The following is a 104,764-nucleotide window of genomic DNA, read 5'->3' on the forward strand; positions in this document are numbered from 1 at the left end:
CCCCCATGATGGTGTAAAAGTGTTTGGTGGAGAGAGCCTGCATCACCACTGTGCATGCATTTGATGCAAGATTCCAAATTACCCAAAAGGCCCAACAAGGGAGTGCTTTGACTTCTTTATGTTTGTACATAGTGCGGGAGGAATGCTTTATTCCGGGCAATGTGAACAAAGCTCCTTCCTACACTGGGCTTTTAATGGCATCCAGGGAGCTTTCTTTGCTCAGGGGACACAAATGAGAGAGAGGACCTGAAAGGTTCTCGGCATTAGCGCCCAACCCCGAGCAAACCAGACAGCCACAATAACATTAGTGCAGTCAACATGCAGGCAAGCCTGGGCCACATCCGACACAGATACTGCAGAAGCAGTCAGACAACAGATTAGTAAAACCGGATACAAATGATGTCTTCACTCTCACAGAAAGGTGTACTACCAGTAGAAAGTCATAATGCCAAATGACATTGGAAATGTAATCTAGCCCTTAAAATTACAGTTGCATACAAATTAGGTCTGATGACGATTCAAATCATCTCAGACTTGACTTTAGGTTTTTGTAGTAATTCCTTTCTAGTATTATGGTTATTCCCTTGTTTATTTTCCTTATGATATTGCAACTCTATCATAATACTACAACTTAGGCACTTTTTTCAGTGTGGCCCTAACACTCCTTTGTAGCATTTCAGCCCTCATGGTGCTTATTTTCAACACCGAGTTGAATTTGCATGCATCATACATGTCTCCAAGCACTCCGAAGACATGATGACTATGCTCTACTACTCATCATAATGTAGCAACCTTACATTAAAGGTCGAAACAAATCTACTGAATGTATGTTGTGTGAGAATTACATAGTGTTAAGATGTGTCAGTGTTACAATACAAAAGAAAACAATGTAAATACCCAATACCAAGGGTCTGTACTCCAAACCTGAGCATACTTTACCACATCCGTGAAATGCTGTACGCTAAAAAGATGACATCAGCTCTTTAATGCCGATTTAATGCCTGCAATATTATACGACCTTGGTGGCTAAGGCTAGAGGTTCTATGGCGGCTCGTATAAATAGAACCAGTAGCGGAGGGCAGGCTTGGCAAGTAGCACATCGAATATTTAAGAGGTCACTGGGAATATTCCTGTTGAAGAGCTCATCGCTGTGGTGTTTTATTTCGGAACATTATTGCTTTTCACTCCCACTGATCACTTCAGACCTACTTCACCATCCATCCTCTTCTCTCCATTACAACAGTGGCATCACCATGTAGGATGTTTAAAAATTATCCTCAAGGCAAGAAATTGTTCTTGTTGACTTGCTATTTTTCATCACAGAGAAATAAATGCTATGGTTGCCTTTTAATGTTATCAAGTCTACTGATCTTAGACTGCGGTTTGTAAAATAACGTTTGTCTTTTGAACATATGTACTGTCTGTTTCAATTAATTAGGTACACTACATGAACAAAAGACATCTTAATCTGTCTATTGAGCTCAAGACCGGAATTAGGAATGTGGCTCTCTCTTACGACACTAAACATACTGAAATACATCCTGAGTGACCATAACATTGCCATTGTGAATCTGAATTCTCCATTATACCAAGACATTTTGGACAATTGTATGGGAACCGTGCACAAAACGCCCTTTTCTGTTCGAGTTTGACTGTGCCGCAGTGCATAAAGCAACGTCAATAAAGACATTCTAGGATGAATTTGATGTGGAATAACCCGATCAAAGCCAGGTCCACTTTGAAGATCCAACATCTCTGACCTCAAAACTGGATTCTCCATACACTCAGTATCTTGTAGAAAGTCTTCGCTGATCTACGACATCTCAGAAAGGTTCCAGGACTGAAATAAGCTACATTTCAGATACAAATCACCAGTTTCCCCTAAAACTACTCCCCGTAGAGTCTAATGCACTTTCCCAGCATTCTCTGCCACACCTTCATGCACTCCTGGAAGGATTCTTCCGTGTATCTCTTCAGCTTAGTCACCACGGCCATCTTGATTATCATCCACATCTTCTAAACGGTCCCCCTTGATCTTAGGAAAGAGCAAAAAATCATCATACAGATCCAGGTTGGGTGAGTAGGGAGGTTGCTCCAGCACAGCGATTCTCTTCTCAGCCGGGAACGGTCAGATGCTCAGGGCCTTGTGAGCAGGTGTGTTGTCATGGTGAGGCAGCCACGAGTTGTCCTGCCACAGCTCTTGCGCCTCTTGTGCACTGATGGCAGCAAATGCTGCAGGAGCTCTTTGTAGCCGTCTGGTCCACAATGAAGGGTAACATTTGGTAATTTGTGTTTGTATATCTTTCGTGACAACAGTCCTGAAACTTTTCTCACATACCTTGCAGCTGCAGAAGGGAATGCCTTGTTTTCTCCCATTATCATTTTGTTTTTAAATCCAGGTTAAAAAATTGTTTTTTCCAAAATGCTTGATTGAGAATTTCAGAGCATTTTCATTTTTTAGAATCTCTCGCACTGTATGTTCTTTTAGTAATTTTCGTAAGCTGCCTTTTACTTTTCTGTAGTGTTTTAAGTCTTTTGCTGCTTTTGAATGCTGTTAATCATGTAAAGCACATTGAGTTACTCTGTGTATGAAATGAGCAATATAAATAAATTTGCCTTGCCTTCCTGTTCAGCAAGATGTCCCAAAACCTTTGTCCATCTAGTACTATTATCTTTACTATACAATTATATATAGTTGGACATTGTAAGACCAATGCTGACAGACTTGCAGAGAGAAAAAATAAAAAAATAAAAAAAATAAAAAAAACAAAGCCGACCTGACGTGTGTGTATCAGACTTCAATCTGCTAAATCGCAAAGAAGCATGCTGGCTCATGTTACTGTATTACACTAATACAGACTGTCTTGATTACTTGAGAGTGAAATGGGAGAACACGCAGATGGCAGGAGCACAAATTGCTCAAGTTGTATCTTTCTGTATTCTGGCCATGTGCTGTATGTATTGCATGTGCGGCCTATTTTTATTTCTTTATTTTAGCCTAATTCGGACTGTAAAATCACATGATCTTCCCTCACATAGATAATCCTCTAGTACACTTTCTTCTAAGGGTCTTTTGCTGTCCGTCAGTAAACCGTGACATTATAAAGGCAAATATCGACTGGCCGTCCATGAGTGAGAAACCTCACCAGCTGCTGGATGAATGATTGAAGCAGCCTGCATCCTGCTGCACTCTCACGTTACCATGTTTACACACAATGGAAGGAACACATCACAGCTGTGTGCACTACAGTTGATTGTGTGGATAGGGCAGTGCAGCAACACACCACTCATTCCAGTTACTGGCATTTTGTTTGGACTGAAATAATAATAATTCAGTTCAGCTAAAAATGAGGAACCCCCTGGATATGAAATCACAGATTATATTTAGAAACACGGGTAACAACCTGAGGCACAAGATGGGATGGCGTGTCAAACTGGTATACGTTGTCATTAAATAACAGAAGCTTAGTTCTGTTTGAAAGTCCTGAATTTTAAGTAAGATGACTCATCCTTTCCCCTCACACTCTCCTTGGACTATCACATGAAAGGTGTTGTGAAGGGTACATGAAATGCTTGCGCAGTGAGTCTGCTGCCATCTAGCGGTTACCACCTCTAAGTGCACCAAAAGTCCACACCCGGGGACTTTTACAGGTTCCAATGGTTTTTGTGAATTAGTGCATTTATTCTGACATTTTAAACTCAGCGACTTATTCAAAGTGTTCGACACAGTATGCAGCTGCAGTATTTAATACCAATAAGATGAAACATAAATATTTGGAGAATTGGTCTCTCCTTACTCGACCAAAAAAGGAGTTTGTTTGGACTGGACACAATCAGTGAAGTGGAAACTAAACTACAGTACTCACATAAAGTTAGTAACCATCCTTGTGATACATTTGGTCACATAATCAGGCATGTTTTTAAGAAAATTCTCAACTGCTCAACTGTCTGATCAATATCCATCCATTTTGTCGACTGACAATGAATGCTGGGCACAAACCTGCAGAAATACATTCTAAATGGTGTGTGTGTGTGGTTTTTTTTTTTTTGGGGGGGGGGTTCAGCTCTCGATTCCTGGATGCCAGGGAGGAACCCGTGGCGAGCCTGTCCTTCCACAGCAACTCTGTACACCAGTTGACTAACATGCATCTGATAATGGTGTTCATTCATAATAAGTTCCATAGACACACTATAGGCTTTAATTGCTTGTGCTGGTACTACTAATAATAACACAGGTTGGATTAAGATATCAACTCACAGGTTCTTACAGGTATTCAGACACAAAAAAGAATCCGACCGCACCACTCATCAGTAGCATTGCCTTGCTCATTTCCCACATCCTGCCCTGCTCTTTTTTTGTCCACTCTCATCTTGTCCGATTGGGTAGTTGTTGCATGTCTAGACTGTCTAACTATCGTTCTGCTGTGGTTCACACCCCTATTCCCCTTATCCGTTGTCTCCTAAAACCCATCTGTCCATCTGCTTTTTCAATAAACATCAGAATAATTAACAAAAATGATAACAGAGGGAGTTTTCAAACTCTCCTGTTACACAAAAACGGTTCCAGCACAAAAGGCATACAGATCCACCATTCTGCATGGCCATGCAGCTGAAACAGGACAGGTTAAAAAAAAATATATATATATATATAATATATATATATATATATATATATATATAATATATATATATATATATGTGTGTGTGTGTGTGTGTGTGTGTGTGTGTCAGACCCCCTTAAAATATATATATATATATATGTCAGACCCCCTTAAAATTTTGAACCCAAAGATCACTCCAGAGATGCAGCCGGGAGATGGGAGAAAGTTCTAGAAAGTCAACCATCACTGCAGCCCTCCACCAGTCACGGCTTTATGGCAGAGTGGCCCGACGGAAGCCTCTCCTCAGTGCAAGACACATGAAAGCCTGCATGGAGTTTGATTAAGAACACCTGAAGGACTCAAAGATGGTGACAAATAAGATTCTCTGGTCTGATGAGACCAAGATAGAAATTGTTAGCCTTAATTGTAAGTGGCATGTGTGGAGAAAACCAGGCACTGCTCATCACCTGTCCAATACAGTCCCAACAGTGAAGCATGGTGGTGGCAGCATCATGCTGTGGGTGTGTTTTTGAGCTGCAGGGACAGGGAGACTGGTTGCAATCAAAGAAAAGAGGAATGCGGCCTAGTACAGGAATATCCTGGACGAAAACCTTCTCCAGAGTTGCCAGAACCTCAGACTGGGGCAAATCAATCGCAAGCCACATAGAGACATAACCATTGAGACTCACATTTGTAACATCACTAAAAAAGGAATTGAAGCCACCCTGCCTGCATTGAAGTCAGGCCAGTGAACCTTGACACCATCACTAACAATGCAGATTAATTGTTTAATACTTCTAATAAATCATAGAGCAACATTATTAGCATTTTGCTAGTTCGTTTCTTGCATCACTAACAGTGAACCATTGTTCATTTGCCTGACCTAAGTGCAGACAGTATGGAATCCGTTCTCACTAAGTGACAGTGTGAATGTGAGTTTGTCTGTCTGGCAACCAGTCCAGGGTGTAGTATTCCATTTGCCTGAATCCACCACCCTAAACAGGATGAGCAGTATAGAAAATAGATGGAAGTCTTAACACGCATCGTAAGAGCACTTCAAGACCACCTTGTCTAAAATCTGTTATTTTAACCCACAAAAAAATGCAACATTAATTGATTTTTCATCTACAACTGACTTTATTCAACAAACCAAAATCAAAATGTATAAACACTGCACAATAATTTATATACTTTGAAGTACTCACCGGGGCATGGCCTACCCTTCATGATGAATTCCTGGACTGTCATGAAGGTTGAATAAAGCTCATTTGCTGTAATATTTTCATGATGTGATGATCATCTGAAACACTCAATAATACAATTATTATCTTTAAAACAGGCAATGTTTAAACGATTGATCCACAGATGATTGTGTAAATCCTAAAGAATTTAAAAAAAAACAAACAAAAAAAAAAACGATGTACTATTGCTATACCACTGCAAAATACAAGCAAAATAATATACAGTTAAATTAACACCTCAGTGTTGGAGAAGGGAGAATTAGAGATACATCTTAGTTATCATTCGATTGTACAGATTATTATCACTAAAACCACAGGACGTGAGCCGTCATCAAGAATTAAACTGTTCTGCCCACCGCACATCAGGCAACTGCAGTGTAGTTTGCAGGGTTCAGCAACTAGTTTTAATGAGTGACCTATCACAGCCACAGGTTTTGATTTTATAGTTCAATAAAAAATATAAAGTATGATATACTCTATGTGGAGCCCCAACCCAAAAAAACAAAAAACATACAGGGTTGCAGTTTTTCCATTGCAGTGGGTCGAGAGAACTAATCATTTCCATCATTGGTCTATTTGAACCGCGTTGCTCGGTGTGCGGCGCACCTTACACGTATCCAGGACAACACTGAACACTTACGTTAATTGGACTGCTGATGTCACCTCAGCTGTTCATCTTAATCATCTCTCTCGCAAAACACTGAAAAGGGATGAAGACAACAGGAGAAAAAAATAAAAAAAAAATTAAAAAAAAATTAAAAAAAAAAAAGAGTTCAACAAGTAGTTGGCCTACCTCTGCAAAGAGCTTCTGTCGGGTTTCTACTGTAGTGAGGTCTCAGAGGCCAACTAAAGCTTTAAAGTTGGTGAAGCACGTGTGACCTGTGTAGAGGAGAAACAGCATTACAACTTTGCAAAGACAGTGACTATTATATGACCGTCCCTCTTAAGACAGCTTATCGTGTTGCATGTGATGTGATATAAATAAAAAAAAAAAAAAATTTCAGTGTTTTACACCAAGTGATAACAGTCATGTTCCTTATGGACTCCACTAATCTGTATGAAATATGCTAGACAGATCAAGTTTGGATGATTTGAAATACAAGTCATACACTCAGTGACATGATTCAGAACAAGAAATGTGTAAATTTTTCAAAATCTCCTTTTATATATAAAATAATGCTCAATTTTTATGGACAATGTCAGCAGTATGTAATCTAACCCGTTTGTTATTTTGGTTTGGTTTGGTTTAACTGGACTGCATAATAATGATACATGAATATTTAGTCACTTGAGAACTTATTGGAAACAGCTCACTGATACAACTGAACTACATTCAATGTAATAAAGACATTAAATGACAATGTCAATGAAAACAGAGCATTATTGCCTTTAGACAAATTTCTTGTGGATCTCATGAGTACCCACTAAAATGGCAAGTGTATGTTGGTAGCCTAAACTTATTTGCCAGTCATTTTTAACTGTCACAGTGTCCATATAAAATACAAATGCGCTTTCTATAAATTTTGCATTTTCTTTAGGTCTGTGTAAATTGTTAGTCATCCAGGTCATGATAATCCACAAAGTTTGAATTGAGGAAACTGGACTCTTTGATAAAATTTGTTTTTGTTTTCTGAAACCATTCAAACATGACTTAGGCAATTACGCTATTAGACTAACACTGTTGTGTGTATGCATCCTTACCTGTGAAACAGAAGTGAACGTGTCCAAATCACAGCTCTGGGAATTCTTGAGTCCCGGGGAAGTCCTTCTGGTCCAACATGTTGAAGATGAGGACCAGCCATGTCTGTGATGCTGCCGTTGAGTCTTAATGTCACGAAGAGTTTGCAACAGACTATTTTGTAAAAAAAAAAAAAAAATTATGTAACTCATCCCTCAGTAATAAAGATAAGGGTCTCATGTGCACGGCTGCCTTTGTTCCATTCCAGTTAATGTCATATAAAGGTGGCGCTGCTGCTCTTTGATGCAGAAAAGATGCGTGTGTGTGTGTGTGTGTGTGTGTGAAGTCTCGCGAGAAGACGACAACGCGAACAAACATGCCTCCGTGTCGACCTGGGATAACTGCACCAGTGGTCCAGATGAGACCCGAGGCCTACAAAAGGCCATGCAGATGGATTGGAAATCACATTGAAAAGAGGTCTATCAATTGTAATCAACACACTGATTTGATCGGTTCTTTTCCTCGGAACTCAACACTTCCTCTCCTGGTTGCTGGGAAGTTTCCCACTGTCAAAAAGCCCCATGAGACTTTAGCGGTGGTTAGACAAATCCGAGAACAGAAAAGGTCACAAAGGTAGTCTTTCCTTGAGGTTCCCACGAATGAGCAAATTTATTGAGACACAATCTGCGAAGTGCACTTTGTTTACTCCCCACGAGCACGGCCGCTCTCCGTGTGCGTGTCCAAATATCCTGAGTACACAGCACACACATGATCCATTTGAAAACAATAAAACAGGACATGGTGAGAAACAATGAGAAGTCCCATTAGAGGGAGGACTGCTGAGCACCCCCTTCCCTCCTTGTGGTCACGATTCATCGATTGAGTCCATTCCAACCAACAAGCTATGTTGTTTCAATCACACATTCCAGACGCATTTTTTTTTTTAAACCCCATACACTTTGTTGCTCATTAGACAAAAGAAATGACAAACTTTGACACTGGATTGACTAAATCGTGTTTCTAGGTGGTTCAAGCTCAACAAAAGTTAAGTTCTCACATTGTGCAAAACTAAAAAAAAATAATAACATTGGCTCTTTGTAACAATCAGATTTTTCACACTACTCACTGCTGATTTTCAACGTGAAAATTTTCAACATATGTCAATGAGGCAATAATGAAAGTAAATTATTAGATAAGACGGTTCACAAATATGCTATGTAATAATTTCTAGCAAACAATAAAAATAACTAAATTTAAGTATTCCTACAATGCTCTTCTGTAGATTGGCTGCTTGTTGCAAACACCATCACAGATTTTACAGAACCTCCAAATATGTCTGAGAAAGGAGCTATGGCATCAAATGTTTAACACTCATTCATATGTATTGTTACATTTTTTGTGGGGGTCCACATATCAGGTTGACATAAAACAAATAAGACTTTTTTGTGGGATTCACCCCCCAAACATATATGTATTTGAGTTTGATTTATCACTTAAAAGTCAGAAGGAGCAATTGTCACATTTCTGTTTCAACACCCTTCAATGCAGCTAACTAAAGAGCAAAGGGCAGCATATGTTCAGAAACATTTCAAATTCAAACTGACTTGTAGTTGATAATAAAACAGTGAAACACAGCTTAGGTAACCTCATCTACAAAGCACACTATACAGTTCATGACACTAGTTTTTTTTTTTTTTTGTATTTTTTTCCTCATGATGCGCCTCTAATAATGACCATCACCATGTAGTCGTCATCTGATTTAGCAAAAGCTTTTGCAGACTCATCCATAAACTGCAGCGAGAACTCACATGGGGGGAAAGCGTGAAGCACACCGCTGTGCTCCTTGTCGCGGGTGCCCCCCACGGGGAGGCTGACGATGCCGGCCGCCTCCTTCTGCTTCAGGTAGGACACCAGGTTCTTCAGCGGACGCTCCGTCGAGTCTTTGCCGTCCGGAGCCGCGGCATCCTCGGAATTGCCGGGCATGGCGAGCAGGACGGAGTAGCCGCTCGGTCCGGCGGCCTTGATGCGGCGGGAGACCTCGTCCAGCTTGGGCCGGTCCATCCGCAGGCGCTGGCTGATTTTCAGCTGCGATGCTTGGCCGCCTTTGGAGCCCTCCAGGAGCAGTCTGGAGACCACCGCCGTGTCGCCGTCGAGTAGGTGTAGCACTGTGGGGAAGCTGCTGTTCTTCAGAAGCAGGACGCCTCGCCACACCTGACTCAGCTTTTGGGTGGACGGACGCTCCGAGATGTCCTCCTTCCCTGCCGGGCTTTTCGGTTTGTCGCCAGGCTTGCGTTTGCGCTCCCTGTCGAAGCACGAGGCAGCTGCGCGCTCGGACTGGGAGGGGGGTGCCGTCGGGCTGAGAGCTCTTCTTCTCCTGTCCTGAATATTTGGGTGCCCTCTAGTCGGAGAGGGTCGACCCGGGCGAGGCAAGTGTTCACTGTCGCTATCGCCGCCTCCATCTGCGGGGCTGTGCTCGGCAGGGCTGCCATTGCGCGGCGCGTCGTTATTTTCAGGAGAGCGATCCGGACGCCACCCGTGTTCCAAGGGTCGTTTTCGGCGGCTCGCGGCTCCTCTTTGCAACTCCCACTCGCGTTCCACGGGCCAATGCTCACGGGAATGTCTCTCCAAGTGAGCTACGGGCGGGAAGCCGGACCCTCGCATCCTTTCGTGGACACCCAAGCCGGACCATTCTGCGGGAGAGGAGAGATCTCGCTCTCTGAAGCGTGGCGGCGGCAGCAGCGGCGATCGCGCTCTCATCGAGTCGGCGAAGCGGTGATCGAACGGCGGAGGGACCAAGTCGAAGTGTGGGAGTGGCAGAGGGGGCTGAGCGTACTGCTGCTGCTGGTTGTAGTGGTGCTCGGTGTCAGCAAAGTCCACCCGGAGTCTCCTATTGGGACCGCCAAGGGGGAAGCCTCGCATGTGGGTGCACGCGGCCTGAGCGGCATCCAGGCTCTCGTACTGAACGTAAGCCCACGCGTCGCCTTTCCTGTAGTCTATAGTCCTGATGGTGCCAAAGCGGTCAAACTCTTTGGCCAGGGCGGCGAGGGAGATCCATGAGCCAAGGCCTCCCACCCACAGCCTGGTCGTGGGCGTCGGTTTACCATATCCGATTTTAATCTGGTTGTGGCCCAGCACTTTACCCGACATGGCCGCTTTAGCTCGACGGGCCATGTCAAGATTTTCAAACTTGACAAATCCGAAAGCGCTGTTCTGGTCGCGTCCTGCTCGTTTAATGGCCACCTCGGTTATGGCGCCGAACCGGTCAAACGTTCGCCGCAGGTCACTCTCGGTCAAGACGATGTCCAGGTTGCCGAGAAACAACGTCCGGTTTGCCCTCTGGTCGTCCTCGGACAAGTTGTCGTTATGGAATTCTGGAAGGAATGCGGCGTGATTCCTGGCATCATATAGGGAATAATATGCATCTCTTTCGACATCTGTGAGGTGAGCCAGGGGAGGAGGCGGCAGAGGGCCCAGCGCCATTTGCTGCAACCGGAAGTCTCTGTAACCCAAACTAGTGGGGGAGAGTGACCTCTGGGGGGGAACGTGTCTGTGTCCTGGTGGGAAATTGTCTTTGGAAAGCGGGGAGCGGCTCCTGCGCCGGTTCATGTACACAACGTCGACTTTGAGGGGCCGGTCGAAGAGCACCAGTCGGCCGCGCGCGTGCTTGGCCGCCCGGGCGTCGTCGGGCTTCCGGAAGTTGACGAACGCCACCCTCTCGTCGTTTTCCCGACTCATTTTCACACTCACGTTTCCAAATTTCTTAAACTCGTGGAACAGTCCGTCTTCGATGTCTTCGTCGTTGAGCTGCGAGCCCAGCTCGCTAATTTTCAGAGTCTTGTACTCACATTCGGGGGACCGTGGGTCGCTACGTGAAGCGAGGACGGCGCCACCGTACTCGTAGCCATTACCGGTCCGAATGTCTAAATAATTGTCTCTTTTGTCACCGGGTAAGCTTCTCCTGGACGAGGCGCCGCAGGGGACGTAGCTGTTACAGTTATTGCTGGTGACGGTCAACAGCTCTCCGCTCCTCCTGCTAGCGAGACTTCCTCTTCGATCTTTGCCGTCATCTGGCAGCCGCGAACGTTTCCTGACTGGCGAGCGGTCTTTCTCCTTCATTTCCAAACGCCAGTACAAATGAAGTGACGACAAAATGGCGTTTCACTAACCAGAAATCGAACGAAACTTTTTCAACTTGAAACTAGGCCGAAGGAGACTCCTCACTCGAGATGGACAAGCGCCATGTTGGAATACTTGACTACTGTACCGGATGTCACGCCTTTGTGTCTGTGAAGCGTTGTGATTGGCTCGGCAGGAATGTCACTCGAGACGGGAGGAAGTGCGTCAGCCTATCGCAAACAATGGTGCGGCTCCGACGTAGCCACGAAGGATTTTTGAAAATAGCAGCAAGATAAAGATTGTCATACGTAGCACACGATATGCATTTTCTTTGTGAAGCTTCAAGGCGTTAAAAGACTTAACAGACAGGTCGCATAGCGATGGTGATTTGCTTTTAATGCCCCACACACTTTGTTGGGAGGGAGTTATCTAAATTTGGGGTGGGCAAACTATTGTGCAAGTTTAGGCCCACATTGGCCCTAAACGGACACACGGGCCTGGCCATTCGTAGTTGAGCTAAAAAGGAAAGAATGAAAGTTAAAATGTGGATGTAGAATAGTTGATTTGATCCCCCCACCCCCCCAGAAATTATATGTTTTTGTATCGAATTACTCATAATTGATTTAATTTAATAATTTATTACACCTAAGGAATAATTTAGTACTGTACAATAAAATTGTTCAATTTGTATATATGTATACTAACTGTAACTCTGTGTTTTAATTTTAATATTTGCCATAACTCAATTAACAAATGATATATATGGACGTTTTTTTTAAACTAAGATTCTATTTTATTGTCTACAATAACAAATGTAAAAGTTTATTTTAATACAATTATTTTTCTTAATTTATTAACAATGAATTTGATTACAATGAATAAATCATTTAATAAAAATAAGTGTATTATTTACCCGACTGGTGAGAGCGTCAGCCTCACAGTTCTGAGGACCCGGGTTCAATCCCCGGCCCCACCTGTGTGGAGTTTGCATGTTCTCCCCGTGCCTGCGTGGATTTTCTCCGGGCACTCCGGTTTCCTCCCACATCCCAAAAACATTCATTAATTGGAGACTCTTCAAATTGCCCGTAGGCGTGACTGTGAGTGCGAATGGTTGTTTGTTTGTATGTGCCCTGCGATTGGCTGGCAACCAGTTCAGGGTGTACCCCGCCTCCTGCCCGATGACAGCTGGGATAGGGTGCAGCACGCCCGCGACCCGAGTGAGGAGAAGCAGCTCAGAAAATGGATGGATGTATTATTTACATTAAATATATTAAACAATGATCAAAAATACATTTTCACTGGGCCGGATTAAGGAACAGAGCAGGCCATCTGTGGTCAGCGGGCCATACTTTGCCCATCAATGATCCAGACTAAAATTATAGGGTATTTTAGTTGTAAGTGAAATTCACATGAAAGTCGTCTATTTTTTATTTAATTTCCTTGACAATTGTTTTTTTTTAAACTATCACTTGTCAGGTTGCCTCCAAAATAGCTTTATGACAACAAAACCTTCCAAATTTGACATTCGCTCACACACGCTGCATGACTATTTTTCAACTTTTCCCCCACGGATTAAAAGTATTTTTTCTAAACTAATAAACTAAAAAGATACTGTAATACTGTACTCAAATAGCGGTACATCTATGGGTTGTTATTGCGACTAGACTTTTACCACTAGAGAGCAGCATCTATTTATAACTCAGATCCAAGCTTAAATGATACTGTAGGACCATTCTCTTGCATTGTTACATTCTTAAATGTTCTAACTAATTGAGCCGCCAATAAATCATGAAGAATTCTATAACTCACTGATGTCATGTCACATCTCTTTTTTTATTTGCATTTATTCATTTACACAACTATAATGTAAACACAGTTCTGTGCAAAGATCTTAGAAAGGCACTTGCTTTCTTGTTTTAATCAACCTTGTCACAGCAATTGTTTTGATATAGTAAAAGATAATTAATAGGACAGATCCAGATAGAAGGGTTAGGCAAAATAAGAACATAAAAACTATTTCTATGAAGCTTTGTGGAGGTGTGGCGTATGGGACAAGAAGAGCCTACTATACATGTTGTTGAGGATCTGGATAAAGGTACAAATACAGGAATATATTTTCACTATTTGAATCACTGTGGCATTTCGGGAATGTCCACCCCACCAGAATCATAATGATACCCTAAATCTGTTCCAAATCCTCCATGGAGCAGGGAGTAGTCTGCTAAAACTAACAAACAGATGGACAAATAAACACAAACGGGACACTCCTCAAATGTTTTTTTTCACTTGTTACCAATTCAACCAATCTGGCCTCTTCTGGAAGAATTTACATGAATTTTACTTATATACATTAGCAAACAACAAATCTAATGGTGCCAATAGACTTTTGGACAGTACTATACATATATTTAATATTTAAAAAAAATTATCAACAGAATTTGGTCAGATTTAAATAAATGTAGTTTTATAGTTACACTGCATTAAAATTATGATTATAATTATTCTTGCTCACGTGGTGGTTTTATTATGATTATCAAGCGGTTAAAATGCGAACAAGGATTAGAGCTCGCATCGCACCAGAGAGGGAAATGTGTATGCAGTTATTTATGAATTATGTTGTTTTTATGCTTAAAGAACAGCCAATTCACCCACACATTATGAACAGGTTGTTAAATTAAATCCCAGATTTCTCGGTAGCGTCAATCTGACCCAGTTTATTTTTGCATCACTAAAACGACCTGTATCATTTGCTACAGGATAGTCTCAGTGGATTATAGAGTCCCAAAAATGGGGACAGCAGCTTTGCCCTCAACCCTGTGAGCTGGCCTGGGCTGGCCCCTCTTTGAGAGACCATCTGGTGAAGTTCCTCTATAGAGGGTCACATGTTCTTGTGGGCCAAGCAATCTGCCGTAGCAGTAGAAAATAGTGTATCTCAAATACACTCAACATTCACCCCTAAAATTGTAAAACTAAGCATGGGGAAATTGTAAATCCATGAACTGGAAACATTTACCCCACAAAAAGTCAAATCTAACCAAGTTTAGAGACAGTATCTCAAATCCCCAAATAAAACCTGCTTGTTCTTTCTCTGCCAAAATATCTCTTCATGCCAGGCAGTTTTTGTGCAAGAGAATTTCACTTGTTTCAAGATTCTTCTTTTTAAAAATCTTAATAAGGTTAAGCGTAAGTTTAGCTTGAAATAAATACCATAATTCTTTTGGCACTAGTTTTAAAGACCTTGTAAAGTGATTACACATGTTTGAAGATAATTGATGAAAACATGTTCAAAGGATTATAACTACTGTATCTAATACTGTATTGTGTATTCAGCAGACATGCTCACAGCTTTTGAGAGCAGAGGCCACGGAATAATTTTTCACAATTTTGAAGCCTCACTTTACATACATGGTTATTTTTTGAATCATTAAAATTTGGCAGGGTTGTTAACAACACTCTTCTTTGTGGTGTTTCAAATTCAGAAGACATTTACTTTCACTTTACAGGGAGTCAGTGTTTTTTTTGTTGTTGTTGTAAACTAATCTTGCCAAGTCAACTTTTCCTATTATATTGGCAGATAACTTTGCTTAAATGAAGTAATATAGTCCTGATCTCGTTGATGTCATCGTTTTTTCTTGCTCTTTTAAGCCCAGTTTTTGCAGTGTACTAATGATGCATTTTGTAATCCAACAGACCTATTTGTACTATTGCCCTCATGAATAAAACGACTAAACATAACTAAGTAACTTCATTTTGCTTGATTAAATTCCCATCACAATACTGTAAAAATGTATGATCACGAATCAGACAATCTCCTTGTGTAGCTGTTTTGTAGTAAAAACCTGTTTGGAGGACATGTGCCATCTTCCTGCGGCGGGCTTTGGCGAGGCACTGCAGTGTGTGTGTCATGACAGCACCTGACATACTTGGGCTGAACACTTGCACAGTAGCAGCATACCCTCTATTGCTAGAACACGTTGGTGTAATAATACTATAAAAGGAAGACTGATAGGAAAACTGCATGTGTGCAAGTGCGTGTACAGAGAACATTCAAAAACATGTTCTCAGCAACCAAAAATTCATTGCAGTAATTGTGTTTATTGAAGTGCTAATACTGAGGATAATGGATCAGATAAGTGATAATAGTACAGTCCGTGCTTGAGGCTTATTTTTAGCAGCTGAGACTGACCCAGACAGTGCAAACACAAGGGGAGAAACACAGCAAGGGGGGGATTGAGGGAGGGACGGAGGAATTTAAATGAGACTGGAGTGAAGGAAAAGTACTGGGCGGATATGGTGGTGCAGATGCAGAATGCATGAGCGCACGTGAGTGTAAGTGGGTGTGAGGGAAGACACGAAAAAAAAAAGCATCAAATGGCGGCCCAAGGTGAACGGCACAGCAGCAGAGGAGTGCTGACGTCACTTTCCCGAGAACAAGCCAGAGAGATAAAATCACATTTTAAGATTGTACCTCCACGAGACAGGATGACAGAAAAATAAAACAGCTTATTAAAAACACGACAGCACCGTGCCACCCTGTGTTGTACTTTAACAAGCTAAATAATCCTGTTGACTTTCAGGTTTTGGATCATTTGTTTATGAGCAAGTGTTACTCTCAACATGCTTTTTTTTTCTTTTTTTTTTTGCTTTAAGGTTTTTTTTTTTTTTTGCAATACAGTGGGGGATAAAAAAAGTCGACACACCCTTGTTCAAATGCCAGGTTTTACGAGGAAAAAAACAAGACCAGGATAAATAATTTCACCACTTTTTCCACCATTAATGTGACATATAACATGTTTTTGATTTTTAAAAAATATTTTCAATAGGGTAAGTAAAATAAACAACTGAGATAATGTGGTTGCACAAGTGCACACACCGTTTTATAAATGGGGATGTAGCTGTGTTAAGAATTAACCAATCACATTCAAACTCATGTTAAATGGGAGTCGGCACACACCTGTTAACCCCAAATAAAGTTCAACTGTTCAAGTAAACTTTTCCTGACATTTTGTCTTGCTTCCTAAAATAATACTAACACTAACTGCTAATTGGAACTGTTCATAATTCCCTCAACTTTGAAGAAGGCTTCCGTTCCAGCTAAGGAAAAATAGCCCCAAAGCATGACGCTGCTACCACCATGCTTCACTGGACATATGTTTTTTATTTGGGTGACGAGCAGTGTTGTGTTTGTGCCAAATGCTTTGGTATCATGGCTAAAATGTTCAACTTCGGTTTCACTGGACCATAACAAAATCTCCCAAATAGATGTGGGAAAATGTGTTATTGTATGATGAAACCAAGTTTGAATGGTTGATTGGTTAATTTGCTCACTGCCACATCTCAGTTATAAGAGGGTGTGCACGCTTGTGCAACCACATTATTTCAGTTATTTATTTTTGTTCCCCTCCTCCAAAAGATTAGTTGGGTTTTTTAAAAAACAATTTTTCCATAGCTTTATTACAAGATGCAAACTGCACACAGGCTAGCCGAGCTGAGATTCAAGCCCATAACTTCTCGGCTGTGAGAAGTTACCACTCGCCCACCATGCCGCGCGCATTTCAAATTAACAAAATGAAAATACTTTGGATGCTACACAGGAGTCAGCTGACCAGGTCGATTGACCTTTTCCTACACTTTGACTCAGATGGACAGGTTGTGTGGTAAATGTCAACTTGCTTATGCAATCAAAATCCCATATTGCCTGTGGAATATTACGTGGGCACGGCATTGGGCTGTGGAACCGAAGGTACTGGATAAAACAAGCCAGAACAGGATGGTGTATTGGGAAGTAGTTGGCATTGCTGCCTCACAGCAAAGAGGTTGGAGGTTAAAATCTTGGCTTGTGTTCCCTGCAAGTACTGCAGCTTCCTCCAAAAGTCCATTCCACATTCTTATGCCAGTGCAGTATGATGTCGGACAGAATGTATACCAACATGCGGAAACTGGTCTGACCATAACACATTCCACTAACATGGCGGAAATTACATTGATGTGCCGGACGCAAACAAAAACGCTAGTATAATTTATCCCAAAATCCATAAATGAAGTTACTGAAGTAAAAGGCGCTATAGATGTGTTGTTCACTAATTACAGTAGCTTGCTTTTTGTCCAGGCAGCAACCGTAAGGAGGCTTTATTTATTCTCGCCCTCTCGGATGAAGTGTTCCAGAGTAATGAGTGTCACATGACCCCAGTGTTTAGCTAGATATTGTTAGATAGAGAAAGGACCAGATAGAGGGGTTGAGCAGCCGGAAGAACAATGGGCACGACAACAGTCGTACACAATCGGACACATTTGGACCGCTTTTGGAAGGAAGAGTGGGCAAATGCAGTGTTAAATTAACATATGAGTGCCCCAAATCATGAGTTTTTCAAATTAAGAGCTGTCCCTTGATCATTTTTTGCTCTGTGTTAGAAGCCAAAATATGAGTTAGAAGCGAGCTTCAGATATTCCACCGCTCAAATGAAGTGGAAACAAATTTGAGCAATTAAGGTACTGTAATGCCTTCGCATGTGGGCAAGGAGAGCCACAGTTGCCGGTGCACTGTCAACCATTCCCTGAACGGGTCAAATACACAAATACAAAATGAGAACACTCGCAAAGGAACGAGTCCGACTCCAGCCTCCAGTACGCACAGTAATGACACTTTAAACAAAATCTCTCTCTTCATGTTCTTGTATTGCCTTTGTCTTTTTATTCACTACAGTGCAAAGTCAGGATGAGCCACGTTCTTCATTCAACCCATACACAAAAACACTGAATGCTGTTATTAAAGTCAGATGGTGCTTCAACATGCATTTTAACGTTTGTTTTTCAATTTAATTGTACAGGTTATTTTGTAATTGAAATGTTTTATTATGTATTCATGTTTTGAAGTAATTTATGTGGTCCATTTCCCACATGAAAAACGGCAGTTTGATGTTATTTGAACTGGGGTGTGTTCACTCTGTCTTGGTGTCAGGAAAGTTGTTTTATTTATTATTCTTTTTTTTTTTTTTTTTTTAATAAAGATGGTCCATGATTTATGGTCTGGGTAGCTGTTTGCTCCTGTCCTGCATCTCTATAGGAAAAATGACCTATGAGATGAAGACAAAATAGCCACAAGACATAGAAGCAAATTATTAATAATATATTTTTTTAAAACTCCTTTTGTTACACCAATGTACTTTGACGATTATCTGAGAGGCAGCATAAAAAAACAGAAGACATGATTGATCACCCAACAGAGAGATTTACTTACAGCAGCATGGTAGGAAAAAAGACAAATGAAGGACATTTGCTGATATTCCTTTTGGATTGGATTAAAAACTGCAGGAATGACTATATAGGATAGAATGGTTATCACGTTTGCCTCACAGTTCTGAGGTTCAAATAGTTCCTGTTCCTCCCATATTAAAAAAACATGCCATTCACATCTAAGGATAATTTTGGGGAATGTGGGAGAAAGTAAAATAATATATTTATTATATATGGTAAAATAATAAACTTGCTGTATTGAATTGGGATTTTTGTGATTCCACTCTAAAGCATCATGTCAGAATCTCACATGCTCATTTTCACCAACAAAAACAGATCATATCACATATAACAAAAGCTGTGTGACTCCATCACGTCCTCAAGTAGCAGTGACCTTGACATCCCCCTCTACCTCCCCTCCCCCATTCACACGCTTGGCATCGAACGGTCCCCATCTGACCACAAATTAACAGCCGGTGATCGTTTGTCATTTGCGTGGACAATGAGCGTAAGATGCGTGCGTCACGGTGCAGCTCTGTCCCACCCTGCGTGATGCTGCATCCCACCCCAACCCCAAGACCCATCCTCATCCTCATCCCCTCCCCTCCCCTCCCTTCTCCTCTCGTCAGTCATCCACCTGCCCCATTCAGGCACACACACGGTGGATGTGCTACCAACGCTCCTCTCTTTCGCCAGTTTAATACAGATACGTGGATATTTCCGACCTCTGCAAAAAGACTAACGGTAAGCCATAATGTGTCTTTTTACTCATCATTCTCAGCACAATCATCACAAACTTAAAAGTCATTTCCTGATGGATTACATAAAAGTTGAATTTAATCTTTAAGATTTGAACAAATGTTTGTTTTTATTTAATGTATGTTTTCTAAAGGTAAAGTAAGGGTTGTGTTTTTTTTGTGTAGTTTTGATTGTGATGAGTCAGTTACTGTCGATGCTGGTTTACTGGGTGCAGCACAGTCACTGGAGTTTATAGTCGGTTTAAAATGGGTTTTATTTATTTGAAAAATTAATTTAATCTGCAATCTTTAAATGATTGGATCCAAGCCAAGAGGCAACACCTCTGGGTGATATATTTTATTGAAATTCAATTAAAAGCCACTTTTCAGGGTGGATGCTTTCAGCAGAATATGTAGTTTTTATTCAAATGTGTGGTTTCTTCCCATCGACACCTTTTAAATGAGTGTATACGTGTGTGCCTCTGACCTTGGTGGAGCTAGAACGTAGCCAGAATGAGAAGTGAATTATTAATGAGGGACTATTGATTTCTATGACAAGTGTCACTGTCTTGTGTCGTTGTTTAAAAAAAATGCTTGAAACTCTTCCCAAATCATAGAATATCACATAAAAACTGCTGGCTGTTGCACTCTTTGCATATTGTCCTATATGAGTCCACATCTGTTACAGGGGAACCTTCAAGGTCGAAAACAGTCTGTTGGGGCATGTTTGTTCACCTCAGATTTTTTTCATGTATAAAAAAATACATTTTCACAAATAGAATAATGGAATGATTTGTTCCTGCAATGCATTTGAAAGCAATTTTTGAGGAATTTTTTTTTTAACATACAAGCGTAACAAATAAGTTACCAGTAATAAAACAAAATCCCTCACTCTTTAATGATGCGTGACGCAGGTGGCGGATTTTAGGAAGTGGAGCTGAGCCTTGCTGATGGTGAGTCAACTTCATGCATCGTGCTTATCAACTGCCAAACAAGTATGAAAAGTAGTCAAGGGCTGTACATTGAAACAATATATAGTAAAACTAAAGTTCCTATAATAACTACTAACCCGTTGGTGGCACATAACATGAATGTGCAGACGGACATTACTGCATGTGCCTGGGAGGTGAGTCTCTTCAAACTATATATAGCTAGATAGATATATGGATAGATAGATAGATTATTATTATTATAACACAAATGGTGGAACAACACATGTAGACAGACAATATAACAATACTCACAGGTATATATTCTTTATCCTTTGCAGGGAAGAAAAAAAACTACCAATATTACTGCGCCCGACTGAATCAGTTGTGAAACCTTTCTTAGTGTGTCTGTACTATACTGGCCCCTGGTAGGGAAGGCGCGCATCCCGGAATGAGCAGCACAATATCCAAGCAAAAACTGTTTAAATCTTTCAATTCTAATTAATTATGTAATTTCTGTATGTTTTTATTGAGTACTGTTCAGACCATCAGTTTGGGGGTCATCATGTGGATTATTGGATGGCAGAGTTGGTTTCATCTGGGTTGTCTCATCCTGTGTCTCGTGTGCTGTAGTGCAGAACTGAATGACAAGTCAGAATGAAGGCCAGCCATCCATCCATCCATCCATCCATCCATCCATCCATCCATCCATCCATTTTCTACCGCTTATCCGAGGCCGGGTCGCGGGGGCAGTAGCTTTAGCAGGGACGCCCAGACTTCCCTCTCCCCAGCCACTTCATGGCATTACAGTTAATGCATGTCGGATTACGCAGATTTGTGAATGGCTGTGGATTATTACATCATAGGCTCATGTTGACATGCAGATGAGTCATGCATGCAGATGTTGAGCGATGATGGGGGAAAAAAAGAACACCAATATTAAAACTGAGGTAAGAATTGCATGTCAAAGAAGCATGAAAGGGCTTATATTTTGTGATGAAATTGAACTTTTAGGATGGATACGATGATGGTGAGAAAGTGCATCATTTCCTGTATCCAGAAATGGACTTTGGGGGTGGGGTTTTGTGAATAAGCGAGAAAATTAAGAAAGGCTTGTGATGTGGATTTGCCGGACACGTGACGGCTGCTCCCAAAGCGTCATGTTCCTGGCCTCCATTAGTTTGGGATGAGGCAGCAACGTATCTCCGTGATAGAGGGCTGGGTGACCAAGGAGGTATGTCTCTACCGGGCTTCAGGGGATTAGGGGATTTACAGGGTTGGGAGAGGGGGAGCTTCACAAAAGTTAATCTTACAGAAAAGAGAAATTAAATTTGTAATTTGCACGATTGGGAATTTTTGCCAGCACCATGAAATGCAGTGTGTGTTGCTGTTTGTTTAGCACATACATTTGAAATGTACTGTATGTCAAAACAAAGCCTACAAAAGGTCTTATTCATGATGACATGCTTGGGTATTTCATAAAGGATAGAAGCGACTTTTTAAAGTGTTATTTATGGATTGCGAACAGGAAAAGGAACTTTTAAAGTACTCTTGATCAAATGGATCACTGTCTTTTGCTGACAGCATCAATATTCATCCATTCCTTTGTTTTATTGCTCTTGTCCTCATTAGAGCTGTTTTTTTTTCAAATGCAGGACTGAGGGCGAAACAAAGAACAAAAGCAGCTGTCAATCTTCACCATCTCCTCTCTAAAAGCTCTTTAAGGCATCACTTCTTCCACTTCCCATCAGTCTCCAGCTCCCCCCCGACTCCCCTTCCTCACCCCCGGCCTCCCCGATGCCTAAAAACAGCAAGGTGACGCAGCGCGAGCAAAGCCATGAGCACGTCACAGAGTCTGTGGCTGACCTGCTCGCGCACGAGGAGTCGCTGGACTACAAGAACAGCTCGCTGAACGTCGGCGCCGTGGCCGGAAAGAAAGCACCGCAGATAGAGGTGCCGGAAAGCGACGGACGCCCGGCCTGGAACAGCAAGCTGCAGTACATCCTGGCGCAGGTGGGCTTCTCTGTGGGCCTGGGGAATGTGTGGCGTTTCCCCTACCTGTGCCAAAAGAATGGAGGAGGTGAGTCGGGTCGTGTATTTTGTGACTCCCATGTTTCTCTTAAGATATAAAATACAGTAATCCCCCATCGATCCATTTGGGTCCATCTGTTTGTGATGTTTAACAAGAAGGAGCTCGGAGTGAAGATGGACACTGCTGCGTTAGCTTTCCGTGCTAGTGGATTGCAATTGAACTTAGAACTGTACACTGACATGGCCACAACATGAAGCACCCCAGCACAATGTAATGATTTTAAATCCTAAATTTCGCCTTGACAAAAGTTAATACAGTAAGCCCTCCCATATTTGTGGTCACTATTCCCAAATTCACCAATGCATTGTTTTCTGTGGGACCTATGCCTCACCTATATGTGTTTTTGCACTCTTTTTATAAAGCTTAAGACAGCGATTATCAAAGTATGGTACCACTAGTGCTACGGGGTCTCCCTGTAGTGGTATTCAAAAGAATCACTGCTTAAATACAGTTGAGTTGGATTTACCTTTTAGGATTAAAAGTTCAATCATTTTATGGGATAAATTGATGTAATAAATACAAGAAAATAGCAAATGTAGAGTATTTTGATTCAACTATATTAGAGAAAAAGTTAAATTAAAGCAGTTACTCGCAGAGCACATATCGTCATTCCTTGCCATATTGCGGTTCTCTTTCGGTAGTTTCACTGTATAGCGGATTTTTAAACCATATCTAATTTTATATTGGGATTTTTCGCTCTTTGTAATTTGTGATTTTGTGTGGCAGACTTACGTAGCAATAACCACAAGCCAGGAGGAAAGAGTGTGCAAAAGATAGAGCATGTGTAAGAGGCAGCACTATCTTGAGTCAACATTACACTCCGATTTGTTGACTTTTAAAGCGACACACATTCAGAGTCACAGATACTAGAGTGTAGAACATGTGGATGGCAACCCCAAATGGACAAAAATAATATCTGCACTTCACATGCATATTTTGTATTGGTAATATGTATAAAGCTTTAAAACATATATAATTAATCAAATATATGGTTGCTACTTTGCAGATTTTTGTCTATCAGGGGGGGGGGTTCTGGAATGTAACCCCAGCAATAAACGAGGGACTACTGTATAGACGGACAAGCATTTTCACTCACATTCACACCTATGGACAATTTAGGGTCTTCATGAATCTCAGACGTATGTTTTGGGAATGTGAGAGGAAGCCGGAGTACCCAGAGAAAACTTACGAAACAACATGCAAATGGAACACAGGAAGGGCTGAGCCCAGATTTGAACCCTTAACGTCAGAACTCCGAGGCAGATGTGCTAACCACTAGGTCACCATGTTTGACTAGAATTTTTTTTTTCTATAACATTTTGTTTTGGTAGCTCTACCTTTTTCTTTTGGTGACATTCTGTTGCCACTGGGCTGTAAGTTTTCATGTTAAATAAAGTACTGTATCTGTTTTTTCGATCCGCACCAAAATGTCTTGATTCTCTCCTTCAAAGCCTTCCAGTCAATTGTTTCGTGTCGAAAAAAAAAAATGTGGCTAAATTTAACTGCACTATTGATTAGACTCGTGGCAGGGCACCCTGTGTGAAGCGAGATTTAGCAAAAGAGAAGAACATAATCAATATGAAGATAATTGTATACTGGGATGCATGAAACATCTTCCATTCTCCACTCATGTTTATACCTTCTCTCCATCCATTCTTCCCCCTCTTCCCTCATCCACCTTTCTTCTCTCCATTCTTTCACCTCCTCTCCATCCTTTCTTTCTTCTCATCTCCACTTATCTTTAAATCCTGTCTCCTCTCAGCTATCCTTTCATCTCATATCCATCCATCCTTTCACCTCCTCTCCATTCATCCTTTATCCTCTCCATCTATCATTCCATCTCTTCTCATCCTTCTTTTAATCTCCCCTCCACTCATTCTTTCCCGCCTCTCAACTCACCCATCCTTTCACCTCCCCTCCATCCATTTCATCTCCTCTCCATCTGGTCACCTTCTCTCATCTCAATCCTTTCACTTCCTCTCTGTCTTTATTTGACCTCCCTTCTGTTCACCCTTTCATTTACTTTACTTTACTTTACTCAATCCACCCACTTCATGTGTGCATACAGTTGCTATTATTGATGCAGTTCATGTTTGGTAGCTATAAATCGCTATATCCCAGATGTTGACTCAATTTTTGCACATCCTGATTATATCCCGGAGGATTAAGCAGCAAAGGGACAAATTTAGATGGAGATTGAAACATTAATTGAGAAGGAGTTTGGTAAATATATTTGACTTTAAAAAGACGCTGTTCCTGCCAAGATCATCTGCAAATCTGCTTGATTACGCTGTGTGTCTTATTCCCTGTAAATCAACAAGCCTCTCTATTTTTCAGGCGCTTACCTCGTCCCTTACTTCATTCTCCTGCTTGTCATCGGCATCCCGCTCTTCTTCCTGGAGCTGGCTGTGGGTCAGAAGATCCGACGCGGGAGTATTGGAGTGTGGAACTACGTCTGCCCACGTCTGGGCGGGATTGGGATGTCGAGTTTGATGGTACTACAACTACAGCCATCCATCTTTTTATTTTCTTCATAAGGGTCGCGGGTAACTGGAGCTTAACCCACCTGACTTTGGGGAGAGAGTTGGGGTACACCCCTGACAGGTTGCCAGTCAGTCACAGGTCACAAATAGACAAAGAAACATCCACACTCACATTCACAGCTATGAGAATTTAGAAGACAATTTAGAGCACAGGTGTCAAATTCATCCAGCCTGCCACATAACATTATGTGGCCCACTGAAGCAAATAAAGTGTCTACTTTCTTTTCATTTTGGTAATTTAAGTAGTTTTCTTTTTAATTTTTCACTAAATCCCTTCTTAATATAACCTAAACAATAGTTACAGTATATACTTAAATATTTGCTTGCCACAATTTTCTATTTTTCTATTATTACACTATTTTTCTTAATACATGACAATTAATTAAAATGTGACAATTGTGTATATGGAATAATATGACGATATACTGTATTTACAGTGGTGCCTTGAGAAAAGAGTGACCAGACGTTTTCGAGATACGAGCTGTCATTCAGACAATTTTTTGCTTAGAAAAGTCCTTTTTGCTTAATGCTAACAAACAATGCAAAATGCCACTGGCATGCTAATGGGTAACATCGATACTTGGTTGGTTAGTTTTTAGAAGCAACAGATATTTGAACACAAACAGTGGAGCAACACATGTAGACAGATAATATAATAATACTCACTGGTATGTATTCTTTATCATCTACAAAAAAATTATAAACAAAGCAACTTACTGAATCACTTACAGTAGTAGAAGAATAATTACTATTTTTCATTTGTGTCTGCATGACTGTATCATACTGCCTCACGGTGACCAATGTGGGCACACCTGAAGGAGCAGCACAATAAATTGGATTGCTGCATTAAGTCATGGTGTACAAGCTGTTCGCTTCTTTACATTGTATTTCATTATGTTATTACAATATCATAGCGTGCTACATTCCTTAAAAAAATTTTTTTGGGGTGGGAGGGTGGAACAGATTAAAGGTCAGTTAAAAATGTTCTTGATAACTCTAGAACCCCTTTTCAAATCACATCTGACATTTCAAAGGGATTATATAGCAGATATACAGCAGTTAAATTGATAAATATTTACAAAATTTCCATTCATTTTAATTGGGAAAGATGATTTCAGATAGTGTTGAGTTTCGAGCATGGTCATGGAACAAATTAAACTTTTATCTCAAGGCACCACTGTATTATAGTCTAAAATGCTTCACAAGCAAGCAAGTATGTATGCAGGTAGAAGTTAGTCCATCACAGCAACAACCTGCCTCCCCCTCCTGAGTACATGGGAGGTATTGACATGTTTGACAGTGAAAGGGATCCTTTCTGTCGAGTCGCACAGCTGGCGTAGATGGATAGCTAAAAATATCTCTGAGAGTATCGGAGTTGAAAAGAGAGCACTTTAATTATTCACGCCTCCCTCCAACTCGATGTAGCCTCTTGCACGACTGGCGGCAGCATGAGCATCATTGTGCCTCCATCGGTGCTTATAATGTCTGTCTTTCTGTCCATCTAGGTGTGTGGCTTTGTGGGGCTCTACTATAATGTGATTATAGGTTGGAGCATCTTCTACTTCTTCCAGTCCTTCCAGTATCCTCTGCCATGGAGCGACTGTCCTATTAGGAAGAATGGGACGCTTGCCAGTGAGTACACAACAGCCATGTATCCATTTTCTATACCACTTATCCTGTTCAGGAATGCGTGGAAACTGGAACCTATCACAGCTGACTTCGGGGAAGAGGCTGGGTAACACCCTGGACTGGTCGTCTACCAAGCACATATACACAAATCAACATTCTCACTCACGTTCCCACCCAAAGACAATTTAGAGTCTTTGATGTGTTTTATGAGTTTTGAAATGTTCCCACAGTCCAAAATCATGCAAGAATACCCAGGGAATAAAAACATGCAAACTCCATCTAGGAAGGAGCCCGGATTCAAACCCCCAACCTCATAACTGTGAGGCCAATGTGCAAACCATTCGCCCACTCATGCCATAAAACAAATTAAATAAAACATTTTGAAAATCTATTGTAATTTATAGCTAGGCCTATCTTTGCCTACATTTTAAAACAGTTATATCCTGCAATGAAAAAAATAACTAAATAAATAAAAATAAATACATAAATAAATAAATAAACGATGAACAAGTGATTCATCCTCATTGAACCACGACCCAATATTGCAGGGGTGTCAAACAAATTTTTGTGGTGGGCCGCACTGTAGTTATGGCTTCGCTCGCAGGGCTGTTACGACTGTGAACCCATATAAATTATCGCCTCATATAATTACATATAGACAAGAAATTGATGGATAACAAGTTTTAAAATCAGAAGCCAATAAAAAAATGTTTGTTCAACTATTATTAACTATTTTAAAATGGGGATTGTAACATAAAATGCTTTCAAAGTTATACAAGTGAAAACAATTTGCAATTTTGGTATTTTCAGAAGAAACATGAAGTCGACACATTATTTGCTTTCGCGGGCCACATAAAATGATGTGTCGGACCAGATCTGGCCCCCGGGCCACCAGTTTGACAGAGGCAATATTGATTAGATACAAACCATGTCTATTTTTATTTTTTATTTCATTTCTGATACTTTACAATACAATACGTGTTGTATTAATTTGATTGATTACACTGTATTTTTTAATTGTTTATTGTTTATTTCAACAATGTAAATAGTAAAACTATTTTACATACACATTTTACATGTTAGATTTACTTGATTAAATAATTGTTATAAATAAATAAATTGTAAATAAGAAAAAAAACAAAAACAAGAATGATTGTCATTTTATTTTCAAAAATCATTTTGGGGATACATACAGTGGTGCCTTGAGATACGAGTCTATGATTGCCTGTGGTGGCCAAGGCGGGCACAAAAGAGGGAGCAGCACAATGAATTGGATTGCGACATTAAATCATGGTGCATAAACTGTTTAATTCTTTAAAAATTGTATTTAATTGAATCTTTTTACTTTCTTTTATAAAGTACAATATTATAGAGTGCTGTTTTTCCTCAAAAAACAAACTTGTTTTGGGGGGCCTGGAACAGATTAATGGCATTTCCATTCATTTCAATGAGGACAGATCATTTGGAATATGAGTGTTTTGAGTTACAAGTGTGGTCACGGTACAAATTAAACTCGTACCTCAAGGCCTCAACTCGTACCTCAAGGCACAACTGCATTGTAACGTGTTTTTTGACCACCAAAGTTTGTCCACCCTGCATTAGATGGTGCAGGTTTTATCTAGTATTACAGCCAGTGAGAGCCTGTCTGTCTTGCCAAGTATTTGTTTTCATCAGTCTTTGTCCCTCCCATAATGTACAGTTGTGGAACCAGAGTGCGAGAAGAGTTCGGCCACCACTTACTTCTGGTACCGCCAGACCCTGAACACGACCAGCACCATCGCAGAGAGTGGCGGTCTCAACGTGAAAATGACTTTATCTCTGCTGGCCGCCTGGATCATCGTCTGCCTTGCCGTCATTAGAGGGATCGCCTCTTCTGGGAAAGTATGACAAAGCAGAAGACGTGAGGGACGGCATTGAGCTGCTACAACATACTGTTTGTGTTCATTTTGCCTCACAGGTGATGTACTTCAGCTCCCTTTTCCCCTACGTGGTTCTCTTCTGCTTCCTGGTCAGAGGGTTGATGCTGAAGGGATCCGTGGATGGCATTGCTCACATGTTCACTCCAAAGGTGAGCCCAGCAGAACTACTGTGTGTGTGCGTTTACATGTATATATATAAAAATGGCACATAGCTCCAAAATAAACATTTTCTCCGACGTACGCCAAAACGAAAATCAAACACCCCAAAACCTCTCACTCAAACTCACAAAAACTCACTGACATCCAAAAAACTCTCATACACAAGTCTCCTTCACCAAAAAACTTACATTCGTAACATCCAAACACAGCTCAAACCCAAAAACTGTCACATTTACCAAAAACCTCTCACATACACCAAAAAAAAAATCTCACGATTACAAAATTCCCTCCCCCAAAAACTCACACACCAAAAAAACTCTCATAAAAAAAATCACTTGCACAGAAATCCTCATACTAAAAGAACTCACAAGAAAACTTGAACTGAAAACACTCACTCACACCAAAAAACAACTCGCTCTCACACAAAGAATCCTCATACAAAAAAAAATATATCTCAGTCACCAGAAGAACTCACTCGCACGAAAAAAACTGTCACTTAACAGAAAACCTCACTCACCCCACAAAAACTCCCACTTTCACCCAAAAAAATTGAGAAAAAGGCGATAGGTAAATGTGAATTTGTGCAAGGTAAATTTTGGTCTTTTAAGTATATAGAACCACCGGTACTTTAATCTCTGGTTCCCTTGCCTTTTTACATTTTTAAACTGACAAATGCTTATTCATATTGTTGCATCTCCTAGCTGGAGAAGATGCTGGAGCCCCAGGTGTGGAGAGAGGCGGCCACCCAGGTGTTCTTTGCACTGGGTCTGGGCTTCGGAGGAGTCATCGCATTCTCTAGCTACAACAAGATAGACAACAACTGCCACTTTGACGCTGTGCTCGTCTCCTTCATCAACTTCCTCACATCCATCCTGGCGACACTAGTGGTGTTCGCCGTACTGGGCTTCAAGGCCAACATCATGAACGAGAAGTGTGTCGTAGAGTACGTTCCTGAACCTTTTTCTTTCTCCTTTAGACAGTCATGTATGTGTGGTCACTTCCACGGGCCACAATATTCGGTACACCTGCACAAGCAATACAACAGCAAAATCCTGTAGCTGGTAGTATTACACTTTACAAGTGACTATTGTTGTGATATCATGCCTTTTATTTTGCTTCCAGAGAAACATGGGAGTCACAGTCTTATAATATGACTAATATTGACAAAACAGAAATAACTAATACATACCGCTCTGGTTAGCACATCTGCCTCACAGTTCTGAGGAGCAATGTCTGTTGTTTAAAGGGTTATTACACCGCAAAATCGATGCTATCCGTTTGCTTGTCTATGATGTTTCCCAGTACATTAAGCTAGCGGACCTTACGGCAAAGTTATGTGGTTGTTTTGTGGAAGTCTTTTTGTTTTATTTTTAGTCAGACAGTAAACTTCAACTGGCAGTAGCAGTCAGTGTTGCTTAGTGAGTTGAGTTCACTGCCACCATACAGCGCTCGCATCTGAAATCTTTGCTCGCAAATAAAAATTTTAAAAAAAAAATGACCAAATGACAGCTCATATCGTGAAAAAAAATCTTAAATCGGGTCACTCGTATCTCAAGGCACCACTACAGTTTCCATATTCTAGCTACAAAATAAGGAACAACTCAGAAATTAGGCAGTGTGCTGTACATTGTGGCCTGGTAAGTGTACAAGGCTCCAGGGGTTATCATATTTTGATATATCTTTTCAATTTGTGTACCATTTTTGTCGATACAGCAACGCTGAGAAGATTGTGGGATACCTCAACTCAAATGTGCTGAGTCATGATCTGATCCCCCCGCACGTCAACTTCTCTCACCTCACCACCCCCGACTACGCCGAGATGTATCAAGTCATCAAGACAGTGAAAGAGGGCAGTTTCTCCCAGCTGGGTCTGGATCCTTGCATCCTGGAGGATGAGCTCAACAAAGTGAGCCAGCACTGGCCCGTATGTGCTTCCGCAGCAGGTTCTGTCCTTGACTCATTCTCTTGACTGTATATGTGCAGGCTGTTCAAGGCACCGGTTTGGCTTTCATCGCTTTCACAGAAGCCATGACACATTTCCCCGCTTCGCCGTTCTGGTCCGTCATGTTCTTCTTCATGCTCATCAACCTCGGACTGGGCAGCATGATCGGCACCATGACTGGCATCACCACGCCTGTCCTCGACACCTACAAGGTGCAGAAGGAGCTTTTCACAGGTAAACAAGTAATTTATCTGTTGAATAAGTAATTTATTTGTTGAATATACAGAGGTATTTTCAGGGACCAGTGACCCGACTTCAACTTTCGAGACACGAGAAGTCATTCAGCCAATTTTTTTGCTTTGACTTGCTCCGTCGAAAATTTGAGACACGACTGCTGTATGGTGGCAGTGAACTCCCATCCATCCATCCATTTTCGACCGCTTATCCGAGGTCGGGTCGTGGGGGCAGTAGTTTCTGCAGGGACGCCCAGACTTCTCTCTCCTCAGCCACTTCATCCAGCTCTTCCGGGAGGATCCCAAGGCTTTCCAAGGCCAGCCGAGAGACGTAGTCTCTCCAGCGTGTCCTGGGTCGTCCCCGGGGTCTCCTTCCGGTGGGACGTACCCAGGACACCTCACCAGGGAGACGTTCGGGAGGCATCCGAATCAGATGCCCCAGCCACCTCATCTGGCTCCTCTCAATGTGGAGGAGCAGCGGCTCTACTCTGAGCTCCTTCCGGATGACCGAGCTTCACACCCTATCTCTAAGGGAGAGCCCGGACACCGTGCGGAGGAAACTCATTTCGGCCGCTTGTATTCGGGATCCTGTTCTTTCGGTCACGACACACAGCTCGTGACCATAGGTGAGGGTAGGAACGTAGATCGACTGGTAAATTAAGAGCTTCGCTTTTCGGCTTAGCTCCTTCCTTACCACAAGGGACCGATACAAAGTCTGCATCACTGGAGACGCTTCACCGATCCGCCTGTCGATCTCCCGTTCCGTTCTTCCCTCACTCGTGAACAAGACCCCAAGATACTTGAACTCCGCCACTCGGGGCAGGAACTCATCCCCGACCTGGAGAGGGCACGCCACCCATTTCTGACTGAGGACCATGGTCTCAGATTTGGAGGTGCTGATTCTCATCCTAGCCGCTTCACACTCGGCTGTGAGTGAGAGTTGAAGATCACGGCTTGATGAAACCAACAGAACCATATCAGTGAACTCATCTCAACTAATTTCACAGTGAGCAGCAGTTGTGAAGCTAGTAAACAATTCTTCAAAAAGAGGCTTCAAGCTGTTTAATGTCACATCTGGTTAAATTTTACCATCAAACTAAACTAAACATTTTGTGCTAAAAGAAAAAAAAAGAAAAAATACACACATAACTTTGCCTTTAAGTTCGGTAGCCTAATGCTAACACATAATGGGAAAGACCATAGCTAGGATGATGAATAACATCTCAACAGCGGTGTTATAATGCTTTATGTAACAGATATTTGAACGCCAATAAACAATAATGCAACAAATTCCTAAGACAATACAACAACACTCACAGGCATATATTCTTTATCCTCTGTGAAGAATGACTATTATTACTACAGCTTACTAAGGAGCTGAGATGTCTGTATTATACTACCTCCAGGTAGCCAAGGCGTGCACCACAGAAGGCACAGGACAATGTCTATTGAATTGAAGCCAAAAAATTGTGGCAAAATGTTTGTCATTACATTGTACTTATTTATGTCCTTACCATATGGTTTTATGAAGTCCCAGAGATTGACTGGCATCCAGTGCAGGGTTTATTCCACCTCTCGTCCAAAAGTCAAGTGAAATCTGCTTAAGCCGAGCTGTGACGCTAATGAGAACAAACGCTATATAAAATGGATGGATGGCAGGTGTTGCTGTACCTCTCCAACTCTGTAGGTGACGTTACTCCGTAAGCGAGTGCCGACTAAGACACAAAAGCTTTTTTTTCCCCAAATAAAAGCCTAATTTACACCATCCAGATTTTCACCACGTATTTCTTGTCAAAAGAAAAACAAAACACAAAAATCTACATAATTTTCACATAAAAATTTTCACATAAAAATTATGTGCCACAAAAGCACAGAAAAAACTGCAACTACAATATAAAATCAAAATGGAACATCATTCCTTTGTAAAGACAGAATTTTTGATACAGCTCGTGTATTGACCTTGTGCAGCTGTGTCTAATGCTATGTCCAGTTAAGTGTCCACTAGTGTGTCCTTTCCGAACATTTCTTTCCCCCCACTTCTCCAGTGTGTTGCTGCATTGTGGCTTTCCTGTGCGGCCTGCTGTTTGTTCAGCGCTCAGGGAATTACTTTGTCACCATGTTTGACGACTATTCCGCCGGCCTGCCTCTTACTGTGGTGGTCATCCTGGAAAATATGTCGGTGGCTTGGATTTATGGCACTAAAAGGTACAACAACTGCAGATGAGTGTAGGTAGGTGAGTGGGTCATTGTTTACAGAGGCAGGATCCTGCATATATTGTTTAATATTTCTGCTCCTCTGTTGCCGACAGATTCATGCAAGATTTGGAGGACATGTTGGGTTTCCGGCCTAATGTGATCTACTTTTACTTGTGGAAGTACGTCTCCCCAATCTGCCTAATCGTGCTCATCTCGGCTTCTGTCATAGAGCTGGCTATCAGCCCACCTGGATACAACGCATGGGTGCAAGAACTGGTCAGCCTGTTTTCAAGTCTTTTTCTACCTATTGTTATATAGTCATTACAGTATATACACTAGTACAATCAGTTATTGGATTTGTACAACTAAATTGTCATTTTATCATTTCAAGGGGAGGGGGGGGGGGAATATAAACAACTGCGATAGACAAATCTCATAAATCTCTCATAAATGGGATGTGGCTGTGTTAAAAAATAACCAATCGCATCCACACTCATGTTAAAAGTGAGTCAGCACTCTCTTGTCACCATTTAAAGTGCCTCTGATTAACCCAAAATAAATTTCATCATTTCCAGTAGTCAAAATATTTCAAACACAAATAGGGAAATGTGTTATGGTCCAATGAAACCAAGGTGGAACTTTTTGGCCATAATTCTAAAGAGTATGTTTGGCACAAACAAAACATTGCTCATCACCAAAAGAACACCATACCTACAGTGAAGCATGGTGGTGGCGGTATCATGTTTTGGGGCTGTTTTTCGTCTTCAGGCTTCTGCTAAAAAACAAAAACAAAAAATGTCAGGAAAAGGCTACTAGAACACTTGAAAATTATTGGGGGTTAATCAGAGGCACTTTAAATGGTGGCAGGTGTGTGCTAGCTCCCATTTAACATTAGTTTAAATGTGATTGGTTAATTCTGAACACATCCACAACACAGTTATAAGAGGGCGTGTACAGGGCACACTTGAGTTGTATAGGTTTTAGGTCAAATTAAAGTTGTTAAAGTTCTTAAATAAATTATTTTGTCTCATTTTTTTATATCACAAAAACATTGCAATTTAACAGGGGTGTATAGACTTTTTATAGCGACTGTAGGTAGGTAGGTTGGAGGGAGGCTTGGTTTGAGGTGAGGTTCTTGCAGAGCTAGGATGGGTAGGTAGGGGAGTAGATAGGTGCTCAGGTAACTAGGTGGTTCGGTAATTGGGTGAATAGGTAGAAGGTAAGTTGGTTGATTGGTAGGTGGCTGGGTTTGAGGTACAGCGAGGTAGGAGGGTAGGGAGATGATTTGGCAAATAGTTGGGTCAGTTAGGTAGGTGGTTAGGTAGGTAGGTGATTAGGTAAGTGGGTAGGTAGATAGGCCGGTAGGTGGGTTGGTGATTGGGCTGTACATGTGGTAGTTTGGTAGGTGGGTACATAGTAGGGTAGATAGTTGCTCGGTAGGTTGGGAGGCAGGTCAGATGTAAGTAGGTAGGTCAAAAGATGCCTTGGTTTGAGGTAGGTTTGAGGCAGAGCTACGTATGAACTGCAGGTAGGGCTCTTTCTTAACTATTCTCAGCTTTTACTAGAATGGAAATATCTAAATTGTGATTCTTCTAAGTCGCACGTAGTGACTCAACCCTGTGTGTGTTTAGGCTCAGGAGCGCTTCCAGAGCTACCCCACGTGGGCATTAGTCATGTGCTTTGCGCTCATTGTGGTGGCCATGCTTCCTCTCCCCATCGTCTTCATCGCCCGTCACTTCAACCTGATGTCAGACGGCTCCAACAAGCTGTCTGTCTCCTACCGTAAAAGTATGATGAAGGACATCTCCAACCTGGAGGAGCAAGACGAGTCCAGGTTCATCCTCCGTGCCAAACCCGGCGATGTGCCTGCGTCATTGGCGGCCCGCAAAGCCTACTTGGCTCCCAGTGGAAACAAACCCCTGGACCCAAACTCCTTGTCTCCTAAAAACTGCTATGGTACGGGCTATCAGAATGCCGCCATCAGCCCTACCACACCAACCACTTCTATAACACCTGAGTCTGACCTTTAATTCTATCATCCACCAGTCTAGTTTACCTTGACGAGGGGGCCAAGAATCCCCACCACTGCCCTCAAAAAAAAAAAAAAAAAAAAAGCATATTTACAAAGCTGCAAATCACTGAATTCATGCACTTAAGATAACATTTCCTTTGCCTTAGCACAAGGAACCTCAGAGTTTAATGACGCACCACTCACTACTACTAAGGCGAAGACCACCCAGATAAAGGCTGTCTTGACTTTGTGTTGTGCAACACAGACAAGGTTATCTAATGCAGTGATGTCCGTGTGTGCACACATGGCAGCGCCTCTGCACAAAAATAATACTTGTATATATTTGCAAAGGTCTTATTGTGTATCATAAACTACAGTACTGTCTGCTAATATTCACTGTATATCCTCAAATAGTGGCCGAGCAGAGTTTCCCAACCTTTATCGAGCCAAGGCACATATTTCACATTAGAAAAATCTCAAGTCACACCACAAAACAAAAATGTCACAAAAAGTACATATATGCTGAAGTAATGATGATCAATTTACGCACAAATTTACTGAGTTTGAAGTTTGGGCCTGTTGAGTTGAACACAAAGCTGTTGTTCTGTTATATGAAGATACTGTAATTGTACCTTCTGTCATCTAGTGAAAGAGCATTTAATTGCTCTGTCTGACACTATATGTCGCTGGCATAGACAGTAGTAAATAAATAATTTTTGGACCAATTAAAAGTCAAATTGGAACACTTTATCATCTCTTAAGGTACAAAGAATGTTTTTACTCAACTGTAGAGAGTGTGATGCATCTACAGGGAGGTCTTCAGTTTACGTCGCGTCCATACGATGTTTCTAGATTACAAATGGCACACAATGAACTTGTTTGCACAGCAGCATAAGAAAATGTCATGACACAGCACAAGAAGAAACAGTTAATACTACTTCATGTTTTACATTTGATTGTGTTATATTCATGTCTTAAAGTGTTATTCATTCATCTATTTACTGTAAATATGACTTGACTACCATGTTATCTGAGCTAGGTTAGTGTTAAGAGTTCCGAGATACATACAAATTAAATGGGGGACCCCTTGTATTGGGGGTAAGCTGTTTATAGGGGAGGTTTGTGAAAAATTCATGGCACTGGCATTTATTTGAGGTCCGGTGTTCATTTATTCAAGTGGAGTGTCTACTAAAGGAGAAGCCACTATTTTAGGATCTACGGTATTTCATTTCACTTCTGCGTCGAGTCTGTATATGGTTTATGTTCAAGGCGGAGGGATGGACCTACTGTAATACAATGAACAGTGCACACTAACAGTCATATCATCATCCATTACACTTCATCACAGCGGGAGTTTATTAATTCCATTTTATACACCAAAATTAGAGGCACACAGCAAAACACTTGAAACGTGAATGTTGAAATAGACTGTTCTTCAAAAGCACAAAAGTGTTTCCAATTAACTGTGCACTAGAATGCAGTAACGATTCTCTAAAAGCACCAATTTTCATTTTTAATTCAACTATGACACACAATATATTACTGAACCTAATCTCTGACCAGTGGTTGCAGCACTGTGTATACAGTACACGCACAATCAGTGCTCTGCTGACACACTAAGGCAGTTACCAAAGCACAAATTATATCCAAATGTTGTCTAAAAACTATTCAATACACACAAATTGCAGCACTTGAGTGACAATTCCAATCTGTTGTAAACGTATTACATTTGTCACCAAAAACGTCAAGTGTGAATGGTTAAATAAAGATGGCTGTTTGATTTCTGTACCCACTGCTAGTGCATCGTTGAAGATTGTACACTAGCACATCTTCTGTTACATATATCTTTATTTTCTTAACCCATAATATTCAAACCTGTGCTGTTATTAAAAGGATTATATTTATATTCCTGTATATTTACGGTATATGTAGATGTGATGAATAATATCTTCTAGATGATGTATATTTTCATCTTAATTGTACATTTAAAGACTATTTTTGAGTTTGTGTACATGATGTTGACTGGTGGAGGTGATGTTTGTCACACTCAGGCCTAACGTGACTTTTTCCATCTCGGAAAAAGATCCAAGGAAAGCAAAGATTGTATTTACTTGCACCATTCATTGTTTATCTTCCAGTGTGTGATTATAGTAAATATAGTCACACGGGGCACTTTTGTGTGGCTAAAAAAGTTCATTTTGCATCTAATTTTCTATAGATGTTCTCAGTGTGGAAAATAGAGATTGCAAAGTTCTGCAATAATGTAAATACTGACATTTAACAATTTTGTTCAAAATATTGATTTTATTCAGGTGACGTATCATTGTCTGATCAGTAAGTCTTTCATCATAGAATAATGAATGTTATGAATACACAATGAGATACAAACTTGTATGTTTTATGTTGTCCTCATAGAAGTCTGTGCAAAAGAAATAAAACTGCAAAATAAATGTGGCTACAGGGAAAACGTGATAGAAATTATCTGATACAATTTCAGCCAAATAGATATCCTTTTCTTGTTCTGGTTGCTGTGTGTGTGTTCGTGCACTTTATATAGATTCCCTCTCTCTGCAGGTTCTAGCTCAGCACATCTGTAGAGGGGAAATGTTCCCTGATAACTGTAATTTCATTCTCCAGTGATGATTGTATTAAAATGATCATTATTGTACAAAGACAGTATGGTTTCACAAAAAAGTTACTTCTAATAAATATCATACAAAGATTGTTTAAGGAACACTTAATGTTATGTTGGTTCACTTTATACTTTGATAGCTAGTTAGAGTCTGTACTTTTTACTACTTACTACTTAATTACTTGTCTTATTCCCTTATAAGTGAAGGCAATCGCTACCTGTTCAGTGGTGGAGAAACTTCTGCAGGTTTTGAGTCGAAGGCTTTCGTACACACAGCCATACCTCCTTTGAGATCTTTGGACAGAACCAGGCCTTCGTGGGCTGTGAAAATTTCCTTCCAGGGTGAGCGCATATTTATTTGTCAGAAGACATGAGAATGTCACTTGGTAAACAGATGAGGATGACAAACTGAAAGGAATTCCACTCTGGTTTGACAACTTGCAGTAAAAGCTCTATTGGCTCTGAGCTTCCTCCTAGACCTCAGAACCTCCAGAAGTAGCTGGTCAGATGACCTGATGCACCAGGTTGGAGGGTAGGGATGGAGCAGCTCAGAGAGGTAAGGTGGGGCGAGACCATTTATATATTTAAAAACAGATAAAAGAATCTTGAAAAGAATTCTACAATGTACAGGCAACCGGGGGAGGGAGGCCGGAATAGGAGTTATGTGCTTTCTCTTAAGTGCTCCAGTGAAAAGGTGAGCTGCAGCATTTTGTGCCAAATAGAGAGGTTGTGAATGAGTGGGTGAGCGACCAAGCGACTGACTAACAAAGAGCGAAAGTGATCAGTCACTCGGACTGAGGCATGTTTTCATAGTGCTATAAGGTACAGGTATGGAGGATTGCTATATAATGCAGTCATTAGTACAGTCAACAGCCAATCGCAGAGCACATACAGTGCCGTAAAAATGTTTTGGCCCCCTTCTCAAATTCCTATATTTTTGCATAGTTTCCCCACGTTAATGTTTATCAAACAAATAAAAAATTAGTACCAGACAAATATAACAAGTGAATTTAAAATGCTGTTTTTAAATGATTTCATTTATTTATGGAAAAAAAAAACAACTACTCAAGTTACTTGGCCTTGTGTGAAAAAGTAATTACCCTCCTTGTTAAATCATTAATTAATTGTGACTAATTACAATCTTTGGTGAATTTTCACTGATCACACCCAAGCCTGATTACCTCCAGACCAGTTCAATCAATAAATCACTTGAACAGAATCTGTCCCGACAAAATCAAGTCGGACAAAGGATCTAAAAAAAGCTGCAACAAAATGGCATGATCCAAAGAAATTCAAGAACCGCAGAGAAATAAAGTAATTGACATCTGTCAGTCCCGAAAGCGTTACAAATGTCATTTCTAAAGCTTTAGAATTCCTGCGAACCATAGGGAGCGCCGTTATCCTCACATGGAGAAAACATGGAACAGTGGTGAACCTTCCCAGGAGTGGCCAGCCTACAAAAATTACCCTAAGAGAACAGGAATGACTCATACAGAAGACCACAAAGGAATTCAGGACAACTTCTAAACAACTGCAGGCCTACCTTGCCACAGTTAAGGTCAGTGTTCATGACACAACAATAAGTTAGACTGAGCAAAAATGGCATCCATGGCAGAGTTCTAAGGTGAAAAGCACTGCTGACCAAAAGGAACATAAAGGCTAGTCTTACTTTTGCACACAAAAATACATCTGAATATAGCACAGCATTTCAGAAAAAATAACATCATATCAAAAAAGTAAGAAATTGCCAGTATTGGAAAACACTTGATTTCAGTTGTTGCAGCTGAGGATGGCCCAACCAGTTTAGGGGGATATCACTTTTTCACACAGAGCTAGGTAACTTTAGTTTTTTCTCCCCTTAATTAATGAAATCACCATTTAAAAACAGCATTTTAAGTTCACTTGGGTTATATTTGTCGGATATTTCCATTTGTTTGATGATCTTAAACAAAGGGGACCAAAACCTTTCATGGCACTGTGAAGACAAATAAGCATCCATAGTCACATTCACACCAACGGACAATTGAGTCTTCAATTATCCTACTATCAATGTTTTTGAAATGTGGGATGTGACCAGAGTACCCGCAGAAAAACCCACACAGGAACATGCAAACTCCACACAGCCCTGCGAATTGCAGCAATGTCAGACGACGCCAAGTCACAGCAAAGTGGAAGAATAAATACTGATCATCATGAAATCATCGGTGACTTTAAAATCTTAACCATGTTGTTTTGTGAATCTAGAAAGTGAACATGCCCACGCAAAAGGATACGGGAACTTGGTTACAATACAGTGGACCCCTGCAGACTTGTGGTTCGGCACCTGTGGATTTACCTATTCGCTGATTTTTTCCCCCACAATTTTTTTCTCTCTCTTTTTTTTGGGAGGAACCAACCCTGAAAAAGCTTAATGGCGGTTTGTCTGCGCTTAATCAATACTTTTTGGAGTTAAAAAAAATAAAGTTTTTTCCCAATGAAATTATAATGGTCGTCAATTATCCGCGCATTTTCACTATTCGCGGTCCGGCCCAGTACCTATACCCGGCGAATAGCGGGATTCCACTGTACATTGTACATTTACTAAGATTGGTGTACAGTGTTGTATTTCAATTTCTACTATAATGCAAAACCGCCCCCGAATGGCGATGACCGCCCCTGAATGGTGATGACATAAACGAGCACTCGCACAATGGGAACTACCTGCTGAGCTGCGTTCTCCATTAGCATGGTTGGGGCGGGGCACTGCTCAGCTGACAGGTGGACCACTGCATGCAAAAATTGAAGGGTTCCCGAGGACATCCTGCAGATTTAACATCGGAAGTTAGTGGTAAAAGAGCCAAGAAAGATGTGTGGTTCTTGAGTAATGAGAGACGAGTGCTCACTTACATTTCCTCGATTGCACAACAGATTAATGTCATGTAGCTTCCGGATTTAAACGAGCCATGGTTTTGATTCAGAGTAGAACAGTATAACAGAATATATAACAACAAAAACAGTAATATCAGAGTACAATGTAGTATAAAATGTTTCAATCTTAGCAAGGTTTTGTATTTACATTGTTGTGTTAAACAAGTCAAACTTTGGCCCTTTTGGCCATGGTCTCTCAATGAGTGAAAATCAAGCCATGTTACACATTTGATTCCTTTACTCGGGATAATATGCTTGGTTTTCTATAACTGAAAACACTAATACACATTCTGTCACTTTACACCACTGTATATACTTTAGTTAATATAGTAGTAGCCATTCGTTTCGTAAAGTAAATGCAACCAAAAGATAACATTACTCCAATATTTATTGGCTTGTTAATAGTAGGAAATATGCTGCAGGATTTACAGTATGATTTTAGAATATTGAGGTCTATGTGAAGTCAAACTGTGATGTTCCATTTTTCCACATTTATAGCAAAACAATACAAACAGACCACAAGCAGATAGAGAAAAATTTTTGACCTGGAGATTTTTTTTTCATATATTTGTTTCTTTAAGTGATGCAACAAACCGAAAAATAATATACTTTACTTTTAAAATCATATTCAACTGTATATAGAAAGTTAGTGGAAATGTGCAAGATATTTTTCTGCAAAACAAAGCACATTTCTTTGAGCCTGTGATTGCCTCTATATCCGTGGGGCAAACATAAGATACAAGAACTGTAAGAAATGCAAATAATATGAAAGATATTTGTAAACATACTTCTGCCCCTTTAGGCAATAACTGAAATACATTTTATTTGTGTAATGGAACATGCTTAAAAAAATCGCTTTATCAGTCTGATAAAATGAAAGCTCCTATGATGAACACGGAATGTTACATTTATTAAAATGTTGTAAACGTCTAAAAACAGTCTGCACTCCCTGGCCTGAGTTATACAGTTAAAACTTGTATTTATTCAACATAAATGTATTTAAAATGGGTAGTGATGTAGTGAGACATGGTCACAGGGGAGAGTAGCTATAAAAGTAAGTGTCCACAGAAGGAGCTGCTTTTGTACACTTGCATCAGAGTGGTGGCATCTCACAGAACCTAAATGCAAAATAAATTGTTTCTATTAAACAGATTATAATCACATAATACTAACTCTTCAAGGAATTACATTAAATAATTTGTTGGCGACTAAACTGATGACTGAAGGACAAAAACTTTCCATCTTCACTCAGTCGGGAACTTGTGACCAAATTCAACGAGTGATCTGATGCTGGGTTACCTGAACGCCACGCTCAAAAGGGTCTGATCTTCGATAAAACGAGGATGTTGATCATTTCTCACTGCAGCAGCTCCTCCCAAGAAATGGGTTTGGAGAAGACCTCTCGTTCCAGCCAGAGGTCATAATTCATTTGGAAGTCTTCGGGCAGGTCCACCCGCTGCCCCAAGACGCTTTGCAGACAGTTGTCCACAGGAAGGAAGTCCGGGTTGCTCTGATTCTTGTCATAGCGGCGACTATTGAAGCGTTCGATGTTGGCACGCAGGGCGCACTCCTCGGCCTGAAAGTCCCAGGGACGAGCGTCCAGATCTGCCCACAATGGACAAACAGTAGATTATAGCCATAGTTGGTACAATTGAAGGTATCATGTAAGTCTCAAAGCCTGGTTAAATAGTGGTCAATCCATACCACACAGAGAGTAATCACAGCACTTTACTTTTTCCAAGTTACAGCCTTATTCCAAATTAGTTCATGAGGTTCCCAAGCGGCTTGAGAAACTGGTGGCTAATGCTGGCACCCATATCAAATTTTAAATAAAACTCCATGCAATTAACTTTCTTCTCATGTTCATTTCTTGTAAGAATTATAGTTCAGAAATAAATTACAAGTACTTAAAAATAGGGAGTTACTTTTCAATCGCCCTGTGTGTGTGTGTGTGTATATAGATATATATATATATATACACACACACACACACGTTATTATTTTTTTTAAATCTAAAAATTAGGCTGTAAAATGGCAAAATGTGGAAAAAGTAAACCGCTGTGAATACTTTCCGGATGCACTATATATACACAACAGTGTGTAATTTGCCAATCATGGTGCAAGGAAACTAACTGTGATACTTTATTGTGAACAGAACCAGCAAACAAAAAAATATGGCTTTCACTGGTCAGTATTTGTTTTAAATTGCATTTTAGTTTTCTTCCCATTCAATTCTCTCCATTGCAACACAAAAAAACATGGCCAATTCTGCTGACCAATTGACAAACATCAGTGGATGTAGCTCCCCCTTCGGCAAGCACAACGAAGGGTACCACTGCAACTAGTACCCCAACAAAGGCGAAACGTGGCGAGGTTCAGCTCAGATATTTGGAGAACTACAACGGAAGCACAATTAAATGTGTACAGTACAAAATGGAACCAAACTGCACCAGTGTGGAAACAAGGTTTAAGAAGCCTCACTTCTCACCGTTTCCGTAGGCCCAGTCATCGTTTAGCCGATGTCGGACCTTCTGGTATATAGCCGACATGGTCTTCATGTTGCTCTTCCGCCACTGGCGCCCAAGATATTTGGTCTGCACTTTGAGCAGCTTGAGGACGTAGAGCTGCATCATGGCCTGCTTCACCTTTAGCGCCCTCTTCAGGATGGGAGCAGACTTGAACACTACCAGCATCTGGATGACAAAAGACTTGTGAGCATATCTGACTTGCCATGACAGCATTGTTCTGAGTTTCTTTGAGGTAAGTGAATTTTGCATTTACATTCTCTTGGTGTTAAGATTCAAACGTTAAGGTTTAAGATAATGTTTTTGTTGCTGTACAAGTGACAAATGTTCATTAATGTAAACATCTGCAGAAAGAGAAGAATTACACTCTTTGTGACAAATGTTACTGCACTTCTACAAAAATATCAAAGACATCAACCATGTTTGGAGAGGCTATATTGATGATGATTATAAAAGTTTTGGCACTATCGAATATTTTTCAAATCGATTACTGTACCGATCCCATTGATTAATTAGATAGAAATTTATTTTGAATTATTAACAACAGAATGCACATATGAGGTACAGGTATTATTGTTGTCCACTCACTACACAATTACTTAACGGTCTGTTTTGATGTAATGTTTGGCCAAACTGTGTATGTCTGCATTTATGCCACATCCAGTGTGAGATAATATAACAATAAAGGCAATGAGAGTGAGGAGAGATCATGTGATTTAAAGATTTTGTGAGTGTCTTCTCACCATAGTTCTTGAGTGCTTCCACTTGGTCAGTTTATTGAGGATCCTCAGCAAGTTAATGCAGGAAAATAGGTTTCTCCAACAAAACTGGTTGTTGTCTCCAGCTTCCTGCAAAAACATGTCATCAGTATTAAATGTTAATTAAAAAAAAAATTGCATTCTGCTGAACCAAACATTAATCCATCCATTCATTCTCTGTACCACTTACGCTCACTAGCGTCGTGGGTATGCTGGAGCCTATCCCAGCTGACTTTGGACGAGAGGCGGGGTACACCCTGAACTGGTCACCAGCCAATCACAGGGCACTCAACCAAATAAACAATGACAAATAAAGGGATGAGATGAGAACACTTGCCAAACTCTCCGCTGTTAATTCAGGGAGCTCGTGGACCACGCAGTATGGAAAGTCCAGCACTGAGATGCTGCAAAACGTGAAAAACAAAAATGTATTTACATTCCGTCATAGTTTATAAGGAGTCATGTTGTAAAATTAAGTACCTGTTCTTAGCCGTGATATAAGACATGATGTTCTGATTGAAGAACTTCAAAATGAGGGGGATGCAATTGGCAAACACCAGGTGTTGAGCCATGTACTCAAACTGAGAAGACACAAAATTCTATATCTTCAGCAATATTTAGCAAATTACTTCAAAATAATATCTCACCATATTTGGATGTGAGGTGTACCTGGTAGATGTGGTTAAGTTTGAAGTGTTTGAGGAGCAACATCAGGATAGCAGAGATGGCCTTCACTATGATCTCTTTGTGTCGATTGACGTCAACACCGAGTTTCATGCTTTGTAACACAGTGGTCCTGCAATAGGACTAATCAGTCTCCCATCAATGTGTTTCATTGTTATTTAAAGGGAAAATAAGTTTCAACATTTTTGACAAATGACAAATTCTGTCTTTATATTGGTTTGTTAAGGAGGTATTAATTCAACAAGCGGGTTTACTAATGTGGATGTGCCGGTAGCTTTCTGTGGTGTAAAACATTCTAATGCTTTGGCCCCTTTTTGCCTCAGTGCAACAATCCTTCCATTCATTTTCTGAACTGCTTATTCTCAGGAAGATTATCTTATGAATCAGGTTCCACTTCATAAAAATTTAATATTGAAATAAGTGCTCTTGAAAATAAAAAGGTCTCCACGTTCTGAGCATCAATAGAAGGCAACAATATGCGTCACTCACGGCATCTCCTCCGGCAGAACATCTGCCAGGATGTTGATGGAATCTGTTTTGGCTTTGGAGGTTGGAGCAGCCGCTAGCAGAATCTTTAACAGAGCGATCTGAATGCCAACAAGACACAAAGAATTTATGGCAATTACACATTAATAACTGCCTTGAGGGGCTAACCTATAAAGTGGAAGTCAGCATGAATTTATAATTACGCAGGAAGATGTCTCAATTGAGCGGGTTTATTGATATAAAAGGTCTACACACCCCCTGTTCAAATGTCAGGTTTTTGTGATCTAAAAAACGAGACCAAAATAGATCATTTCAAAACATTTTCCATGATAAAGGTGACCTATAACCTGTCTAAACCAATTGAAATTAAATCAACACTTGCGCAACCACATATCTCAGTTGTTTATATGTACTTCCCCTCTCGAAAATATATATATATATTTTTTAATTGAGTTGTCCAGGATACAGGTCACATGGAAATTATTTGGCTTGGTTTGATTTTTTTATATCACAAAAAAATGGCATTTGAACAGGAGTGTGTACAATTTTCCACTGTATGTGAATAATGTACCTTATCAGTGGATCACAGATATTGTTAAGTCTAAAAATAGTAAAAGAACTAGTCAGACACATGAATTATAACTTATTCCAATGAGGGATGAGCCTTCAATGAAAGACACTCACCAGCCAAATCATTAGGTACACTTGCAAAATCTCAAATCCAATAGAAAGAAAGAAAGTGGATTACAAAAATCTAGCCTTCCAATCAGAAGTGTGCATTATTGATTAAACTATTGTATATACTGGATCTCATTAGATTGTGTAGGTGTACCTAATGGTGTGGTCAGAAACTGTCTGTGCTGAATGGCTGCGTTTTAATCAATCCAAATTAAAATGTTAAAAATGGTGACACATGTTTTGATGTCTGCTATGAGAGCACTGACCATGTACTGAGGTAATGTGGGTAGGATTCCCTGATAAAGCAGCTCAGTGGCACACATCTCCACTTCCTCTTCGCCCTAATGACCAGGAAGCAAATATATATCAACATGATGCTGGAATGACCTCTCAAAATATTAAGATTAACATGTTCTCATCTAGCAGTTTAAATGTTATTTCTAAATGCACTCACCCCCGACAGAGGGGTTTTCTGAAACTCTTCCTCCTTTACAATCTGAAGCTCAGCTATGGAGACGTATTTATGCTGAAAGAAAGATAATGTCAAATTACGAAAGAAGAGTAGAGGAGGATTTTTAAAAAGGTGTATGAAGTGACGCAATACCTGCTTAAGTGTCTTGATGCTCTCGTGAATAGGTCTGGGTAAGCCAACAACCGTGTCTGTGTCACTGTGAGACACAAAAGGTAAGATGGTTGGTTTGCCGCAGTTATTTCAATACATTGCAAAAAAAAACAAAATAAATAAAAATTATAATCTTGTTGTGCTTACCTTCCAAGTGTGTATCCTATAAATTTACTTCTACTGGACTCCAGGAAATTTTCAATGTCCTTTTCCCTAATTAAAACAAAGAAAGAGCTATTAATGTGGTATCACCAAAATCTTTGGCTACAACCCAAAAATGAATGTCATATGAAGTACCTGACTTTAGGGGCCCATGGCAGTCCTTTGGGGAAGGACACCCTCTCTGATGGAGGATGGGGAATAGGCGGAGGCATGACCTCATCCCTTTCCAATGGGAAAGTCTCTGCCTCTATTGAGTTGTCATTGTCGTCGTTGTCGTCCTCATCCTCGCGGGAGTCGTCCGCCTTGTAAGGGTCCTTTTCGTTGAATGCATCCAGGTTGTCCTGTTTAATCAGTGCCTGCATGGAGAGAAAATAGGTGAGGTTAATAAGAATGGACTTATAAATCTGGAGGATAATACAATGTGTATCAAACCCCTTTGGATGATTGACACACTACTGAATGAGGGATGGTTTCACGTCATACAAATTTTCCACATCATTAGCTTTCACCGAAGTCTACATTAGTTCCAGCAACGATACGTACCTTGTGTTCACGCCGCGCCCGTTTTTGTTGCTGTTCTATGAGGTCAGAGGCAGAGGCGGGAGGGGAAGCGGCCCTCATACTCCGTATGACCCGAATGCTGTCCTCCGGCAGAGGGGGAAGACCCAGCTTCTCCCGCTTCTGGACCTTTATGGTTTGGAGCTGCTCAAACCCTCCGAGTGTGAACTGAAAAAGAGAGGAGGAGTTCCATGTCTCACTTGTAACGCCATATGTGATACATGAGAAATATGTGGCTACTGTCATGAAATACAGATGGCCTCATCCCTCACCAGTATGCTCTTCCACAACAGCAGTAGGACCTTTTTCATTGGGAAGTGGGGCGCGTGGCCACTGCAAAACTTTGTAACCATCCCAAACAGCATGACTGCAATGGGCTCGTTGTTGTACAGAGGAGAACCTAGAATAAAAAATATGACAAACAATATGCCCATTGATAAAACATAATTTTATTATACCATTCTTCTACTGGATCTCATTAGATTGGGAGGATGTACCTAATGTTGTGGAAAATGTGCACATTATATCACGTCATGGCAGCATATTGTTTCTTATTAAACCTACCCAGTTCCGCTCTAAACGTTTCCCTGATAACTCTCCATTCAGCCATGTCAGCTGGGTCGTCCTGTTGTATGGTTTCTACCATCAGGTACATGATGTTGAGCAGCACCCTGAGATCTGTGCTATCAGCAAGAGAGATAGCTGGTTTTCTGACAGCGCTGCTACAGGCGGCACTGTTGCTGAGGGAGAGAGAAAAAGAACATTTGTGATGATCTATTATGGGAATAAGAATTTGGAGAGTCTCAAGTCATAAGAGAGTCATACCCTTGGAAAGTCTTTCTTCTCTTACACATTATGGCTGATTATGCCATCACTTTAAAAGCAGTCCAGCACTGATATGCATATTGAGATGTCTTCAGGAAATAGATGAAGGACCACACAAACTAACTATTTTTTATATTCTTTCCTCCTTGCAGATGCTCTCCAGTTCTGTCAGGTTGGATGGTGAATGTTGGTGGGTAATGATAATTGGGTTCTTCTTTACCTCTCACCTTCTTTACCTCTCACCAAGGCTCTTCTCCCCCAATTGCTCAGTTTGGCCGGACGGCCAGCTCTAGGAAGGGTTCTGATCGTCCCAAACGTCTTCCATTTAAGCATTATGGAGGCCACTGTGCTCTTAGGAACCCTATGTGCAGCAGATTTTTTTTTAGTAACCTTGGCCAGATCTGTGCCTTGCCACAATTCTGTCTCTGAGTTCTTCAGGCAGTTCCTTTGACCTCAGGATTCTCAGTTGCTCTGACATGCACTGTGAGCTGTAAGGTCTTATATAGACAGGTGTGTGGCTTTCCTAATCAAGTCGAATCAGTATAATCAAACACAGCTGGACACCAATGAAGGTGTAGAACCATTTCAAGGATGATCAGAAGAAATGGACAGCACCAGAGTTAAATATATGAGTGTCAGAGCAAAGGGTCTGAATAATTATGGCCGTGTGATACTTCAGTTTTTCTTTTTTAATAAATCAGCAAAAATTTCAACAATTCCGTTTTTTTCTGTCAATATGGGGTGCTGTGTGTACATCAATGAGGAAAAATTTAACTTAAATGATTTTAAGTAATGGGTACAATATAACAAAGAGTGAAAAATTTAAGGGGGTCTGAACACTTTATGTACCCACTGTGTGTGTGTATGTATATATATATATATATATATATATATATATATATATATATATATATATATATATATATATATATATATATATATAATTTTTTTTTGCTGATCTGCATAACAGTGCAACCGTTCTTCACATGCACCATCTTATTTAAATATATATATTTTGAAATGAATTCTTAACTTTATATTCAAGTATGATATTCAGGAGTAACTCAACTTGCCTTTGTTATTACAGAGCATTTTCCATGAATGTTTTTTTTCCTGGCTAAAATGTCTGCACAGATATGAATCAAAGCGCAGAGGCAAGTGCTCAGCAGTCTGCAAATGTGTTCTCATACGAGCAGATTTTATAAAAATTTCATTAGTGTGGACAATGACTGTGAAAACTGTTTTTAAGAATACAATTGTATGAATGGCCATAATCAAGTGGCTGGCGTGAGAGAAATGAGAAGAAAAAGTGGATGACCTACTCAATTTCCATGTTGAGCAGTTCCACCAGAGCAGAAAAAGTCCCAACTTCTAGCAGCAGGAAGGTGTTGTATCTCATCCAATGCTGCACTTCGGCCTCAGAACTGCACTCGCCAAAGGTTCCTACATAGAAACAATTTTGTCCCGTAATAACACAACAAATGTAATGTTAGAATTGATCATTTTCAATAGATTTACATTACAGCCATTATAGACCGACCTTGCACCATGTACAGAATGGCTCTAGCAACCTTCAGCCTCTTCTCGCGAGCAGTCACCTCCAGTCCATCCAGCAACCGCATGGCATGGGCCCTGTGATGAGGTGCATCAAGCTCTGTCCACTTCCTATCACACACTGAGTTACAATAGGACACATAAATAAATCGGAACATAAATATATTAACATCATTCTTTAACTTTGATGTAATGAACTGCATGCAACAGAAGTTGAGCGAGCGGATACTAATACACATACCATGTGTTCTGAATTCCTCCTCGAAACATTTTCTATTGAAGGAGAACTCTGGCCCTTCAGTATAACTGTACAGCTCTAGAACACACAGCGTAAAGTGCAAAAACATGACGATTTCACATACCCTTAGTTCCATAATGGCAAACGTAGACAACAGATGACTTACCTGACAGCTCTGCAGCCCACTTGTCTGTATCAGCATATTCAAACTCGAGGTCTGGCGACTCAGACAGCCCCTACAGACAAAAAGTACATACATTCACACCATCAAGACTATTGAAAATAATGGACATGTAAAGTGTTATTAATAACTGGGGCGGCAGTAGCTCATCTGTAAGGACATGGTTTGAGAGTCACGGTTTGAGTTCCACTGCAGACCAAAATTTTAAATGACAACTAGTTGCTGCTGACCAATAAATGTCCTGGTTTAATTACAATTGGCATTTCAACAGCCCTCTTCATTATGGTGTTCACATTTTGACATAAGACCAAGTTGACGCCTAATAACTGATCAGCACTAACTGTCCATTGCCAGGTTTCAAACACAATGTTCAGTGAGGGAAGTGGTTACTGCGCTTAGAGCGTCAGTGTCATCAGAGTTTTCACAGAGATACAGAGAGACTGTAGAATCACAGAAAGGCATACAAGTGGACATCCTTGGAAATGTAATGGGTGATTCATGTGAATTTTGCCATTCAGCTCCTTGTTAAAGAACAGCAAGTAAAAATTAAATACTGAAAAATTGATCATTTGGACCTGTGCATTCAAAAGTCCATAGAACTATTTTAGTTCACCTCTAAAGGTTATAATGTATTTTGGGTTAATTCTATAATTTGACCCAAATGCCAAATATCCCTAACTTTTTGTCAGCAGTGTATATGTATATAATTATATAGTTGTGACAGAAATGTCAAAAACCAAATACCTCCATTTGTGTTGGATAAGGTTATAACAAGTAACACTGAACTCATAAACAATGCGGAATCCTTATCGAGTTTATTTTGTGTAAAAAAAAACAAAACGGCATTACCAGATAACTAGCAACCCTTTATTGCTCAGTGACTGTTTTTTGTCAATGTCTTTATGTCTCAAAAGTGTTCTCTGTCAATTGACTGTCTGTTGTCGTACTAGAGCGGCTCCAACTACGGGAGACAAATTCCTTGTGTGTTTTTTGGACATACTTGGCAAATACAGATGATTCTGACTCTGATTTTGATTCTGAAATACTCGAAAAAATACTGACAAATCAGACACCATTCACTATTGCACAAAACAACAAAGTTAGCCGTTTTAAACGGGTGGTACCTAATACTGCTACGCTAGCTTAAGAACGTGAAAGCTTTTGGGGTTTTTTTGGACAGTTTTTTTCAACAGGTGCAGATTCGTGACAGCGGAATCTCTCCATAGCTTATCTCTCCTCAGCTCACAGTAGTAGCCTGTTAGCCTACGCTAAACTACAGTGCTATCAAGCACTTGACAATAAGTGAACAAGTGACAATACACTTAATTCAGCGACATTATATGAAAATAGGCAAAGTTTCTAGTGGGGTTAAAGTCGTCAAAATGTCACAAATCATAGTTAAGCTACACTAACCGACAAGACTAACGATGTTCTATGTATAGCAAAGAATTGGCCTCGTCTGTCTGTGGTCTGTAAAAACTACATGTGATCAAAAAATCACTCACTTAAATGTGTACGTACCTCTGAATCCTTTCTCTGGTTACGAGTGAATTCTCCCCTACTCTTATTTGGCACCATAGCTCTCTGTTTATTGTTTACAGCTAGCCCACCACCGTTTCCTCCTCCGACCTCCATTTTTGCACGGGCCAGAGTGTATTCTCGCGAGAAGAGAGCTCATCACGAGACTAAACGTCAGGGTCCATGCAGTGAAAAAAATAGCCTTTTCTTGTCACTATCAGAGATAAATAACCATGTTACATCCGCTATCTATGGTCACTAAACAAAAAAAGTGTTCACACCCCTGTTCAAATTTCTATAGGTCACATCAATGGTGGAAAAAAGTATATATAGATACATGGCATTTTAATAAGGTGTGTACGACTGTAGGTTGTACACTTTAAATTAACAAGCTTCCGAGATGAACTCTTGTAAATTATAGTCGTATCAAGCAAGGGTTAGGGTTCCAAAATAGGGTTTAAAGGCAGTTAGTGTTTCATAGTAGGGCTGTCAAAATAGGGTTTTAAGACAGGGTTTGGATTTCAAGTTAGGGTTCCCAGCCTGGGTTAGGGTTTGTAGCTCAGATTCAGAAAACTATTGTTCTCCGTGAGGCAATTAAGTTAGAGATTCAAATCATGGCTTCATGTCAGCGTTACGGTTTGAAACAAGAGTTGAAGTTTTAAATTAGGCTTTCGATGCAAGTGTTAGTTTCAAGTTTGGGTGTGGGTTTGTATGTGTCCTGATCCGGTGGAGAAGCTCCTTACCTCCATTTTACACCTTGTTTCCTTTCTACCTTCTGTCCTTCCTTTCATATATTTTTGTTTCCTTTCTTCCTTCCATCCTTCCTGTTCTCCATCCATCTTTTCTTTCTCCTTGCCTCCCTTCTTTCCTTACATAATTTAAAAAGTGCATACCTTATTTGGCCCAACCTGTATATTTGTTATGCCATTCATTGCTGCTGTATGACATGAGACAAGAAGACTCATCTGACATGCAAAATTGTATTCACGTATTGTGAAATAATTTGTCAGAGACATTTATGTTACCAGCAGTTTATTAAAGGGAACTGTGCACATGGGTTTTCCACAGCATACAGTGTACTGTTGTGATTGGGTTTTAAAACTAGTTACTGTCCTCATATCCTACTTTAAAGTTAATAAATCATACCCAAAACTGCATCTCTACATCAAAGACTACAAACCAACAAGAGTACAACTGTGAAAATAACAGTGTGCATATATTATCCAGTTGACAACCATCAGCGGAAAAACATTCATATGTCCTGTTATTTGACATACCACGAGTCAAAATATAGTTATTAGTTATCAAAGCAATATAAATCTATTATAGAAGGCATAAGTGCTAAGGAAAAGATCAGCATAAGTCCTGATTGTTGATTACACACTAGAAAATTAAAACACTAGAATTAAAGAGATAAATTACAAGGGCTGTACGACAGAGAACAAAATACGGTGTACTCATTTAAAATGACTGTAATGAATACATGAGTATCATCTCTCCACAGCTGCAGGATTAAATCATTTTTTACAGAAGAAAACTGCATAGCTGCATTGCAGAACAACCATGTTGAGCATCAGCGAAAACACACACATGTACTGCGGATACAAACTGTACTAAGTGAGACACAAGCCACTGTCAGCTGGGCAGTAACCATGGTTACAGCAACTAGCTTCCTGACAATGATGTCCTCATAGATAAGCTACCTTTGGTTCATATGCTCTTTAAATTGCAAGTACAAAGTAGCTCAGGCTAGGCTACTTTTCATTAAAATCTTGTAGATTCAAAGAAAAACTTCAATTTCCTCATAACTTCAATGCAAGAATATGTTAAGGTTATCTTAAAAGGTGCTGAAATTGAATGTCAAATGAGCAGATCTTAACATTTGGGACAGTAATGAGGTGGCCCATATAGCAAAGGTCAAATACGCGTCGGAATACATGTTAAGGATTTGACTGAAATAACGCAAGATTCCTTCATTTAACTAAATCATTTAACAGGGTCCTTAAATTTAAAACAAAAGAACAAGTAGGGAAATAAGTTGTACAGTAAGTGCAATACCAAACCTCACAAACAGTAGCATGTTGAAATGAAAAATAAGAGCAGTTCAAAAGCACGAGAACACAGTGTACAACTAACTATACAGTCTCGAATAAGATGACAAAGCTTGTCACTGTTAGAGATGTCTTTGTTGAATATATTGTGAGGAAAAAGAGGGATGCATTTTATGTCAATCTATAGGCAAATCAAACAACACATATTTCGTGTATGTGTACAGTATGTGTGTTGTTTTGATAAATGCCACGGAGAGGAGCTTGCGGTGGCTGTGTATACAGTACAAACACTTCTAGAATTTGCAGCGCATGCAGCATGTAACACACACATGTTATAGACAGACTAGAATATACATCACTTGCAACAGTATGGATTCACAGTGGACTACTTAATCTCCTCTATTTGATAACCCCCAAAGAATGACATCAAATGCTATAGACCAGGGGACACCAACATAGTGCCCTCTGGCACCACATGAGTTGCCTGTGGGCCTGTTCTAAAATTGTTCACAGGTGATGGGACATTGTGATTTCGTAGGAATGTTGTAGAAGTGAACATTTGAAAATGTAAAAACTTTGGGAGATTGAGAGATTGGAGAGTGTTGCATACAAATGTATCTTTTTCCATCCATCCATCCATTTTCTGTACCGCTTATCCTCACTAGGGTCCCGGGCGTGCTGGAGCCTATCCCAGCTATCTTCGGGCGAGAGGCGGGGTACACCCTGAACTGGTCGCCACCCAATCGCAGGGCACATATAAACAAACAACCATTCACACTCACATTCACACCTACGGGCAATTTAGAGTCTTCAATCAACCTTCCCTGCATGTTTTTGGGATTTGGGAGGAAACCGGAGTACCCAGAGAAAACCCACGCAGGCACAGGGCGAACACACAAATTCCACACAGGCGGGGCCGGGATTTGAACCCTGGTCCTCAGAACTGTGAGGCAGATGTGCTAACCAGTCCGTCACCGTGGCGCCTTATCTTTTTCCTACATTGTTAAATAATTTTTGATCATTATTGTAAGAATTAACATGATCAGTGTCTTCACATAGCTCAAAATCATCAATTATTAACAATAACATATCCATCCATCCATTTTCTGAGCCCCTTCTCCTCACTAGGGTCGTGGGCATGCTGGAGCCTATCCCAGCTGTCATCGGGCAGGAGGCGGGGTACACCCTGAACTGGTTGCCAGCCAATCGCAGGGCACATACAAACAAACAACCATTCGCACTCATGCCTACGGGCAATTTAGAGTCTCCAATTAATGCATGTTTTTGGGATGTGGGAGGAAACCGGAGTGCCCGGAGAAAACCCACGGGGAGAACATGCAAACTCCACACAGGCGGGGCCGGGGATTGAACCCGGGTCCTCAGAACTGTGAGGCTGACGCTCTAACCAGTCGGCCACCGTGCCGCCACGATAACATATAATAAAGGTAATTTGAGCAAATGTGTTACAGTATTTTAGAAGCCGATACTTGAATACTTGAATCAGTATCCTAAGAGTAGCTCTCTGGTTCACAAACGCTGGTGACCCCGGCTATAGACATTGTTGATATTTGAATGTCCTGTGGCGCATGCATCACCGTATCATTCTTCTTCTGAAACAAATCAAGGTTCTTCTACAATCACAAAGTACTAGGTTTAGTTCACATGCATGTGGGGAGTGGTACTGTTCACAGAGATTTGACACTGGAGGGGCAAGTTTATTCCCTCTCTAGCTTATCATTGGAATGTATTCACTCTTCAGTCAGGGGGCCACCTAAGTAACCTAATTTGTGTTTTTAACCTGCGGGACGGTATCAAATGCCAATGCATTTCTTACAACATCTTAGATGTTATGGCTCATTTATAAGCATAAGTGCTACAAGAGAATAAGTAGATCCAGCATACGCATTGCAACAATTAAGTTGCTCACCAGATCAAAGAAGTTTAATAATATTTACTAACCAAAACTGTGGTTTGGTCCATATATGTATGGCTCTTTATTGTTAAAATTAGGCAAGGTTAGACTTGCCATTGACAGTCACCATCTGTCTCATACATGAGGTTGATGACCAATTAAAGGTATCAGTCAGTTTAAAAGTTTTCAGAGATTTCCTTGTTCAAGTTTATGATACTTCAGATCCCAGAGAATTATATCATTATTTCTTTGCATCACGTAAACTGAACAGTTACTTTTCTAAATCTGTAACCTTTCCCTTACAGTTATTTGGCACAACATTCTTAAATAATTAATATTGGTACAAAATATTATAGTATGTGACTGATACTGATAATCTTACAACACAATTGCCTATTAATGTGGACTATCACAAGCATTTCTGTGAAATAAAGTCGATGAGACAAATATGAACATACAGTCAAATTTCTTCTTGGGTGGATTACCAACATGTCTTCCTTCCTCAACACGTGGGTGTGCTGAGGTGTAGCTTATTCTGGGCTAATACCTGTGTAGACCAGACAACAAACTCAGTTGGGGGAAAGGCTGATCGAAAAGTTACTTATTACTACCTTTTCCACATTTTAGCAACTTTTATTATGATGTAACACAATTGCAAAGCAAATTTCTTTCATAAGACAGATATTCAACAATTACCTGTAGTAGTTAGGTTTGAAAGGTCCATTCTTATTCAGGCCCAAATATTTTGCCTGCTCATCGCTGAGCTCCGTCAGGTGGGCATCAAAGGTTGCCAAATGTAGGCTGGCCACGTATTCATCTGGAGCACAGATTTTGAAATAAAGTTATAAAGATTAGAAAAAGACATCTGCTAGATAAAGCTGTCTTTATCAAATGACATATAAGAAATCTACAGTAAATGGAATTCCACAATACTAGAAACAGAACACTACTTGTAACTTTTGAAAATTGTGAAAAAAATCAAAAGTACAGTACTGTACAAGTAGGTAGATATCCTCCTTACCCATTTTTTTAGGAAGCAAGTAAACATCTTGCTTGTATCGTCCCTCTGGAGCGTTGTACAACTCTATTAGGGCCAGGGCCTGAAACAGAAACGACTCATCTGTCTAAACGTCATCTCAATATGATCATGTTAAATGTTACTGAGATAACATTTGTTTCCTTCTGTTGTGTTATTTTTGCAAATTACATTTCAAGGTCAGAGCCTGTAGTTTTATAAAGCAAACAGTGCGGGATGTTCATACTTGGGGTTGAACGACTACAGATCTCTTTGTAGTCGACACAAAGGTGATGTCGACTAATCGATGATGCCGTTTATATTTTTTCAGTTGTCAACTTGTTTGCCTTCAGCCTCTAAATACAAGCTCTCTGTCCCCACCATAGACATATGCTTTCCACTGTCACTGGGTGCTGTCGACCCCCACCTCCCCAAGATTGGCTCATCCAATCACATTCAGACACCTTCACTGCCTCGCAGACAGTCAGAACTTATATATCTCTAACTCCAATTCATGTAACACAACTGCGGGGTGGCTACTAACCCTTTTTTCAAATCACAGGAGGGAATGCTTTGAAAAATGAATTGCGGCGAGTCTGCTACCAATCCTGTTTGGTGGATTATTGCTAGAAGTGTATACGTTCCAAATGTCTGTGAAGCAGTGAATGTGTCTGAGTGTATTTTGTGACAGGATTAGTGAGTCGGGGTTGGGGTGACAGGAAAGAGGACGAAACTGTTGCTGATGAAGGCTTGAGTGAAACACTCGCTGGGTGTTTTTTTCTTTGGAGGAGGGCGTTGTTACAGCTGACATTAACTGTTTATTTTCACAATAAAGAGGTTGTTGAACGAGCACAGCTCCTCATCGATTCATTGTCTAAGCAGACGTTACGGTATACAGTATTCTGTCTTTTCTGTTACAGGAGGGCATTTGGTGAATTTGCTGACAACTTACGTGAAGATGTCAGGCTGTTCTTCAGCTAGCGTTAGCTTTTTCAAATGGGTGTGTATAGTACTTGTGCTTTTGTTATAGTTGAGGATAGACTAACATATTTTGCAAGTGACAATGCGACTGGTCTCATTTTTTGTAAAATATTGTCACACGCTTGAGATATCCCTGCTAGTTTGCTGCTCAGACCCCCAACCTGTTGCTTTCAGTGAGGCCTCCGTGTTGCTAATGCCAAAACCAATGATTGGCAATTATTCGAATTCAAGCTCTAACTGTCATTGCGAAGTGGTAAAATTGCGGAGTGGTAAAGTCGGCGGTTCAAGTGCATACAAACTTTGTGCTTGTTTTTGTAATTTGATGTTGTGTATTATATTATAGGTTGTAAAGGAGTGTTGTTACCTGAGTGGTAGCAGTGATGGACAGAACAAAAGTAGGAACAGTAGAGCAGCTGAGATTGAGCAGGCGACCCTAAAAAAGAAGCCTTTGCAGTTTGTAAGTGAGTACTTTCAAGTACACTCTTCATAAATAAGACCAAATGACTGGATGCATCTATTGCATATGTCCGCTCACTTCAGCCAGCAGAATGACTCTCTTGCCATCAGGCCAAATGACGTGATCGACCTGAGAGCGCACCCTCTCCCATGTCAGCTCAGGGGTGCGAAGGCTTGCCTGAAGGAGTTCCAGTCACATTAGTACATGGTTACTCAGTTGTGTCTGACATCTCAAATACATATGAACTGAGTTACAATGACCCTCTGAATGCTCCATTTATAAATAAGTATTTACCACATCAATCTCTGTGTTGGAGTGCCCCATGTTGCACACAATGGAGCCATTTTTCATGCGGTCCAGCTGGTCTCTGGTCACCACATTCTTGTTTCCTGTGGAAAGGTCCACCAACCGTGAGCATACATAGCCTACACAGCTTGAGGCCTTAGTGAGAGGGGGTGTTAAGTGGAGTTACCAGTGCATGTGATGGTGATATCAACGTGGCGAATGACCTCATTCAGCTTGACCACTCTAAAGCCATCCATGCTGTTCACACACATTAGAAAGACGTTGCAATCAGCAAAATGGCAAATGCAGTTATGTTAAAGCAATGCATTAAAGGTTTTGGTGAGCTTGACTAACTTTTCGGCTTTCTTTTCCATCAGGTTTTAAAACATAGGAGGCTAATTTCGTAGACGGAGCACAAAAACATGTATATCCTGACTTTCGTGCTAGTGGGAGGCTTGCTACGCGTTTGCCAATTTGGCAGAAAGGTCTACGACAAGGGCATACAGAAGCAACAAGGGTCTGTCCTTTGACATGCGCCCGGCACATGTAAGAATTTGGTGGCAGAAAGTTGGTCTAAACTGTCTTGGGACCATGTCTTAGACAAGTGCAGTAGGTAGACTGCTGGTCGAACACGATTTTGGTGACTTTGATCAGGGCATAGATTCTGAGGTCCACGAACGTGTGGTGGATGCCAGACATATTTCATTCATAAATATGTGAATAGTTGGAATCAAACTCTAAATTGTTGTAGAAATCAATGAATTTAATGGCTTATTAGTATTATTATGTTTTTTAAATCATCCCACTGGCCTGCATGCAGCTATGGTGCAGGGGCACACTAACAATCGTGGGTGGGGATAGATATATATCAGACATTGTTTAGTTGACAGCGCTTATCATCAGCTTATTTTGTATTTAATAAGAGTACCCACTCATGTTGTCTGTTGCTACAGGGGCCAAGAGCAGTGACAATGCTCCAGTCATGCACTGATGGCTGCGTCCTCTTCCGAACAGAGATGTCTCAACGCGAGACTAATCGCGTCGCATTTAAAGGGAATGAGAGGAGCCGCTTTGATTGGTGGCGAGTAAGTCGGCTGTGTCCACTCCCACAACGGTCCAGACTCCCCTTTTTTTAATACGCCAGCTTGTACATGTCTGCGAAATTACAAAAACCCCGTCTAACCTGTCTGCGTACAGATTCATACCGCCCGCCGCACCGGATTTATGCTCCTCATGAAAATAAAGTCCATGCAGTTCTTTTTTGCTCACCAAGCTTGCAGGGCACAAATAGGGTCGATCTCTGTAATGTAGACAATAGCCCCAAGAGCTTTCAGTGCAGCACAACAACCTTTTCCAACCTACAAAGACATAATAATGCACTGAACACAGTATTCTAAAGATATACGAAAACAACTATTAAAATATGACAGTGCTATTCATAAGAACACTGGGCATACTGCTTTTATGTTTTTGTTTTATTATGTGATGAGGACCATAATGGAAAAAGCGCTTGGGCTTTATTGTGTTATTATCCTCGGTGATGATGCTTGACTGTATGTCGGGAAGTGCTAATGTGCTCGTTTTTGTGCTATCACCAAATAAATCAAAAACCTCAGTTTTATCTGTTAATGTATTCAGCAGTGTAGTGAGTCATGATGATTTCTCTGTGGCATGGGAATATTAAATGAAGCATCTCACCTCACCGTAGCCACATACAACCACCTGTTTGCCTCCAAACATGACATCTGTGGTTCTCTTCAAGCTTAAAGAAAACAGAGGCAGATAATTTGCACATTGTGTGGAGGTGGGAAACGGCCTGTCAGTGAAAATAAATCAGCTGAGTCACCGTTCCACTGAAGAATCAGTCAGTCTTGCTGCACTGACTGTACCACACAATAAATTACAGTACTGTGAAGTAATGTGCTTATCTCCACCAAAGAGGTATCGAACATGTTTTACTAGTTTCATTAAAATCTAATTACACATTTATTTTCTGTAAGAGTAGGGATTTTCTAATCTGATGAAATTTTTATTTAATTGGACTACATTTTCATAATTATGACTTTGTTCTTGTATTTCTTTCTTTTCAATGTGGCCCAAAAACTCATTTGTACTTTTTCTATTTTATTAACATTGTTAACATTTATTACCATCTCAATAAATAAACACAATCTAAATAACCTATTCAATCAAATGCAAGCAGATTGTACCTATGAAGGCTGAACTAAATTAGGATTGTTCGGCCTTGGCAGAGGTCTGCACTCTGCTGAGTGCCATTTGAGTTGAATTGGAGGATGGAGCCAACAGTCTAGCTGGCAGATTATTAATCAGAGGGAAGCAATAAATTGTGAGGGACATGGCAGTCGGACAGTTGAAAGCACTGGCCCATGACATACAGAACGGTAGACACATTGTGCAAGGGTACTGAACTATTCATAGGTGGCCTTGGTGAAAATTAATAGAGCTATTATAGTTTGGATTGCTGACATATCACAAGATTTCTTAGAAGTGATAACGGATTGTACATAACATCAAATGTCTCTGTAGAGCTGCCAATAAACGTGTACAATTGTTTGGACATGACAATCTTGAACAGCCTCACAAAATCAGGCTCACTCACCCGTCCAAGATGGACTCTCTGCAGCAGTAAAGGTTGTCAAACTTCTGCTTAGTCACAGAATCATTTACGTTCATTGCTGGCACACACAGTTTTCCCGCTTTGGAGAGTTGGTATAGCCTGTTAAAACAAGACACAGCATGTTGGCTTCACCATGGACAGTCCTGCTATTGCTATGTTTGCTACTGCAGTTGTGTATTTATTTTAGCAAAAGCTAACCTGTGAACCCCAGTGACACTCTCCTCTACTATGCCTCGGATCTTCTTGAATACATTTGGGTATTTCTTGTACATCCAGTGTGTCAGGTCACCTCCATCATCCAGGATCTAGTAGGAGACAACATATTTATTTCTCTGTTAAAGCATATAAATTATTTTAGTCCAGCCTCCAATGTTATTATTATACCATGTTAGGCTGCCATCCCTCAGTGTTGACACAGCGGTCAATACACCACCAGAAATCATCCTCAGACTCCCCCTTCCAGGCAAACACAGCCACACCTGAAATGTACCACATGGGTGAAAGTTTCACGGTTCCCACCCTGACAACCCAATGATTGTATGGAATTTGGTTAAATCTATAAGCCCAAAAAAATATGTAGAAAGAGTGCTGTGTGGCTTCATATATACAGGACTACAGTTCTGAAATTGCCATTGATGATGACACCAATGGCCTGAAGGGCTTTTGGCAGATATCTCGAATTTCAGACTAGCCACTTGCCGAATTCAATGTTTTTTTTCCATTTTGTAAAATACACTGTGCACAACAGAAGTAACTCACAGAAAATCAGGCCTATCCCTATACCCTTCCAGTGATATGTCCTCAGTCTGGCTTGCTACTACTCTGAAGCAAGCCATTAACACACCAGACCACGCATGATCTATCGTGAAAAACATTACATACTTTAACAAACACATAGCAACTATCTGATAATTCTTAATGCTTCCATTACGATCCCTGGTACCCATCACAGGATCGTAAAATAAAACGATCCCCTGTGTTCATTAAATAATGTTTAAAGGTCCAGAAGTCCTCAAAAAACACCTTTTTATCTCCAAAGTAATAACGTGGTACAATGGCCTTTGTACTGTATCCAAGCCAGAGTATTTATGGGACAACAGCAGTGACCTTTAATATGTTGAATCTGCTCTAGTGCTTACCAATCTCTGACAGAGCAGCAGCGACTTCATTTTGTGTCGAGTATATGTTACAGGCAGTCCAGCGGCATTGGGCCCCGAGAGCCGCCAGAGTCTCAATCAGCACCTGAAACCACAGACAAGAATGGTCCGAGAAGATGAGGACATTTACTGCTCTCATTTGAACACAGGCAGTTACCACAACCTGTACTTATTATCTGGTGCCAAGTCAACAAACACGCTAATAGATTAACTACGATTAAAATTGAGCAGAATTTCTATTTTAAATTAAGAAGTGGGATCACACTGAACCTTGAAGACAGAAAAAATTCTTACTGCAGTCTGGGCAGTGATATGTGTACAGCCTACAATTTTGGCACCTGCCAATGGTTTCTCACTCTGTGCTCTCTTCCTGAGAGCAATCAGTGCCGACATGTCTGAGAACAGAATGTTAAAGAGAGATGAGTGGGAGAGAGAGAACAGTGTCGTAGGCAGATAAACACACGTGCTTTTGCAACAAACAGTGGGGCTGGATTGGAAAACAAACTCACCTGCCACAACATTAGGCACACTTGCACATCTAATGAAATCCAAGACAGGAGCTTTTTTTTGCTTTCCTTATTTATCAATTATAAGAAACAGCTGTGATGCAGTGTCTATATCAGGGGTACTCAAACCTTTTGGATCCAGGGATCCCTTAAGAGGGGAGAATTTTTTCCAAGGAACCCCAAATAATCCTAATGCCAGCGAAACATAATTACCATGTGCACCCATAAATTCCATTGTAATTATTTGTTTGAACCTTTCAAACTAAATATTCCCAACCTGTTTCATAGAAAGGATTGAAGTAAATTCAATACTTTTTCTATCAACACTAGTTGACGTGCACTCCTACACTAACAACAGCCGTGAACAGAGAGGAGCGACTTTACAAAAGCACAATCAGTGTTGCCAATGTAGTAATTTGGTTTGCTATATTTTGCAACTTTCCTGACTGCTCTCGCAGCTATTTTTTAAAATAGCGACGAGTAACTTTAATTACTATTAATAAACAGACAACTTGAAGAGAATCATTTCCACATTGTTTTCCATATGACAAGACAGGAGTTCAGTGTAAGGCAATCACGGAATCAATTGTGCTGAACCTTGCCAAAGACATGGGGCCTATTTATCTGTTGGAAAACCTTTACACCTGAGGTAGGTGCTTTCATGACGCAAATATTTTGCCAGCGTCGCCTTGCCTCACCTGGACAACTCTACATGAGGAAAGACCGGGAGAGATTTATGTAAATGCTGTGCGTATTCAGGAATGTCAGATTTATTTGATATGTCACAATCATACCATCTTTTAATTGGCCCAAAGCTAAGATAGGATTGGTTTATTAGTATGTCAGTCCCCATATGTAAGTATGCACTTAAAAAAATAAAAAATAAACAACAATTGTTTATTTTTACAAATTCTTTTGGAGACCCCAAAGTTACGGCTCATGGACCCTGTAAAACGAAGTCTCCACACCCCAGTCTGAGAACTACTAGTGTGTCTATACCACTGCAAACTGCAAACCACAACAATAAACATATTGTTAAATGTATACCAATCACTGAGCATTGTTCTCTTTGTACATTTTTTTTTTTAAATACAGCTCTTGAATTAAATCTTATTAACTATGTAGGTGTACCTAACAAAGTGTCTAGTAAGCGTAATTAGCTCTTTTAAATGCAGCTGCATCATAATGTTTCTACAACTAAAGACCAAACGGCCAGTAATTCATAAATTTATATACTGTATGCATCCCACGTGTTTTACCTTGTTCTGCAATCTCAATCTCACGTCTCCCAAACTCTGCTTGTTTGATGTTCTTGACACAGAAGTCACTGCTGCCCTTGGAGTTGACTTGTGTTTTGTCCCGTGGTGAAGTTTCGTCATCTGAGCTGTCCGTGTAGGACGCAGCTAGAAAGTAAATCAAAAAGCATTAGAAAAATTATAGATGCCACTGAGTCGAAAGAAAACGCAAGGACATTAGCATTTGGTTTGAGACAAAAATTAGATAAGTTTTGGCACAGCTTCTTACCTGAGCTGTAGCTATCCGTGGACGACTGAGAAATGGAGCGGGACAGGGAACGACGGCCTGCCTTGGTGGGGAACCGGCTGAACTCCTGCTTGTCCTCCACAAACTGGATTTGCTGAAAGGCCATATTATACATTATTACATGAAAAAAAATGCTGTCTAAATAGTAACACCAATCTGATTGGTCAAAGCATCTGTGATACCAAGGGTCATACACTGCCATATAAGATGTCGAGGTATCACATTAGGTTCATTACGTCCACTATTAAGGGTTTTATCTGTCGCTGCACCCCTCTGTGAGTGTCCAGTTAGAAAGTATTACAGTACTGCACATGGGCCCACATAATAATGAAGTACCTCTCTACAGCTCAACAGACACTGGACTACTCACACCAGGAAGCAACATTCTGAGCAAGAGTACAAGATTTCATGTGATCAATCAACTGGGGATTGACTGAGATGCCATTCCAGGCATTGGGCTTCAGCCGCTTCACCTCTGAAGGCCAGTCAGGTATTCAACCATGAGCCATCTCTGGTTTCAAGGCAATACCACTAAACCCACTGCATACCAGTGTAAATAACATAGTGCAGCAAGCAAGAACAATAGGAAGCGGTTTCCTTGAGATTTACTTGACAAGACACAGGAATACTTCACCACGTAGAGGCTGGCACAGTCCCAAAGAAAGAACACATTGTTGGCTTTGTGTACCGCGGAGACCCGAGACAAATTAATCATCATTTCATTACAATTATTTTTTTCTTGTTTTGGTTTTTATTACCGCCAATAGTATAACTACTGTTATTATTACTATTCGATAACGATTTGCATCATTATTTTTCTGAATGTGTACAGGTCATCCCCATCCAGCCTGTCTTCTACATTGATTACTAAGTACCTAAACCAACACGCAGTCACATTCACAAATGTGTTCGTTTATTTGTCTGTCTCACTGTAATCTGTTATTGCAGCACAATAAACACACAAAAAATCAAGAAAAACAACACACATATCATCAAATCATCTATGTGAACTAGTGGTTGTACCGATTAGTCCCTTCATTCTCAAGTGGTGGGTCGCGGAGCCATTTTGGGTGGGTCGCGGACAGGTAGTAAAGATTCTATAGCATAAAACAGATTGTTAAAACTGTTACAGTTGCTTTAGTCTGTAGCCTTCATTTCCTAAAAAGAAGACAAACGATTGACGTTGCAATTTCCTAAAACCACAGAAAGATTCTGATTATATTAATTGGTCAAATTAAACTAATTTTCCTTTAAGTCAGTCAAAGGAATTTAGTCAAATGACAATCCCGAATTCAAATGTATCTTAATTATCTTCTACCAACAACAATAAAATACAAAAACATGCTATTCTGGGATCAGTAATGCAATACATTGGTGTCCATCCAAAAAAGGAAGGAGGATGTGAAAGTGTAACTGTAATACAAGGTTGCTGGGTTAAAGTTTGGACAGAGATTTCTGATGAAAGCCTAGTTATACTGTACCTTTGTACACTCCAGAATAAACACAATACAGATACTTTCCATTTTAAAGGCTGTGCAACAGTTCAAGAGGCAAATTCTTTATGTTCTTTCATCTTTGATATTGCGGAACACACCCGCATAGTGTTCTCTTCATATTTGGCATGCGTGCATGTAGCAAATAAAATGGTTTATGATATGTTTACAACTTCACCATTCACCAATGACATCCATTCATTGTCTGGCATGCCTGTGCACACCTCACTCCTCTTGTGCCAACTTTGAAAACTACTAAGGGTTTCTCTGCCCTTATTTTGGTTCAGTGCAGTGTCAGACTAACTGTCTCTATGGTGCCCTTGTTTGGGTCACAGGAAACTTTAATGTGAAGTCTAGCAGCCAAAAAGACAAGGCCTTCAAGGATAAACAACGGGACTGCATAAAAATTTACATTTTTCCTCATTTATCAGGCTGCAAGTGTAATTTTATGAAAAATAAATAAATAAATAAACAACAAATAAATGTAAAAAATAAAAATAAAAAATAGGTCGATTCACCTTATACCCAATATAAAATTAAAATGTCAAAATAATGCTGCTGAAAAAAGTCGATATTCTATCTTAATCTGAGGCAGCAGCTAGTTGTAGTAATGGCTTAGTCAAAAGGGGGAGAAAATCCAGTTGACAAGAGTTTATTTTAGCTGGGTGTTACACGCTCATGAAACGATTATTGCCTGAAATAGCTTGCACTTAAAAATGCAGTAACAAACCTCAATGCGTTTGGACGCTTCGTTACCTTTTTAACCGGCTTGTGAGTGGGCACGGCGCTGAAGGCGGACGACAGCTCTTCCATGTTCATTTCGGTGTTCTTGCTCACTGTCATGACAGAATATTTCTCGGCGACGTTTTCGCTTTCTTTCACCTCTTTGCTCGCCTGCTTCACCTCTTGCTTCACCTCGGCGGTCGGCTCTGACATGGTCGACGGTGGCTTGTCAGTCGTGACCAGGACAAGAACGAGAAGCCTCGTCGTCGTCTTCTTTGCGTGTGAACGTCAGACGCTAATGGCATCCAACGTCCTCGCAAATGCTAGCGAGCTGCACCGCACCAACGAGAGGAAGAATTATTACAAATGACGCAATGTAAAGTATCGACTATAAAGCAGAATCCTTTGTGATTATTATTTTTCTTGTTTTCCAATTGGCACTGCGAGTGTCGCTATGTTATTAAGCCTGAGCGGAGTCGTGTTGCTCGCCGGACGGCCCACTGCGCGCAGAGCAGCCTCCTCCAACTTGAAGTTGAAAAGACCCAAGTCAAGCCAGCCCAGCAGTAAAACGTTTGGTCATAGTGTAATACGCGGTCGGTAACACGCCGCCAACGCGCTGCTGCAAGGGCCACCTTCAAAATAAAGGCCCAACAGATAATACATGGCCGATTGGACACGAATGCTTCGGATTTAAAATGATACAATAAAATCATCTCTCTGTTATCACGCAACCAGTACATTTATAGGAGAAAGTAGACTTTCGCAGGATTGCATCCAGGAAGGTTAATTCGGATCGAAAATTGCATTGAAAAACAAACTCTGATTTGAAATCTGCATGTATGACTGCAATTATCCATCCATCCATCCATCCATCCCTTTTCTTTTAGCAATATGGTGATGATACTGATAATTGTTATAATTTTGGTCATGATAATCCATCAATTTTCTGTACGGTTTATCCTCACAAGGGTCGCGGGCGTGCTGGAGCCTATCCCATCCACCTGGGCGGAGTACACCCTGAACTGGTCGCCAGCCAATCGCAGGGCACCTACAAACAAACAACCATTGGGACTCACAATCACTGCAATTATACCTGACTTTTAAAAAAATGACGAATAAAGAATCCTTTCGGTATCACAAGACCAGTCCACTTTTGTGGGACATGTACCAGACTGTCCCAGGATCCACCAAAAGAAGTTCCATATCAAAATAAATGTAATGTTAAATATTGGGAATAACATTTATTGACATTAACTGAACACAGAGTTTTACTAAACTATATATATATATATATATATATATATATATATATATATATATATATATATATACGCAGTAGTTCAGACCCCCCTTAAAATTTTCACTCCTTTTTTATTTTGCAGCCATTTGCAGAAATCATTTAAGTTATTTTTTTCCACATTAATGTACACACAGCACCAGATACTGACAAGGAAAAAAACGGAATTGTTGAAATTTTTGCAGATTTATTAAAAAAGAACAACTGAAATATCACACAGCCAAAAGTATTCGGACCCTTTGCTTTTGAGCGAATACAGCCATGAGTCATTTTTGGAATGTTGTTTTTCACACCAAGATTTGGGGATCATCTGCCATTCCTTGCCGATCCTCTCCAGTTCTGTAAGGCTGGATGGTGAACGCCGGTGGGCAGCCATTTTCAGGTCTTTCCAGAGATGCTCAGTTGGGTTTAGTAAGTCAGGGCTCTGGCTGGGCCATTCAAAAACAGTCACAGAGTTGTTCCGAAGCCACTCCTTCGTTATTTTAGCTGTGTTCTTAGCATCATTGTCTTGTTGGAAGGTGAACAGTCTGAGGTCCTGAGTACTCTAGAGAAGGTTTTCGTCCAGGATATCCCTGTACTTGGCCGCATTCATCTTTTCTTCGATTGCAACCAGTCTCCCTGTCCCTGCAGCTGAAAAACACACCCACAGCATGATGCTGCCACCACCATGCTTCATACTTGGGACTGTATTGGACAGGTGATGAGCAGTGTCTGGTTTTCCCACACATGCCAGTTAGAATTAAGGCCAACAATTTCTATCTTGGTCTCATCAGACCAGAGAATCTTATTTCTCACCATCTTGGAGTCCTTCAGGTGTTTTTTTTTTTGTTTTTTTTAGCAAACTCCATGCAGGCTTTCATGTGTCTTGCACAGAGGAGAGGCTACCGTCGGGCCACTCTGCCATAAAACCCCGACTGGTGGAGGGCTGCAGCGATGGTTGACGTTCTAGAACTTTCTCCCATCTCCTTACTGCATCTCTGGAGCTCAGCCACAGTGATCTTTGGGTTCTTCTTTACCTCTCTCACCAAGGCTCTTCTCCCCCGATTGCTCAGCTCTAGGAAAGGGTTCTGGTCGACCCAAACACCTTCCATTTAAGGATTATGGGGGCCACTGTGCTGTGAGGAACCTTAAATGCAGCAGAATTTTTTTCTAACCTTGGCCAGATCGGTGCCTTGCCGCAATTCTGTCTCTGAGCTCTTCAGGCAGTTCCTTTGACCTCATGATACTCATTTGCTCTGACATGCACTGTGAGCTGTAAGGTCTTGTATAGACAGGTGTGGGGCTTTCCTAATCAAGTCGAATCAGTATAATCAAACACAGCTGGACTCCAATGAAGGTGTAGAACCATCTCAAGGATGATCAGAAGAATTGGACAGCACCCGAGTTAACTACGAGTGTCACAGCAATGGGTCTGAATACTTACGGCTGTGTGATATTTCAGTTTTTCTTTTTGAATAAATCATAAAAAAATTCAACAATTACGTTTTTTTTTCTGTCAATACGGCGTGCTGTGTGCACATTAATGAGGAAAAAAATGAACAAATGATTTGGCTGCAATATATATAAAATTTAAGGGGGTCTGAAAACTCTCCGTACCCACTGTGTGTGGTTATAGTTATAGTAGTTATAGTCATTTTGCACAATGTGCAAGGGGAGGGAATAAAGCTGCACCCCCTGTATGCTTTATGTATGGGTGGCAGGGGGGCGCTCTTGTATTTTAATTTGAAAAATAACATTTTATTTCGTTATTTATGATGGTATTATTATTATGTGCCTGTCTCGCGCTGGCCTGGTCAGCCATCAGCGCTCCTGCAATCTACGTGAACAGCCCCTTCATAAGATCTTCGGTCACGAAGAAACCCCATGAGAGATGTAGCTCATGGTTTTGTAGTTGTAGTACATTTTCATTTGCATTTGGTTTATCTTGACCCTTAGCACCCTCTAGTGGTGAAATCTGTGTCATACGTCAGTTTGCCTTGAGTTCAATGTTCAATGACATGCCTGAAGAACAACATAACATATCAAGTGTAGTCTTGGCCCACATTAATTTTAACAAAATAAAATTGAATTATTCACAAGAGAGATAATAAATGTTCTTTAAAGGCCATGAACAAAGATCTCGTCTGTTAACCTTTTTAACTGGATAGAGCACTACGTCTCGTGAGGAGAGAACAATGTCAATAAAAGTTGAGTTGAGTTTCAATTAAATTATTACATGACATTTGAATGCATTTAAACAATTTTAAGAAGCCAAAAGAAAACAAAGCTAAACGGGCGGAGATCATGAGCAAACGTTGCTGATGACAGACGTTCGAACATCACATTACACCACAGCACGATGTAGTTGTCGCTCCCACGGTACCGCAGTCATTTAAAAACCTAAGCAATCTGTACGAAAGGTTTTGCCCGTCTCATGTTCACTTTCCTTTCCCTCTATATCTTTGTGCTTGACAGAAGGGTCAAGTACCTCCGAAGTTGACTGGTCTTGTGACAACTAAGGAATTATTATTATTATTATTATTATTTTAAATCTGGTGTAATGACAGTGAAATACCACGATTTCAGACAACTTTTAGTTTGAAATGCAATTTCAGTCATAGATGCCGATTTCAAGTATGATTTATTTTTTTCAATGCAACTTCAGATCCGAATTAACCTTCCTGACAATCGACTTTCTTCAGGAAGTAGACTGGTTCCGTGATAACAGAGAGAGTAATTATTTTAAGATCCAAAGCATTGATGTCCATGTATTATTTGGCCACGCTTTTATTTTGAATGTGTTCCTGTGTGCGTGTCGGCGGCGTGTTACCGTATGAACAAACGTTGTGGCGGCGAGCTTGACTTTTGTCTTCTTCGAGTGGAGGCTGGCCTGACCCCAGTCAGAGATGTCTGCCGCGGAAAGTTTTCTTCTTCGGATGGAAGAAGATGTTTTTCAAACAAAGCGCTTATCTTTCACATCTGATTGGGTGAGTCGGACTCCACGAAAACACAAGAGAACAGTTCATTTTTGAAAATAGAGTTTATAGCATGACAACGGAATGGGTCAATTTTGGATGAATCAAATGTGGATAATAGCCTAGTTCAAACGTAACTCTTTATTCACCAGCTTAGTTACCGTGAGGTACTTTTCAGACAGTCTGCTGACTTACCGACTTCCCAAATCTCCTCATGTACACTTCGTGTCCTGCACGAAACATTGGTTTCAAAGTTGAAAACACACATTTTGAGCGTATACATGTGTGAGTCTTTCTGTAGTTTCCTTTAAGCATTTTGTTTTGTCACATTAACATAAAATGCTAATCAACACATTACACGTGACTGCATTAGCAGTGTTTCCCAACCATTTTCAAGCCAAGGCACACAACATACATGTTGTACATTACCCAAACAAAAAGTGGATACAAAGGTTAATTATGTACCCTATCCCATCTAGTGGCAGAGCATTCAATTGTTCTGCCTGTCACTATACGTCGCTGGCATAGATAGTTATACAAAGATACTCTAATGCTGCTCCGCTAGGCGCTGTTCTTCCTGGCGTTCCCAACTTCGCCACCTTGGGGTTGTATAAGACAGATAGCCGGATATACTGTTTATTAAGATGTCTCAAATCCTATCAACTCATCAGTGCTGCACTTGTACTTGTTCTTTGCAGAGGATAAATAGTAGCGTCTGTCTACATGTGTTGCTGCACAGTCGAGGTTAGTGCTTGCATTAAGCTAATGATCTGGAAGGCTAAGCTTGGTGGTTGATTTAAATACACGAGCTGTATTCTTTGTTTTATTTTTAAATTGACAAACTTCAACTGGGAGTGGCAAGAAATAGCTTGAAGCCTCTTTTTTTTTGAAGAATTGTTTATTATTTGCCAAAGGGCTGCTTGTTGTGAATTGAGTTGAGTTCACTGCTACCACACAGTGTTATATCTCAAGTCTGCGCTCACGTCAGAGCAAAAAAATCGGCCGAACGACAGCTCATATCTTGAAAATATATATATAAATATATAAATACTTATATAGAAAACATTTCTAGTCCACACATATAAAACAATCACGTAAAAATCTGTAAGTTTGGCAGTAACTGACCGTCTGTTTTTGAACTCAATTATTTTCTTGGAGTTGTCTAGGTTTGCAATGAAATGACATCAAAGACCTCTTTGAAACACATTTTTTTAAATTAAAGTTCGATTTTTCTTCAAAATGAGCCTCTCAATTACCTAATACATGTTAACTTAAAATACCCTAAATAAAATGGTTTAGCTTTAACCTAGATCTAGAAAAAAAACATGTTACTCAATACGCAAAAACATGGAGATGTCTGCTTTTGCTCTTGAACTCTTCTGCCGTGCATTTGGAACCTGGGCTTTAAGTAGGGACTTACCTGACTTAATCCAACTTTTAATACCACCGCTATCACATAGCAATTATAGAAACCACTAATACTATACAAAAAAATGAAACACAAATAACATAATACGGCAGTTTGTAGACAGTTTACACTGCTAATGAAATGTCTATGCTATGGTGTGGAGCAAGCAACAGAGAAATTGTACTGTAAATCTTAACTCAGCATTAATATGTTGGTGAAGGCAGTTTCTTAACAGCATTACTTAATCTTTCAGCATTTTAAAGTGCGCTTTTCTGTCTTTTAGTGACCATGGAGGCGTAGAGGTCGGGAGTGACACAATGTCCATGGGGGAGTTCATAGAGCTCCGTGACCTGAGGCCCGGCGGTGAACAGATCCAGCTGAATGGAGCGTGTTCACCCCGCTCCCCTCCGCGTTTGGAGAGAGCCAATGCCCTGAGGATCAGCCCGGGAAAGGTGCCGGATCTGCTGAGCCGGGTGGGCATTATCCGGGTCGTGAGCAGCTGGGAGTTGGACCGGCACCTGGCAGAGGAGACTGGGGAGGGCCATGACTTCCAACCCTGCAGCCACACTCAGCCCACATGGTGCGACCTTTGTGGGGACTTCATCTGGGGCCTCTACAAACAGAGCTTGCGCTGTGCCAGTGAGTCCACCATTATGTGTCTGTGTGGAGAGAAAACAGTGGTGGCTTGAGGTGCGAGTTTAATTCGTCCTGTGACCATGAATGGAAATGCCATCAATCCATTCGAGCCTCCCAAAATGTTTTTAATTAGAAAAATAGAACTCTATAATATTATACTTTATACACAACATGCAATTCTCTTGATTTTATATTTAGTTTGACGGTAACCTTCAGATGAGAGTGGGAATAAACAGCTTGAAGCCTCTTTTTTGAAGAATATTTACTAATGTTATCTGGCAAACTGCTGCTTGATGTGAAGTGAGTTGAGCCAGCTGCCACCATACAGCGCTCGTATCACAAGTTTGCGCTCGCAAGTCAAAGCAAAAAAATTATCCAATCGATGGCTGGTATCTCGAAAAAGTCGCGAGTAGGGTCACTCATATCTTAAGGCACTGATGTATAATGAATGATAATGATATAAAAATGTCGGTTGGAAGTTAAATTGCTTAATTCAGCCTTTTGGCAGAAATGTATGGGAGTGCCAAACTTGGCACCATTGTCTGTATGTTTCTTTTGCTTAAGACAGGATGAAACAAAAGTCTTGAACTTCCTGTTCTTCAGTACAAACCCACACAAAGATACGCCTGTGGTTTATGTTATGTTACATGAAGTGCAATCACGTGCCTACACTCTAACAACATGACGTGCCTACACTCTGCCTACACTCTAACAACACATTTGATGATAATAAGAACAGCAACCTATCATTTTGTTTTCTTGTTTTTTCTTGAAAGAGTCAAACGTAACATTAGTGAAAGTACAGTATGCGTCACATGGTCTTGAAAAAGCTATTCTTTTTTTATTGTGGTTAGAGAGCAAACATTTCATATTATGATCATCATTATCAGGATGCGGCATGGTGGATGACAGGTTACCACATGTGCCTCACAGTTCTGAAGACCCGGGTTCAAAGCTGGCCTCGCCTGTGTGGAGTTTGTATGTTCTCCCTGTGCCTGCGTAGGTTTTCTCCGGGTACTCCGGTTTCCTCCCACAACCCAAAAACATGCATGGTAGGTTAATTGAAAATTCAAAATTTCCCATACAGTAGGTGTGAATGTGAGTGCGAATGGTTCTTTGCTTATATGTGTCCTGCGATTGGCTGGTGACCAGTTCAGGGTGTACCCCGCCTCCCGCCCAGTGTCAGCTGTGTTAGGCTCCAGCACGCCCGCGATGCTAGTGAGGATAAGCGGTACAGAAAATGGACGGATGGATTATCATGACCAAAATTATCACAATTATCAGTATTATCACCATCTTCAAAAAAACCAGATACATGCATCTAAAGCTTTGCAACACAGTTGATTTTGAATACTAAAATTTTTATAGCAGCAACATTTGATAATTTTTAACATTATAAATTATAAACAATAGTGACCAAAATGAATTTTCATGCATTAAAGACCCCACAAAAGTTCCCTTAAAATGATGAAAAGGTAACAAGTTTTTCGAGATACTCTTAACAGTACAATTTGTTGTATGGCAGATTTTTGTGCTTTGACTTGTGAGCAAAAATGTTAGATATGAGCACTGTAAGGTGGCAGTGAACTCAACTCACTTCACAACAAGCAGGAGTTGGGGAGATAGTGAACAATTCATAAAAATGACTTCCAGCTGTGTCATGTCACTCCCAGTTGCAGTTCACTGTCAAACTAAACATAGAAGAGAATTGCACAATGTGTATTTAAAACAACCACATTAGGAAAGTCTGTGAGGTTCATGCTATCAAACAATGCAAAACTCCACAGATGGACGAACGAACAGCATCTACGTGGTGGTGTTATAACGCTTTTAGCAAAGGATAGTTGAACACAAATGTTGCAATATTATACATATTTTCCTTATTAGAATACATTACAAAATGTTCTTTTTGGGGGGAGGAGGCTGGAACAGATAAATGCCATTACCATTCATTTCAACAGGGAAAGATTATTTTAGGTACAAGTGTTTTGAGTTATGAGCGTGGCCACGGAACAAAACAATCTTGTATCTCAAGGCACCACTGTAGTTAATAGTGATGATGTGTCTATCATAAACATTAATCTAGTTAATTATTAATTAAATACAAACATTTGACAAAGTAAAGTTTTTCAATTAAAATGGATTTTAGTTGCCGAATAGACAAATATGTGAACACAACAACAAAATTCATTTAAAATTAGATGTAGAGACAGAGTACAGGGACAGAAGGTAGATGGCCAGAAAAAACAGGATAAGGGGTTGAGCAGTGGTATCAACAACAGTAATAGTCCAATAATGACAGCCACGACGACAATACTGGTCCACCCCCAACATAACAGTATACAGTAGACCGCAAATAGCCATTGACACCCATTTTAATTGCATTGAATTTATTTATTTTTTGAACCCAAAAATAGCTTGAATTAGCAGGAATACACTCCCATTAAGCGTTTTTGGGGTTGAGTCCCCCCTCAAAACACAGAAATGAAAAAAAAAATTGGAATTAAATGTAAAAAAAAAGGAAAAAAATGTTTTTTTTTTTTTTTTTTTTTATAAATAATCCACGAATAGGTGAATCTATGGGTGCAGAACCACAAGTATGTGGGAGTCCACTGCACTTACTTACTCTAATACTCTCACACGCGGGAAAGGAGAGCCACAGTCGCTAATGCACTTATTGAATGCCTTGAAGACAATAAAACACATATATACAATTAGGAAACTTATGCAGACGCTGCTGTAAACCACAGCTCACGTCCAGACACTGATATCCAGACTGGCCGACGTCACATGTCGGGCCCCGCCTCTTAAAGATACACATACATCTATTTAACAGACTCACTTCACATCAAGCAGCAGTTTGGCAGATAGTTTGGCAATGCGTACAGTATTTGTCTATACATATTACGTTTGTAATTTTTTTTCTGTGTGTTCAAATACATGTAGGCTATAATGTGCTTAAAAAGTATGTTTTACGGGAGGGGTAAAACTATTAAAAAAGGTTTTGTCTCGCTATATTGCGGATTTTCACACATTGAGGGTGGATATACAGTATAAATAGGGTATTAACAATAATTAAAAATCGAAATGGTAATACTAGCTGTGACTAGTATACTAACAATTTTATCCCTAAGTAGAGTCATAGTTTCTAACGGTGTACTGTGTCACCAAATTATTAGAAACAACTCTCAGCAGTTCTATTCCACTGCTATAGCCATAATGGCCATTAGTGGAATTTTGGGAACATGATAGAGCAAAGGGCGGCACGGTAGTCGACTGGTTAGCACATCTGCCTCACAGTTCTGAGGACCCGGGTTCAAATCCGGCCTCGCCGGTATGGAGTTTGCATGCTCTCCCCGTGCCTGCATGGTACTCCGACATCCAACAAACATGCATGGTAGGTTAATTGAAGACTCTAAATTGCCCGTAAGTGTGAATGTGAGTGCGAATGGTTGTTTGTTTATACCTGTATGTGCCCTGCGATTGGCTGGCGACCAGTTTAGGGTGTACCTTGCCTCCCGCCCGCAGTTAGCGGGGATAGGCTCCAGCATACCTGCGACCCTAGTGAGGATGAACGGTGGAAAAAATGGATGGAATGGAATGGATAGAGCAATGCAATGACTTGTGTATTCACATAATTCTACTTGTGTGTCTGAAACATTCCGTTCTTCCAGATTGCAAGTTCACATGCCACTACCGCTGTCGTCCCCTGATCTGCTTAGACTGCAGCTGGGACCACGGCTCTTCCACCGACCACACGTTGGTTGTGGAGCACACCATTGAAACGGACACCAATGTGGTAAGAAACTTGTATCGCAAAACATGAAATTTCCGTTTAACTAATATAGTACAGAAGTTGTCTAATTCATGAAATCCACCAAAGAGGTTATTGTTTAGCTCCACACTGTCATGTTATCATCATGAAAAAAGGGGCATTAACAAAATCATTTCATCATCGTTATCGCTGACGACAATAACACTTCTATTACTACAATGCGATGAAAAACAAGTCAGCTCATTGTAGACTGATTACTTTTACAGGACTCTGATTTGCATGTCACATTGTCTTGCATGTATAAAGTAATCAGTCATTTCGAAATGAATCTTTTCCAGCTAAAGCAGGAAATACTGTGATAACAGCCGGTGAAATAAATATTTTCTGTAATATTTTCTATTAAAGAGCGTCCTCCAAATGTGCAAATACAAAGCAGAAAAACAACTGCCCGATGTGTTTACAAAGATACTGTTGCAGGCAATAGGGGAAATACTTTAATGTTGAGAAACAGACAAGTAACACCTTGTGTAAGGTTTTCCTAATACATATATTCGTGCACTCTCATCCTCATTGACATGCTCTAAGGCAGTCCTAAAAACAAGTGAAACCTTAGAGAAACTGTCATTAAAAAATAATAATAATAATCCACAAATACCGGTAATATACAATAATATCTAGATCAAATGTTTTCAGAAATGTAATACGGCCTCTGTGGACTTCCTAAATGCTATCATGTGTGCACCAGATACAATTAGACACAATAGACCTCATTCACTAACCGTGTGTACGCACACATTTGTGCTTAAATCGCGCATACCCGTTTGACGCACAAATCTGTGATTCGTACATTATATATGATATGTACGTTATGCTCTGTGTCAGATCTCGCTTTTTGTCATGTACTGCAATTCGGTCATCGATGTTATGACTTGGTAGTGGCGTTGACAGGGAGCACCAAGGTTCCAAAAGCAAGTTCGTATGATATGTTCGTACTTGAATATGGGCGTACTCTGTGAACAAATTTATATCATCCTCAGACCATGCATACGCACAAATAATGAAGGAGCTTTTGAAAACACAACACACCAGTATGCACAACGTATTGACACTACCATCCATCCATCCGAACAGCTTATCCTAGTCTTTCATAAAAACAATATTAATAATTTTAATGATAATAACTTAAATAGGGAATTTGCTAATGAGTTCACTACTATCCTAAATAAGAGTGAAAAAAAGGACATTTCTCATCACTTTTACCCTGGTTCTGTTCAAGTGCTTGTAAGTGCTGTATGCAGTGTTGGGAAAGTTAATTTTCTACGCGAATTAGCTCAAAGGTCAGTTCACCGTTCCAAAAATGAACGAGTTCAGTTACTTAAGGAACAACACTGGCTGTATGTATATCAGAGTTTTTGTATCGCATTTTGTGTACACACGCACGGTACAAAGCTCAAAATTTACAGTTCCCGAAATTTACAGTTGACAAACGACCGTTAAAAATGATCAGAGTTACACAGATCGCCGCTGGCTTGCTTGTGACCTTCGTCCGTGCGGCATGGTTTATATATTTTCTGGCGCTTTCAATGCTAATTTAATGGATTTCAATCAACTACAAGTGCCTCATTATTATTAGGGTTGGGCATCTAGAATCGAGAACCGATTGGAACCGGGACTAACATTCCGGTTCTCCCGGAATCGTTCACATTAAAAAAAAAATCGGTTCCCAGTTACGATGCCTATAGTCCACCGACCCCGAAGAAGAAAGTGGCGAAAACCAACGAAGAAGAACGCACACGAAGACATGCTTGTGCCCAACGGCAGCGGCGACCAAAAGTGTATGTTAAAATAAATGAACAGTCACCTCAGTGCAACACTTGGATTAAGATTATATTGTGCAAAGAACGCATTCACAATGTGTAGAAGTTTGATGCACACCCTCCCGCTCCAAGCCTCTGCCTACACCGCACGGAACTCCAATCAAGTCAATTGGGTGAATGAAACAGTAAAATACGTCTATGCCAACGTTGAGCCAGCTAACAATTTAAACGGTGGGCTGTACTCTTGCACTGATGGTTTTTAGCGTTTTATTTTAGTCTTCAAACCAACGTAAGAGCTGATTACAGGCACAAACATAAAATATAAATTACCATACTGGAAAGATAGTAGAAACAGTGGCATTACAAGCTTAACATTGAGCTAAAACGTCACCAAAGGTCAAACTATCAACTTTACATCACAATGAATTGGGACAAAATACACAAAAACGTTGTCTCACAGTATCACAACCACTAACGTTATGTCTCATTGGTGGGTAGCTAAAGGAATCAACGTTTTACAGAGCATTTGGATCCATTCATTACTCTTTTTCTTGCGTCTCGTTTTACTTTCCTTTTTACCGGTGTCGTGTGAAGTTATTTTTCGTGCGAAAACGCTGAGTTCTGGTGCGTGCGTACCCTTCAAAATAAAAGGCTACATGGCTTAAAAGAGGAAGTCAAGTTAAAACTTCCACATATAAACCATTTGATGTGATAAAACAGTCACAAATATCTATTTTAACAATGCTGTATTTAACTTTTACCCGAAACAGTAATTAATGAGTATTAAGTCGGGTTAGTTCCACACACATTGCCTTTTAGTTCATAGGTTTGATATTGATACTGGTTATAAAAAAAACAAGTCAAATGTTCATTTTAGTTAATGTTGCAGGCTGCTAAGAAAATGGATGTTCATAATTTGGACACCCTTTATATAAACCATTTAGGCCATTGACCGTCCACCAGAGTCTTTGGGTAGAAACACCCTCGTTGATATTCCATTCAGTTGTACAGTGGTCGTGGAGTTACCCAACAGTCAAGGAGGCCGTGCTGTTTGTTGGAGGCAGAATTATTGAGTTTCTTTGGAATGGACGAAAGGATGGCATTGTAAGTAGGAGGTGGGTGATTTTGTAAGCCCCCTCCTCTGTTAAGCAATGTTTTTTCCACCTTTGTGTATATGGCCTCTCTCACCCCTCTTTCAAACCATCTGTCTTCCCTGTCCAGAATATACACATTTTTGTCCTCAAAAGAGTGTTGTGTCTCATGGAGGTGCAGGTAGACAACTGAGTCTTGACCTGAGGAGTTCGCCTGTCTGTTTTGTGCCATGCGTCTGCTCAATGGTTGCTTGTTTTCCCCAATATATGTATCTGTGCATTCCTCACTCCACTTGACCGCACACATCAGATTGCTTTTCTGCCCTTGTGGTGTCAAGTCTTTGGCGTGTACCAGCCTTTTTCTCAGGGTGTTACCAGGTTTGAAGCATACCGGAATATTGTTATGGTTGAAAATCCTTCTGAGTTTCTCAGACAGACCTGCTACAGATGGAATTACAATATTGTTGGGTTTAATACTCTTTTCTTTCTCATCCACCTTACCTCCTGTCATTGATTGATGCGATCGATTCAGGATGAAATGACCTGGATGAATGAGAATATTCACAGGCACCTCGATGTATTGGTTCAGTAGGGGCAATCGTCAGAAAAATAATACTGTTTCGAGGCCTTTGTAAACACTCAAGGTCTTAAGGTTGCTATAAAAACAAGAAAAAGAAAAACACGATAATAGAAGGCTCAATAAAATAATAGCTGTGAAAACAAAAACAAACAAATACTGTGGTACTAAAAATACCTACCCGTGAAAACAATTAAACACGACAAATAAAAAAACTAGAGCGATAGTGACCCACACAGTGATGTTGCTCATCATATACTGTAGTGCGATATTATCAAATATTTGAAAACATTACCAGGAACTGAGTAAGTAGGCCCATGCTGAAACCTAAAGTGCTCTTATAAATGTAAACATTTCCCCAGTGGAATTACAATAAAGCCACACATCGTGACAATTTAATAACATCATAACTCCATGTGATGGCTGCAGCTAAGCAAATCATTTGGAAAGTGGGCAGGAAATGACGCCCGTCGTCATTTGTGTTTGATGGTCCCGTCATGTGACCACTTTGGCGGGGGTCTGTGAGGAGCATGAGAGCAGGACGTGACTTGACAATGCGCAAGCTCAATAGAATCTACTGTTTTGCTCCCCTGGTGTTGCTTGTCCAATTGGAAAGCGTGCTTAGACTCTGCAGTCACTTCTGGTGTCACAAAGTGATTCAAATCAGAAGTTGGAAAGTGGGGAAGACATTATATACAGACATCCATCCATTTTCTGAGCCGCTTCTCCTCACTAGGGTCGCGGGCGTGCTGGAGCCTATCCCAGCTGTCATCGGGCAGGAGGCGGGGTACACCCTGAACTGGTTGCCAGCCAATCGCAGTATATACAGACACAAATCCATATTTTACCCTCAATGGTTTCCTAATGTTATTCTTTTTGTTGGCCAGTTGTTTAACACAAATAGTTCACTTTGACATATCAATAATATATTTAGAAATACAGCATTGTTATTCCCGTTAATTTAATAATGTTATAAAAGCAATCCCTGCTAGAGTTGTTATGCTATTTAAAAGTTTGGTAGGACAGAAACCAAATCAAAATGTATTATTTCGGTCCAACCAAAATTGAAATCAGTGAGATTTGTTTCTTCTCAGGGCACAATAATAATCCTAATTTAAGCACATGGTTTCAAAAAGATGTTGCATCAATTCCAAAAGTGGTTTCTTATTGGATCAACTTTTTTAATAATCTTGACAGGACAAAAATGGAATTTACCTGCAAAATATTCACTTAAATTGGAAAGTGGCCAAAAAGACGGCTGACGCCATTGTCTTTGGTGTCACCGTCACGTGTCCACTTTGGCGGAGCGGTCTGCGTGGAGCAAGTGAGGGGGCTCAGCTTGTCAATGCGCAGGCGCAGAATGCCCCCCTTCCCTTTTCCCATGTGGCTCGTCCAATCAGGAATCTTGGAAGACTCTGGTGTTGCTTCCGGTTGTCGCTCGTCCAATCAGGAAGCGATGCGTTGGATTTGTGTATTTTCCAAAGCCAACGGCCTAATGGGCGAGGCCACTGGCCGGGCGGCGTCTCCACCCAAGCATAAGGACATCCTGTTTCACACAGTGTCAATTCTGTCGAGCGGAAACGTGGCCGGTTAGAAGACGTTTACAAGTGAGATTAGCAAACAGTAATTCTTTCATCATAACTTTATCTATCAAGTTGTTTGAGGTATTTCGTCGCCTGTGTGTTGCATTGACTCGCCGTCGAAGTTAACATTCTCCCAACAAGCTCTCAATTTGAGTAACTGCTTATTAGTCGGAACGTTCGCAAGTAGTTTTCCGATTCTCAGCCCATCGTCAACATGTCAAGCACGGCCAGTAGCTCGGACAAGTTGCCCTCCTTCGAGAAGACGTGGGGTAGCTCCACCAGCAGCGGATACTGCAGTGACGAGGCGGCGGATTCCGACGCTGAGTTCGAGCAGTACTTCACCGCACGCACCTCCTTCTTCCCTAAAGGCCACAAAGCGGTGACGCACGTCAAGAAGGTGAGAGACAATAATTAAACGGATAAGAAAAAATATGACAAAAGGGTGGCAGTTTAATGTGGAATTTATGCTTCGCTTCGTCTTCCTTTTGACTGCCAAAAATGTCTGTTCTCAAAATTCCCAGTTGTCCATGAATGCGTTTTTATGCGGCCGTCAGTTACACGGCTTGAGGAGTTCACGTTTTTGGTGGTGTTTTAGTTCAAACTGATTTTAGTGGCCTATATGTGGTCTAATTGTAATTTTATTTTTTAAAAGACTATTCAGTTTATTTTAGTGTGTTAATTCAAATTTGAACTTTTTTGGTGCAGTCTTATTAAAAATACTAATTTTACCTCTTTTTGGTGGTGTTTTGAGGTAACTACTGTTTTATTTGAACATTTATGGTGGTGTTTTAAATAAGACTTAGTGTGGTAGTTGGGATTTGACCTTTTTTCGTGGTGGTTTGCTTAAAAGCAGAGTCGTTTTACCTTTTTTAAATTGGTGTATAATGAGTCAGCAACAACAAAAAGCAAAGAAAACAATGGTAAAAATGTGGAAGTTATGCTTTCCTTCCCCTTTGTTGTCTACAGAGTATTCAAACGTCCCAATTTGTCCCTGAAGCCTTCTTTAATGGGCTGTCAGTGAGCCATTGATGATTTTGACCCTTTTTAGTGTTGTTTTAGTTTGGAATAGACTTTAGACATTTGTGTGCGTTTCCTCACCCAAAACCATCCATTCTTTGACAACACTAACTGGTCGTCATATATAGGTTTAGTGCTGTTTTGCTGAGCATTTGAGAAAGTATATTGATTTTGATGCCATATTTAGTTCTAGTGTGTCAAAGCAGACATGGGTGCCACTATTACAGTATCCAAATTGCAATTGCAAATAGTTGGGTTTTAGGATTTCTTGTAAAATAAAATTGTGAATGCTGGAACCACTGATATGCGGGACCACTCTATTTGGATTTTATAGTTGTATTTTTGTTTGAAATTGACTATTTTGTGTTAGGGAAATTTATTATTTTGTGCTATTAGTGACCTTTGACCTTTTTTGGTGGTGTTTTAGGTAAAAAAAAACAAACGGCCTTTTCTGGTTGGTGGAGTTTTAAAAACTTGTTTTTTGTTGTGGTTGTGATTTTGTTTAAATTGACTGTTATTATGAGTATAGTAATTGGCATTTCATGTTTTTTCCCCCAGGTAGTTAAAAACTGCCTTTGATTGTTTTGGATCATGTTTTAGTTAAAACAGACTGATTTGTCCTGTTCTGTTTTGTGGTTGTGATTTAGTTAAATACTGTATACATGAGGGGTTATCAAACTTTTTACACAAACTTTTTGTCGGTTGACAGGTTGCAGAGAGTGATGGATTTTGCAGGTTCTATACTATTGATCTGCCCCCATGTCATCTGTTATTTTTTTTACCTTTTATTAACTCATTCACTGCCAGCCTTCCCAATTAACATGGATATTTGACTTCTAAAGCTGTCAATGGCAATGTGTTAACTATTTTGAGGTGTTGAAAATAGCTTGAATAAATCTGTTAACACTCTTGAACACTCTACTGTCTGAGAAGTGTTGTAGAACTATGTCACTTCCCTCACTTTGGGAACTGTGCATGCACCATAATTGTTGCCTGAAGATTGAGTGTCCGGATGTTTTTAAGAGTAAACATACTTGGGTTGTAATGGATATATTTGAGTAAGACTGCTTTGGTAAAAACGGATCGCTGTGCCTGAAATGCTTCAAGGCACTGAACTGTGTCAGTCACAAAGGTAAGTGCATGCAGAATATTAATAATATTAAACCGTTTTGTCAGCTCCTTTTTTTTTTTTTTTTATTGCATCTCTAAAGAGTCTTTGAAAAGAAATTTGGGGAAGATGATGTAATCAGTCGTTTGCTTTATGAAGAACTAAAGGCTTTGAGAACAGACTAATTTGGGCGGCCAGCGCTGTATTATATCAACCATTTTTTAAAATCAATGACAGCGTAATAAATCAGCGTTTTTTTCTTTTGCAAATTAAATTAGTGACGGAACATGATTTTAGTGTTGTGTTGATGTTGGTGTGCAATGGTATATGATAGCGATATAAGGTATAATACAAACTTGAATTATGGGTGTTTACTCAAGCTAGATGGGGTTTGTTATTTTTTATTTATTTATTTATTTTAGTAGTGATTTTGGAAATGTGAGGATTCTGCCTGACAGTATTGATATTCAGCATCAAGCTACATATCTACTAACTTTTTGGTTTTCTTAGAATACACATCACATTATTGTGAAGTCACACTTGCCAGAGTGAAAATACCTAAAAATGCCCCCTCCCCCACGGCGGCAGATGGAATGTTTTAAATGTATTTTTTAAGATAAATACCTACTCGATTTAAGTAAAATGCATTTTAAGTGAACAGAAGTTAGGCACATTTTGAAAATATCAAGTTTTGATATCTTTGATTAGTACAGAGAGGGGATGCTAGGCAAATGAAGCTGCCCTCAAAGCAGATAAGCGTAGCTCAAAGTAGGGCTGCGCGATATAGCCCAAAACCAATATCTCAATATTTTTAGGCTATATCGCAATACATGATATATATCTTGATATTCTGATTTCTCCTGTAAATCACTATATAAATGTTAAAATTAAACCTTTGATTCATAAAATGACACCAGTGTAATTAATGAAGCAGACGCTACAGTTCTTAGTTTTAAGATGATAAAAAAAACTTGCTCACAGGAATTTTCTGGATGAGCGATTGAGTGTGCTGCTTACTGTGCGAGGCTTACCAGCAGAGGGTGAAACATTACGTGAGAATTTGTACTTGATCGTCGCGATATAGATATTTTATACATCTCACATGAAAGCAACCCGCGATATATCGGCTATATTCGATATATGCCCCAGCCCTCGTTGAAAGTACGTTTTTAAACCTTTGGCTACGTAATGCTGTATACGAAGTGCAACAGTAAGTACAAATCAAACTATCAATAGTCTACATCAAACTATCAATAGTATACATTTTAAAATGCAACTAGTACACAGCTTCCACTAGAATGTCATGTTTGGTGACGCATGAGCTCCTCTCATATTTCCAAGTATACACCCACCATTGACTTGACTTTTAGGACTTTTTTTTAAACACTCATTCTTGCATCATAGGTGATTCATAGGATGTTGTGGAATTTGTATTTTAGTAGCGCACAGCCTCCCCTTGCTTTCTTGGTTTGTTTTTTTCTCGTCAGAGTTGTTGGAAAGCTCCACCTGGGCCCCTTATTGAGTTTTATTTTTTTGGTTTACAGTGTAATTTGAACATATAATTAATTCTATAAGGAGTGTTGATATTGTACTTCCTGCCCACTGGATGTTTGTGGTTTTCCTAGTGTAGGGCTCAATATTTCATATTTAGGATACATTTTCCAAATTGAATGAAATGCTGACGCTTGGTGACATTAAGAGGGAGTGGTGGTGATCTTTTGGGGTTTAATGCTCAGCCATAAAAAGTGACTTGTGTGGAAGTGAAATGTGCTTCTCCGGTGTATTCCGATGCAGGAAATGCCTGTCGGTGTGTGCACACAGGAAAAGGCCCATTTCATGCTCATGATACTGCCGGTGCTATGATGAGTGGAACGTGACTGGCCGAAGAGTCAGCTGACCACACTGGATGTCTGCTATACAAGAGAGGGCATTGTGTCTCCCACCAGCGGGGGCTATTTTTACATGAACACTCGCTGAAGGAATGCACCGTTGAGCTTTTGCTCGCAGTCATTGCAAACAGCTGCAAGTTGTACAGGCCCCATCCAAAGCACTCCACGACACCCCCACCACCCTTCCCTCATCTTCCAATCAGCCCTCCCACAGCTGCAAGGCGCAGGCGCGGAACAAGATTGGATGGCGTCACTTTTGCCTGCGTTGGCAGGAAGTGGGTCTGATGCAACTAGTGCTTGCCAGATCAAACAAAAAGCCCTTTCAAGCCTTGATGTTACCCCAATTTCACTTACAAACACAACATTACATTCTCTAATTGCTGACAACTAGCTTTCATCCAGTCGTGCCCTTTAAGATGTAATTTAAAAACAAACGTTATAGGATGCTATTGGATACTCAGTGTTTAATTTTATGTCATGTATTGTCCAAAAATTATGGAGTATTTGGACCACATGTAAAAGAAAAAGACAAGAATAAAGTGAAATTATGAAAACGAAGCCAACATACTGCGACAGACCTCGTAATGTCATCAGAATAAAGTGGAATACTGGTATTAAGTTTTAATTTATAAGAATTGCATAATTTCACAATATTACAATAAAATAATAAAAAAAATAGGAAACAATATTTGGCATTCCCCTTTTAAAATTGTGACTTGGGTAAGTGTAATCAATCAAAGAAAATGTCACTTTATTTTATTTTTTTTGTCATGCGATTTACATCGAGGTGTGTTACAACAAGCCACCCACTTTTCAAGTTAGCAGCAATATTGGAACAAACATGATTAAATTAACTTAAAGTGAATAGCATTTACTATTTCGTGGCATACACCTTACTTTCAATACCTGCATCAAGCCTGCGACTCATTGACTTCACCAGACTGTTGCATTCTTCATTTGAAATGCTTTTCCAGGCCTTTACTGCAGCGTCTTTCAGTTCTTGTTTGTTTCTGGGGGTGTCTCACTGCAGTCTCCTCTTCAGTAGGTAAAATGCATGCTCTATTGGGTTAAAGTCCGGTGATCAACTTGGCCAGTCTATGACCTTCCACTTTTTCCCCCTGATGAAGTCCTTATTTTTGTTTGGCAGTGTGTTTTGGGTCATTGTTTTGTTGCTTGAAGAACTTCTCCCGATTAGTGTGGGTGCATTTTTCTTTAATGTGCCAGACAAAATGGTTTGGGTTTGCCAACCTCCACAGCGCAGGGGTGAAGGTATCACGATGCACTGTTATAACTTTGAGAGAAGAAATTTACAGCCCAAGATGCAAAACACTCATCAGCAAAAAGAATCGTAAGGCCAGTATGTATGTATGGAAGATATAAATGTTGTTTTTCTTTAACATTTATATTTTGTTCATAAAATGCAGGGTTTTTTTTGTTTTGTTTTTTTTGAAAATAGAAAAACTAGGCTAGCAGAAGTTTAATTCTACTTTTCAAAAATTTAAATTCTTTGGCTGGTCAATTTGGCTCGCAACCTAACGGGTGTTAAGAGTTGATTCTTACTCCTAATCAAGTGGAGGTACTGAGCTGCTTGAAGTCCAGTGGTGTAACCACTAACCCCCCGATCCTCACCCCCTTTCTCTTCAGGATGAACCGAGTGATTGTGGCAAACAGGTGTTGACCACTGCTGATACTCAGAAGAAGGTCAAGGAGTACAACGCTCAGATCAATAGCAATTTATTCATGAACATGGTGAGTGTTAAGGTTACAGTAGATATAAAAAGTCTACACACGCTTGTTCAAATGCTGTTTCAAAAAAAGAATGACACCAAGATTAATGATTTAATTTTTTTTTCTTTTTAGCAGAAACCTGAACTTTTTCTGCTAACACTGGTTGTTATTTCAAACTGTTTATAAGTCACTGGCATTTGAACAGAAGTGTATAGACCTTTTTTACATTCACTGTGTTAAAGTCAGTCCCACAGTTAGTGCCACAGTTGTAATGATTTTTCCCTGTGCACAGAACAAGGACAGTTCCTACACCGGCTTCATCAAAGTGCAGTTCAAGCTGGCGCGGCCCGTGTCGGTCATGCACCCAAAGAAAGGAGGAGGCGGCGGTGCGCAGAAGGGCGGCTCTAGGAAGGGTACCAGTGTGAAGCGCCGTACCTCCTTCTACCTGCCCAAGGACGCTTCCAAGCACCTTCACATTAGCTCCCGCACGTCTGCGCACGACGTCATCGAGGCCCTGTTGAAAAAGTTCACCGTAGTCGACAACCCCGGCAAGTTCGCTCTGTTTGAGCGCAGCGAACGACACGAACAAGGTATCGCACACATACAGTGCTTTGTGGTAGCATCTCTTTAGTTCTTCAAATTCTTTCTAACTGAGCTTGTTTCTTCCTGCAGTTTACATTCGTAAGCTGTCTGACAATGAGCGCCCCCTACCTCTGCGACTGTGCGCTGGACCCAATGAGAAAGTGCTCAGCTTTGTTCTAAAGGAAAATGAGACAGGAGAAGTCAATGTAAGCGGTTCATTTATTACTTTAAGGCCTTTGATATGCGTGATCCCTCTTTGAACCAGTGCTGATTAAACTGGTTGACAATAACTTGCATTGCTGCCAAAAGGCACAATCTTGATGGGAGTCGGATGACGAGTGGTTTGAAAGTACAGGTTATTACCCTGCATACACAGAAATTTAGGGACTTTTGTGCTTGTTTTGAATTTATTTAGAGCAACGATGTGAAATAATGCACTTTTGTCCAAAATAGACCACTTTTTTTTTTTTTACTGAAGCAAAAAAAGTACCTGGTGGTGCCACTAGGTGGTTGTAATTGCCTTCATATGACTGACCATCAGGCTGCATAGTAGGCTAGTGGGACAGCATGTATACCTCACAGTTGAGAGGTTATAGTTTTGAATCTTGGCTCAGGCTCATGTTCTCCCTGTGCTTTTTGTGTTTTTCTGCATGCACTCAGACTTCCTACCACATGCTAAACCATGCCTGTTAGGTTCACCAAAGAGGATGTGAATGGTTGTTTGTCTATATGTGTCGTTCGATTGACTGGCGATCAGTCCAGGGTTTATCTCGCTCATCTCGCCAAACAGGACAAGCGCTATAGAAGATGGACGGATGAACTGACCTTTATTTTACCATCATGTTGTATTTCTACCTCTGTTGCTAACAATAACGGCAGCACCTACCATGATATACATGTTAATGTCGTTGTAAAAATAAAGACCTTTCCTCTACAGAGTCGAGGTATTGCCACCACTTTAGTAAATAATCACGCTCGGTCGCTACTGAATATGACAGTGACTGTTTTTTTTTGTCAATGTCTATATGTCTCAAAAGTGTTCTGTCAATTTACTGTCTGTTGTTGTACTAGAGCGGCTCCAACTACCGGAGACAAATTCCTTGTGTGTTTTTTGGACATACTTGGCAAATATAGATGATTCTGATTCTGATGAGGAAATTGGTCCATTTTAAAGTTCCATCAGCAATTCTTAGTGGGTGTGTCCTTGGAATAATAGGTATCATAAAACATCTTTGTAGAATTATCAAAACCAGGACGTAACCCGAATTTGTATGCAGATCTGACCGTGCCATAGTCTGTCACTAACCTGCACTAATGTAGTAGTAAAGTCAGAATTACAGTAAATGTTTGAAAAACACTTGAAAAATAAAAATAACTTAAATGTTTTGAAAAACACTTATATATATATATATAAAAGACAATACAGTTGAACCTCGATAGAACGGACTAATGGGGGCAGGAGTGTCGTCCGATATAGCCGATTGTCTGTTACATTGAAGCACTTATTTATTTATTTATATTTAGGCCATAGGCACACATATTACTGTACAGTACAAAAATATTGTTTTGTAGGTATTTTTCATGGCCTAAAATGCCCAAGACAGTACAAAGTTATTGTAAATAAATCTATCAGAAAAAAAAGCTTGAAAATGTTTGAAAGTTGCACATTTTCTACAAACTTAGCATGCCAGTCTGGTTTTGTCATAGTGACATTGTTGACGTACAGTACTCATCATAGGCGAGTCGCTTTTCATGAGCGGGGAATTCGTGTGCGTCCTAGTTCCAAATCTGTTGCCACAGGCGAACGGTTACTGTACCGAAAATAGTACGTTCCAGACTCCAAAGACTTGTTTTTTTACTCCTCAGAGTTAACACTGGAGCCATGACGCGCTCTCTCTGCTCTATGTACAACAGACAATAGATATACCATCGTCACATGGCTGCAATGTCAGTGCCCCACATTTCAACATGGCCGCCACATAGGGATGGGACACTCTAGTATTATTGTATATCTGTGAACCAGAAATACATCAGTCCCATTCTCTGCCTGCATTGCATCACAGCACTAGTTAAACAACAGCAACCAATTCTATAACTAACAGACTTTGTCAACGGCATTTTAAGTGACAAATGGAAGCTATTTTTGGACACAATGTTCAGTCCTGACGGTCCGTTTTATCCGATAGCTGTTTTATCGGGCTCTCTTTTATCGAGGTTCCACTGTACAATGAAATTCCTTACGTACAGCAATAACTGCGCATGCCTTCGTCTGCTCCACGACCATGTACTGTCTGTCCCTTGCTGTATCACGGTTCTCCTTTTGCAAGTTCATTGCATTGCAGAATTATTTATTTTTATTTTTTTATCGCATTTATATCATGGATTATTTGTTAGTTTGCGGTGATTATTTTTCCACACGGACTGTCACTGCAGAGCAATAAGCACGAGCCAGGTTTGGGAACATTTCACACTTAAAGAAGCTAAAGTGCAATATTCCTATTGGAAAGTACAACTGGCTAAAGTTGCATGTCTACCGTAAAGTACACATTGTTAGATCATTTAATATAGCCTACCACCCTTAGTTAGAAATAATTATAATCCCTCCACAGGTGGTTAGGATAGAGCGAATAAAGGCACAGCCGCTGGAGCACTTTCAATTACTTTATTGAACAAACGATAAAATAAGGTAAACACACGCACATACTTAGACGACCTGCTGATGGCGTCAACTGATGACGTCACTGAACACCAGAGTGCCTAACGTTTAGCCAGTTAACAGCCGTCCAACCTACATTAGCATTCGCTGACTATCATGTGACTCAACAGGCAAGGCCTGCCTTTTAAAGGCGCACACACATTCAACATCCCAAATAGTACAATTTGGAATAGGAAGATGGCGACCCCAAATGGACAAAAATAATACCTGCACTTGACATGCATATACAGTACTGGTATTCTGCAACTTCACAGATTTCGTCTGTTCAGGGGTGGTCTGGAACGGAACTCCCCGATTGATATCAACCCTCAAAAAACATTCATCTCTCTCTCGTTAGTAGTAGTATGTGGGCTCCTTCTAGTGGTATGCGAAAGAATCACTTCCTGTGTACTATTCAGTTTTCATTTGCTTTTTAATCTTTAAGTAGCAAAGTATTTTATGAGGGGTTAACTTAGTACAAAATGTTTGAAAACCCATGTTCCCTCTCCTTCCTTTGCAGTGGGATGCCTTCTCCACACCAGAACTGAAGAACTTCCTGCTCATTCTCCAGCGCGAGGAAGAGGAGCACATCAAGCAGATCGTGCAGCGCTACGAAGTGGCTCGAGCCAAGATGCAGGAGGCCTTGCGTGGCTCCACCCCAGGCTGAACAAACCCCCGTGTGACGGGTAGACCTTGAGCGTAGCACCTCTTTTGGCTGGACCGTTGCCTTTAAAACGACCAGTTGCTGATGCACGTGAAGCTCCCGTAAATGAACGAAAACAAAAAACACCTCTTCGGTGAACGAGAGTGTGAAAGGGGCGCGAGACGATGAGAGCGTGCGAGAGAGAGAACGCTGATGCGAATGTGCATGTGAGATGATGCGAGAAGCAGTGCCTGACACCTGGAGAGTCTGGTATGCCTGAGAGAATGAGTTGAGACCAATGACTACTTGGTAGATGTGGTTGTCTACTACCTGATGAGCCCTACATGATTTTTCTTTTTTGGACCTCACTTGTGCCACTGTAATTGCACATTAAAAACATTCCTATGTTAAAGCTAAATTAGAAACATCTGAACTATTACTGCACACACAAGCCAAAAGTAAAATGTGAAATCCTTAAGGATCAGTAGGTGTTCATTGGAAGTAGCCACTCTGTCTTGTCATGTCCTCTACACCTCTCATGGGTGCAATGGAATTTTTTTTTATCCCCCCCCACCCCTCCTCTGTCAATTTATGAGTGAGGTGGTTGCATGGACATTGTTTGTGCTGTTCTCAATGTCAGTGACCAGGACAAGTGTCTGTCACTCGGATCGTCTGTGATTGTGAATGAATTTTTATTACTGAATACAAGTTCATTTAAGCTGTTCTTAATTTCATGTTTCTGACTTTTTTCCCCCTGTCCTTTTAGCTCTTTTCACTTTGATTGTATTTGTTGAATGCACTCGAGCACTTGTTGGCCAATACTGTGTTAGAATCACAAAGAATAATGCAACAGTCCTGCAAATAAATACGTATTTATCGAGTCCATCCATTTTCTAATGCAAAATTGTACCAGTCACCCACGACTACAATTTAGCAGACAAGCCATTTGGCAAGAGAAGTGAGGGTACCCCATGGACTGGTCACCAGCTAATCATAATATGCATATACTATATCCCCAAAAGTATTCGCTCACCCATCCAAATGATTGGAATCAGGTGTTTCAATCACTTCAATGGCCACAGGTGTATAAAATCAAGCACCTTGGCATGCAGACTTGTTTTACAAACATTTGTCAAAGGAAGGGTCTCTCAGGAGCTCACAGAATTCCAGCGTTGGAACTGTGATAGGAAGCCACCTATGCAACAAGTTCAATTGTAAAATTTCCTCAGTCCTAAATATTCCACAGTCAGCTGTATTATAAGAAGGCGGAAGTGTTTGGGAACAACAGCAACTCAGCCACGAAAGCGGATGACCATGTAAACTGACAGCTTGGGCGGATAGAGCGAGGAAGTCACCAACTTTCTGCTTGGTCAATCGCTACAGGCCTCCAAACTTCATGTGGCCTTCAGATTAGCTCAAAACCTGTGCGCAGAGAGCCTCATGGAACGAATGAGTTTCTATGGCCGAGCAGCTGCATCCAAGCTGCGCATCAAGTGCAATGCGAAGCATCGGATGCAGTGGTGTAAAGCATGCTGCCGCTGTAACCCGTGAGCAGTGGAGATGCATTCTCTGGAGTGACGAATCGCTTCTCCATCTGGCAATTTGATGGACGAGTCTCTGTTTGGCGGTTGCCAGGAGATTGGTACATGTTTGACTGCATTGTGCCAATTGTGAAGTTTGTTGGAGGAAGGATTATGGTGTCGGTTTGTTTTTCAGGAGCTGGGCTTGGCCCCTTAGTTCCTGTTAAAGGAGCTCTGAATGCTTAATTCAGCATATCAAGAGAATTTGGACAATTCCATATTCCCAACTGGAACTAGTTTGGAGCTTTTCCCCTTCCTTTTCCAACATCGTCAGTGCACAAAGCAAGGTCCATAAAGACATGAATGACAGACTCTGGTGTGGATGAACTTGACTGCCCTGCGGTGTCCTGCTCTTAACACGATGGAACACCTTTGGGATAAATTAGAGCGGAGACAAAGAGCCTGGCCTTCTCCTCAACGTCAGTGTGTGACCTTGGAAATGCGCTTCTGGAAGAATAGTAAAAAAGAAAATTCCCATAAACACATGACTAAACACTGTAGACAGCCTTCCCAGAAGAGTGGAAGCTGTTATAACTGCAAATGATGGACCGACGTCATATTGAACCATATGAATTAGGGCTGGGATGTCGCTTAAAATTCATATGAGAGTCAAGGCAGGCGAGTGAATACGTTCGGCAGTAGTGTATAGTGCTTGTACTCATAATGACCGCGCAAGAGCTGGAACCTATCCCCGGTGACATTTAGTGAGAGAAGCGCTGTCCTCCCTGTGATTGAATGGCGACCAGTCAAAATGTCAGTTGGAGAAACGAGTGCAGGTTGTACCCAACTTCTTTTTCCCAAAAGTCAGCTGGCATAGGCACAAGCTCATCTGCCTTCCAAGTGAGGATAATAAACGCTATAGAAAATGGATGGCTGTGTTTAGGCTGAGAGATGATTATATAAAGTATATTTTATTAGAGAAAAATAGCAGGACTGTTGTCTAAACCAGTGCCTAATTGAGTGAACATTCAAGTAGCTTTTATCACATCCTTTCAAATGTGAGAAATGTGCACTACTTTCAATAAAGCAAGTGTCTTATCAGAATGATTGTATTTTTGTATTATTTTTTTAAACCTGTGACGTCACTTATCATTTTAATGCGAAGCACAAATAGAGGAGTTGAGCCGTTGGGGGTGTGTATCTGACTGATCCTGTCACCCTCCGCAACCGCCCTACCAACGAACGCTTACAATCATGGAGATTCAAAGGTGTAAAAGAAGGTTGGTGTCAAACGGTTTGTCCGGTTACTAGGTTTTAAATGGCGACAGGTGCCTCGTACAGTTTAGCTCCTGTTGCTAAGCTGCGTCAGAAGAGGCTAAAAGGCTAGCATGGTTCACCTAGCAGGTGACGCTAGCGAGCTAGTTGTCAAGATAGTCACATTGCTAATCAGCTAACAGGTCTTCTGAAGTACTGTACGAACATTGTAACGTGTATATTTTAATAGGAATCGCGTGGGGTGATCGATTAAGCCATGGAAGTGTGGCTAGTAATTATGAGGTCAGAATCGTGTTGTATGGCCCTGTTGGTTGGTAACCTAATTAACCTATGGCTGAAGATGGAACGACCTCTTAGTACTAGTAGTTGTTTTTCCTCCACTTTGAATTATTTGTTAGGTGATTAGACCCTCTCGAGTGTCAGTAGTAAAGAGTTTTTGTATTGATACTGCTAATTATATGTGCACGAGCATCCTCTCACTGGGCATTTAATTAACTCCAAGAGTTGTATCAATTATTCTGTCTGGCCTTAGAAAAATAACGATGCTCACATTGACACTCAAAGCGGTATTCCTTTAATATGTTTATTATTGTGGGTTGTGCTTGTATAAAGAAAACTGCACTGTTGCCGTTATTAAGATAATAGGCCTACATATAATACACCAACACATTACACCGCCTCAAACTAATACAGCAATAATTAATGAATCAACCGTATTAATTTTGTAAGAGTTCTGTCATATTGTGCAGAGTATACCTACACACTGATATATATATATATATATATATATATATATATATATATATATTTTTTTTTTACCAGCTTGAACGTAAGAGAACTAACACAGGGCAAAAAAAAGTGTGTTCTTACTGCTCTTATTCACTACATTGTAGTGGAAAACTCTTCTCCTTGTCATTTTTATTTAGGTTGAATGACTTGTGTGAGACGTTATACAAGCAAGGCTTGAGCTTCAGGTTGCTTCCCAATTGACTTTCGTTTCCATTACACGTCACAGTCACAGAGACTGTGCCTCGGCCCCTCTCGGTGTACATAATTATTTGTGAATCATAAATATTGAACAGCTTTAACATTTACCGTTGTCCACCCCAACCATTTTCCAAGCAGATCGGGGAGGAAAAAACACTGTGAACACACCCCACACAATAGGATAATTGCTCAGGATAATATTTTAGAGACACCTGAACAATGGTCTTTGCTGACTTTGATTGGGCGGCATGGTGGACGACTGGTTAGAGCGTCTGCCTCATGGTTCAATCCCCGGCCCCGCTTGTGTGGAGTTTGCATGTTTTCCCCGTGCCTGCGTTGTTTTTTTCCGGGCACTCCGGTTTCACATCCCAAAAACATGCATGGTAGGTTAATTGAAGACTCTAAATTGCCCGTAGGTGTGACTGTGAGTGCGAATGGTTGTTTGTTTATATGTGCCCTGCGATTGGCTGGCAACCAGTTCAGGGTGTACCGCGCCTCCTGTCCGATGATAGCTGGGATAGGCTCCAGCACTCCCGTGACCCTTGTGAGGATAAGCGGCTCAGAAAATGGATGGATAGATGACTTTGATTGAGATGGTATAATGCTCAAATTCAGCCCGATTATCAGTAAGTGTGTACCCCACTTAATATGGTGAGTTGTTGAATTGTGGCCAGAACAATGAGGTTTGATTTGTGTCGTCTTACTACTTATTCAGATCCTGCCGTCATTAAGGAATTGGCAAGATGGCAGAGAACCAGATTAGAGCTTCACTTGAAGACCTAACGATGCCTTATGTGTGAAGAGAATGGGAGGAAGTGGATCCAAAGCCAAAGGCGCCTGGCCTTTCTCGGGGAGTGGGGCAGGAGGTGACTCTGCCAGTAATGGCAACGAGCAGTCGGTGGCCCGCCTCAAATGTCCCAGGAACGCAACACCCTTTGTTTTTACCAGGAGGAGGTAAACACAACGCTGATAACTCTTTGTTGTAAATTGATGATAAATTCTTATTGGTTACAGTGGAACCTCCAAAGTTTTAAAACCCAGAATAGTTCAACCGAGTACTTTGCACGAGGCTTAGTGAGACTTTGTGAGAGAGGATTAATTTTATTCCTTTTTTTGTGATGCCTTCACTGAAGGGAAGTAGTGGCAATTAAGCAAAATGTGAGAATAGCCATAGAACCAGAAATGGCTGACTTGAGGATTTGGATTGGATTGGATTGATGCAGCTGTATTCTGCTCCTGGGATATTAAAATGTGTATGCAAATGATTGAGTTCATATTTGATTTAACTTTTTTAATGAGTTGCAGTTTCGCATTTTGTTGAATGCAGCTGTTGTGTTTGGCAGCTCGCTGTACTACGACGAGGACGGCGACCTTGCCCACGAATTCTTCGAGGAGACAGTGGTGACAAAAAACGGGCGGAAAAAGTCCAAGTTGAAGAGGATTCAAAAGAATCTTATTCCACAGGTGAGCTCAAAACAAGTGTTGGCATGAGAAGTGATATTCAACACTAATTTAAACGAGAGAATATAATTTCTGTAGCGATTGCGCCTGAATGTGTGGATCTGAAGCACTATTAAAACGCTATGGAGTTAATTGAAATGTTGAACTGTATAGTATGAGATTTTGGAGGCTAGCTCTGCACAATATGCCAGAACTCTTACAAAATTAACGGGCTCGTTAGCAAGCTAGCGAGCCCGCACCTACCTTTTGAAAGTCTGGTAAGCCGGTACACTCCTCCCGCAGCAAGTCACCCACAGTTTTTCATTTTACACACATCATCAATGCTGCGACATCTATCTATCTCTCTCTCTCTCTCTCTCTCGCTCTCTCTCTCTCTCTCTCTCTCTCTCTCTCTCTCTCTCTCTATCTGTGAAAAATAACTTCGCTCCCTTCTCAAATTCTTATATTTTTCCATCGTTTCCCCACTTTGTTTTTACAAACAAATGTAAATATCAGAGAAAGATAATATAAGTGAACTCAAAATGTTGTTTTTAAATGGTGATTTATTTATAAAGAAAAAAACAAAAACTATTCAGTTACTGGCCCTGTGTGAAAAAGTAATGGCACCCTAAACCTAATAACTGGTTGAGCCATCCTCAGCAGCAACAAGTGAAATCATGCGTTTTCTATAACTGGCAACATGTCTTTCACATCTCTGTGGAGATATTGTGCCCCACTCTTCCTTGCAGAATTGTTTGAATTCAGCAAAAATTGAGGGTTTTCGAGTATGAGCGGCCCTTTTAAGGTCATGCCACTGCATTTCAATTAGATTCAAGTCTGGACTTTGACCTTCATTTTTTTATTTGTTATTTTTATTTTTTTAAGCCATCCAGAAGTTGACTTGCTGGTGTGTTTTGGATCTTCATCCTGCTGCAGAATCCAAGTGTGCTTCAGTTTGAGGTCACAAACTGATGGCTGAACATGCTCCTTTAGGATTTTCTGTTAAAGAGCAGAATTCATGGTTCCATCAATCACAGCAAGTTATCCAGGTCCTGCAAGAGCAAAGCAGCCCAAGACCATCACACTACTACCACCATATCTAACTGTTGCTATGATGTCCTTTTTCTGACATCCTGACGCACAAATTCTAAAAAGCTCAGCTTTCATCTCGTCAGCCCATATAATATTCTCCCGAAAGTTTTTTATTTTTTATTTTTTATTTTTCTCCTCCCCAAAAGTAAAACAAGCCTTTATGTTCTTTTTGCTCAGCAGTGGTTTTCGCCTTGGAACTCTGCCATGGATGCCATTTTTGCCCAGTCTCTTCCTTATTGTTGTCATGAACACTGACCTTAACTGAGGGAAGGGAGGCCTGCACTTCTTTAGAAGTTGTCCTGAGTTCCTTTGTGCCCTCCTGGATGAGTCATTGCTGTTCTCTTGTAGGCCAGCCACAACTAGGAAGGTTCACCACTGTTCCATATTTTCTCCATGTGAGGCTAATGGCTCTCCCTATGGTTCGCTGTAATACTAAAGCTTTAGAAATGATGTAAATTACTTTATTTCTCGACTGTGCTGGAATTTCTTTGGATCGTGTCTTTTTTTCACATTGAGAGGAGCCAGATGAGGTGGCTCGGGCACCTGATTCGGATGCCTCCTGGACGCCTCCCTGGTGAGGTGTGCCGGGCGTAGCCCACCAGGAGGAGACCCCGGGGACGACCCAGGACAGGCTGGAGAGACTATGTCTCCCCGGCTGGTCTGGGAACGCCTTGGGTTCCCCCCGGAGGAGCTGGATGAAGCGGCTGGCAAGAGGAAAGTCTGGGCTTCCCTGCTAAAGCTACTGCCCTCGCGACCTGACCTCGGATGAGTGGAAGAAAATGGATGGATGGATGGACGTGTTATTTTGTTGCAGCTTTAGCAGAGACTTTGTCCGACTTCATTTTGTTGGGAAAATTCTGTTTAAGTGATTTATTGATTGAACAGGTCTGGAGGTAATCAGGCTAGGGTGTGATCAGTGAAAATTAACCCAAAATTGTGATTGGCCGCTATTAATTCATGATTTAACAAGGGGGTTAATTACTTTTTCAAACAAGGCCAGGTAACTTTGAATAGTTTTTTTTTTCCTTACTAAAGGAAATAATGTAAAAACAGCATTTTAAGTTCATTTGGTTTATATTTGTTTGATATTTACATTTGTTTGATGATCTTAAACATTCAAGGGGGGAATCTATGCAAAAATGTTAGAGAAGGGGGCCAGTACTTTTTCATGACACTCTATCGATCTACCTACCATACCTACCCAACCTACCTTTGCTCTGTATTCAATTACTTTGTTGAATAAAAATTTATGAAATGATAACATAGCGACCTGAGTAGTGAAAGTACTAAGGCCATTTGATAAGGATTTTAAAAATATTGCCATGCATTCATTTACTATTTCTAATGCGAACTGGTGAAATGCTACCATGGTAGCAGTTGTTTCAAATTATGTTTTCTCTTCTTTTTTAGGGGATTGTGAAACTGCAGCATCCCTGTATTCACGTAGACTTCCCCATCGTCCTCTGTGAGGTGTGAAGGGTTTTTATTTTCCTATGAAGAACTGACGCTAACTCCTCCTTTTGACCGAAAAGAGGTCAGACCCGACTGAGTGTGCTGGTCAAAACATGAACTGTGGTCTGGAGAAAGAAAAAGGCCACTACAAAGAGACATATCAGTGTTTTGTCATTCACATACAGGTAATACAGATGTTCACTGCCTAGCCGATATGTAAACAGACTTTAAAGAGGACATATGGTAAATTGACGTTTTAATGGCTTGTTTACAAGTCTGAAGTACCTGCCCCCTATGAAGTGTGAAATTACACAACCAAGTCAATGTATTTGTGAGATGCCTGTTTCTGTAAGTGTTCTGAAATTTGGCAGATTGTGATGTCACAAGCTGGCAAATTTACATAATACCACCCCCACGCTGAGTTTCTCTGCCCATGACTAGGCAGTTCGATTATGTGAAGCTCTGCGATTTCCAAGCAGTTCCGATGGAAGCACTATCATGTCAAAGCCAAAAGCTAAGCAGAGCTGCCGCGTTACCAGCGTGTAATTTGGCTTGTTGATGGCGAAGTGCTACCCCCAAAAGTGAAAATACAGAATTTTTATGAGTGCTCGATTTGTTTTATTTGCAACCCCCAATCTCCTCACTCTTCTTCATCATGACGAAAGCCGTACTCTGCATTCAGTAAAAGCACTTGCTCATTTGCATGGGACAGGACCGCCCTATCAAAACAGGCTAATTTCAGAGGATCAAAAAGTGGCTGAAAGTTATGCTGTAATTTGTTGATTCTTTGAGTATTTTGACAAAAGCTTGTCACAAACATCTTAAGACCACTGGGGAAAAAGGCATATCTTTCCTTTGAAAACAACACCTCAAACTATGGCGTACTTCTCACATGAGGTGTTATTTATGAAAAGAAATACAAAGGAGTGTTCGGGCCACACTGAAAATAGGAAAGAAATAAGTCAAATTACGAGAAAAAAGCAGTGAAGTAAAGGCTGGAATGGATTAATTACATTTCTATTTATATCAATGGGGAAAGATAAACTGAGATACGAGTGTTTTGAGTTACAGGCAAGGTCATAGAACAAATTAAACTCGTATCTCAAGGCACCATTGTAGTTTGACTTTATTTCATAAAATGACAACTTTTAAATAAAGTAAAAATACCATTTTATTCTTGTATTACATCTTTCATTTTGTAATATTGGAACTTATTGTAATTAGCATACCATGTTATTTACATTTCATCTAGTTGTTTATTATAATCAAAATTATTAAAATGTTTTCCTTTTAAATTTAATTTTTAAATGTTTTCTCATGCCAAAATTTGTGGTAATAGTACAAATTTATTTTCACAAGATTATTTTTGTTTTAAAAACTGTTCTATTAGGACTCCTCACAAAAGTTATTTTTATTACATTTTTTTCTTGTCGTTTATGATGTAATTCTCAAAAGATTATAATATTCCTTTCTCTGAATATTTTGACTTCTCATAGTACATCTTTCTGCTTGTAATATTCCGACTTTTTTTCTTCTTTTCAGTGTGGCTCCATAGTCGCTTATACAAAACAGCAGTGGAAGTTAGTGTCTGCCTTTAGTGAGACGTACAGAGGTAGCAAGTGTCTTGGTGTGCGTACGCGTGTGTGTGCACGCGCAGTTTATCTTTGAATGAATGAATGTGTATGTTTATCAGCAGGACAGCGAGCGATGTTTTATCGTAATAAACGTTCCATATGTGAGCCTTTCTCAGTCACGTGAGCTCAGACCTGCACTAGTGAATACGATGCACTGTAAATAATTCCGATGTATTAGTTGGAAATACTTGAATAAATAGTTTACTTAACTGAACTTCTTGAGTCGGGACAGACTTTGTGTCTATAACGTATCTCAATGTGAGATAAATGGAAGCTTCGTGATTTTTATTTATTTATTTTATTTTTAAATTTTTTTTTAAGAAAGTGTAATTTACCAACTTCGCCACCAGCTAGTGCACCTACTTTTTAATTGTGCTTTTATCTCCTGGCGCACTGGAATTAAAAAACAAAGTAAAATCTTTCATACACGTTTTAACTCTTATTGATGCGAAAGTCCATTTTCTGTAGCAATTGTCCTCATTAGAGTTGTGGGTATGCCAGCTGAATTTTGGCGAGAAAAACGGGGTACATCCTGGTCTGCTTCTCTTGTGCCAAAAGAAGCGGAGTGCACCCTGGACTGGTTGCTCCAGTTGACATTTGGCCAAGGTTGTTCCCCTGCGTCTCTCACCAGAAGTCATCTGGGGCAACCAATCCGGAGTATATCCTGATTCTCTCACCCAAAGTTAGCTAAGGCAACCAATACAAGGTCTACCCAGATTCTCTCACCAAACCCTTGCTTTGAGCTAAAATTCAGCTGGGGCAACTGGTCCAAGGTGTACCTAGCTTCTCTGGCCAAAAGTCAGCTTGGGCAACCAGTTCATGGTGTACCCCACTTCCCTCAACTGAAATCAACAAGGGCAACCAGTCCGGAGTCTACACTGCTTCTCTCGCCAAAAGCCAGCTGGGGCAACCAGTCCGGAGTGCACCTCGCTTCTCTTACCAACATCAGCTGAGGCAACCAGTCCAGGGTGTAGCCTACTTCTCTCACCAGAAGTCGGCTGGAGCAACAAGTCCTGAGTGTACTTCTCACGCCCAAAGTCAGCTGCGACAACCAGCCCCGGGTGTACACCACTTCTTTCACCAAACATCAGTCGAGGCAACCAGTCCAGGGTGCATCTCACTTCTCTTGCCAAAAGTTAGTTGGGACAACTAGTCCAGGGTAAGGATCTGCATCTCTGTGCAAAAGTCAGCAAGGGTGACCAATCCAGGATGTACCCCACTTCACTCAACAAACATCAGCTGAAGCCACAAGTCCAGGGTGTACTGCGCTTCTCTCGCCAAAAGTCCATCTGGGATGGGCAGCCCTATTTGTAGGTGAATAGAAATGGATGTTTAACAAATTTGTAAATCTTTTTTTGTTTTTATTTCAGCATTACCCTGAATAATTACTTGGTTATGGTCACATTCTTAAATTATCTTTAATTGGATCAACATGGCCTCAAAAAAAATCCTAAAAAGTCTTAAATATGCCATTCTCATAAAGTGTCCAGTGAGTTTCGATGAATGAGGTATGTTTCCCACCTCGACTGTAGATGGCAGCAGCAATCCCATTTCAACAAACCTCGAGACTGAGGTGGTTGCTTCCTCTCTCAATAAAAATCCTGTGCTATTGTGCCTCCTGTATAATTATAGGGCCCAACTCACACACTAAGACTTCAACCATGACAATTTGTGGCCTTCCCGTCACCGCTTTGGCAGCGCACCAACGCTTAATAGCAATGTAAACATATTCGGAGGCCTCTTTTGTGGACAATAAATGGCCTGGTGTTCTTTTCCAGTCCTCGCGTGCTGTCTGTAATTGTGTGGAATGCGGTTGGGTGTGTTCCGGTGCCAGAGGTCCCTCACTTTAATGCGCTTCCTCTCTTTCTCTTTTCATGTCGTGCTGGGAGCCCAGTGAGATTTGGGGAAGATAAACCCCTCTTCTTTTGGGCCACCCAGCTTTATCGCTTTGATTAAGGGTTCTTGTAAATCATGTGTGACAGCATTACTGGAGGAACTACTTGTGGGGGTGACACATGCCAACTGAAAAAGGAAAAAAAGTTAATTGTAATGTTGGAGGTAAATTATGTCACCAGTGTTGTCATGCAATGTAACCGAACTGCAACTTTTTTCCCTCAGTCTATTTTGTCCAAAAACGAGAAGAGAGCATCTAGAATAATAAGGTCGGATCGTCCCACGATGGGGAAATTTGCAGTGGATTAATGGTGTGCTTTAATGCCGACTTCAAAAGTCATTGAATACATTTTTTAAAAATCCAAGAAATAATAAATTCAACTAAATAAGCAGGGTATTAATGTAAAAATAATTAAGTATTCAATTAAATACAAATGCTGTTAAATCATTTAAAATGTGATTAAATAAAACAATCATATAATGAAAAATTATATCAAATAAAATTCAACAAAAATAATAGTTTATTCAATATAAATATGAATATTTTGAAAGTTGTATAAATTGCGATTAAAAATGTTATTAAAAAAACCTTCAATGAATAGTTATTAAATAAATATTTTTAATTAGCTAAAAGCCTATTATAATGTTATCAAGTAAACAGAAAACCCATTAAAATTAACACTTTAATTCAATAAATGCAATTTTAAATAAATCAATCATTGAAGAACAATGATGGCAATTAAATAATTTAAATTAGTAACAAGTAACAAATGAATAGAAAATATACTTAATGTCAAATAAAAATCATTTACAGTTTTTAGGTAAAATGCTATTAATTTAAAATGTAATGTAATAAAAATTCCAGTGAATAAATACAAATGTCATTAAGAAAAATCAAATAATTAAAACATTTTTAACTAAAGGCCATTCATTAAAATAATTTTAAAAATACAGAAATCCATTACTAATAATAAGCAATAAGGTAGATTCATATGATATAAATGAATGCATCAAATAGATAAATATTCAATTAAGTGGACAAACATTCTGTTAAAAAAGGTATTGAAATGTTGGAATTTATTATTCTTATTTAATTATATAGAGCTTTAATTCCCTATTGAATTAATGGATATTTTAATCAAAGATTCTCTAAAATTATTCCAGTGATTTGTTTCTAAATACAACCCCATGAAGTTGGGACATTCTATTAAACAAATAAAAACAAAGTACAATGATTTGAAAATGATGTTCAACCTATATTTAATTGAATACAAAGACAAGATATTTAATGTTCAAACTGATAAACTTGATTGTTTTTTAGCAAACATTAACTTAGAATTTTATGGAAAACAAAAAAAAAAAAAGCTGGCACAGCTGGCAAAAAAGACTGAGAAAGTTGAGGAATGCTCATCAAACACCTGTTTGGAACATCCCACAGGTGAACAGGCTAATTGGGAACAGGTGGGTGCCATGATTGAGTATAAAAGGTCATTCACAAGCAAAGATGGGGTGAGGTTCACCTCTTTGTCCTTAAACTGTTGGACTATTTTCTCACGCACTTGTTCACAATGTTCCTCAACGTACAATTGCAAGGAATTTATGGATTTCATCATCTACGGTCCATAATATCATCAAAAGCTTCAGAGAATCTGGAGAAATCACGTAAGCGGCAAGGCCGAAAACCAACATTAAATGCCCGTGACCTTCGATCCCTCAGGTGGCACTGCATCAAAAACCGACATCAATGTGGAAAAGGATATCACCACATGGGCTCAGGAACACTTCAGAAAACCAATGTCAGTAAATACAGTGCAGCACTACACCCGTAAGTGCAACTTGAAACTCTACTATGCAAAGCAAAAGCCATTTATCAACAACGCCCAGAAATGCCGCCGGCTTCTCTGGGCCCGAGCGCATCTTAGATGGACTGATGCAAAGTGGAAAAGTGTTCCGTGGTCTGACGAGTCCATCCAGCCAGCCATCCATCCATCCATTTCTACCACTTATCCGAGGTCGGGTCGCGGGGGCAGTAGCTTTAGCAGGGACGCCCAGACTTCCCTCTCCACAGCAACTTCATCCAGCTCTTCCGGGGGGAATCCCGAGGCGTTCCCAGGCCAGCCGAAGCCGTAGTCTCTCCAGCGTGTCCTGGGTCGTCCCCGGGGTCTCCTCCCGGTGGAACATGCCCGGAGCACCTCACCGGGGAGGCGTCCGGGAGGTATCCGAATCAGATGCCCCAGTCACCTCATCTGGCTCCTCTCGATGTGGAGGAGCAGAGGCTCTACTCTGAGATCCTCCCGGATGAGCAAGCTTCTCACCCTATCTCT

The 104,764-nt window shown here is 40.5% G+C and overlaps 7 protein-coding genes across 12 annotated transcripts in view; 4 read left to right on the forward strand and 3 right to left on the reverse strand.

Moving 5' to 3' along the window:
• LOC133409306 (amphoterin-induced protein 1-like) overlaps positions 1-2,651 on the forward strand; it is a 5,251-nt gene extending 2,600 nt beyond the window's left edge. Inside the window, exon 2 of the mRNA XM_061689132.1 lies at positions 1-2,651. This exon is cut by the window's left edge and continues 1,509 nt beyond it. Within this exon, the coding sequence (XP_061545116.1) occupies positions 1-17 (17 nt within the window). The 3' untranslated portion in view covers positions 18-2,651.
• Positions 2,652-5,539: 2,888 nt separating this feature from the next.
• Positions 5,540-11,845, reverse strand: LOC133409239 (RNA-binding protein 15-like). 2 transcript variants are annotated; one of them, XR_009769379.1, is made up of 4 exons: positions 9,329-11,845; positions 7,544-7,694; positions 6,636-6,721; positions 5,540-6,542 (listed from the first exon to the last, which is right to left on the reverse strand). XR_009769379.1 is itself a non-coding variant. In XM_061689001.1 (1 exon), exon 1 carries the CDS (start codon positions 11,634-11,636, stop codon positions 9,231-9,233), a length of 2,406 nt encoding a protein of 801 aa, XP_061544985.1. In that variant the 5' UTR covers positions 11,637-11,845; the 3' UTR covers positions 8,160-9,230. The 2 variants fall into 2 exon arrangements, 1 of the variants encoding a protein (XP_061544985.1); XM_061689001.1 differs by lacking the exons at positions 5,540-6,542; positions 6,636-6,721; positions 7,544-7,694 and having other exon boundaries at positions 8,160-11,845.
• Positions 11,846-19,462: 7,617 nt separating this feature from the next.
• Positions 19,463-37,984, forward strand: LOC133408237 (sodium-dependent neutral amino acid transporter SLC6A17-like). 2 transcript variants are annotated; one of them, XM_061686834.1, is made up of 12 exons: positions 19,464-19,613; positions 22,191-22,615; positions 24,965-25,122; positions 26,676-26,802; positions 28,499-28,680; positions 28,757-28,867; positions 29,579-29,820; positions 30,591-30,783; positions 30,861-31,053; positions 33,098-33,257; positions 33,362-33,524; positions 34,880-37,984. In XM_061686834.1, exons 2-12 carry the CDS (start codon positions 22,333-22,335, stop codon positions 35,276-35,278), a joined length of 2,211 nt encoding a protein of 736 aa, XP_061542818.1. In that variant the 5' UTR covers positions 19,464-19,613; positions 22,191-22,332; the 3' UTR covers positions 35,279-37,984. The 2 variants fall into 2 exon arrangements, with proteins under 2 accessions (XP_061542819.1, XP_061542818.1); XM_061686835.1 differs by lacking the exon at positions 34,880-37,984 and having other exon boundaries at positions 19,463-19,613; positions 33,098-33,282; positions 33,362-33,426.
• Positions 37,985-38,961: 977 nt separating this feature from the next.
• strip1 (striatin interacting protein 1) lies at positions 38,962-51,713 on the reverse strand. 2 transcript variants are annotated; one of them, XR_009769262.1, is made up of 21 exons: positions 51,591-51,708; positions 50,055-50,124; positions 49,892-49,966; positions 49,637-49,771; positions 49,419-49,539; positions 47,836-48,011; positions 47,544-47,671; positions 47,257-47,439; positions 46,849-47,069; positions 46,699-46,764; positions 46,534-46,597; positions 46,384-46,455; positions 46,196-46,270; positions 45,255-45,352; positions 44,751-44,877; positions 44,562-44,662; positions 44,419-44,485; positions 44,067-44,171; positions 43,287-43,491; positions 42,098-42,403; positions 38,962-41,916 (listed from the first exon to the last, which is right to left on the reverse strand). XR_009769262.1 is itself a non-coding variant. In XM_061686833.1 (20 exons), exons 1-20 carry the CDS (start codon positions 51,702-51,704, stop codon positions 42,156-42,158), a joined length of 2,451 nt encoding a protein of 816 aa, XP_061542817.1. In that variant the 5' UTR covers positions 51,705-51,713; the 3' UTR covers positions 38,962-42,155. The 2 variants fall into 2 exon arrangements, 1 of the variants encoding a protein (XP_061542817.1); XM_061686833.1 differs by having other exon boundaries at positions 38,962-42,403; positions 51,591-51,713.
• An 889-nt stretch (positions 51,714-52,602) lies between these two features.
• On the reverse strand, positions 52,603-66,925 carry LOC133408455 (S-adenosylhomocysteine hydrolase-like protein 1). Of its 2 annotated transcripts, XM_061687426.1 has the most exons (17): positions 66,381-66,925; positions 64,114-64,225; positions 63,849-63,992; positions 62,378-62,478; positions 62,066-62,168; positions 61,311-61,405; positions 61,125-61,231; positions 60,909-61,025; positions 59,987-60,050; positions 59,558-59,646; positions 58,476-58,546; positions 58,298-58,392; positions 58,082-58,180; positions 57,911-57,979; positions 56,572-56,650; positions 56,247-56,367; positions 52,603-56,097 (listed from the first exon to the last, which is right to left on the reverse strand). In XM_061687426.1, exons 1-17 carry the CDS (start codon positions 66,558-66,560, stop codon positions 56,091-56,093), a joined length of 1,653 nt encoding a protein of 550 aa, XP_061543410.1. In that variant the 5' UTR covers positions 66,561-66,925; the 3' UTR covers positions 52,603-56,090. The 2 variants fall into 2 exon arrangements, with proteins under 2 accessions (XP_061543410.1, XP_061543411.1); XM_061687427.1 differs by lacking the exon at positions 52,603-56,097 and having other exon boundaries at positions 56,243-56,367.
• Positions 66,926-70,471: 3,546 nt separating this feature from the next.
• LOC133408222 (ras association domain-containing protein 1-like) lies at positions 70,472-93,771 on the forward strand. Of its 2 annotated transcripts, XM_061686774.1 has the most exons (8): positions 70,472-70,610; positions 72,290-72,645; positions 76,317-76,441; positions 81,688-81,882; positions 87,144-87,248; positions 87,520-87,817; positions 87,900-88,015; positions 91,025-93,771. In XM_061686774.1, exons 1-8 carry the CDS (start codon positions 70,570-70,572, stop codon positions 91,169-91,171), a joined length of 1,383 nt encoding a protein of 460 aa, XP_061542758.1. In that variant the 5' UTR covers positions 70,472-70,569; the 3' UTR covers positions 91,172-93,771. The 2 variants fall into 2 exon arrangements, with proteins under 2 accessions (XP_061542758.1, XP_061542760.1); XM_061686776.1 differs by lacking the exon at positions 81,688-81,882 and having other exon boundaries at positions 70,473-70,610.
• Positions 93,772-93,836: 65 nt separating this feature from the next.
• On the forward strand, positions 93,837-100,761 carry LOC133408223 (tumor suppressor candidate 2-like). The gene is made up of 4 exons (XM_061686777.1): positions 93,837-93,947; positions 95,645-95,883; positions 96,273-96,393; positions 98,872-100,761. Exons 2-4 carry the CDS (start codon positions 95,735-95,737, stop codon positions 98,935-98,937), a joined length of 336 nt encoding a protein of 111 aa, XP_061542761.1. The 5' UTR covers positions 93,837-93,947; positions 95,645-95,734; the 3' UTR covers positions 98,938-100,761.
• The last annotated feature ends 4,003 nt before the right edge of the window (positions 100,762-104,764 follow it).

Source organism: Phycodurus eques, chromosome 10 (assembly GCF_024500275.1).
Source record: "Phycodurus eques isolate BA_2022a chromosome 10, UOR_Pequ_1.1, whole genome shotgun sequence".
Lineage (NCBI taxonomy): Eukaryota > Metazoa > Chordata > Actinopteri > Syngnathiformes > Syngnathidae > Phycodurus > Phycodurus eques.

Bases quoted from the DNA above. Each gene is read 5' to 3' on its own strand.
- strip1 (XM_061686833.1), bottom strand. From the start codon at position 51,704: ATGGAGGTCGGAGGAGGAAACGGTGGTGGGCTAGCTGTAAACAATAAA. The intron at 49,772-49,891 runs GTATGTGTATTA...ATTGTAACTCAG, and splicing joins GGAGGAATTCAGAACACATG to TGTGTGATAGGAAGTGGACA. The intron at 44,486-44,561 runs GTACTTAATTTT...CACGTTTTGCAG, and splicing joins TATATCACGGCTAAGAACAG to CATCTCAGTGCTGGACTTTC.
- LOC133408223 (XM_061686777.1), top strand. From the start codon at position 95,735: ATGGGAGGAAGTGGATCCAAAGCCAAAGGCGCCTGGCCTTTCTCGGGG. The intron at 95,884-96,272 runs GTAAACACAACG...TGTGTTTGGCAG, and splicing joins TTTGTTTTTACCAGGAGGAG to CTCGCTGTACTACGACGAGG. The intron at 96,394-98,871 runs GTGAGCTCAAAA...CTTCTTTTTTAG, and splicing joins AAAAGAATCTTATTCCACAG to GGGATTGTGAAACTGCAGCA.
- LOC133409239 (XM_061689001.1), bottom strand. From the start codon at position 11,636: ATGAAGGAGAAAGACCGCTCGCCAGTCAGGAAACGTTCGCGGCTGCCA.
- LOC133408222 (XM_061686774.1), top strand. From the start codon at position 70,570: ATGTTTTTCAAACAAAGCGCTTATCTTTCACATCTGATTGG. The intron at 87,818-87,899 runs GTATCGCACACA...TTCTTCCTGCAG, and splicing joins CAGCGAACGACACGAACAAG to TTTACATTCGTAAGCTGTCT. The intron at 88,016-91,024 runs GTAAGCGGTTCA...CTTCCTTTGCAG, and splicing joins ATGAGACAGGAGAAGTCAAT to TGGGATGCCTTCTCCACACC.
- LOC133408237 (XM_061686834.1), top strand. From the start codon at position 22,333: ATGCCTAAAAACAGCAAGGTGACGCAGCGCGAGCAAAGCCATGAGCAC. The intron at 22,616-24,964 runs GTGAGTCGGGTC...TCTATTTTTCAG, and splicing joins GTGCCAAAAGAATGGAGGAG to GCGCTTACCTCGTCCCTTAC. The intron at 25,123-26,675 runs GTACTACAACTA...CTGTCCATCTAG, and splicing joins TTGGGATGTCGAGTTTGATG to GTGTGTGGCTTTGTGGGGCT.
- LOC133408455 (XM_061687426.1), bottom strand. From the start codon at position 66,560: ATGTCAGAGCCGACCGCCGAGGTGAAGCAAGAGGTGAAGCAGGCGAGC. The intron at 62,479-63,848 runs GTAAAACACGTG...TTCTGTTCTCAG, and splicing joins GATTGAGATTGCAGAACAAG to ACATGTCGGCACTGATTGCT. The intron at 58,393-58,475 runs GTAACTCCACTT...ACCTTTCCACAG, and splicing joins TATCACCATCACATGCACTG to GAAACAAGAATGTGGTGACC.